At 47.0% G+C, this 117,500-nt stretch overlaps 6 protein-coding genes across 9 annotated transcripts; 2 read left to right on the top strand and 4 right to left on the bottom strand.

Moving 5' to 3' along the window:
• Nucleotides 1–9,637: 9,637 nt before the first annotated feature.
• LOC128504880 (cholesterol 24-hydroxylase-like) lies at nucleotides 9,638–21,570 on the bottom strand. 2 transcript variants are annotated; one of them, XM_053475137.1, is made up of 17 exons: nucleotides 21,443–21,570; nucleotides 19,780–19,862; nucleotides 19,132–19,289; nucleotides 18,797–18,874; nucleotides 18,505–18,586; nucleotides 17,450–17,523; nucleotides 17,262–17,348; nucleotides 16,790–16,928; nucleotides 15,844–15,957; nucleotides 15,245–15,401; nucleotides 14,262–14,324; nucleotides 13,599–13,671; nucleotides 11,721–11,805; nucleotides 11,377–11,487; nucleotides 10,265–10,353; nucleotides 10,087–10,153; nucleotides 9,638–9,849 (listed from the first exon to the last, which is right to left on the bottom strand). In XM_053475137.1, exons 3-17 carry the CDS (start codon nucleotides 19,275–19,277, stop codon nucleotides 9,697–9,699), a joined length of 1,518 nt encoding a protein of 505 aa, XP_053331112.1. In that variant the 5' UTR covers nucleotides 19,278–19,289; nucleotides 19,780–19,862; nucleotides 21,443–21,570; the 3' UTR covers nucleotides 9,638–9,696. The 2 variants fall into 2 exon arrangements, with proteins under 2 accessions (XP_053331112.1, XP_053331113.1); XM_053475138.1 differs by lacking the exon at nucleotides 19,780–19,862 and having other exon boundaries at nucleotides 21,443–21,457.
• A 2,215-nt stretch (nucleotides 21,571–23,785) lies between these two features.
• LOC128505080 (G-protein coupled receptor 4-like) lies at nucleotides 23,786–25,131 on the bottom strand. The gene has a single exon (XM_053475382.1). It carries the CDS (start codon nucleotides 24,893–24,895, stop codon nucleotides 23,924–23,926), a length of 972 nt encoding a protein of 323 aa, XP_053331357.1. The 5' UTR covers nucleotides 24,896–25,131; the 3' UTR covers nucleotides 23,786–23,923.
• A 2,247-nt stretch (nucleotides 25,132–27,378) lies between these two features.
• On the bottom strand, nucleotides 27,379–42,821 carry TTC8 (tetratricopeptide repeat domain 8). 2 transcript variants are annotated; one of them, XM_053475374.1, is made up of 15 exons: nucleotides 42,607–42,821; nucleotides 38,822–38,848; nucleotides 36,722–36,842; nucleotides 35,896–35,959; nucleotides 35,340–35,499; nucleotides 35,157–35,246; nucleotides 34,638–34,682; nucleotides 34,387–34,472; nucleotides 33,784–33,871; nucleotides 32,621–32,731; nucleotides 32,139–32,278; nucleotides 31,366–31,540; nucleotides 29,407–29,529; nucleotides 28,671–28,754; nucleotides 27,379–28,118 (listed from the first exon to the last, which is right to left on the bottom strand). In XM_053475374.1, the coding sequence occupies exons 1-15, from the start codon at nucleotides 42,718–42,720 to the stop codon at nucleotides 28,002–28,004; spliced, it is 1,545 nt and encodes a 514-aa protein (XP_053331349.1). In that variant the 5' UTR covers nucleotides 42,721–42,821; the 3' UTR covers nucleotides 27,379–28,001. The 2 variants fall into 2 exon arrangements, with proteins under 2 accessions (XP_053331349.1, XP_053331350.1); XM_053475375.1 differs by lacking the exon at nucleotides 38,822–38,848.
• A 3,747-nt stretch (nucleotides 42,822–46,568) lies between these two features.
• Nucleotides 46,569–88,258, top strand: EML5 (EMAP like 5). Its single transcript, XM_053475522.1, has 43 exons — nucleotides 46,569–46,765; nucleotides 59,788–59,947; nucleotides 61,072–61,170; nucleotides 61,796–61,864; nucleotides 64,049–64,234; nucleotides 65,237–65,372; nucleotides 65,668–65,869; nucleotides 67,594–67,731; nucleotides 67,863–68,119; nucleotides 70,595–70,804; nucleotides 71,820–71,987; nucleotides 72,142–72,248; nucleotides 72,472–72,590; nucleotides 73,169–73,355; nucleotides 73,438–73,543; nucleotides 74,063–74,156; nucleotides 74,344–74,444; nucleotides 75,297–75,499; nucleotides 75,768–75,879; nucleotides 76,126–76,253; nucleotides 76,761–76,902; nucleotides 77,051–77,203; nucleotides 77,417–77,548; nucleotides 78,187–78,275; nucleotides 78,765–78,941; nucleotides 79,064–79,265; nucleotides 79,530–79,656; nucleotides 80,377–80,391; nucleotides 81,544–81,622; nucleotides 82,440–82,569; nucleotides 82,830–82,928; nucleotides 84,083–84,103; nucleotides 84,418–84,591; nucleotides 84,749–84,957; nucleotides 85,185–85,342; nucleotides 85,662–85,776; nucleotides 86,078–86,266; nucleotides 86,373–86,545; nucleotides 86,722–86,884; nucleotides 87,179–87,282; nucleotides 87,565–87,718; nucleotides 87,848–87,948; nucleotides 88,061–88,258. The coding sequence occupies exons 1-43, from the start codon at nucleotides 46,569–46,571 to the stop codon at nucleotides 88,095–88,097; spliced, it is 5,922 nt and encodes a 1,973-aa protein (XP_053331497.1). The 3' UTR covers nucleotides 88,098–88,258.
• A 1,293-nt stretch (nucleotides 88,259–89,551) lies between these two features.
• Nucleotides 89,552–95,893, bottom strand: ZC3H14 (zinc finger CCCH-type containing 14). Its single transcript, XM_053475359.1, has 17 exons — nucleotides 95,765–95,893; nucleotides 95,210–95,252; nucleotides 94,997–95,111; nucleotides 94,611–94,651; nucleotides 94,157–94,292; nucleotides 93,651–94,068; nucleotides 93,340–93,530; nucleotides 93,061–93,161; nucleotides 92,487–92,672; nucleotides 92,019–92,090; nucleotides 91,762–91,909; nucleotides 91,399–91,619; nucleotides 91,063–91,165; nucleotides 90,738–90,874; nucleotides 90,575–90,657; nucleotides 90,384–90,490; nucleotides 89,552–89,847 (listed from the first exon to the last, which is right to left on the bottom strand). The coding sequence occupies exons 1-17, from the start codon at nucleotides 95,798–95,800 to the stop codon at nucleotides 89,841–89,843; spliced, it is 2,145 nt and encodes a 714-aa protein (XP_053331334.1). The 5' UTR covers nucleotides 95,801–95,893; the 3' UTR covers nucleotides 89,552–89,840.
• Nucleotides 95,894–97,632: 1,739 nt separating this feature from the next.
• On the top strand, nucleotides 97,633–115,812 carry PTPN21 (protein tyrosine phosphatase non-receptor type 21). Of its 2 annotated transcripts, XM_053475326.1 has the most exons (20): nucleotides 97,633–97,824; nucleotides 101,223–101,507; nucleotides 105,174–105,343; nucleotides 106,026–106,123; nucleotides 106,361–106,428; nucleotides 106,600–106,670; nucleotides 106,785–106,872; nucleotides 107,444–107,532; nucleotides 108,089–108,176; nucleotides 108,477–108,553; nucleotides 109,996–110,106; nucleotides 110,602–110,656; nucleotides 110,749–110,830; nucleotides 111,044–112,515; nucleotides 112,600–112,740; nucleotides 113,043–113,264; nucleotides 113,371–113,499; nucleotides 113,674–113,908; nucleotides 114,234–114,394; nucleotides 115,291–115,812. In XM_053475326.1, exons 2-20 carry the CDS (start codon nucleotides 101,328–101,330, stop codon nucleotides 115,417–115,419), a joined length of 3,666 nt encoding a protein of 1,221 aa, XP_053331301.1. In that variant the 5' UTR covers nucleotides 97,633–97,824; nucleotides 101,223–101,327; the 3' UTR covers nucleotides 115,420–115,812. The 2 variants fall into 2 exon arrangements, with proteins under 2 accessions (XP_053331301.1, XP_053331303.1); XM_053475328.1 differs by lacking the exon at nucleotides 109,996–110,106 and having other exon boundaries at nucleotides 97,635–97,824.
• The last annotated feature ends 1,688 nt before the right edge of the window (nucleotides 115,813–117,500 follow it).

The following is a 117,500-nucleotide window of genomic DNA, read 5'->3' as shown; positions in this document are numbered from 1 at the left end:
TATGTAGATCGCCCCCGTTTCGGGAATTGCAAACAACAAAAGCAAGTGTCCGATACAGCGTGCCAAACATAGCGTTATAGCGGCCATAAAACCTTGCGGGGTTAAAATTTGCGGAGAGCCGAATTGCATATTAATGAATGCATGGATTAACCCTTTCCCTGTTGTAACGGGTCAGTAGGGCAACGTTTTAAGTTGTCACGGTTGTTCCGACGGGCAAAAGGTTAACGGAAGTCGTAGCGAAAGCCATAAGCTTAATAATCGGTCAGAAGAAAGAAATACACGTTTTTTGTCTTTAAACTGCCTGAAATTGCCGGAATAAAAAAAAAAAGTTCTACAGCACCTGCCGCAAGTATTACAGACCGAAGAAACGAAGCCCCCTGCCGCTCGGGCCAACGATGCCCCCCTCTGCCGAAATGACAGTTTTTTTTTTAATATATATATATATAAAATTCATCCATTAGCCAGCAGAAAAACCTCCTCTTCCCGCTCACAGGTGCATGGAACCCTTTACAAAAAAAAAAGGTTTTTATTTCTTTTTCAATTCAAAGACAACAAAGGTTCTTGTACGGTAAATAATGTATTTAGCATGAAGCATGAATTATTTTCATATAAATATAGAAACTAGAGAAAAAAAAAAAAAGGCAATGCCTCTAATTTTTAGGCCGACGGCCTCGACTTTTTTTTTTTTTGGCTTTATTTTATTTTTTCTTTCTTTTTTGGAAGCAGGTTCTTAAGGTCTAACCTTCTTCAGGGACAAACAGATGACTGTTGGTGAACTTTCTCTGCAATATTATGATAATTACAATTGTCATTCTGTGGTAGGGCTTGGATGGTGTATCGATACTGCCTTTGCCTGCACATTCAAACCCTTCCCCCTACTGTAATTCTCTGTTTATATAAAAAAAAAGTACGTCTTTTTCTCATTTACGTGTATCTGCCTAACATGATGCAATAATACGTCGACAGGCTGATTAGTGAGTGTGGTGGTGAAAGTCGTGGCGGAGAGTCTCGCCGAGAGATCCGCGTTCAGAGCGCGACAGACGCGTTGTCTCCGCTGCAAACCGCTCTGCCCTTCACGTCATGTGTGTCAGACGTGGAGCTTAAGCTTCCCTTTCGCGCGAAGGACTGCAGCTTTCCTGTAGCGCGTATCAGCGTCTTGCACCCGCCGCACGTTAGGCGCAATCCGAGTACACAGGTTACCCGGCAAAAAAGAAATACAGTCTTCCCGCAGTCAATCAGTCCGATGAAAAGTTGTCACTCGATTTGGTTGAATGGTATTTAACCCTTATATTCACTGACCTTTTCTGCAAATTCTCTCTACTCCAAAACTGCCTATAGGCCAACCCCCCCCCCTCGTTAATGCCTCGCTTCGTAATGACCTCTTCAGTGTATTCATCGCACGACTGCCACACGGAGCTGGGATCGCGTGGATCCCGAGGGTTGGCGCGTTTCGCACATGTTCGCCCAAACTTAGCCTGCAGTATTCACCCCCCCGTAAACGACCCCCCTGCAAACGACCCCGCGCCCGTCTTGTCCTGTTCACTGCCATTTAAACACAGGGAGTATCATTTTACTACATGTCGCCTGTTATGTGTAACGCGTCGGGGCTGCGCCGTCTCTCTGCAGCGAACCCGTTATGTTGACGTACTGGAGATTTTTCAATGAAAACGGTGCTTTTTGATATCTTGGATAGATAGAAGTTTGAAAAATCGCTCGATTAGTGATAAAAGCCACAGTTACTCTACAAGGTGCTGAACGCGTCGGAATCTCAGACAGAGACAAACGCGTCGTACTCACTTATTCGCTGGCACATTCCTCGTCTGTTCTCCCTCTGCGCTGCGCGTCTCTTTTTTTCTCCCAACACTCTCTCTCGGTGTCTCGGCGAGTAACAATCACACCTTAACCTTCAGCTTCATCATGTTACACTGCCCTGCAGCATTTAAAGGGTTAAAGCAGGGTGCTTATAAAAAAAAAAACACTGATTTTTTTAGGGATTCCTCGATAAACCCTTTGAGTGCCGGAGCGGTAGCCGCTCTCTCCCCCTTCCGACCCTCGTTGGAACCCCCCCTGTGACTCTGGGCCTGACGGGTTAAGTTCCTCCACGGTAATAAATTAACAGGGATTTGCGTTCAAAATATTTATCTGAAAACCAGAAACGACTCACTGCCGGTATCGCACGTTTTTGGCAGCGCTCTATTTCAGAAATATGTAATAACTCATTCTAATAACGCAGCGTTTAAAGATCTGCCCGGGTGGCATCAGCATGCGCGGCGTCCCGCTTCTCTGGCGGTCTCTCTGACCGTCCTGTGACTTCTGCCACCAGTGGTGTATTGTTTGGGGGGTCCCTGTGCTGGGTCCCACCCTGGAGTATTGCCCCCCTTCTTCCCGTCGAGGTCTATTCCCGACACTCCATCTCAGGAGGTCCAGCAGCAGAAGAGATAATACGCCGGCCGGCTGAGTGCAGACCTCCATGGGCCAGTTACAAGGCTACCAGCGGCCCATTGAGTGGCCCTGGGGAGCCCGATTGCCCCAATAGCGAGATCCGCCCCAGTTAAGGCAGCACAGGTCGATCCAGGCCAGATTAAGCCACTTCGACTTCATGCAACCACACTCACTAATTCAAGTTTGTCCAGAAAAAAAAAATGTTGGGGAGGAAAAAAAATTAATGTGTGTATGTGTGTATGGAAAAAGCATTTTAAACTCGTAGATTGTTTTATTTTATGGATTCTGTAACATTTCTAAAATATTTTTATTTTGCTGAAAAAAAGTGATAAAGCAATCAAAAAAAAAAAAAAAGGACTGGTCTGCTTAACCCGTTCACTGCCGAAGGGACGGGAATTGTATCGCAGCTGTTGCTCTGTTAGCCATAAAGGGTTTTACAGGGTCCCCTATTTCAGAGGGTGACGGGGTCGGCTGCAGCACATCGTGCTGGGGTTTGCGTCGTCTCCCGCCTGCCAGTGAAAGGGTTAACTCAATGTATGAGCCGAATTGGCCACTAAGCAGAACTTTTTGAGTGTTTTGGGGTGAAAAAAGACAGAACTGCCACTTTATTTTGACTCTTTGCTTGTCACGTGCAGCTGCCGATACCCTTAATCCAGAGCAGAGGTTAGCAACTGCATCCCCCTCCGCCAGCCGTTGGATTGGGTCTCAGGAATTCCCAGCACCCTCAGCCACACAGGCTGTCTGAGAGTCCTGGGAGTTGCAGCCCAGCGGGCGCCACAGTTGCCCCGCGATGGTTTAGAGAAAGTCCTCCTGTTTCCGCGGACGGCAGGCGGATGGCGATGAGTCGTCAGCAGATACGAAACGGAAAAAATAATAAATGTTGATTTTTGATGCATTTTTCTGCATTTTCACATTTTCTTGATGTTTAATCATTTTGCCAAAGAAAATATTTCATCAATTATTGTAAATAACACTTTCCCAAAATCTCCCATAACGTTTCTGTGATGTATTGTCTTCCAGTTGCAATAAAAATTACCGAGTTGCATCATTTGGCGTTCGTGTTCTGAGTTATTGAGATGGGATTTGTGTTAAAAAAAAAAAAAAAAAACAGCGGCCCCCCCATTGGCCCACGTCTGGGATCCGCTGCGCTGACCGGACACGTGTAAGGAGATCCTGAAAGCCACTTGTCCAAATGCAACAGCCACGCGTATGGCTCTACCTCTCAGCAGATCCGGACCCCCAAAGTATTTTAAGGAGCCCCAAACCTCCCAACGTGACGCCGCCAGAGAGGGACACTTTTTTTTATTTTTAGGAGGAGTGGCTAGAGGCATGGATGGGGCGGGGCTATTTGTAAACCCGGGTGAGGCATTTAGAAGAAGAACCCTGCGATACCCTCATACTCAGCAAACATTCTGAGTTGCTAGGAAAAAAAAGGGCATCAGGAAGAAAGATGGCCATCACGGGAGGAAAGAGGGCCACCGGGGGAGGAAAGAAGGGCACGGGAGTTAGGGGGACCAGATAGGGACTGACGAAACAGACACTTGGGAGGAATGCCTTTTGGGTAAAAAATTGGTAAAACAATTGGTAGTAAAGCTATATTTGGTTGAGGAATGGAAAACTTACCCGATTTTCGTGAAACGTCTGCGGGTCGGTGTTGGCTCTCGTTGCGTAACGATGTAACACAGATTGGCATCCGGGATGGTTTGTAAACTTCATTTCTCATCCAGTTTTCGGGATTTGGATAAAAGAAGAAGACTTTTTCTGGATGCTGCTCAGCTCCATGACGCGCAATCCGGCGTAATAAGGACTGAAAATGCCTTCGCAAAGAGAACCCCGGAAAAGGGCAAGTTATAAATCATGACTACAAGCGACCCAAGATGGAAGAAAATCTGCAGGACTTCTTCCTTTTTTTTTTGTCCAATCCCTACTCCATTTTCGACACCTTTAATTACCGCTCTAGCCCAGGCCAAACAAGCTAAGGGGTTAAACATAGCTTTGTTCGCAGCTTATGGTGATGCACGCTCGTTGGGGACTCTATGAATATTCATTGGGCCTCCCAGGCCGATTTAAATGCTCATCTCGTACCGACATCGAGACGTCATAAATTTCATGTGCGGTAAAAAGAGGCATTGAGAGAGCGAGCGGGTAAAAGCCGAGTGACAGAGCCAGACACGGAGAGAGCAGGACTCTCGGGGAATTAAGTGGCCACTTCTCACGTCTCTATTCAAACCCAGCTAATAAATTCTCTTAATGGCCGACGGATGAACCTCTACGTGACCACCAAAAAAATTGCGACTTTTCAATCCCTTGAAAGCTCTTTGTGAATCTTAATGAAAAGGGAATATAGATACATCGAGACGTCCGTCTGTCCCGCCATAGATCAAGAGATGGACATGAATCAGACGCTGTATCCGTCCTCACCTTATAGGACCTTGTAGGCGTTCGGTTATGAACTGGGCTCCTCTGCTGCCCTCGTGCCGAGGAGAGAGTCCCCTCTGTCGGGACGTTACTGTGTGAAAGTAAAGCGGCATCACTGATGTTTTGGGACGAGGATGGCACAGGCAGGCTCTTTGGGGGCAATTTTTTCTTACCCCGGATACCGCGTACAAATCGCTGCTCTGTCTCGATGCCAACGTCTAAAGGTTTTTTGTTTTCTTTTTATCTATCCAGGTTTTATTTGAAAACCTGTCCTCCTCGCCCTGCGTCCCCAGATAAAGCCGTCGATCCCTGAGGAAGACCTTCGAGGGCAGAAACGTTGGATACTTTTTTTTAGTTTACATGGAATTATCTGGTTGTAATTCTGGGGCTCCCTATCCGATCGCCCCCTTCATATTGCACCTCGTCTATTATTTTTATTAGATGTTTGATTTTATTCCTGGCACCACCAGGGCCGGCCTTAAGGGTGTGCGGCCGCACAGGGCGCCATGGCAACAGGGGCGCCGTCCAGGACATAAATTAAAACATTGTTTTTTTTGTAACTTTATTTAACTTCCTCAATGTTAAATAAAGTTCAAAAAACTTTATTTAACATGGAGGATGTTAAATAAAGTTAAACAAAAAAAAATAAATTGTGTTTTCATTTAAGTCCCGGGCAGGGGCGCGGAGCGGTTGCTCATGAAGTTTTCAGCAACCGCTCGGCGCCACTCACTCTCCGTGACTCCGTCGCGGTGCCGGCGTTTCGTGCTGAGCGCCGGCATAATTCTGGCGCTCAGCTGTGAAGCGTGCACTGCGGCAGAGCGGGAAGACGGACGCCTCCCGCTCCCAGCGCAGGACTCCGGCAACAAGGTAAGAATAGGGGGTGAATAGTGATAAGGGGCAGGGGGGGGGAGGCAGTGAGAAGGGGCGGGGGGGAGAGATTTTTTTCCTTTCTTTTTTGGGGGATGGGGGGGCGCCAGAGGAGCAGTCCGCACAGAGCACCAGAACACTTAAGGCCGGCTCTGGGCACCGGTAGCCGCCCGTTGGTGTCGTTGGCGCGGTGAGCCTGTATTCGCCCAGCTGGGCTTATCATTTTCAACAGATTGCTAAAGAAACAACCCCCCCCCAAATAATTCCCTAACCGGCCGCCTCTCTCTACCGGTAACCGTTTCCATCAGGTATCCTGCGAGATTCCAGGCTGCCACTTAAACTTTTGCCACCCCATGGCGTGCGCCGCGCTTCGCAGAGAAATGGCGGCATCAGACGGCGGAGGCATCGAGTGATCTGTTTATATTTTCTCTCCCCCCGCGTGCCGGCACAGGGTTTGCCGCATCAATCAGCGCTGGGATTGCAGCAGCCGTCTGGAAATGGGGAATATCGCGAGTTGGTTTAAAAATCATTTGGAAACCTGGAAAATGAGAAATTTTACCCGTTTCTTCGCAGAGACAGCAGACGGGCGTCTGGGAAGAAAGAGCTCTTTATAAGTAATACAAAAGGCTGTCAGTCATTCTTTGCTGCCGTCCTCGCTCTCTGAGCTGATGGGGTGCGGGGGGGGGACTGGGGGTAATTATCACACCTGGAAACATTTAAATAGGCTGATTCTTACCAAATATTAACCCTTTAATAGACATTCATACAGACCCTGTTGTAGTGACTCGTTAACATGGAAACAGTGACTGGTCAGGAGGTAAAGATATTCTGAATAAAGTCACCTGTGTTCAAGCAGGGATTTTAAGATGTGATATAGCAGTGAGAAAAGCACTAATCAGAATGCCCAAATATCATTAAACTGGAGGAGAATATAAAGGAGTTGGCGCCAGACTCCAGAATCTGCCCCATTCACCCCGAGACTGGAGTAAAAACCCTGAGAGTCTGCCCCTTCAACCCGAGACTGGGGTAAAAACCCTGAGAATCTGCCCATTCAGCTGCAGAGCCATATCCTAAGAGTTCCTTGATTGGTAATTACCCTGGTGTGGAAGAGGACCGGAGGTCAGCCTGAAACCAAACAATTGTCTCCGTGAGTAAGGATGAGCTATGACCGGCAGCGCAGGGATCTGGCGGGAGGGATCTGGCGCAGGTCTGTACGCTCTCAGGCAGTGGCTCTGATGTATTTAGTACGATGTTATTCTAGCCAAAGCCTTAACTCTGCGACTCAGCTGGAGGGCGACTGAAACCGTTTCTTCCGGACGCTGAACCATAAATTTCATCCAACAAAGACCAACAATAGCATAAAACAAACAAACAACACAAAAGCTTCTAATAGAGAAGAAGTAATGAGTCCCCCGTCTGAGGAGCTCACCCTTCAGCAACAAACGGTTTCAGATAAACGCTAAACCACTTTGCCTCGCGGAGATGAATTACCTGCAAAGTATTCTAATTCATGGAAATGCAACAGGTGCAGCCTGCGAATTATCATCACTTATCACGAGACCTCACAGAGCCCCACATACAGGGTATCACATGACCTTGTTGAGCACCGTGTACGGGCATCACGCAAAGGAAATAGAAGGCCGTTTGCCTAGTAGGGTGACCATATTTTATTCCTGCCATTCAGGGACACACTATGAAGCGCATGACATCACACACACACAGGTGTATATATTATAATATAATTTATAATATAATATATATATATATACGTGTGTGTGTGTGTGTGTGTGTGTGTATGTGTGTGTGTGTGTGTGTGATGTCATGCGCTTCATAGTGTGTCCCTGAATGGCAGGAATAAAATATGGTCACCCTATGCGTTAGACGTGCATTTTACGGACTTATCTCTCTAAGTAAAGACCTTGATTGAAATGATTTCAAAATAACAGCTGAACTGGCAGTTAGCCCCTGCTGCCGATATATATAAATATTACACCCTGCTGCCGATATATATATATTACACCCTGCTGCCGATATATATTAATATTAGCCTCTGCCACCGATGTATATTAATATTAGCCCCTGCCCCAATATATATATATATATATATATATATGTAAAGATTAGACCCTGCCGCCAATACATTTTATATTGAAAAACTTGGACCCTACACGCAAGCATTTCCCTGGGCCCCGCTCCCTAGCATGCAATCACTCCCTCCACTACCACACCAAAAAAAAATTGCCACACTGAATCAGAATCAGACATACAAATCCTGTATTAGCAGCTATACATAAATAATGTATGGAAACATAGCATAGCAGGCATAGCAGCAGAATAAACACACAAACCCAGCATTGCAGGTATAGATCAACTGTAATTCACATAAAACCTCAGCATTAAAGGTATAGATAAACCTAAATTACAGGCACAGATCACCGGTCGCACGCCTCAAAGGTCAGCCCTGGCGCCCCCACATAGAACCTGACCAGCACCCAGATAAAAAAACATAGGACTCGCCATCTTTGTCCCCAAACTGCCCGGCCTGTGCCATCTTTGCCTTTCCACAAATAAATTATACATCTATGATACACACAAACATTTTTACTCACATAATTTATTCACACAATCATTTATTCTCTCACTCATTCAAACAAAACATTTACAAACTCATTAATACATTCTCACAAATTAATTCATTCTCTCATTCAGACACATTAATTAATTATCTCACTCACTCTTTACTTTAATATTCTTACCCTCCCCCCCTTTGAAGTTTACTTACCTTGCAGAGGTCCTGCGGTGGGAGCGCGAGGCCTCTGCCGCGGCGCACGCTGTTTCACTGCCGAGCGCCGGCATATGACGTCATCTTCTGGCGCTCGGCATGAAACGCCGGCACTGCGACCGAGGCCATCATGGTAGGTGTAGGAGAGATAATAAAGTACCCGGAACCTTCCCTCTACTGGGGAGAAAGAACCAATAATAGATGGGAAAAATCAAGGCGGAGTTGTTGAGCTCAGTGCCGGCAGAAGCCCCCAGAATAAAACGCTGAGTATAACGACGATCGGCGGCGCCTATCGCGAGTCTTTAGAACGATACAAAGTAACCAATTCCGGATCCATGTAACTAAACGCTGCGTGTGGCCCCTGGTTGGGGAGCCCTGTAACCTGAGAGTTTGGCAGCTTATCATGTGCTCTGTGCTGAGAACTCACTAGAGGTTAATGAGAAATTCCGAAAACTTTACGTTTTTTTAACGTTTAACAAGAAAGTTTACAGTGAAAAAAAAACTCAATGACTCCGTAAGGGCAGTAAGGGAGTCACGCAGGAGAGAAGTGCTGCGCCTGGCATACGGGGAGAGTGATTCCGGGGCGCCACCTGCTGGTGAAATGAAAGTACTGCGCCTGGCATACGGGGAGAGTGATTCGGGGGCGCCACCTGCTGGTGAGAGGGATTACTGCAGCCTCCTAAAGGTTGATACTTTGTAAACTCAGCTGTTATTATTAGCCTTTAACCCACTGAGTGCCAGAAATGAGTTTCACTACAGCCTGGGCTGGTGTTCCAGTGTAGGGCCTTGTCTTATTTAAATAACTGAACCCAAGCATGGTGCCGCAAAGTGGAGCTTGTGAATGTACTGGGTAGCACAGCTTCTTCATTCATTAGTAGCTGTTATCTAAAGGGAGAGGAGTCAGGGAGAAGGGGGCAATTGGACAGCAAGTGAGAAATTCAAACGTTCTGGTGGGGCTCAAGAGTAAAAAGGTTTCAGAGGTGGGCATCTGGTTTGAGATGGAGCCTTCACTACCCCTCCATTCTTTCGCACAACCTCCGAGGTTAGTATCCCATTACAATGCGCCCCTGGGTATTCTTTTTCTCCCGCCGGTAAAGCCAGAGCTTTCGTTATTAACCACACAACAGAAGCCGTGACAGAAGCTTTAATGATGAGACAGATTTACATCTGGATCAAGCGGCACCTTGTTATTTGGAGGAGACCACTCTGGATTTCAGGGTGCACACAACGCCATCGCGGGGTCTTAGGGTTCCTGTATCCATGATGTCGAAGGACTGGCCGGGGACGAGTTCAAACTCAAAGCGCTGAATAAGTTTGCTCAGGACGACCTTAGCCTCCAGCTGCCCAGAGAAGCGAGGAGATAAAGAGAAGCCGGTGAGTCCTGACGCCAAATCACCAAATACTCAAACTGCATCTTTACCAAATACCAACTCCTGCCCATTTTCTTCATGAAGAAGTCACAAAGTCACATGACGTATAAAATATGGAAGTTACGTAGAGAACACGTCCTCATGCAGGATGAGGCTGGGATCAGGTGACATTTTTAGGGAGTAAAGAAATCGTGAGAAATACTTCACCTGGGAGAACACTTGCCCCAGACAGGAACGCGGACCCAACGCAAACGGGAAGTAGCAGTAATACGGTCTGAAAAAGAGCAGATCGACCAACTAACACCGAGCGTCATGTGACAGCGGAAAGCGCTTCTGATCAGACAGACGGACAGACGGACACGGGCTTTAAACACACAGAACTCACTTTTCGGCTGATGGATGAAATCTTTCTGGGTCAAACTTGAAGGGATCTGGAAAGAATTTAGCCATCCTCCCCATGACGTAGGTACTAAACTGCACGGAAACATCACATTCCAGTTACCCCAAAACTGAAACAAAGCTTAGGGGACCCCTTAATATCCCTTATGGGAAACATGGCCTTATACCCATTTCATGATTACCAACCACAGTACGGCCGATCCCATTCCATCCACACATTTTCCCTTTCACTGCAGGTACCGGCAGCAGCGACCGCTGATCATAAAATGCATGGCTCAGGGCCAGATCCAGAACCTAATATCAGGAGGGGCACTCACAATAACACACACACGCTAACACACACCCAGACACTCACACAAACACACACACCAAGGCACTCAGCACTAACACAGATGTACACACACACTAACATATCAAGGCACACAGACATTAACACTCACCCTAATGCCCTGACATGCAAACTAACACACCCACCCAAACACTCAACACTAACACACACACAGCCAGACACTCAACACTAACACACACAGCCAGACACTCAACACTAACACACCCACCCAGACACTCGCATTAACATACCCAGATACACACAGAGTCACGCATACTAGCATATCCAGACGCACAGACACTCACACAACTAGACACATGAACAAACACTGACACAACTAGACACACACAGACTCAAACACACTGTAACACACCTAGACTCACACACACACACACACACACCTCTGCCTTCTCCTTGAAATTAGGGACATTAAGAGGTACGTTATCTTTCTCGCAGGAGGAAATTCCCCTGGATCCGCTTACGGTATGGCTGCAGCTCATGCACTCTGCAGACTCCCAACGCACACATGAATAAACACATCTAGGGGAAAGGGCTGTAGAGAAGTGGAACAGCCTCCCAGCAGAAGTGGTAGAGGGTAATACAGTGAGGGTAATAAACATGCATGGGATAGACATACGGCTCCTGAATCTAATGCGAGAGGTTTGAGTCGTTACGGCAGGGGAAACGGTCAGATTCTATGTCAGGATCTTTTTGGAAAGATAAATGTTTATTGCGTAGGATTTGGCTTCACCAAACACCAGAGAACTTACAGTGATGGCCACTCCTTTGGGAATCCGAATTCCTTCGATCACTGTATCTTCCACAACGTAACGATTGGTCCCTGGCCCCGGGGGGTAAAATCTCAGGGATTCCTTTAAAACCTGTGACCAGACATAAAGAAAGGCTAGACTGTAAGCTCTTGTGGCCAGGGCCCTCCCCACCTGTGGTTTCTGTAAGTCAAATTGTTATGTTATATGCTACTTGTTATGGACTATCTACCTATTGTACAGCGCTACAGCATATGACGGCGCTATATAAAACAATAATTAATAATATTCCGCCCCGCGTCTCTCTCCTCATCTCCCATCCCCCGTCCTCCAATCCCATGTCTCACCTGAGTCATATATTTGAGGTTCGTTATGTCTTCAAAGTTGATATCGCGTCTGAATCCCAGGACTTCATCCACCTCCTCCCTGAGCCTGGAATAGCAACATTTAGCACCGTCTTAAAATAATATTAACAAACCTCATTAGGCTCAGCCTCAGCCGGCTAACACATTCACACCTCTGACACATGTTTCAGGAGAGGAACCGGAGGAAGCAGATGCCGCCCGGTAGCAGGAGCCCAATTACTCTCAGGACACCATTATTGGGGGTCCCAGTTATGCGACTGAACTTTAAACACAGAATAGTTTCCGATTTTAGCGTTAACTTCTGATTTTAACGTTTTTTCTGTTCAGAAATTGGATCTCGTCACCCCTTCGCTTCATTGGGGGGGGGGAGGGGAATGAAATCCCAGATACATTGTATATGTTACTCAATCAGCCAATGACTCTGGTGCAAGGATTTAAAGGGATCTTATCACTATGGCAACAAATTAAATGGATCGGAACCAAGAAGGATTTTTTTCCCTGTTGGGGCATAATTGGTAATTGCCCCAAGTAGGGTTTTTTTGCCTTTGTTGGACCAACTTTAGAACTAGATAGGTGTGAAAGGTTGAACTTGATGGACTGAAGTCATTTTTCAACCTACTATACATTCTATAAATTGCTATGGCGATAAGACCAGAACGTTTTGCACCAGAATCACTTTTATACACAACGCTCGACTTGCTTATTGTATAGAACCGTGAAGAAGAAGATGGCAAATTAATTCATTCCAACACTTGGTCATGTGATTAACATACAAGGAGAAACACGCTAAAAAATAAATAAAGATAACACCTTCATCTATATAAATATACAAACTAACATTCAAACGTTTGGGGTCACTCAGCTGTTTTCATGGAAAAACAAGAAAATTTCTGTCTGTTACATAATTACAAAAGGGTTTTCTAACCATCAATTATCCTTTTAAACTTGGATCAGCGAACACAACGTGCCATTGGAACACAGGAGTGATGGGAGTGATAAAGGGCCATTGGAACACAGGAGTGATGGGAGTGATAAAGGGCCATTGGAACACAGGAGTGATGGGAGTGATAAAGGGCCACTGGAACACAGGAGTGATGGGAGTGATAAAGGGCCATTGGAACACAGGAGTGATGGGAGTGATAAAGGGCCATTGGAACCCAGGAGTGATGGGAGTGATAAAGGGCCATTGGAGCACAGGAGTGATGGGAGTGATAAAGGGCCATTGGAGCACAGGAGTGATGGGAGTGATAAAGGGCCATTGGAGCACAGGAGTGATGGGAGTGATAAAGGGCCACTGGAACACAGGAGTGATTGGAGTGATAAAGGACCATTGGAACACAGGAGTGATGTGAGTGATAAAGGGCCATTGGAACACAGGAGTGATGTGAGTGATAAAGGGCCATTGGAGCACAGGAGTGATGGGAGTGATAAAGGGCCACTGGAACACAGGAGTGATTGGAGTGATAAAGGACCTCTGTACGACATTTACGACATGAACCCCGGTTACACTGGATTCCTGATCCATTCCATGTTATTTTGATGGACAAAATGTCCTTTTCTTTCATTTGTTATAATTATTAAAGAATAAATATAATAATCGCATGGACAAACTCAGCTCTGGAGGACTGCCCCCTGCTGGCTATATCTGGGACGAACAGATTTTATGCAGAGAGGTTAATAATATGTATTAAATTATATAGCACCATCATATTCTGCGGTGCGGTACAACACGCTCGCGGTAAAATAAGCACAATTTTTCACACGTGATCATGTTTTACATTTTCCTTGGAAATAATCACATCGACAAAACAGTTTAACCTGCTCATTGCCAGATTCGTTGTCTTCCTCCCCATGACATACCTTTGTGTTATCTCAGGTTGTCTGCACAGTTCCATGACCGTGAACGACAGCTGGTTGGCCGTGGTCTCTTGTCCTGTAAAAGACACATTAACCATAATTTTATTCAACGGGACCTTGTAGGGATCGATACAAATTAGCTACAAAGTAACACTTATCAATGTATCTAGATTGTAAGCCTGCAAGCCAAGCCCTAATGTATGGTTCATCATAGTCTGCCGGTTCTAGTTCTGTCCCTTTGAATGTAGCGACTGTAAGAAGACACGTGGGAATTGTTGGCACTATATAAATAATACATGATTAATAATAATAATAATAATGTATGATTATTATTATTAATAATAACAGCAATAATAATAAACATTATGACTAATACTACGAATAAAATGTTTTATTATTAATAACAATAACAACTAATGATAATAAAATGTATTCCTATAGCACGGGGTAAGCTCACTGCCCATTAAATCCTCTATACATATCCCGCTTTATATATATTTTATGTTCCTGGTGCGCTTACAGACATATAAGACATTATATATATATATAAGAGACAAACACATTTAAAGAGATATTTAACATCGTTCTAACAATCTAAAAACAACCTTTGCCCCCTCGTAGTAAATCTAGAGAGGGTCTCATCTCTCAGCGTCCCCCCAAACTCACCGGCTACGAAGAACGTACAAAAGTTGTCCAGCATGACTTCGTCATCCAAACCGTTCTCCTGCTCTGAGCGACGGGGAGGAAAAGCAATGTGATGAGAAATCTCTCTCAATAAACATGTTTTTGGGGGTATTAAAGGTCCGGTGATCTTAAAGGTTATGAGGGGCCGATTCAACACAGACAATGCATTTAAACATGCGCCGAGGAGTGCCGCTTCTATCTGTTTCCAGAAAGGGGTGTGATTTAGGTCTGTCCCCCATCATCCCGCATTAGATGCATCTCTGGTAGCACTATAGCCCTCGATCTCCTCCATGCCTTTCTCCTTTATCACAGGTTTATCTTATCTGTATTACACCTCTGGTTATGGAAGCTCTATATATTCTGGTATTTCTGCTGCGAGTAAGTGCTAGCTCTGGGGGTTAAGTTCCAAGAAGCATTGGGATCAGAGGTGTATTTAGTGGGGTTGCTGCCCCGAGTCTGACTCAGCTGAGTGCCTGCCTTGGTCTGCCTTTTGTAGTCCTCTTCCTCACATGACATGCTTTCATCATGCATAGGGATATGACATCATATGCCGGCCCCAGAAAGGCTCGGAGCAGAGGAAGAGGTGCAGGAGTGGCTGCCCCGGCCTAGCACAGACCACAGTAATGTACGTCGGCTCTCATCTCACCTATTGGCCCATTGAGATGAGGGGCACCGGAGAGTCCAAACACCCAACAGGGGAATCTTTGAGGCGGCACACACACCAGAAGACGAGCCTCAGGGCTCCTATTCATCATCAGCTGAAGTCAAGGGCCAGCCCTAGGCGTTCCAGCACCCTGGGGAGACCGTGCCCCTGCTGCCCCCTCCTGCTTACTAACATGGGAGAGAACAGGGCACCGGCACCCGCCAGCTCAGGGCCCCCCGGCAGCTGCCCATATGGCTCTAAAATACCCGACATTGACGTGAATAGAAAGTATTAAGACACACGGTGACATATAGAGGGTTACCAGCGCTCTGTAGGATTTTGGTCAGTATGTCCTTTGGTAATTCCTCCCCGTTCAGCATGGCCTGCTTCCTTTTAGCGATACATTCCCTTCCGGTTTTACGCAGGAGCTCAACGCTTTCGTGCACCTCCCTCACAAAAGCCCGGTGTTTCGGCAAGTACTGAAAGAAAAGGGACACTCGGCGGGGTTTGTTAAAGTGATTTTTCCCCCTGGAGACGAAGCAGTAACCGCACGGAGCTCAGAACGCACCGAAGGGTCTTCCCATCCATGGACCTCCTCCAGCGGTCTCCAGGTTGGGATTTCAGGGTCTGCTGCATGAGCACAGGTGGAATTCATTTAGGTTATGGAGAAATTAATCTATTCTCCTTTTGGTTGAATGACAACAGATCCTGAAAACCCGTCCGGTAGAGCCGGCGGCAGGTGGAAGGTCTACGTGTCTCAGAAATAATGGCCGACGTCACCCCGCTACGTAATTATAACACATTTATGTGTCACAAACCGGGAATATCGGCCAATAATTTGGAAATTCCATAACTTCCTGAATAATTGTCAGAATCTTCTGGTTATTAGGCTACGAGTCTCGCCAGGAACGATGGTCTCACCTCCATGAAGGGGTCCTGCATGTAATGCATCATTCCCTTGAGGGCGGTGGTGATGGCGCCAGGAAAATCGCTCTTATTTCCTTCAACTAAATCCAGATCCATCCCGAACGCAACCTGCAACCGCAACAAGGAGAACCGGCTGAAAAGGACTGCGAATAAAGCTCAATATGGGCGGTATAGCCTTAATATCGCTCACAGCGTCCGTGGCAAAGTTCTCCGAGCGACCCAGCTTCACCTGATCAGAAAACGTTCCGTCTTTAACCCCTCAGGACAATGCATCGTGAGCCCGCACGTATACGGGCCTTGTCGTGAAGGGGTTAATACAGATCTCTCTATTTTAGGTTTTCAGCTTGATTTTGGAATGTTGATTATTTGATGTTGTTGGGTTACCGTTTCTTGTAACATTGCAACTATATAATAATACCACACAACATTTAAAGTTCCAAGTTTTGGGTTTTCCCCCCTAAAATGTAGCAATAATAAAAAAAAAAGCCGAGAGGGGCTGAGGGATATTTTCACACGACGCGGACCAAAGCGAGGACACCGGTTACACTCCTGCTTCGTTGTGCAAGAAGCGAACGCGACCTTTCCACACAGATCATAAAGAGGATCAAAGGTAGCGATAAGTCAGAGATCAAACCGGGAAAATGATTTCTTCATCCCTCGTATCAGATTATAAATCTTTTTCAGAAATATCGATCTGTAGTCATTTTGCCCCATAATAGAAATGTTTTCAGGGAGCTGCATATCAGCCGTTTGTATGATTCTCACTCTGTTATCTGATCCCCGATCTACTAAACACCCCGACTCCTCATCATACTGCCTGTGGGGGACAATAGAATGGCTCTGTCTTAATCTCCCTTCTGAACACTCTGACAAAGTCTGGGGGTTATATTACTGTATACAGCGCCGGGCTCAGTGATGGAGGCGAGAAGTGTCTACTGACCTTGGTGATGACGTCGAGGGTGACGCAGTTGATGAGTTTGTGTAAACTCACTGCTTCTTTGGCTTCTGCTTTCTCTTCCAATTGTTCCATCAGGAATTCAGCCTTTTCATTAAACACTTTGAACATCTGCATCAGGTACCTGTCGGGAAGACACACTAGTGGCCCTGCTTCCAGCTATTGACAATGGGTGTCCATCTTCCCTAAGTGAATGGTTATTAAGATCTCCAAGTTGATAATAAATACCAAATGTAAGCCGAACAGCCTCCCAGCAGAGGTGGTAGAGGGTAATACAGCGAGGGTATTAAACATGCATGGGATAGACATACGGCTCCTGAATCTAAGACGAGACCAACGACTGATTAAGGTTTGAGTCTTTACAGCAGGAGAAACGGGCGACGAGACGGGGGCCGGATGGGGCCGATCTGCTGGTGGGTTCTCCCATCTCACTATACCCCGAGCTTTGCGGACTCACTGTTTGCTGAATGCGGGATCCATGATGCGCCGCTGCTTGTACCAATGATCGTGGTCTGGATCGGTTATCAGTCCCCTGCCCATGAACCTAACGAGAGGAGGGATGGGAGATGAATCTGCCGCCGGCACACATTGAAGAAACGTAACGGATTCGCAGACTCTCGCCCCACAAACACATTCGGAACGTACCTTTTTCCGAACAAACCGGAGAGCCGATTGTATGTGTACGGATCTTTGGGATATTTGGGGTTCATCAGATATTCCTAGAAATCAATCAGATAATATAGAAGAACGATAAGATTCTGTTTGCCAGATAAAAGTCAGAAAAAATGTATGTTTAATTATTTAAAAGAAATTCCAGCGAATTCAGGAGCAGGAGGGGAATAAACTCATTTTAACTCTTATTATAAGTATCAATGCACTCAAATTAGCATAAAGATTAATGATTCTACATGGAGAAGAAACGATTCACACCACGTACTGCTTACACACACACATATATATATTATACACACACACATATATATATTACACACACACACACACACATTACACACATATATATATTACACACACACACACACACACATTACACACATATATATATTACACACACACACACACACATATATATATTATACACACACACATATATATACATATATATATTATACACACACACATATATATATATATATATATATATATATATATATATATATATCTATATACACATACATACATAGTATGTAATAACTCATACAGTGGTCAGGGTGTGAATACATTAGGAAAGGAGGTCCCTGCCCTGCAGATCTCACAATACCTCGGCATTGTAGGCAATATGTACAGGGAGCGGGGTAATAGTTCATGACCCCTACAGGGAAGGGGGTAATAGCTACTGACCCCTACAGGGAAGGGGGTAATAGCTACTGACCCCTACAGGGAACAGGGTAATAGTTACTGACCCCTACAGGGAACAGGGTAATAGTTACTGACCCCTACAGGGAAGGGGGTAATAGTTACTGACCCGTACAGGGAAGGGGGTAAAAGTTACTGACCCGTAAAGGGCAGGGGGTAATAGCTACTGACCCATACAGGGAAGGGGGTAATAGCTACTGACCCGTACAGGGAAGGGGGTAATAGTTACTGACCCGTACAGGGAAGGGGGTAATAGCTACTGACCCGTACAGGGAAGGGGGTAATAGCTACTGACCCGTACAGGGAAGGGGGTAATAGCTACTGACCTTCACAGACTCCGGGCAGGTGGAGGTTATCATGACGCGATGAAGAGTGTTAATCCTGAATACCGGACCATACTCTTCTGCCCTAGAAGAAGAGACATTGGGGGCTGATCAGAACCACTAGGCGGTATTGGGTGCCTGTTGGATGTTATGGCTGATCCGGCTGGGTTTCAACCAACTCAGCTGAGAGGTAACGGCAGGAATCTACTCCATTTATCCTCTCAGTAGAGGAAAAATAGAAATTTCTATACGGCATAAACATAACGACAGGCTTGTGACAAGTTATGAGACTTACAACTGCAGGAAGAGATCGTGGATCAGCTTATCATTCTCCATTGCTTTTTTTAGAGTGGGAATGTGCCCCAGGAGAAAGCTGTGAAGATGAGAATCAGAAATCAGCGCTTCATTCATTCACACCGGGGGGGGCGGTGTCAGAATTCCCAGACTACACGAAAAGTTAGAGAATCCCCTTCCAACCCCGACGCGTCCGCGGTCGCACCGTTATCACAAAGCTCAGTGTGGATATTGAGCCAACGTGTTACCTGGTTATAATTATTATTTATTGTTTTATATAGCACAGTCATATTCCGTGGCGCTGTACAGCGGGTGGTTTAACGGAATGTCACTCACCTGTCTCGCGGCGGCCCCGGGATGTGGTCGAACTTCATGTGAATGTACTGAACGTAAGCGCAATATGCCAGAAAGAGCACCCCGACCACTGCCGCCGCCAGCAGCAGCAGATAGAAGGCCCACTGGAACACGACCGAGAGCCACATGCTTCCCCGGAGCTGCAAGAAGATGCCGAGAAGGTCACAACCGCGACCAGACACATTTAATATACCATTTCTTGCTGTCTATTAGTTATATTTCAGCATGCTTTTGTCACCGTTATCAATTAGCATTACATAAATATATAATAAATGGATCATAACGTCATGCAATTTATAAAGCGCTATATCTTTAATGAAAGATTCAAAACAGTAACTCATCTTTGACCATTTAGTTGGTACTAGTGGCAGTGTGGCCCTCCTTGGGCCCTGGCTGGTCAGATCACCCTCACGACGAGTGAGTCTGTCAGTCGCAGACTCACCGCACAGCAGGGAAGAAACTCAGACCTCAGACCACCCCAACTGATTTGCGGCGCTCAGCAAATCCTCTAGGCGGAGGAACGCGACTAAAAAAAGTAATCATACACGGGACCCCTGAAGCCACAATCCACTGCTACTAATCCCTTTTTAATAATATACGCAGGTTGAAATAGAGTAAATAACACAATACCTTTACTTTTGCTCTCACTGATTTCTGGGCCTATAATGTTTTGTCCTCTGAAGTGACCACAAATTCAGGAGGGCGTTTTATCTCTGGATAAGTAAAAGTTAAATAGTTCAATTTAGTCCTACAGAAAGTAAAGGGCCAGAAAACAGATGACTAAACACACACCAGGACAGGATCTGCCACCCAGACACACACAAGGACAGACTCTGCCACACCGACACCCAAACACACACACCAGGACAGACTCTGCCACACCGACACCCAAACACACACACCAGGACAGGATCTGCCACCCAGACACACACACACCAGGACAGGCTCTGCCATCCAGACACACACACACCAGGACAGGCTCTGCCACACCAACACCCAGACACACACAGCAGGACAGGCTCTGCCACACCGACATTTCCTTGGGCCCCGCTCCACGCTCCCTAGCATACAATCACTCCCTCCGCTACCACACCAAAAAAAGAATTGCCACACTGACTGCAGATTAGAGGAAGACTGTGAGAGTCAGTGCAGTCTTCCCCCTTTCTCACCCTGACCATGACTCTGAGAAGTCCTCTACCCTGAAATCATTCCCACTCCCTTTGTCCCTCATTCACTAAGCCATAACGCACGTTTCCTTCCTTCCTGTGAACTATAGATCAAACACGTATAAACAGCACTTGCATGTGTAGATCACATACAAACCCTATATTTGCAGGTATGCATAAATGATGTATGGAAACATAGCATAACAGGTATAGATCAACAGAATCAACACAAAAAAACAAGCTTTGCAGGTATAGATCAATTGAAAATCACATGTCAACTCAGCATTGAAGGTATAGATCAAATAAACAGAATCAGACATACAAACCCTCTATTTGTAGGTATACAATAATAATGTATGGAAACAGCGTACCAGATAGATCAACAGAATAACACACACCCAGCTTTGCAGGTCTAAATCAATTGGAATTCACATATAAACTCAGCATTAAAAAGGTATAAATACCCCCCTAGATTAAAGCATAGATCACACAGGTTGCACACCCCAAAGCCATCCCTGGGGTCCACATTGCCCACATAGAACCTGACCAGCACCCAAATTACACACACATTACGGCCCAGCGTGGGCCAACTTTGTCCCCTAACAGCCCAGTGTAAGACATTTTTGTCGGCAAACAGCCCACCCTTCATGTACCATCTTTGCATTTCCCCAAATCACTTAAACATTCATGACAGACACAAACACTTACACAGTTACTCACTCATTCACACAAATCATTTACGCAGTCTCACAAATCATTCCAGCAATTCATCCACGCAATTCATCGATTCTCGTACGTATTCACACTACCACCTCTCCTCATCTGCCCTTCCCCTTATTTGCCCCTTCTCAGTGCCTTCCCCCCTTTCTCACTATGTACCACCTCCCCCCCTTCTCACTGCCTTCCCCCCTTTCTCACTGCCTTCACCCCTCTCACTGCCTCTTCCCCCTTTCTCACTGCCTTCCCCCCTCTCACTGCCTCTCCCCCTCAACGTCTACAAACCGGCCTCTCCTGAAGCAGACAGCCGCCCCGTCGTCCCCTCGCTGGGCAGTCCGGTTTGTGATCTCCCCCCTTAACTCAAACTATTTTTTTTTTTTTTACATGAAAACCCCTTTTTAACCTCCTACCTTTTCCTCCTTCTGTCCTCTTTCCCTTTCTTCTGACTTTATACACGCAGCGATCCGACTCTCTTCCTGTTGCTAGTTTGAAGATCAAACTACTTATAGTGAAGTCCAGATCATGAACGATTCATTTGTAGCGGTTCAGTCTGAATCATGCAGTTGTAACCTGATCCTAGAGGGAGTAATCTGCACAGCACTCAAAGACTCTGGGATCAGGTTACAGCTCATTAATTCACAGAGGAACGATGACTCGGAGAGTCCAAAGATTCAAATGATATAAAAGATTCAAATCTGACATGGATCCGGATCATTCAGAGAATATCACTGGCACCATACTTCTATAAATCAATACATTAATAATCTTCACTGCCCCCAGGATTTAGATTCCCCTCAGTTTGCCCCCCTTACCTCTAACCGCACCTTAAGTTAACTTTATTAAATTAACTAAATTAACCCTCAGTCATCAGCATTAAATTAACCCTAAACACCCCATCACCCATAACTGCCGCTAAATGAACCCTAAAAACCCCATTAACCATAATGGCCCCTACAATTAACCCTAAAGACCCCATGAACCATAACGGCCCCTAAATTAATTGCATGTACTCCAGATAAATTACCTAATAAATTGGTGTGGTTGAAGGGGTGTTTAGTGTTAATTAAGGGGTAGTTATGGTTGATGGGGTGTTTAGGGTTAATTTAGGGGCAGTTATGGTTAATGGGGTCTTTAGGGTTCATTTAAAGCTGATGACTGAGAGTTAATTAATTTAATAAAGTTAACTTAAGGTGCAGTTAGAGGTAAGGGGGGCAAACTGAGGGGAATCTAAGTCCTGGGGGCAGTGAAGATTATTAATGTATTGATTTATAGAAGTATGGTGCCAGTGATATTCTCTGAACGATTCGAATCCCTGTAAGATCCGGATCCCTGTAAGGTTTGGATCTTTGAACGACTCTCTGCCTTCAGTGACATCACCAGAGTAGGCAGGCAGGAGGGTTCATCGAGTGTAATGAAAGGGGCGGGGCCAATCGTTAGTGTGCCTGCACGGAGGGACCGGGAAACAGTAACTCCTGTGAGTCACACTGAGTGATCTGAAGATTCGGATCATGAATCGGATCATTTCAATGAACGAGTCGAAATGATCCGAACTTCCTACACTACACTACAAACTAATCCCAAAAAAGTGGAAAACAAGGCGCCACACTCCCCCCTCAGGCCACAGCGAGACTGGCAACACAGAGCTGAGACAGAACTGTTACAGTAACGGTTTTATTGAAAGGAAAACGTCTCAAAAACACATTGGGGACGCAGACCATACATTTTTCAAAACAACACAACTTAATGCTGGTATTTTCTTTAAATCTGCCGTTAACCCCTCCTAGCCCGTTCCTGCCTCACCTGACCCTTGGACCCATTGCTGCCCGTCCCTGCATCCTATGGTCCTTTGCTTGACAAGGTTTCTGACTCAGACTTTGTTCCTGGAAAACACGGTTTACTGACCCTGATTATATCTTGCCTGCCTGTTACTCCTGCTGCTACTGGTTCCAGAATTCCTGCGGTCAGCTACTGTTCACTCACTTACCAAAAGAGTTCCTGCTGTCCGTTAATTCATTACTGCTACCAGTTCCATTATCCGCTGCGCTCAGCTGTTGTCATCTCTTCCACTGTTGGAGCTCCCGCTTCTACCGGCTCCAGAATTCCCACACTCTGTCACAGGGGCTCCGCTCTTCCGCCACCGGAATACCTACCATTCGCCAATTCCAGTTTCCGTCCAGTTGCTGTTGCCTCAGGCTCACACATACGCATTCATGCTCACACGTACGCATTCATGCTCACACGTACACTTACACATCCAGGTCAGACCAGTCCTTTGTGAACAACTTTGACCATCTCGCAGGGCAATTGTCCCTTTGCTCCCCCCTGGACCCATCTATAACCAGAAAGCTAAACATTTTAAATATTAGGGGACACCCATCATTGTAACATACTGATGCATAAAAAGACAGATACGTGTGGGAATCGCCCTGTTTGCCATTTTAGACACCCCCTTGCTTGCGGTATTTGTCTTGCGTCCGTGTATATTGTGTTCGCATTAACGCCACATCCCCAGGGGTAAGGCAACGTCTTTAAACATTTGCTTCTTCTACTCCACTTATCTTCCATCAGTCTAAAACCTCTGCTTCCCAGAATGTACCGGGAATAAAACAGCAAGACTCGGTACGAACATTTTATAGAATCCCTAAGGTCTTCAAATAATCATATTTCTAGTAGAAAAGAGACTGATTGCTAAATAAATCACGGTGAGAAGAACAGAATATAAGGAACACATCGAACACAGAGACAGACGAGGATCTATTATATTAAATCATTTCCTTTATTTAAAAATCTCGCTATTCAATCATTATAATCAGCTTTTTATTAATGTGTCCTCTTCCTTCAGCCGGTCCCCTTATGGTCTGGCCACGTTGTTTCTCTGACAGCCAGTCTGTTTAACGTCCGCAACGGCAGAGTTTTTCCAGATGCTTAGATAAATCCTTGCAGAAATAGACGTACAGCAGAGGGTCGAGGACGGTGTTCAGACTCGTGATGGCGACGCTGATCCTGTAGTACGAGTGGATTGTCAGCACAAAGTCACAGTCGGGACCGTAAATAATCACGTGAACTGCGTGAACTAAAGATATACAGTGATATGGTCCAAAGCAGGAGAGAAAAGTCAGTAAGCACGCGAGCAACATGGATTTTATCCAGAAGGCGTCAGTCCGCGCTACCGAAGAGTGTTCGATTCCCCGAATCGAGGCGTGGTAACAAAATAACAAGAGGAACGAGGGACACAAGAAGCCAAACACAGAAGCGGCACAAGTGACTACGGCGTGCGACCGGCTTTTCACGTAGCCCTGGTAGCAGAGGTGGGAATAGGCAAACTCCGCCGACACGATGATGGGGACCTGGCACATAATGATAACCAGCCACCCGACTAGGCTGACGGCAACGTAGCATCTTACGGTTCTCAGAGTCTGGAATTTCAGGGGATAAGCGATGGCCAGACACCGTTCCACCGCTATGCAACACAAAAAGTAAACACTGGCATACATGTTGATGAAGTACAGGGTCCCGCTGGCTTTGCACGCCGAGGTACCTAGAACCCAGCGGTGGTCTCTCATGAAGTATAAGATCCATAAAGGCAAGATCGATAAGTAGAGCAGGTCGGCGACGGTGAGATTCAGGAGATAAACCGAATGGAGGATCCGGGATTTCACGAGATGGCAGATTCCACAAAGTGCCATGAGATTCGCAGGCACGCCGACAACGATACTCACACCGTACGTGATAACAAAAAGCGTGGCGTGCCACGTTCCTTCGAGCGAACAGTTGGAGTAGTCAACGGAGAAGCCGGAAACATTGAACCATTTGTTAGGCGAGACTCGATCTCCAGGAGACCACATGGTGCTGAGAAAGAACATGGCGGGAGATGTAAAGTCCTGGTAATCAGAGGAAATATTTTAAGCGCTTACATATCGTTATTTATTAAGAAGAAGTTGGTGGCGGGTCCACAGGTTTGGATGTTAGGCAACCAGAGATCCAGATACGACCCTTAATTCTATTGCTGATTGGCATGGATCACGCCATAAAAGACATGCCATTGGCTGAAATGGTCCAAGTACAGAGATGTAACAAGGGAACAGAACCCCAAATTATATTTACAAGTGAGATTAATAATTATTAATAAACTACATAGACCTATAGGGCCAAGAGAGGTCCAAAGGACATTATGGCATCAAAGCCTCAGTTGACCTGTAAGCCATACCTGCTACAATTTTAGCTTCCAACTCACCAGTGAAACGTCCAAATACAATTAAAAGAGCAGACATGCGCCTCTGGTCTCCCTCGAGTCCCAGGCTTGGTCAATGAGACACTGAGAACCTTCTACATGTGAAACACAACCTACTAGGACAAAGCGAGGCTATTTCTGCTGAAAAACACACCAATTGCTGTAAAATATTGTTCTTTCAGTCCTCCAAGTCCTCCCAAGTTGTTAAGAAACTATCTGATAATCACCGTGCAATGAGTAGCCATCTCCATCATTTCAATGGTTCGCTTCCATACCCAGGAAAATGTCATTGTTGTCTCCTTTACAACAAAATCGCCTCCCCGATCCATAGAGGTAGAATTATTGACTTTAGCTGATAAAGCTCCATATTGACAATGAGAAGTGATTAGAAAGGATACGTCCACTAATGAGGGCAGGATAAGCGCGTTTACCGACCATAAGCGAGAACATTAGTGTGGACGTGGCTGATTACGTTACAAGGCATGGGCTTCCTTACAACGTGTTTTACGTCTTGTAATTATATACGCATCAGATGTCCTCTTCTCGGCAACCAAGTGCTTTAAGATTTAAATAGATTGCCCCCAAATTAAACGAGGCGTGAAACCGGTTACGAAAGAGTACTTCATAGCCAAAGGGAAAAAATACTAAATTATCTAAAATAATAATTACAAATGTTCTCTGCATTTGCACATTTTGGGAATAGCTTTTGTACCTGTCAATATTTTTTGCCCAAGGGTTCTGCAAAAACGAAACCCACGTGCAGACAGACGATTATTACCCCCGGATTATTTTTTATATCCACACCAGACCTGGAAGTAAACCGTCTCCACGACAGCGTATTAATACGTTTATTTATTGAACATACTTTCAGATTGTGATGTTTTTAACACGGGACTATTTTCTCTCTCTGAAGCTAAAACAGGCAAACCCAGCATTACCCAGGCAAAGTCCTGTCCCAAACGCCTCTCCCTCCCCCACTCTTACAAAGGCTGCTTATCAGTAACTTAACAGGGCAGAGAACCAGGGAGATAAAATCCTGCAATTCCTAGAAACAGGGATAGAAGACGGCTGCCGGTTTCAGATACATGCGTTTGGTTTAACCTGCAAAGCCATTGGATCGGTTTATTTAGCGCACAGAAGATCTGGCAGGGCTTAAATAAATGCACATATTGCACCGGGGGGGGGGGGGTAATAACCAGCGAATCAATCCCTGGAGAGGGGCTGAACATGTGAAACCCCCTCATTACATGCGAACCGCTAATTTGTTGTTACACGTGCAATGATTTGAATACTGGAGCGCTTTCTATTCCACGCGCAGGAGAAACGCGTCCCGCGAATACAAACACCCTGCGCAGGCCGCCGGCCTCTGCCATGCGTTATAAACGCTAATTAAACCTGTGAGATCCGCGTTGCAGCTCAGACGCCGATGGTGTTTATTCAAATTGTAATAATAATTCAGAGAGAGAGAGAGAGCGGCTCTTCTGACGTCACATTACCTTAATCTGCCGGATCGCGGGTCACATAAACAACTCAAACTAATTAACGCGCGTTTTTCCGCTACTGTATTCTGGCGTCTTTCACAAACCTTCGAGCGCCGGAGCCTTCCATGAAAATTAAAGTCATTCTGTAATAAGTAAAACGCGTATAAAGGTTACTAAGAGCCCCCGTGTCACATTGTCATCCGCAACCTTTGTTACGCAATCTACGCAATCTCAATACTTGGAATTGTTGACTTTGCAAACGTCTGAAAGTCAGCAAAGCTTCTGCTGGATCTCGGGGAAAGGTCACAACAGGCTTCCCGTCATGTGGGAATTATTGGATATCATTTCGAATAAGATTATAGTATCATCTTAGTTAGTAACTGATGTCAGAAGTCAGAGAGGATCAGATGTCCCTTGACCAAGCTTGGCCTAAAAACAGGGCCAGTAGCGTGGACACAGTAAGACTGTCCAAAGGGGACGTAATAAGTGGTGTAATACTATATGGCCCATGAGCCTTCAAAAGGCTTCCAGGGCATCATAGGAGTTGTAGTCCGTCATCATCCGCAGAATGGAAGAAAGAGGGGGATATACCGTAACACATCATAAAACAAAATAACATTCACGAAACTGCAAATAAATTGCAAAAACTAGAATAATTTATTGGCTAAAACACATATTCACAGATCTTCCAGATCCTACTGCCAAAATAATCACTTCTCTGCGGATATTTACTTTCATCTATGAACTTCGCTCTCCCAAAGTGCTGACCCTGTGCAGGAAATCTAATGGAGAAACTGCTTTTTAAGGAGCTTTTGCTTGCTTTTAACGAGAACCCGACGGACTTTACTATATAGACCAATATATGAAAATGTTCACGCAACTTAAATGTTCCTGAATCTATGCAGCTAATGAAAGTGTTACTTCAGCCACCCTCCAAGTAACCCTGGAACGAGTGTTACTCAATTAAGCTTACAGACTCCCTTCAGGGGTCTTCTCCTGCGTCACCTTATTCTCCTGTACATTGTGGCACAGAAACGTCCGTACCAATGATCCTTAGATAAAAACCACCATTGTGATCCATTTGCGCATTCTTTTAACCATTTTTTGCGCTAACGGGGTTAAATCTTGCTGGCTCTAGTTGGCAGAAGGGTTAAACTTTTATCTACAGCCTAAATCCCTACTGCATTATCTTATCAGCAGCCGCCGGTTAATATTAAATCTGGTAGCAATTATCTGTTGTGTGTGTAAAATAATCGATTAAATCATTGCAAAATGCTGCCTCAACTTCTCAAGCAGTTGCTGAGTCTCCACGTGATCGGGAAAAGCCGCCTCGGATTTCTGCGCAGCGATGTAACTGCTCTGGAGGTCTCCAATCTGCAAGAGAGAAATCGAGTGGTGACCATGGCCGACTCCTTACCGATACACACAGGGCCGGCCGAAGACTTAACGCCGCCTGGGGCGAAGTTTAAAACGCCGCCCCCCCCCGCCGACGCCGGGGGGGCGAAGTTTAAAACGATGCCCCCCCCCGCCGACGCCGGGGGGGGCATTTTAAACTTCGCCGACGCCATACGACCCCCCCCCCCCCGTACTTACCTTTAAACAGCCTCCCTGCTCTGCCACGGTGCCGGCTTGTAATGCTGAGTGCCGGAAATTGACGTCACTTCCGGCGCTCTGCATTACAAGCCGGCACCGGGACCGAACAGGGAGACTCGCCGCAGAGGAGAGAGAGAGGGGCGCCGAGCGGGTAAGCGAAAACCTCCTCCGCTTCAAAAAAAAAAAAAAAAAAAAAACACCTGGGGCAATTGCCCCAGTCTGCCCCATTATACGGCCGGCCCTGGATACACAGCATGCGCGTCTGCTACAGTGTCCGTCCGGCACAGATCCCGTCACACATTCCTGCCGGAAACATAAATAAATCCCGCTTACCTTCTCCGAGAGGGAGGCGAAGTTAAAATGCGGCTCGTACATGTGAGGGGCCACGGCCGCAGCTGTTTGCAGAAGAGCTCTGGCCTGCAACGAGAACATTACAAGCCGTGTCACAGGAGTCCCATCAGAAATAGCCCGCAGTCCACAGAACAAAATGTTCATTACATTTACAAAGTGACGATTCCATAAAGAAGAGTGAAAATTAGCAATCCGATAAGAACAAAATGAACTCGAACACGCGTTAAGACACGCTAACACCGGAAGCGGGTCCTGCTCCTACAAGCTTACGGGGGATACAATAATATAATTACAATAAAAACTTGTGGCTCTCCTTACGTCTTATTCTTGCAACGCGAGAAATCAGAAAAATATTTCAGAGCTTACGTACTTATACATAGGGTTGAAAAAAGACTTAAATCCATCAAGTTCAACCCAACCTTCCTACCCTTGATCCAAAAGAAGGCAAAAAAAACAAAAAACGCCTTATTAAGCGACTTCGATTTCTCCTCGGATCAAGGCAATCGGATTTCTCCTCGGATCAAGAAGCTCCAAAATATTAATTCTATTTATAGCCCTAAAGCTAAACCTTACTATTCCTCAGTGTGCGGCACACAATGAGTTAAAAGATAGCTTCAATTAAAATGTACCATTTGGTTTTTATCGGCTTTACGGCGAGTCCAGCGGAAGTCTCGGGGGGCCGGTTTTCAGACGGAAGCCCTCGATTAAAAACACTTACCTGTTCAGTGTGGTTTTTCCGCATCTCCAGAACCGCCAAGTTATTGTAGGCTTCGGCATGGTCGTTATTGTTGGCCAAAGTCAGCTTGAAGCACTGGTATGCCAGGTTCAGGTCTCCGATACCCTAAAATATTAGTTAGCACCCGTTTAATGAGTTCTCAAGTACCCGGTAGCCCAATAAACGTATGCATTGAGGCCATGGTATGGGAAGTCAAAGTCACGCATTCATTTCATACAGATTCACAGAGCGGCCAAACTACCAAGCAGGAAAGATAGAGGACATTTGCTGTTCACACATCCACACGGTGCTACTACAGTCACCCCCCTCAAGGGCAGATATCCCGCTCCTTCAGGGGTGCTTAGGCCATGGTGCGGGGAGAGTGTGTATGTACATGTAAGTGCACGGTGTTGTAACTGACGTTTGTTACGGTATGGAAGAAGAATGCTATGAGGTTAGTTTGTGTGTGTGAGCGCATGCTATTAGCATGAGTGTGTGTGTGAATAGATGGTGTTAGTGTGTGAGTAAGTTGTTAGCATGTGTTTCCACATGTTCGCTTGAGCGTGTGTGTGTTAGATGTGTGACTGCATTCTGTTAGAATGTGTGTGCATGTTGCTGTATGGTGTTTACATGAGTGTGTGTCAATAGACAGCACTCAAAAAGTGTAGAAATAAAAATACATATAATGTATTAAATATATTATAAATAAAAGAAACAAACATATTAAAAATACATACAAAAAAAAACAAAAACATAACTTGCTCTACAGGAGACCTATTTATTTATTTAGAAAAAGTATCGCGATAGGAGACAAATGCCCCCAGACTTCCGTCTCGTCATAGACGACGTACAGATTACCTTTACACTTAAAGAAGTCTCGCAATAGGCCGGAATATAGCACGGGACTTCTATAGCGTCATGGTAACCATGGTCACCGACGTGATGCCTTGCACAAGGTCGGGAACCAAGAGACCATGCGTTACTAAAGCTCCGCCCCTTATGTTCGTTGGGGGGCCGATATTCTTGACCAATAAATAAATGAACGTTTATTTAATCAAATTAATAGATTTATAATAAGTGTATTAAACACATAAGGACATCTACAAAAACAAATGAATAGATCTAGTGGGTTGTAGAGTCATCGGATGAGATGGAGATTAATCTTGAATCACTGAAACTTTATATATATTCACAATCGCACATATACAGTATACTGATCATCAGGGGAAACAGAGTTTGTTGTAATCAACATGCATATAGAATCCAGGTTCATTAAACAAAGATTTATGTAGATAAATAAATAGATGGACTGATTCCAGTATGAATATATCAAATAAATGAATTGGATCAACTGAATATATAGTCCTAATCATAGCCACATATATACATTAAATATACATAGAGAATCACATAAGAAATGAGTTCTCTCATGATCAAATACAGGATCAAAATATAAAATCTGAATTCATTAGGTTGTCTGAATTATATACAAACAATATAAAACATATTAAATTTACATAAATAGAATAAATATAATCAATTAACATGTTGAATATAATATATAAAGAATTCATTATTGAGTGTGTGCCAGCGTATGTGCGGGTGTATGGCGGCAGCAGGAGTGTATAAACGTTAGTATATCATGTTGGGGTGATAGTATGTTTCAGCGTACGGTGTTAGAGCGTCAGGGGTGAGCCTGGGTTTGGTGGTGTGAGGGAGAGAAGGCAGATAGTATGTGCATGATTGTGTAAGTGATCTTTGGATTGAGTTTACTTATTAATATACGTTTGGGTTTCAGTTACATGGGGAGGGCTAGAAGAAATACCATAGCAGTGCCTGGGTACCTATGGGCTCACCCCTGAGCTCTCTGTAGCATGGTCAGATCATCACCCATGGAACAGCATGTGTTTAAAAAGCATGTGTTTAAAAAGGTGCATTTTGCCTCCTTGGCCATGTACTTACCACTGCTACGTGCCCCAGGTTGTACCACACCTCAGCTGCCTCCTCCTCGTTCTCGGCCAGAGACAGGGCTCGTTCGAAGGAGGTCAGGATCATGTCGTACTGCTGGGCGTAGAAGCAGCACAATCCCAAGTTGTTGAAGAGCTGACAGTTGTAGACACCCATCTGAAGAAGGCGTCTGGAAAACAGAGAGAAGCAGTAAAAACCTCGGTGTGCAAGACAAAAACAACAACAACACTAATAACAATCTGCAAAAAACACAGTGTCTCCTACACAGCATCACACCAGCCGGAATATATAACCCCGGACATGCACCCCCCTCCACCTGCCAGCACGGGCTGGGAAACGGGACGTGCTCAGACGGACCCTCAGCCGCTTCCCGCGGGGTCTCCGTCGTGGAATGTTTCGTACTCCTGAGACATCATCCATTATCGTTATTACTTTTATCTATATAGTGGCCTCGTATTCAGCAGCGCTGTACAATAAGGGTATACACACAGAGGCATGGGGGCATCAGAAACTGCTGCCCCCAAACACATGCTCTATAAAACACTTATAAAAGCGGTTCTTGCCCCTATGGATGCCTGAATTCTTAAATAATCGAAATCATTATTGCTTGTTATTGGAAACCGTTGCTAATTTTGCTTGTAGAGCACTATTTTGTTTAAAAAAAATGTTCTGTTTTTGGGGTATAAAGTTATCTTTAAACCTGGGAGGGCTGTGATCACGAGCGGAAATATTTTTTTCCAGATGCAGAATAAAGCTTTGAGACGCACCTGTAGAATCTCAGCGCGATCTCGGGCTGGTCGGTGTAGAAGTGGTTGCTCCCGATGCACGCGATGGCTTCCACGTTGGTGTTGTCTTGTTTGAGGACGTCTTTGTAGTACTCGGACGCCGACTGCATGTCATTCAGTTCCTGGACACCCAAAACAAAACATATCATTGCAGTTAATGCACTGATCATTTCTGTCTCTGTATATTTATGCAATTATATCAGCCAAGAAAAAATAGCCCCTGTGGATGAACGCACCAAAAGGCAAATTAAAAATCTATATTACGCGCCCGTCACCGTTGTTACCGCGCCATAACGTCTTTATAAAGACCGTTTGGATGAATGGGACGCGTGGGAGATGTGCCGCATGCCTTGTAGCCGTTACACTCTTCGCTTGTTTGGTTCCCCAGCGTTTTAATTTATAATAAAGTGGAGTAAAGACTCCAGGGGGCACTCACTGGGAAGAAAAAAAACCGAGCTACCCACCTCGTGAATCCGGGCCACTGCACACAGGAGCGTCACTTCTTTAGGAAAGCGGTCCAAAGCTTGTTTAAAGAGAGTCAGAGCTGTCAGAGGCTGGTCCATCCGCGTATAAACCTAATAAAGCATTAGTAAGCGTCGGCAGATTATTTCCAAAAAGCTGCGATGAGGAGAAAGTTTGGGTTCTACGCTTAAGTACAGAAACAGGTATATCCCGACATTTGTGTGTCCTTGTGTGGCATGTAACAAACGCAACATCTTTGGCCTCTCCTAACCTCTTCGCCGCTCTCCAGTCTCTCTGCCCTGTTTTAAATTACACATCACAGCAGCGACACGGATTAATTAGTACGGGGGTTCAGGGAGCTTTTATTTTCTTTAGTCGTATTTCTGGTATTTGTACAGACGGTTAGAGTTTATTAAGACAAAAAACAATAAGCATTCATCTAATGAATGGATAACTATGGCACAGAAACTTGCCTTGCAATATTATATAAAGGAAACGGATGACAATGTATCGGTGAAATCGAGCAGCCTTTCCCCGGTTAATTAGCTGGGTACGGTCACATTGCTTATTCCATATGTATTCCTATAGACTAATTATCCTGGTATACATAGTGTTAACTAATGTTAGGATTTATTACACCCGGTATAAACTCTTTCGCCTTCTGTTCATGGCAGTGGAACAGATAGAGAGCGTGGAGGAGAGGTACTACTGGTTGAAGACGTCTTAGAAACCCTCGGTGGGCTCTTGGCTGAGGTCAGAATGACAGCCGCCATTTGTAAGGCATCACGTACTCCGTGAACCTGGTATACAGCGGGAAAGAGACTGCTCCTTCCACAGCTTACTCAACTCACTTTTTAACGCAAGGCATGGACTGATGGCAGGGCACGAGATCTAAGGAGATCAGGGTTCTAGCCCCTCCGCCTATACGTTTCTGAATAAGAAATGGGACTTCCCATTGCAAAGTTGGCGACAGCAAAGCAGGCAAGAAAGAGCGCACAAACCCCTGGGAACACATAAATCCCCAGGCGGGGTAAGAGATGTGAGAGTGAGTGAGACACGTAGCCCTGGCTTATGCTGTTTTATGTCTGGTCTAGTAAATTAAATTAATATATCTCCATCTGCACGCCTTGCTGAGAGCATCCAGACATCTTGGAGATTGACTTACCTTCCCCAAGTACAGGAATATGTCCACCATGTCCTGCTGCGCGAGGGCCGATTTAAACTGCTTCTCTGCTTCCCGGTACAATCCCAGCCTTTACAGAAAACAGCGAGATGGACGCGACATCCGTAAAGTAAAACAATATGAAATCAGTTAAAAATACCATGAGCTTCGGAAACGGCGACTAAAGCGAAGCCGACGAGAACATTAACTGTACGGACATAAAGTTCATGCATCTCCCCAGCTGATTGTGAAGCGCTGCGCTGATGCCCTCCCCACAAACCATCCATCGGAGCTCCGAGGATCTGAAAGGAGCAGTGAAAACAATACCAGGAAGTCCAAGGTCATGGCGTTCCTTCCAAATATCTCATGGTCTGTCTAACGGGAGCTCGGCTTGTCACCGCGTCCCTTAGAAATTATTTTAGGTGACAGAGCTGTCATTATGGTATATATCCAGATGAGACGAGCAATGGGAAGGGGGTATAATGGTCTCACAGGAGTGTCCCTGGCTCTGGGGTGCAAAACCTTTCGATATGCAGATGAAACGGCCGTATTAAGCATCCGCGCGCATGTACAGATTTGCCAGTATTATTTGTAATTGGGGCCTACCTGTAATAGCATTTTCCAAGCTGCACTTTCCACCACCAATCCTTAAACTGCACATGCTCTGTGGCCAGGGCGGCCAGCTCCAGGGCCTGCGAATGACACAGGCGGAATCAACAAGAGATCCTCAACGTGTCATCATTACTCATGATTACTCGTCTTCCGAAAACGTGCCATCAGCCTGCGTTGGGCTTTTTAAAGAAAATACTTTCATGAATTATATATTTTTTCTGTGACGTAGCATTCTGCATCCTTACATTTTTCACGTCGTTTTCATGATGAAAGATGTACTCGAACAGGGCCTGGAAAAGACAAAACGCACGGGAACTTCACCGGAAGTCTTCAGCTAACAAAAACATACACGAGAGATGCAGGTCGTTTCCATATCACCAAGTCCGCGATGCCATTAGGAATCATACACATCTTATTATCCATCACTGTGGAATATCAACCCCTTAAGGACAACCCATTAAAGACAATGCATTGTGAGCCCGTACATGTTTGGGCTTTGTCGTGAAGGGGTTAAATAAGCCATTTCATTTGTAATAGATTATTGTATAAGCACCGGTGAGCTTGAAACGTAGGGCAGCATTTGGCAAAATGTTCAGTTAATCAGGGTCTATATTTAGACCTAAAAACTGATGGGGGGCTATAATAATAAGAGACACATGACCAAATGATGAGCATTTTTTATCATCTAGAGCCTTAGGAAATGTTATGTTCCATTTGTTGCAGGGTTTTTTTTTTTTGGTTTTTTTTTTTAGAAGCAAACTCACTTTTGCCAAGTAGGGTTTCTCTGCGTATTTAGCCAAATTGAGCCGGGATATATTGATAAACGGTCCATCGGGGTGAGTAAGCATCGATGCCTGGGCAAGAGGAGAAACATTTTAACAAACTATTAGATTCGCCACGGTCCCCATCGGCTAGTTAACGTATCCTCGCTTGGTTTCAGTAACTACCGTTCCAAGCCGTATGCTTCGGCCGGCCGCGCTGGTCATGGGCCGGGCTGTACTAGCGGTTCTAGGAGTCCTAATGGCTTGTTCCATGGTCCCCGGCCGTCCGGACTGAGTACTGGGTCTGGCAAATCCGGTGATTGGCCTTCCTGACTGGGTCACTGGTCTACGTATACAAACAAGGGAAAGAGAGAATGAAGGGCTCGGGATGAAGCCAATGGGAGACAGAATCACTCCATGCCTATGTCCCATTGGCTGCTTAGTAAGCGTGGGCGTATCCTCATGTTAAAATGTATTTTTTCATATTGTGTTTGGTGCAGGATGTTTGTTACTTCATTATCCTACGTGAGAAGTGGATACAGTAAAAGTCATATACATTTTAACATTAAAATTGAGGGTTCTGGAATATTGTGTATGGAGCCAAATTTAACCCAGCAACAGTTTCTAGGAAAGGTTTAATGCCTTTCAATGGTTTTGCTGTAGCTTCTGCCACCAATTATTTAAATAAAGTAAAAAAAAAAATCCTTCATGAAAGACCGGAGCTAAGATTATTTTTTTTTACCTGACTGCTGGACTGGGGCCGTCAAACTTTTTATTCATTGCTTGTTTAAGGGATGTGCCGGGACCTGGAATTGAAAGAATGTTCAAATAATTAACGTTCTGTATTCAAGAAAATAAGAAATGCTACGAGCGGACTAAAGAGGAAGCAAAGGTTATTATTTTTTATTGTTTTCTATGGCGCCATCAAATTACGTAGCGCTGTACAACACGATAATCGCTTCCTCCTTGGGGTATTAAAATATCACAGCAACCTTTGAGAGTACAATGAAATAGCGAGAGGAACACAACGTGGGCATCTCAATAGATTTACAGATCCCCTGCACGGGGTTACACAGTCCTAGGGCTCAGATGCGGCAGGACACTGACCCTTACATGAGCATAACGAGGAAGGTATAGCTGGGCTTGTCTCAATCAGCTGCGCATGATTCATTATCAGATTAAAAAAACGTGCTTCTGGTAGCCCTGCTCATGTGTCATCAATACACACGTACACATGTATGTTAGGAGGCTGCACGCGCACTCCGGTGCTTGGTGGGGATGTTTCAATCTCACAAGAATCAGAACACAGGAGAGGCATCTCTAGACAGCAAGCTTCGGGCAAATGCCGGTCGCCACATAAGTTTTCAAGTGAATTCAGACAAGACCCTCAGCGTTATAAACCCAGTCTTGCATTCTGCAGAACCACTAAAAACATATAGAGAGACTCTCCTCACGGTCCGAACCTGGAGGAGAGAGTCTGGAATTTTCCGCTCCTGAGGTTGTTGGCAATTCATACCTTGGATGGGTACAAAAAAAAGGGCTAATCCTATACATTGGGGTGAACTTACGAGCCACCTGAGCGATCGAATTTTCATCCAACATCATCTCTGCCATTCCCTCCTGGTCAACATCAACTTCGTCCACATAAACCATCTCGGTGAGAGCTCTGGTCTTCAGACTCCAGGCCGCCTGCAAGAGACGACAAGGAACGAAAGGGTTAGACCGCCTTCTGCCGGATGGGGTCCGGCCACCGCGTCACCAACAGCCCATGGAAATGGATCGCAGACAACTAAGCCAGAATTTTTTTTTTATGAATTATGATGAAGTGCCCCAGTTTTAAAGTATATGTCTATCCAGGCCACGGGGAGAATGTATTTGAGGACAAAAAGTAATATCTACGGCAAGAACGTATTTAGAGAGCCTGGTGTTTGAGAGGTACACGTTTTCAGTACTCATTGTTTTACAGAACAAGGACTTTCCACCACACATAGGGAAGAAAAGCCTCACATTGGTGTAAAGGAAACTATATCTCCAACCGCAAGAAAACGGGTGACAAAACATGTCTGCTAAATTAAAGTAGTAACAAGGATTTATCCAAACTTATTCCCACTTCTATCGTTCTCCTCTTGGCACTTGGAATGGAAAACCCTCCTTTCTCCAAAACGGAGACCTAGAAACATTCTGTGTACCCCACATCCACTGTAGACTGGTGGTTTATTGCGTTGACGTGAGATGTTTTGCAGCATTAGTGACCCCTCCAGAATAGCAGACCCCGGACATCCTTGTGATGGGTGGCAATTCTTGGGTTGCTAATGAAGGCCATAAGATGCCTTCAAGGAACAGACCCATCTGCAATACCTTCTGAAGGTGGTCTGGACTCAGAAGGTGGTCTACTTCCTTCGTTGGCTAAGCTTTAAGAGATCTGGGAAAACGCAGACCTTGACCTGTTTAGAGAATCAAACCCACATCTACGCAACTCTAGATGCTCGGTGCTTCAGAGGGAGGGATTGAGCAGAACGTGCCCTCGGGCTTCTGAGAAATAAGGGTCTTCTAGATAGAAAATATACGTTATGAATTATTTTACGACAGTTTGGTACGTCTCAAAATAGCATTCTGGTCATCTGATCTCTTACGGACTTAACATTCAATACATTCTACGAGGAAGTTTTTCACCTAGAATGATCTTCATTGTCGGGCATTTGTTAGAAATGAACAGTGACAGGGAATACCTTTCAGGCTATCGACCGTATTGGACACGACGTCTGTAATTAGGGGAGACAAATGGGAGCAAAGCAGACAAGCTGAAAATACAAATTAACACATTCGCGTTGCGTAAAAACACCAAACTCACTGATATTTAGAAGCGCTGACGCTCCTCACATTTTAAATGGCCCAAGAGAGGCACTTTTGGGGTGTGGTTAGAGGCGTGGCTGGGGTGGAGTTGTGTGCCCTATTGTGGGGGTATTTGTGTAACTGAGTGGGGCATTTAGAAGAAGAATAATGGGGTTTATTTACCCCGTTCAATTTATAAAGCAGTTTCCTGCTGTTTCTATACACATTATCGGGGCTTTTAGGGCTGTAGAACCCTGCGATCCCCTCATACCCAGCAAACATTCTGACCTCCTAGAAAAGAGGGGCATCAGGGGAGGAGAGAGGGGCATCGGGGGAAGTGAGAGGGGCATCAGGGAGAGACACGGGGGGGGGGATGAACAGGGCCCAAAGAGGGACAGGGTGAACATAAGGATACTTGGGAGGTATACCGTGTTTTTAATGGCATTTTCCAGGGCAGGGAAAATAGAATTGAAGATATGCCCACTTGAACCTGGTACACACAGAGTTAATGATGCTGAGCGCTAATTAAAATATGCTGGAAAAATAATGAATTTCTTCTGGCTTCTTCCTCCAAGGGAGTCTGAGATTATTTCTACTACAGAAAACTGCTGGCTTTCTAATCTAATTAACACTAAACAATATGCGTGATTCACAATATATATTTCCTGATAAATCTTCGCAGATATAGCCCGCCGTATAAATCTTTCATTAAAAGGATAGATTGCCATGGGTTAGATTTGTTTGTGGGGGGGGTGTACTCTAAACTTAATCAGCTGTTTTATTGCAATTAAGTTTGACAAATCGGAGCGAACGTTTCTATTTGTCTATTTCGTTACCTGTGAGAGGTCTCCAGAACCGGACTCCTTGAAGCAGTAAAAGAAAGAATCTGAAATGTAAATGCAGTAAAGGCGGCGTTCCGGAACGGAGAACGGGAGACGTTCTGCTTCAAGGCCAACAGCTGCAATTCTTTATAACGGCACAGAAATTCACTAAAACGGCACAGGCCGCTAGAAAAATGATTTCCTGAGAGCTACAGACATCGAAGAGCCCGTCTACGATAAAATAATGATGAGAACCCTAATCCAGAGCCTGCTGTTCGGCTAGTAAAACCCACCACGTCCGCGATGGCCCGTTTTAGATTTTTACTATGCCCACTTTCACGGTCCGCGGCCAATCGATCAGAGATACGTGTAGCCCATCTGCGACTGACGGGGTTATGATGCCTGGAATGTCACCTTCAAAAGGTTAATAGCTCAGCACCCCGGGAACATAACTGCAAGTCAACGGCTGCGTAACGGGCTTATTCTGGTCTTTAATGGAGAAAAAAAAAATACAGAGATAAATCACACAGGTTTACGAGCCCACTGTTAATCATTTTCAGGTGTCTAAGTCACTCTCTCGGCAGCCGCTTTATTTTTGATGTCGGTGACAATATCCCAAGGACGACCTTCCGGTGAACGTTCTGCAGCTCCACGCGGACTGAAATACGGATGAAGATAACGGATAAAGCCATTGTAAGCCTGTTTGTATTGCGGATACTTGGTTTGGAAGCCCGGATCTTGTTCTAGTGACACTATGTTTCCGTAAAGACATGGCGGGTGAGCTCTGCCGATGGAGCCTCGGTGTATCCATCGAACCGTTTGGATCACTCGTTCTTCCATTAGATTTTACGCTTGGATATGCGAGGATACGGATAAACCTCTTTATTACATAGATCCCTATTTAATCACTAACCCCGCTTACAGAATCCAATATGGCATCCTGACCGCTCAGCAGATTACCCCATTATGTTTTCAGACATGGAAGGTCATCAAAGTGCCTTTTCACGGGGGATTTATTAACCCCCTCCTGACCAAGCTTCCTGAGCTACAGGTATACATTGTACGTTCTCACCCCTCAGACGATAAGGAAGGCAAACGGCCGGGCGACCGGAAAGAAACCGCATACATCCAGCCTTGTTTCCCAATCATCTTATTAGATACATAATCTGATTACATCTCTCTCTGCTCCATATGTCCCACTTCATGGACAAAAGGAACATTTTAAGCTTCTCCCATCGCCATGTTGTGCGGTCAGCAGGATTGAAGTCACAGTTTATTTGCATTGGCAACAACACCGCTTACAGAGACTTTTTGGCACGGTATTTGCCAAAAGCAGTAAAAACCGCGACACAGCCCTTTACAACCCCTGCATACTAATCGCTAGAGCGATAGAGAGATTATTAGTGGGTCATACGAGCCAAGTCAACGCTTAATGCCAAGAGGAAACCCGCAGGCTCAAGAGTGACGATCCACTGTACATCGCTACGGAAGATAACGGCGCTATATAAAACAATAAAACAACATTGGCAACAACAACTCTGAGAATGGGAAGCCTTAAATCGAATCTATAATTTAAATAATAAGATAGCAGGTTTGAAGAAAATGAAGACAGACGACGTGTTGCAGCATCTCCATTCGTTATCGGAATGATTTACTACAAAATAAACCAGTAGCCAAAGATCAAACGGCACGGGCCGCAACCAAGCTACATAATCTAATAAATTACTTTGTAACACGGAATCCCAATATCCTTCCCCGCTTGTTCTGTCAATTTTAACCCGTTATTTCAGGGTGTATGGACAGGATCTTTGTAACGGACGCACCTCCAGGCCTAGGGTGTGTGTATATAATATATATATATATATATAGGGTTAAGTATTTTATCCGTGGCATTAGTGCGCTTTCATCCTCTTATATGTTAGCCTCAGACACACTGGGATATCTCTGAAAGCCAATATGTCCCATATGGCGGGCAGACCACAGAGCCTCGGATTGTACTGAAGGAAGTCGTGTTTCCCACATACAAGCTGTGCCTCGATATAATATTAAAGCATAAACACGCTGTGCAGAAGTTTGGGGTCATGGAAAACAAGGACATTTCTGGCTGTAACATAATCGCAAAAGGGTTTTATAACATCAATTATCCTTTTAAACTTAAATCAGCCATTGGAACACAGGAGTGATGGGAGTGATAAAGGGCCATTGGAACACAGGAGTGATGGGAGTGATAAAGGGCCATTGGAACACAGGAGTGATGGGAGTGATAAAGGGCCATTGGAACACAGGAGTGATGGGAGTGATAAAGGGCCGTTGGAACACAGGAGTGATGGGAGTGATAAAGGGCCGTTGGAACACAGGAGAGATAAGGGGCCATTGGAACCCAGGAGTGATGGGAGTGATAAATGGCCATTGAAACACAGGAGCGATGGGAGTGATAAAGGGCCATTGGAACACAGGAGTGATGGGAGTGATAAATGGCCATTGAAACACAGGAGCGATGGGAGTGATAAAGGGCCATTGGAGCACAGGAGTGATGGGAGTGATAAAGGGCCATTGGAACACAGGAGCGATGGGAGTGATAAAGGGCCATTGGAGCACAGGAGCAATGGGAGTGATAAAGAGCCATTGGAACACAGGAGCGATGGGAGTGATAAAGGGCCACTGGAACACAGGAGTGATGGGAGTGATAAAGGGCCATTGGAACCCAGGAGTGATGGGAGTGATAAAGGGTCACTGGGACACAGGAGTGATGGGAGTGATAAAGGGCCATTGGAACTCAGGAGTGATGGGAGTGATAAAGGGCCATTGGAAGACACAGGAGTGATGGGAGTGATAAAGGGCCTCTGTACGCCCATGAAGAGATTCCATAAAAATCTGCCTTTCCAGCTACAATAGTCATTTACAGCATTAACCCCGTCTGCGCTGGATTTCTGATCCATTTCGTGTTGTTTTAACGGACAGAATGTGCTTTTCAAGAGACCCCAAACCTTTGAACAGCCGTGTATAATCTAAATCTATAACACAATGTATTCACGGCAAGTTCAGGAAAGGTTTGTGGCAGCGATGGGTTTTGAATTCAAATCTACTTTACAATTAAAGCTAAGAAACTAAAACCAGTGGCTTCAAAGTAAAAGTAACGATCGGCAACTATAAACGTTATTGTTTAGGTTTTTAAACATTCTATAAATATTTATTCTCAGTATTTCTGTTTATATCAATCGTTGCTCCCCCCGCCTCTTCTGCAAATTCATAGAAAAACCGGGTGGACTTTGAAGCAGAAATAAAATGATTTAATTTCCCAATAAGTTATCGGTTACGTCGTCTGCGCAGAATAATCACGAAGTCTCTTATCTTGATTACATTTGCATAAACGGCATCATTAGCGATGCCCTCGTTAACCTTCACAATGTGACATCAGTGAAGAAAACATTGACGCACCTTGGGGCGAGCCAAGCCCGTCACACCGACGGCCCTCGGAGGCGAGCCAAGCCCGTCACACCGACGGCCCTCGGGGGCGAGCCAAGCCCGTCACACCGACGGCCCTCGGGGGCGAGCCAAGCCCGTCACACTGACGGCCCTCGGGCATGCGCTAGTCCCTCTTGTGAAATGGTCCTGTCAGAGGCTGATCTATGAGTATCCCCTAAGTACCCCAACTTGCCCGACATCAGGTGGGGAGATCCTGAAATCCTGCAGATTTGGGGAGTCAGATGTTAACAGAGAAACCCCAACCCTACCCCTCACTGCCCAGACAAGCAGCCCCCTCATACCCCAGGCACCCCATGTTGCCCCGGCCGCTGTACCTGGTCACAGGGCTCCTGCTCCAGTATCCGAGAGCACACCTGGGCGCAAAGCTCAAACTTCCTACGCCGGAAATAACTCCAAGCCTGGAGCAGCGGCTCCGACTCCAGCCCCATCCTCACCGGGTGCAGCTCTCACCCACAGCGGCCGGCTCGGAGCTAGGCCTCGTCTCCATGGTAACGGCTCAGCCTGAGCGTTCCGTCTGCGTAGCAACCGCCTTCCACGGGGTCCTAATTGGGAATGAGTCTGCCCGTGAAACTGCCTGACTGCGAAACGGTCCTGCAAAGAGCAGAGCTGTCCCGACCGCGCCTGCGTGTGGAAAGCGAGAACAGTAATAGTATTAAAAGTTTCACCGTTTATATTATACCCCGTAGGGCTTTTAACGCAATAACCAAATTACTGGTCGAATTGGCCACGGAAAAATTGCTTCTTCCACCATCCACTTACACACCCTCTCTCTCTCCCTAGGCTCACCCTGACAAACACACACACACACACACACACACACACACACACACAACCATACGGTTACACACACAGTCGTACTAACACCATACACTTACAGACATTCATGCTAACACCATTCACTTACACACACACTCATACTAACACCATATGGTGACACATAATAAAGTAACATGCACACAAACACCATACAGTAAAATATACACTCTACCATACCATACACTAACATTCACACACACAGTCACTTTAACACCATACACTTACACACATACTCTGTAACACCATACACTTACACACCCATTGTCCCATCTGAATATTTCTTTTAGGACAGGAAAGTATCTCCTGCAAGGCTAGTGGAACGACTTACATTAGTGTGAGCTCCATTGAGATTCACAGAGCTCATTGTCCCCGCAGGTGGGCATCTTTGAGAGGCATTGGCCTGTGCCACTAAGCAGGGATCCGTTTTTGGATCCCTCTCTTCTGGCCCTTATGTTCCACCTTTCAACACCCACCAAAGGGATGTCCTTATGCACCAGGGTGTGGGGGCATTACAACACTGAATGCAGTGATTACTTGCCCCCTCAGCCCCGGGGGGGAACGAGACAAAATGATTTCTACCTGTGTGAACCAGATGCGGCAACAGAGCTTGCAATCAGTGCCCGCTTTTCCAGCCATGTTCTGCTTTCAGCGCATTGTCTGGGGCTAAACATTGTAATTCCCGTCTTCCCAATTCTAAGAGTTTAGCGAATGTATCTCTAGGCGCAATGCTTCATCCTGAACAGAAACGCAGATATGAAATTGCCTTTTCAGTTGCAGGAGCGCGGATTTCATTATGATCGAGCGTTTAATCTGGGTGCAGAGCGAGCGAGAGAGAGATGGGGGGGGTATTTACAAAGAGACAGAGAGACATTAAGTGCTCTTTGCATTCTGTAGATCACCCGCCATCTGTCAGCTATCTGCTCCCTGTTGTCCTAATCATTCAGCGACATTGTTCAGGCCCCGGATGAATAGCTAAATAGCTGGAGTGAAGACACCCTGGCCGTCCCTGCCTGTTCATTGATTCCCAATCAGCCTGCTTTATATTTCCTCTGCGTTTCCACCTGTTGAAAAGCAATCGAGTTAAGCGAGCTGTCGTACGTGAATGGAGCGCTTTAACTGTTTAAAGCCCACACAGGCAACAACAACGCCTCGCTCAAATCATTACAGATATGCATGGATATTAACCGGAACGTCAGAGGTTTTGAAGTAAGGGCGCTTTAATTTACTAAAAGGGTGGTAGATACATGGAACAGCCTCCCATCAGAAGGTGGTAGAGGTTAATACACTGAGGGTTCCTGTGTCGTACAGTTTGGAAAAGTCAATCGGCTGTGTAACAAATGTTCAAACTTATTACCCCACTGGGGTAGCAAAGGCATAGGACGCCATGAGTGTCCTTTAACATGGGCCCCTATATATGACGCAATGCCGGGCGTCCATGATGTCATACATTCTCTAAAAGGCTCGCAGTTTAAATGAGCACAGAATAAGAAATATACTTTTATTCCAGATTTATCTGGTTTTGTGAAACCCGTACTCAGTACAACACCATGGAAAGTTGGAAACCGTTTCTGCAATAAAAATGATAATAATGTAGATAGAGATATTTATTTGGGCAATTAAGAATATTAAACGTTTCCCTCTGCACCTATTATCATGATAAGGTTCCCTAATCTAATCTACGCCATCACTTCATTGGAGCACTATATTAACTTCTACCACATCAGCTGGGAGGCAGTTCCGCTTACCTACCACCATCTCAGTAAAGTAAAGCTTCCTTACATTACGCCCTTTAGTGTTAGATTACAATCTCTTCACATTATGGGTATAACCCACGCCAGATGACCAGTGGGGGCGTGGAAGCGGAATGGGGGTTAATGGTTTAATGTGGGGAAATGTATTTATACGAGAGCGCTACGGTGCCCAAATAATTCGCATTTAATCTGTGGCAGAAAGGCGCTAGGCTTCGCACTCAAACGCCCTCGTATTCTAGAATTAAAGCAGCCCCGAAATAATAAAATGATACAATAAAAGCTATGAATTATTAAAGTCATCGCTTACCCCGTTCCATGTGCCTCTTACTTACACCAGAACTACATTTCTTTATGTTAATAGCTTTATTGATAAACTGTAAAGCTCTTGAATAATAACCATTATCCGCCACACAAGCACGGCCAAGGGAAGCATTACGCTTTGTTTGGGCATTTAAATGCAAAGTAGATCGTTGTAATATTTTCTGCGTTCGCCGCTGCTTGCATACTCTCTGCTCCCACTTGTTTGATAGATAATCATCTCGTATTGTCACTAATGACTTCAGCATTACTTGGTTAAATTGCGTTTTTGGCTCAACTATTACCATCATATTCCCTTAAAATGAAATTAAAGGTGCTGTTCCACTTACCCGCCTACTGGATCGAACGCATTTATCGAGACGCGTCATTATTTGTACCGTGGGACACCCAAGCCCTTTCCGGAGATAATTCTTTAATCATGTAAAATGTGACCTTTATTACGTGGTTAAATTACTACAAAGCTAAGGTTGATTTGCTAAATGTGTCAGCGAGTGTAATGTTTTCTCTAACTGGGACAGCAGCTTGAAATGCTCCATAAGCGGTGTATAGAGGAGATGGAGTGACGTAAGGATCAAAACTGGGCAGAGCATGGAAAAAAATATGATTTTTTCATTATTATGATTATTGTTTAGGAATTTTGTGGTCAAGTTCAGTTTAAATTGTATATTTTAAACCCCCCTGCCCTGCGTTAATGTAACATTGTTAAGTTAGAAGCCTAGAAACATGTATTGTGTATAACCCAGTCTCTTCCTTGTTTGTTTATTTGAGTTGTTTTGTGTCTGATAATAAGAAGCTCTGTTTCTTGTTGTGTTCTTTCTGCAACAATGTTGCTTCTTGGTGTCTATGGGATGCGGTTCCAATAACCCAGGCCCCCTGCACAGACCACCAGCAGGGCTGATCACCCCCCATACCCAGGATGCTAGACCTTTAACTCTCAATGGAGGAGGATTGAGCATGACTGGGAAGAATGCCCTGTGATTGGCTGAAACTTCACATCCTTTAAGTGAATCAGCCAATCGGTCTTAGGCGAGGGGTGTGCCAATGACAGCAGTCCTTATTCCAGTACTGGAGATCCTAATTCCCTCTGCAGGAGGCTGGCAGCCCAAGGACCTGCCTGTGGATGCAGCTTGCAGGAGACTGCACAGCGCAGGCCATAGGGACATCACAGGACCAAGGACAGCTGCCCCCCCCCCCAGCCCTGAGCCATGCACAGAGCATGCAACACCTTCTCACCCAGTGCATTAGGCTGAGGATCTGCATGCAGGAGAACATCGATGCACTGACATTATATCCAGCCCACTGCACATGCAATAGGAGGTCTGAAGACCAGGAGGGTCCAGGAGACCAGGAGGGTCCTGAAGGGGTAACTGGCTGCAATTAAGAGTTGGGAGATGGCTGACAGGACTGCCCCTAACTGCCACCTGAGGCTGGAGTGGGTCTATGGCTACAGAGGACACCAATGCCGCAACAACCTGTACTACACAGCAGCCAAGGAGATTGTGTACTTTGTGGCTGGGGTTGGTGTGGTCTACAACACCAGGGAACACAAGCAGAAATTCTACCTGGGCCACAATGATGACATTATCAGGTACCTGCACAGGTGTCTATTTCTTGCTACAGTGTGTCCCATGACTCAGTTGTGCTGGTGACACTGGGGGTGGAAGGGTTAAGGTTTGCATGGGTTGGGCTGCCTTGGTGTCTGGTGAGTATGTGCCCAGCAGATGGGCAGTAAGCTCAGCCCCTCTTATTAATACCCCCTGCACCTAGTTGGGGGAAGGGAGGGGGTGCACATTATATATCAGGGTCAGGTTACAGCCCAGACAGGTGTGTCTGGGAGTTAACACTTTCACAACCAGGTGTGAATACATCTTCCAGAAATGTGGCACTTACGGGGTTAACTACTAACAGTAGAGCCATTGTATAGAATATTGCAATAAATAGAGATTTCTGATACTTGAGGTTTAAAAGGTTTTTGTTGGATAACAGCAATAAATAAATTTTGTGGCTAAATGGAGGTGGCTGTGCTGTTTGCTGTTGGCAGCCCAGAAGTATTTATTGTTTTTTGGGGGGTTTAGATCTCTATACAGGGATCCCTGACTTTAGTATGCTCTGCACTTTTCCATGGTATATAAGTATACCTTCATTATAAACCCACTTGCTCACAGATCCGATGTATCATGTGTCTGGCTAGGGACTTCTGAATAGCTGGTGTGTTAAGAGACTGTTGAGCTCTCCAGGAGGGCTGCATGAGCCTGTCTGCAGTTTTTAAACAGTTAAATTCAGTCTTCACTGTCATCAATGTGTAACTTTCTATACCTGCCTCCTGAATCACTAAATACTCATAGTTTAGTACATTTGGTTCAGTTATTGTATCATGTAACTGTTCAGAGTTTAACCCCATGTTCCCCAACATTCCACTTATATTTATATAGCATGTTCTGACCTGTAATAGAATCATCTAAAAATGCAGAGGGATATGCAGTAATATGTGGGTTTCGGGTTATTAATATATATCTGGACATGTCTTCCTTGTGCGGGGTTTACCATGAAGCGCTGAAGGGGTTAATACGTGTTACATGTCGCAGCAGGCGTGTAGATTGTAACGGTAATCCGCTATTCGCTGGGTAAACACAGCTGGTCAGCGAGACGTTCAGCACCGCAGTCTGGGACAGCTCCCAGGGACCAGGCCATGCGCGGTGTATTGGGTGCTATGGGGTATCGTGGGCTACGCAGGGCAGATGCATGAACTGGACTGGGGTCAATACACCGCAAATGGAAAATCCGGGATAAAAACAGGGATATCCGCCCAGAGTCACCGGATCGCCGCTTTTGAATAATTTTCCTTCCCTTTGCAGTCGATTCAGTAGCCTGTGATAGATTTATCCCGTCCTCTACACTGCATGCAAACAGGTGAAGCTGCCATTTATTCGCACGCTGGGCATGTTGGCTCTGTTTTAATGCAGATTTAGCTGTACTGACCCAAAATCTCTAGCGGTGTCTGCTTCGCTTAGCTATTTTCCAACCCTACTGGTTTTCCCCTCAATGTATCTACTGCTTACAGTCCTATCCTAGCTCATATTTACTAATAAATGTTTTCTTTTTGCACAAAATTAATAGTTGACGCGTGAGCTGCATGGAATTGGGCTCCCCCGGGTGCTATCCTATAGGTCAATACTCAGGGGGTGAAATAATGAAGCTCTGCGTTAGTTTGACAACAAGTCCCATCATGTATTGAGCACTTTAGGAGGATGGGAGGAAAAAGTCTGACAACGTAATAAACAACGCATTCCCTCCCGCCATGGCCTTGGCATGCGCAGGGCTACCTCTAACGATGTGCCATGCATTGTGTATTCTGCATGGAGCGCAGAAATTAGATTTTTTTAACCCAAATTATTAGGCTGGATATCCTTCTTGGCCAACCCCGTGTCTGACAGCCCACAAGAGAATCCCCGGTTCCCATGGCACCAACATTAATCCTTCTTACAGCGATAATAATCTGTATTATAGTCCTCTGTAGATGACCGCGACCGTGCATTGGGTTTCACCTGACCTCGCGATTCATATATGATAAAAAAAAATCACCATTTTTTACACAGACCCGTTCCTTTAAAAGCTGCAACAAATATACTCTTCTTATAAAATTAATCCCCAGCACTGGATTTTTTTCCTGCATAAATTATTATTTTTTTTTTTAAGATTAATCCTTTTCCATCTGGATTTTATAATCAGCGGGGATTGACAGACGCGACGAAGACAATGTCTGTGTTTCTGTCCTGGGTCTAGCGGGTATCCGTCTTTCCTCTGCTACATATAATATATATATATAATATATATATTATAACATCTGTGTTTTCAGATTTATGAAATATTTATCAGGAGCCGAAACGAGGCTTGTCTTCCGCATCACGTAATTTCATTTAATTTTATTTAAATATTTTAAAATGTAAAAAAAAATCTGGCAATCAATGTATAAGAAGCCGCAATTTAATGGGAAAACAATTTTTTTTTTTATGTATTTAATTTTTTTGGGTGTGTTCTAGGGTATTAAAGAAAATTTAGGATTTTAGGCCTTTTTAAGCTTCTAGTAAAAAAAAAAAAAAAAAAAAAAAAAAATTAGTCCAACCGAACTAATTCTGTTTCTTGTCCCCAAGGAGATGACCTCATTTGCTTTTTGCCTGAAGAATTGAATTTTTTTGGGGAAAAAAAAATGTGCAAGGGATGGCGGATGACTGTATGGTGACCTCCAGCCTCCCATGCTTATTAAAAATATTTAGCCTTCAAAGGTGGCCATTAAATTTGGGTCGGAACTATTCCAAATCCAGCATTTTTGGGTTAATTGTCCTAATAAAGGAATGTATCGGAGATTAAAACGACAAACACGTGTGTGAAAAAACACAACCCATCCGTATTCCGGTTAGGGCAGCCATGTTGATCCTCCCCTTAAGTGACTCCTCCTCTTTAGTGGAAGCTGATTGGTGGTTGAAGCTAATTGGTCGAGAAGAGGGGCGTTAGGAGGGGCAGTAATTAGTTTTGCAGCATTTGTCCTGCCTGCCACCCTGGATACCCCTCATGCTTTTAAATTAATTGGACAATTTGATTTAAATTTAATTTTAATTTAAATTGATTAATAATATGGAAATTAGTATGTAAATGGGCAATCTTGTGTGTCGGCGAATAATGTTGTATGTCACAGAGAACCGCGACACCGGTCATTATTAATCTCCGCTCGATGATTCTATTTTATATTATTTTATATATTTTATATGAATATATAAAATATATGATATTTGCACGTGAATCCCATGTGAATTCTTGGGAATTTTAGTAAAAAAAAAAAATCCTTTTTTAATTTTTATTAATGAGCAGCATTACTCCCCATCGTTAACACGGACTCCCGTGGCTGCTGGTGTGTGTGGAGCCAATTAGCGGAGGATGTCTCTGCGCATCTTATGTCATCAGATGACATAAAACACTTTGTATCTTTTGTTTATGTAACACTGATGATAAAACACAACAAACAATCACACGTTCCGATACGTCGCCCGATCCTCCGTCACCGTTGTCTCTTTAGGGACCTCATGAGTTGCAGGATCGCATGCGCGATATATCTGAACATGTGTTGAGTCTGCAGTTAATAACACGTGGGCCGCGTTGGCCGTTCCGTTATGAGCAGGATGGCGGAACGCGTCGGTTTTCTTACTGCTGCTATCTTTTAATCTCCGGTGGATAAGCCGTGGATACAATGTGACATTTGAGAATTAACGCAACGCCTAGTCAGTGTGGGTCATATGCCCAGGTTACTGTGTCAATGCGATTAATACCCATCCCCCGGAAGTCCTACTAGGAGGAACGGCTGAAGGGTTGCCGGACTTTTCCTTTGAGATGTAGCGATTTACTAATATTTAGCTTTTGTAACGTTCCGGTGTTCTAAAGATGGAATGATCATACGATGCGGTCTGTGATGGATATTTCCTGAAGAGATCGTATAAAACTAAAGGGTTAGAGACTTGGATGTAATGCAAGGAGGCTTTACTTTACTGAGAGGGTGGTGGATAGGGGAGGGGCCACCCAGCAGAGGTGGTAGAGGGTAATACAGTGAGGGTGTTAAACATGCATGGGATAGACATACGGCTCCTGAATCTAAGACGAGACCAACGTCTGATTACTGTCTTTACAGCAGGAGAAACGGGCGACTAGACGGGGGCCGGATGGGGCCGATCTGCCGAAATTGTTAATACTCGCTGGTCTCTCGCAGGTGAATCATATTCGTTGCAGAGACCGTATCAGATCGTTATGTTTGTTTAATTATATTTTGATATTCTAATTACTGGCTCTTGATGTTTGCGTTTTGGAAAAGCAGTTTTGTGGTTTTTTTTCTCATAAATAAGAGGTTTTTGGTTCCAAACGAATTCATCTTATAATTGTTCCAGTTGGCCGGGTTCCAGCCCGCTAGGAAATGTAGCGGAACATCTGCTATTTCAATGCGGATTAGTACAGGTTTACAGCTGATGTCCTGCAATTTTAATGCAGAAACAATCGTTCGGATCAGAAGAGCCTCTTGCAAGTCGTGGCCGGCATGCGATCCCGGAGCTGTCTCCATGACGATTGCACCTCACAGGGTCTTTATCGCAATTCGAGCGGCTCATAAATCCGGAGGGAAAAACATATTTTACAGAATTCTATTATATATCGGAGAGCCGGGTATCTGGATGGATTTGTGATGTCATCAAATCGAGGTCGGATAGGGAAACTCGTTGTGTATACAAATATGAGAGGGTCTGCAGAACTTGGCCAAAAGGAAGGGCCACAAAGAGCGTTCCAAACCTTACTTGGTTTTTATAGTCAGGATAACCCAATGCCTATACCACGCAGACTTAAATTCCCCCACCGCCTACCGTTCACCTCTACCACTTCTGCTGGGCAGCTGTTCCACTTAATCACCACCCTCTTATCGCCTCTTGATCTGAAATGAAAATGGAGTTGCTAGGTACCCGTCATTTCCAGTCCTCCGCCTTTCCCGAGTACCGTCTCGCGTAGAAAGGAATCCGCGGCTGTAGGAAGTATTGACAGCAACTAATTGGTAATGGCAGCGGAGTCTCTCCGAAGCCCGGAACGTCCACTCCTAACTGTAATCGTTCTAACGAGCGAATGATTAAGTGACGCGGAGAAAAGCACAGAAACTCAGTGAGCGTCTAGAAAAAAAAGAACGTAACTCGGGTTCACAAGGCAGTTACAGGAAAGGTGTGCGTGCGTGTGTGTGTGCGTGCGTGTGTGTGTGTGTGCGTGTGCGTGTGTGTGTGTGTGTGTGCGTGTGTGTGTGTGTGTTTGGAGCCGAAAGTCTTCACAACTGGAAATGCTGTGGGTTCAACTCGGTCCCAGGGAGGGAAGTAGAGGCGGAACTGAGCTGCATGGATGAGTGTGTGTATGTCTGTATGCATGTATGTGTACCGGGTGTTATAGTGAGTGAGAATGCGCATGGTGTTCGATTGAGTATGTGTAAGAATGTCATTTTAGAGTGAGCGTGTGTGTGTAGGTGTATGATGTTATCTATTTGCATAAGTGTATGGTGTTAGAGTGAAGATGTGAATGTACGTGTAAGTGTATGGTGTTAATATATGATGTAAAGGTGATTGAGTGTGTATGCATAAATGTAAGGTGTTAGAGTGAGTCTGGTATTTAAGAATGAGTGTGTGTTGCTGTATGGCTGTGCAGTGTGTGTTATTGTATGATGTTAGCGTGTGTGTATAGTGTTTACATGTGTATTATTGTATGATGTTAGCATGTAGGTATGTTTAGTATAGGGTATAGGATGTTAGCATGAGTATGTGTGTCTGTGTTAGTATGTGGTGTTAGCATGAGTGTGTGTATGTGTTTAGTATATGGTGTTAGCGTGTGCGTCAGCACACAATGTTACAGGATGAGTCTAGGGTCAGTTGTGTGAGGGAGAGGAGTGAAATGGTGTATGTATATGTGAGTGTATAGTGTTAGCGTGAGTGGAGGTGTTAGCATGACAGTACGTGGGCTCTGAGGGAATACTGCGCCCAGGAGCCTCTAAGCCTCGACTTAGGCTGTGTGTCAGGAAAATAATTTCAAGTCGCCCGCTGCGGGTCACTGAATGGATACGGTTTCCGTGCTGCGTCGGCTTGATCTTTCCCTCTGATATAAACGCATCGCGTGGACGATGGCAACCTGAAACCACAAAGAGCTCTTTACCCAGGACTCGACCCAAAGCGGGCGCTTAGAAGGATTGTTTTTACCCCAAGGCAGGGTGACTAGTCGCTATCCAGCTATATACCGGTAATTTATGTGCGTTCAAGGTCCGTCTCACCCGGTGGGTGGAACGCGTGACCCGCGGTGAGGTTCCAATCAAGGAGGGTCAGCTGCCAAAATCCGGGCAGCTGTGTGCCGACCGGGGCAACTAATGGGCAAAAAAGAATCTTCTGCTGACCCGCTGCAAACCGCTCACAAAATTAACATTTATACCCCAAAAAATGTGTCTTGCTCCCACCTGGCATTCGAAGGGTTATGGAGAAAGGGGTCTGGCTGTGGCCACAAGGAAGCAGATAGTCCGTCGATAAAGTCAGCCGGTAAAGGCGGAGAAACCAGGCGTTATCCGCGTAGCCGCAACGTTACAGTGTAACACGCGACACGTCGCAGGACGCACTGCGCTCACCGGCCCCCTCAACCTATTGATTCATCGATCGATGAGAAGACCGCAGCGCCACCTGACGTGGGGCAGGAGGGCAAATGTGATTGAAACCGCAGGGGCCGTTGTGCTCCTCGAGACGGACGGGTTTTATCTCAAGAGCTTCTATTCTTACAGACCGGTGACCGCCATCGGCTTGGGTCCGGTGATGACGAGGTCTCTCGGAGTATTGGCCGCCGCTGATCGTTTGCTTCACGTCAGGAGTCATCAATGTATGTTTTAGAACACGTGGCTGTTCCGTGACACGCATGTTCTCCAGCAGGCGAGTCCAATTCTGGTTTGATGGAGCTGATTTCTGATGACCGTCAACGAAGAATTGGTTTTGTTGAGAGGGCGATAGATAAGCAGAACAACCTCCCAGCAGAAGTGGTAGAGGGTAATCCAGTGAGGGGATTTAAACGTGCGTGGAGGAGGCATACGGCTCCTGAATCTAAGACGAGGACCAAGTAGGGGGATAATTATAGTAATAATAATAACAATAATAGTAATTATGATGGTCATAATAATAGTAACAATAATAATAGTGATAATAGTAACAATAATAATAGTGATAATAGTAACAATAATAATAGTGATAATAATAATAATAGTGATAATAGTAATTATAGTAACAATGATAATAGTGATAATAGGAATTATAGTAACAATAATAGTAAAAATAGTTAACAACAATAATATTAATAATAATAACAGGAATAGTAATAATGGTAAGAATAATAATTGTTAGAATGATAGTAATGATAATAGTGATAGTAATAATAATAATCTGGTCCCTGTGAACCTCGGTTTACGGAGCCGGAGCCGTTTTATTATCTTCTGTTCGCCGAGTTGATTTCACGGGAAATGCGTCGAGCGTTGCTGCCGCTCTCTGAGGATAGACGCAGGAAACCGTTTGGCGTCGAAGCGTTCTGTTTACGGCGGAGCCTCCGGATTCCGCTTCCCGGCAGCGTTCTTTGATCTGTGATATGCAAGCGATTTATTTCCTGCGCACCCCGGGAGCCGGGAGCCGCAGCTGCTCGTCAGCTACGTTTACAGACGCCGATCTGGCCGGGATTTCCAGTTTAAATAGATGTGTTAACCCCTTCAGCGACTGAATGAAGTTATCCAAGGGAGTTCTATCCGAGCCACGGACGGAGGAAATCGGTGAAAAGGTGCATCAGGACGTCGCCATGTACTGTATAGGAAAGTCAGCCATTCCCAGCTTTTAACAATAGAAACCTAGAACCCGCCGGCAGATCGGCCCCCATCCGGCCCCCCGTCTAGTCGCCCGTTTCTCCTGCCGTAAAGACTCAAACCTTAATCAGTCGTTGGTCTCGTCTTAGATTCAGGAGCCGTATGTCTATCCCATGCGTGTTTAATACCCTCACTGTATTACCCTCTACCACCTCTGCTGGGAGGCTGTTCTACTTATATACCACCATTTCAGTTGGTAAATTATAATGGGTAAGTACCTCATTCTGCCCCCTGCCGAGGATTCCGTTTTTTTAATTAGCGTGATCCCCACGGCAGGTAACTCTATGGATAACGTAATCGATCGATACGCATCTGTATACGGTGAATCCCCCCCCCCCCCGAGGCTTTTTAAAGGGCCAGCGAGTAATTATTCTTCCACCATCGCAGGCTCGCCGCTCTCCGAAGAACCTATTAATCAAAGTAAAAGTGGCGAGCGAGCGATTTACAGGAAACATTTTATTGGTTTCTGCGGAGAATTTTCATAAATCTGGAGCGATCTTTTTATACCGAAATTTACGGAGACGAAAACTGCATGAAAGAGGCGACGCGGCTGGGGCCGGTAACCATAATACTCCGTACGCGAACCCTCGGAAAGGGGGGACCTTGGACCCCGTTATTATTCCGAAGACCTGCTGTGGGGGTCACTGGAATTAATCTGCTGGCGGATTGGCCCCATCCGGCCCCCGTGTAGCCGCCCGTTTCTCCTGCTGTTATGACTCAAACCTCCATCAGTCGTTGGTCTCGTCTTAGATTCAGGAGCCGTATGTCTATCCCATGCATGTTTAATACCCTCACTGTATTACCCTCTACCACTTCTGCTGGGAGGCTGTTCCCCTTATCCACCACCCCCTTCTGCTTACAAAGCTCCCCATGTTTATGGTCCCCGAAATCAAACGTCTAAACTTCTGTAAAGACCCATTCGAGGTTCACTTGAGGTTCGTGGATATGCGGCGGATGCAGCGCAGGCACGGATAAGAACGTCATCGTCACTCGGCTTCTGATGGCTGCAGCGCGCTCCGCCTCTGAAAGCTCGAGGAAGGTTTTTAGCGTCGCTCGGTGTCCTTGCAGCTCATCCCGTGCATTATTCACGAGGTTTTAATTCTTAAAGGAACCTGGCGGTTGCCTGGAATTCCTTCTGAACATGCGACGCGACCTCCATATTACCACAGAGAGAATCTGCCCCCCCTGCTTAATATCTGCCCCGGGGGAATACGAGGTGAGGTCGGCCAGTAACCGAGGAGCCCGACGGGGCCACGGAACTCACACTAAGTAACCCTGCAGTTTTAGGGCACGATCAGCATGGCAGCTCACACCGAGAGTAAAAACAGGAATGGGGACGGGAGCTTTAATAGCAGCAGCCACGGTGGGAGAGAGTGAGTGAGTGTGAGTGAGTGAGTGTGTGTGTGTGTGTGTGTGAGTGAGTGTGTATGTAGGTATGTGCGCGGTGTTAGAGTAAGTGTGTGTTACTGTATGATGTTAGAATGTGCTTGTGTGTGAGCAGACGGTGTTAGCGTGTGTAAGTGTATGTTGTTGGTATATGAGTGGGGCTGTTACTGTGGTGTGTGTATGATGTTAGCGCATGTGTTAGTGTCAGGTGTTAGTATGAGTGTGTGTGTTAGTACGTGGAGTCAGCGTGTGAGTGCATGGCGTTAGTGTGTGTGTCAGCGATTGGTGTTAGATGTGAGCCTAAGGTTCATGGTGTGAGGGAGATATAGCGTGTGTGTGTGTGTGTGTGTGTGTGTGTGTGTGTGTGTGTGTGTGTGTGCGTGCGCGTGCGTGTGTGTATATGTAGGTGTATGGTGTTGGAGCTGAGATCGGCGTGAGCTTTACTTAAATAAACGGCCTCCATTAATCTCACTCCCGGAGCCCGTCTGACGAGGCTGCTGTCATCCCGCCATGTTCACCCGGCGCTCGCACGACGATTCCGCGCAAGACGCTCCCGTCTCCGGCAGCTACAGAAGGAGCGGCAGAAAAGGGGTTAAACCGGAGGCCGTCAAAAGCACTCCTTTATTCAATATTCCGGCTGCTCTAATAATAATAATCCGTGGTATAACTATTATTATTATTAATACACCACCATAGTCCGTAGCGCTGTACAACGCTGTCTCTGGGTGCAGAAAATCCAGTTTTTTTTATCTCTGGATAGGTATGGAGCAAATGATGATTGTTATAATGACTTGTGGGTTCGTGTAGCGCCATCCTACGCCTCAGAGCTGTACAGCGTGCGCGGCCAGTGTGCTGTACGTCGGCGCGGGTGGATTAGCCGCACTCTGCGGAGAGCCGGCAGCCACATAAACCTCATCCTGATTTCTAGAGCGATGTTAATCCGCATCCCTCTCCTTTTAATCCCTAAACGAGAGCAGGCAAGGTGACCCCCCCACGCCCCCCCCATACCTGCGGGGCACCGGCCACACGCCCCGGATCGGCCACTAACCGGTTAAATAACGTGCGGCTCCGCCGATGGCGCGCCGGGGGCTTTATCTGCTCTCCTTTTATAGTAAATGGAAGCGGAGCGTCTCGGAGCAGCCGTAGAAATAATGACTCTGTCTGCCGGTTATTGTTTCCTGCGCCGAGGATTCCGCTCGGAATAATTGGATTCCGTCCTTGATAGAAACCAGCAAACAATAAACGCCGGGGAAGATCCCGGTTTAAACCATTAACCCTTCCACCGCCGGGGCTCGAGGAGGTCAGAGAAGCCCCCGAGACGTTTTGGGGACGATCACTCTCAGCCGGCAGAATGGGCTTCGCGTAGGTTTTTGACGTAACGACCGGTGGATGTGGTTAATTGTGAGATGAGGCGTCCGATTCCCGACATTAAGGGCAGTGGATGATTTATAACCCTTGGCCGGTTTATGGACGTTGGTTCCCCGGCACCCGTGAATGAGGAAGATATTAATTAACCCATGGTATGGGCAGATCTGAGGGGTATTTGCCTGTTACCCTCGGGGAACGTCGGTGGCCGGTCTAGAGAGACGATATTCATAACGGGGGGGGTTTACTGAGGTGGCTGTGCAGTTATACGGGGTAATTATTGAGCGTTCGCGTTATGGATTCAGATTTTATGGATAAAAGTGTTCTCTTCTACTTTAAGTCCACGAAACTGGGAGTTTGCAGATTAAGAAGCTGAGGGGCTGAGCTGCCCCCATACAATGTATAGGTAAATCAGCGAGCTGGCCCTGTACAATGTATAGGTAAATCAGCGAGTTGGCCCCGTACAATGTATAGGTAAATCAGTGAAGTACCTTGCATAATGTAGAGGTAAATCAGCAAGCTGGCCCTATATAATGTGTAGGTAAAGCAGCAAGCTGGGCCAAGGTAATGTATAGGTAAATCAGTGAGATGCCCTTTATAATGTATAGGTAAATCAGTGAGATGCCCTTTATAATGTATAGTTAATACAGGGAGGTTTCTGGAACACTGTCTTTCTGATTTAACTACACATTGTGCAGGGTCAGCCAGGGCCCCGTCTCTCCGGAGCTGAAAGGGTTGCATGCGCGGGGCAGGAGATGTGGAGAAGCCCCCCGGTGGAAGCCTTCGGCAGCCCCGGGGTGAAGATGTTGAAAGGACCAGCCAGTCGGTCGTCGGATGGCGGGGAGCACATTCTGCCGGCGGCCGCTCCTCACATGCTGGCGCTCTGATCAAACAAGACAGCTCTGAAGATGCCGCTGCCCACCACCAGAATTCCGGCTCCTGTTTGACTCGGTCTTTTTTTTTAATATTATTATTAATATTATTATATATATTTTTTTAACTATTATTTTGTCCGCGCTCCACCCAGGACAACATTTACCGAAACGCATGCTTTAAAAAAAAAAAAAATAATCTTCACTTTATTTAATTCACAACAATTAACGCAGAATATTAAAACATTTCCACTGATTACAGACACAGACATTTCTCTGGAAACCCGGCATTAAGTCACGAGCTTCTCTCGCTCAACGTTTCCTGCTACATTCTCCTAATATATACATAAAAAATAAAATAAATGCAAAAAATATAAAAAATAAAACAAATTCCTATTATATCCCAGAAAATTCTATTTGGTTTACATTTTCATAATAATAATAATAATTTTTTCATCGAGGCTCAATTTTTGTATAATTTTTTTTTTTTTTACATACAACCAATAAGAGATGGAATCTCGTCCTTGCTTACCCGCCATTGGCTGCTCACATGCAGATAATTTTTTTGTGATCTCCGTGATTCAAACATACATAATAGTTTCATTCTAATCGTATATTTTTATTTAACGTCCGGTGGTTCTGCCGACTCGACGTCGTTCTGCTTGGATTTTGGAGGCTTGTCTGGACCGTTCTTGGTCTGCAGTCCCCACATCTTATCGGATATTTGTCTTTGGTCATACATAAGACCAGGACTGTTTATTAATTTCGAGACAGTTAGATGTCGGGGTGTTTATTAGATTGCTGGTTTGTGAAACGCGTCTGCGGCTGCTGATCTAAGACTCCTTGTTCTAGACGTCTCAAGCTGTCTCTATCATTGTCCTTTGTGACCTTGAACGTTCTGCCCCTCTTCTTGACACCGCTTTTAACTTAAACCCTCCATGGGCATTCATTAGCCGGGGGGGGGGGCAGGCACCCAATCACTCCACTTAGTCACACACATTGCATCGCCAAGTGGACCGATTGATTGCCGATGAGAGAAGTCCTGCGATCGGGGCGGAATGCTGACCCTCGACAATGGACTCTGATCTAAATGGATTTGCTTTTAATTCTACAAATGTATCCAGCGCTGAGCTTAGAACGCCGAGAACTCTTTTATACGTCACGCCAGAGGCTGTCACCTTCTCTGAGAAATGAGTCCGTCGGTCATCTCCAGGCCTCGTCTCCGATCCAGAACGTCAGAGTCAGCGGAGATACTTTGTAGCCATTTCTTATTAAAGGGCGATGCATTCCATTAATTATTCCATTAGGGGTGGCGAACCGTTCAGTCGTTAAGGCTGATAATAAGCAGTTACATGAAGGTTCTTATATATACTAAGTAATGTTAGTGAGGGTTGGCTCGTGGTGGGCTGGTTGTGAGACATCACATGCGCGGTTGGAATGATTGAACCTGGACGGGTGCCACCTTGGTAAATCAATCTGATTCTGGATGCCGCGACTCTTTATTCGCTAGGACCTCGTATTAACCAAGTGACCTCTCTGTTCTCCTAGCTTGGCCCTGCATCCAGAGCGAGTGTTGGTGGCCACCGGACAAGTTGGGAAAGAGCCGTACATCTGCGTCTGGGACTCGTACACCGTGCAGACGGTCTCCATACTGAAGGACGTCCACACCCATGGGATAGCTTGCTTGGCGTTCGATGTGGACGGACAGGTAGAGCGATGGATGAATGGAATCCATTGAGAAGCTAGATTGTGTTTAGTAAGGGTTTACGAGTCACAGCCGGTCCAGGGTAAAGGAGATTATGACGCCTTCACGATAACCTGCAGTAATATTCATTGTATTTTAGCCAGGGGCCACAGGCAGTTGTCCAACCTGGCCTTCCAGATGGTCAGTCTTGGATACTGAATGGAAATAAGGGAGTAATAAACATATTATTAACTGACATGTCCCAGTATGGACAGGAACCCAGTGAGATGTCCCCAGTATGGACAGGAACCCAGTGAGATGTCCCCAGTATGGACAGGAACCCAGTGAGATGTCCCCAGTATGGACAGGAACCCAGTGAGATGTCCCCAGTATGTACAGGAACCCAGTGAGATGTCCCAGTACAGAAACCCAGTAAAATGTCCCCAGTATGGACAGGAACCCAGTGAGATGTCCCCAGTATGGACAGGAACCTAGTGAGATGTCCCAGTACAGGAACCCAGTGAGATGTCCCCAGTATGGACAGGAACCCAGTGAGATGTCCCCAGTATGGACAGGAACCCAGTGAGATGTCCCCAGTATGGACAGGAACCCAGTGAGATGTCCCCAGTATGGACAGGAACCCAGTGAGATGTCCCCAGTATGGACAGGAACCCAGTGAGATGTCCCCAGTATGTACAGGAACCCAGTGAGATGTCCCAGTACAGAAACCCAGTAAAATGTCCCCAGTATGGACAGGAACCCAGTGAGATGTCCCCAGTATGGACAGGAACCCAGTGAGATGTCCCAGTACAGGAACCCAGTGAGATGTCCCCAGTATGGACAGGAGCCCAGTGAGATGTCCCCAGTATGGACAGGAGCCCAGTGAGATGTCCCCAGTATGGACAGGAGCCCAGTGAGATGTCCCCAGTATGGACAGGAACCCAGTGAGATGTCCCCAGTATGGACAGGAACCCAGTGAGATGTCCCCAGTATGGACAGGAACCCAGTGAGATGTCCCCAGTAGAAATGGCGAAGAGGGATGGATTTACGTTGAAATTAGTTTTGTATCTTAAGTGATTTTCTAACTTGTTTGCCTCTTTGATCACTTTGCGTTTTTCGCTGATGGCATCGATGCCCGCGGACGCCAGCGGCTAGTCTCAGTGGGTCTCGACTCCAAGAATACGATCTGCGTTTGGGACTGGAGGAAAGGAAAGCTGCTGGCGATGGCGCCCGGTCACACGGACAGGGTAACGACCGACGTTCCGGGATCCAAAAACACTCGCTATATAAAAATTACATGGGGGTTTTAAAGACTCCACGAGGAAGGCGCTGCTGGATTTGTCCTCGCGCAGGTTCTGCCCCCGTCCCCGGCGGCCGTTCCACGGGGAGACTTTAATCACCCGGTGGGGGAAATTCATCTCCAGTGACAGCGCCTCGGGGGCTCGATCGCCGGGGCAGCGAGGGATCCGGACCAAATTCTGCTGTCACATCCGATAACCCGAAATTCCACCCGGACGCTTCCTCTGGGAGAGATGTGAAGATTCCTCTCTCTGTATAAAACCGACGGCTTTCCCCGGACTTACTGAGCGGGGCATTTAGAGGAAGAATCATGGGGTTTATTTGCCCCGTTTAATTTATAAAGCCGTTCCCTGCTGTTTCTATACACATTATCGGGGCTTTTAGGGCCGTAGAACCCTGCGATCCCCTCATACCCAGCAAACATTCTCACCTCCTAGAAAAGAGGGGCAACAGGGGAGGAGAGAGGGGGCATCAGGGGAGGAGAGAGGGGGGCATCAGGGGAGGAAAGAGGGGCTTCAGGGAGGAAAGAGGGGCATCAATAATAAATGAAGTTATTATTTGGTTTTATTGCAGATATTTGACATCTCCTGGGACCTTTATCAGCCCAACAAACTCGTCAGCTGCGGCGTCAAACACATTAAGGTAAAAAATGAAAATCACGACCATCTCCTGCTTTATTTGCCTGCCAGAAATCCATGAATTTCACTTTAAAAATACAGGTATGGGGTTCGTTGTTCTTATTTGTCGAGTTGTATAGCGACATCACATTCCATAGCGCTGTACAACGCGAGTATACTATTGTTCAGTGGATTCACCGTGAAACGCGGTCCCTGACTCGGCGCGGCGGCCGCACTCGCTCGCTCGCTCTTAGCACACTCTTTTCAGATCCTCAGTAACCCTTTACACGCCTGCTGTTGGTGAAAATCCCTTTTGTAGCAATAAATGATACAAATTTAGGAGCTTTAATCCGGCAAACAGTGTACAGCCAATGAGAGATGGGATCTATTCCCTGCTTTACTCCCATTGGCTGCTCACATGTTCTGCATGGATTGCCGGCATCGAGCAGTCCCCCCCCCCCGTCTCCTTGTCCAGAATCCGCCCCGTGTACATGAATATCCGTGTCCAGAATCCGCCCCGTGTACGTGAATATCCGTTTATTTTGCGCGGGTTCCCTGTCCACGCCGTGGCTCGGAGCGCTGCAGGCTGGCAGCAGGTAGAAGCCGCTTCAATAACATTTCATTGCCCTGTTTTATTTTGAATTATTTAACTCCCTAAATTAATTATTCACAGAAAGATAAATATTTAAATTCACATCGAGGCCGGATGTCCCCAAAAGGTCAAGCGCGTCCTCGCCCCCCCCCCCCGAGCCTGCGGGGCACAGATTCGTTTTATTCACTGACGGGGTCCGCGGACTCCGGCAGACGGTTTGTAGACCTGTCCAAGACGTTGCTTGTGCGTAGAATCATTCAGAAATAATTAAAACCTGCACGTATCGGCAAAAATGGAGACAAAAAAAGATAATTTGGGCCAAGGGGTGATAAAAGCCTCCAGATACTCCCCATCTCACCCCACCGGGGCAACGCTGACCCCCCTTTTTTCCCATTCTTGGGTAGATAAAAATAATGTATTTTCCTGGCTCAAGGAAGATCTTAGATCTCTATTTTACCAAATGGAAAATGGGTCAAAAACTAGTGTTTTTGGGGAAAAAATCCAACCGAAGGGAATGAGTCCGAACCACAAAGACTGAGAGATGACCCTCGTTCACCAGTGGTCGGAGTATTTCGGTAGTATTAATGCTTCACGTGGGGTCAGCGGGTTCACTGCGTTAACCCCTTTGATGCGTCTCTGGTTAGAAACATTCAATAAACTGACCTAAAACTGTCTCTAAGCAGAGAGCATGATGGGAATTGTAGTCCAGAGCAGATGGAGTCCAAGGGTTTCCCACTCAAAGATTTGGGTTAGTTCGTTCAGTAAATTGCTTTTTTTAGTGTTTCTTAGAACCGAGCCTCCGTTTATTTCCCGCGGCCGCCTTTTTAATCCCCGGCAGATTTCGCCGGCAGTCTCTCGCCCCCCGATACGCAGCGCGGTAATAGCGTCCGTGCTCCTGAATCCTGAACCACGATTAACTCGGAAGACGGAGGTCAAACCACCGCAGAAACGGGCCGGGATGGAAACAAATGGGAAATCCGCTGGAAGCATCCGATTAAGCGATAAAACAAGAAAAAAAAAATCACATTATTATTAACAATACGGAGGAGGGGACCTGCGCCAAGGGCCAAGGAAAGGCCTTTATCCTCCAAAGAATGAAAATAAATAAATACACTTATTCTACAAAAAAAAATGCTGAAAATACATTTATCCTACAAAGAAATTTTATGGAAATAAAAAAAGGCCTAAAAAATAAATTGGATGAAAATAAATTTGTCCTGCAAAGAAATTTCATGGAAATAAACTTAAAAAAAATGCTGCAAATAAATTCATCCTGCGAAGAAATTGAATGAAAATCTATTTATCCTACAAAAAAAACCTTAATGAAAATTAACTTATTTTACAAAAAAAAATGCTGAAAATAAATGTATCCTGCAAAGAAATTTCATGGAAATAAACTTATTCTACAAAAAAAAAGAAAATGAGAAGTCCTGGATTCTAGCATTTTGGGCACAAAAATCCTTATTTTGAGACTTATTCAGTAGCCAGGGAGAGATGTTTCTGGAAGCTCCAGAGAATAATAATATTTGCGATCACAAACGAGGCATTTTTTTAAAAAAAAGTTCTATTTTCGTGTTATTTTTTCGTGTTTTTATTTCTGTCGCGTTCTCGTTGCAGTTTTGGAGTATGTGCGGCAATTCGCTGACCCCCAAGCGTGGCGTGTTCGGGAAGACGGGCGACCTGCAAACCATTCTGTGCCTGGCATGCACGAGGGACGAGCTGACGTACTCCGGGGCTCTGAACGGGGACATATATGTCTGGAAGGGGTTAAACCTAACGCGTACAATCCAGGGGGCGCACGCTGTGAGTACAGACCCTCGACGTATACCGCCGCCGTCTTCTAACGTTTCATTACCCCTTCTGGGATCGGTGCTCCCTCTGAGGTGAATGCAGATAACGTACAATGCGCGTTCCATGGAGAGATGACAAAATATCTAATTTTGGGCATTCTTTATAGAGACCACGATTATTTTTTATGCCTTAGAAATGTAATTATTTAGATATTATGTGATTGGGGAGCGATCTGCCGCGAGGACAGGCCTCCGTATGAGGTAAGAGGTAGAGGCAGGGAGAGCTGAGAAGTTCCAATGATGACAGGAGCGGAAGAGAGTGAGTGAGTGAGTGTAAGTGTATGGTGTTGGAGAGTGTGTATTACTGTGTGGTGTAAGTATGTGTGAGTGTATGTTGTGTTAGTGTGTGTTAGTATTTGGTGTTAGCATGAGTGTGTGAGCCTAGGGTTAGTGGTGTGAGAGAGTGTATGTAAGTGTATGTGTTAGAGTGAGTGGTGTTGGAGCATGTTTGCGGTACAGATCACTGACCCCCACGCTTTGGGGTACAGATCCCTGACACCCACACTTTGGAGTACAGATCACTGACCCTGTGCTTTTGGGGGTACAGATCACTGACGCCCGTGCTTTGGGGTACAGATCCCTGACCCCCGCACTTTGGGGTACAGATCCCTGACGCCCGCACTTTGGGGTACAGATCCCTGACGCCCGCACTTTGGGGTACAGATCCCTGACCCCTGCACTTTGGGGTACAGATCCCTGACCCCCGCACTTTGGGGTACAGATCACTGATGCCCGCATTTTGGGGTACATATCACTGACCCCCGTGCTTTTGGGGTACAGATCCCTGACCCCCGCACTTTGGGGTACAGATCCCTGACACGCATGCTTTGGGGTACAGATCACTGACCCCCGTGCTTTTGGGGTACAGATCCCTGACGCCCGCACTTTGGGGTACAGATCCCTGACGCCCGCACTTTGGGGTACAGATCACTGACGCCCGCTCTTTGTATCCCAGGCAGGAATCTTCAGTATGAACGCGTGTGAAGAAGGCTTTGCCACCGGCGGCCGGGACAGCTGCGTGCGGCTGTGGGATTTAAATTTTAAACCAATTACTGTGATTGATCTCAGGGAAACCGACCAGGGATACAAAGGTAAAGTCTGCGCATACTGGGGGTGCCCACTGCATACTGGGAGTGCCCACTGCATACTGGGAGTGCCCACTGCATGATAGCCGTAGCAGTCCGCTGCCAGATGCTTCCTACCCCTATAGTAATTAATATGTGTGCTGTACAGGAGGCAAACGCTGGGGTATCTGCTATCTCTGCTACCCTCTGCCCCGTGCTGGTCTGGTACATATCCCAAAAGCCACGCTGTTCTCGCCCCTCTGCCCTGTCTGAATAAACCGCCGCGCTTCTTGCCCTTTTAACCCCCTCTGTCCTCCGGCAGGTCTGTCTGTGCGGAGCGTGTGTTGGAGAGGCGATCACATCCTGGTCGGGACGCAGGACAGCGAGATCTTTGAGATCGTGGTGCACGAGAGGAACAAACCCTTTCTCATCATGCAGGGACACTGCGAAGGAGAGCTGTGGGCTCTGGCCGTCCACCCCACCAAACCGCTGGCCATCACCGGGAGCGACGACCGATCAGTGAGGTTAGACCCCCCCCGACTGTAACAATGTATCGCCGATAACCCCCCATCGCCACGACGACCGATCAATGTATCACCGCTACCCCCCCGCGCCACGACGACCGATCAATGTAACAATCTATCACCGCTAACCTGGCAGAACGTTGGCGTCGTCACCTGCACCACGACGACCAATCAGTGAGGTTAGACCCCCCCCGACTGTAACAATGTATCACCGCTACCGTCGCCCGCGGTATGGCTCTGTAGCCGCGCACGTTAAATCCGTTACAGCCGACGTGCGTTGCCTGCAGCCGCTGACTCCGATTTAATTCCGCAAATATTTCAGCCATTAAGCCTCTGCCCGGTCCTGTTAGGAAAGCAAACGGACTGTCCCACGAGCCGGCTGTAAACAGGTCTAATAACGACGTCACTAACGATCTCTCGCTAATTAACCTTCACTTCCAAGCGAGCGTCGAAGAGCCCAGGGGGTGGCTTACCAACGGGCAAGCGCTCCCGACCTTTACAGAGACCCCCTGTGGGTTTTATATCGTAGACCAGTGAACTCAGACGTACTCTCAGCCTCCGCACCGATGGAGAATCGTAAAATCCGGACAGGTTGAGTGTAGACCTCTAGATTGTAAGCTCCTGGGGCTAACTTACACCGGTCGCTTCAAATGTAGCGTAATAGAGCATAAAATTATATTATATGATATTATTATACAGGCTGTAAAGGAGACATTATACTCGGTATCACTATGGAGGACAGCTCTGCCCGGTGGCGCAGCAGGGTATATAGTCGGATAGAAGATCTCCCGTTGAAGGAGTGACACCTGTCGGCATTAGAATAAGATTAGAACAGATGCTGCCCCGTCTGTAACCTCAGCAAGGATGATGGGGATTATAGTCTGATAGGCCCCTTCCCTTTAGCTGCCTCCGGCCCCGGCGTCAGAGACTCCAGCCATCTCTCCGGGCGGTTTGGGAACATATTCCGTTACTTATTCTGTCGCCGCAATTACATTAGTGACTGCGGCTCCTGCTCCTGCGGCGTTTGTCATCTGCCGACGCAGCACAAATACAGATCGTTTTATCTTTTTTTTTATTATTATTATTGGCGTTCGGTCTTCCAGGTAAAGGCTTTCTAGTTAATGAACTCGCGGTCTGCGCCGGATCATTAACAAGTTGGCCGAGATCCACCTGGAGACGACGATGGCGGGGAGGAGAAGCACGAACTCCAGATTCCCGAAAAGGCCCTTTTCCAATTATCCTGTCGCAATGTTTCCTCGGAGCCGATTACGTTAACATAGCCGAAGAAGCGGCCGTGCCGTAGAGGCGGCTCCCTACCCTGCAGTCAAGTTCTAGGTTCTTCTATGTTCATGTAGGATTTAAATGCCCCCCCTGAAGGCTGTCGTTATCCGGTGGAGCTGATAACGCGAAACGACATCATTTATACAGCTTTCTCCCAATAAATCTCCTAAAGAAGGAAACCGAAGAGTCTTTGACTCGTTTACTAAGCAAGATTCCAATGGGTTCCACGTTCTCCCTGCTCCGGAATATGTTGGCCGATCGTTACCGGTGTCCAGGGCGTCCTTCGTAGGATCGGCCTTTGCACTGAGCGCCCGGATCTCTTCATGGAAACGCGTAGACTCTCACGTGTTACGTGTCGATGATCGCGTGAGCCATAGGATGACGTGAGGGGGAGGAAAGATATATTTGTGACGTTTTCCTTGTTTCTGTTTGTTTTGGGGCAGGATATGGAGTTTAGTAGACCATGCCCTGATAGCTCGGTGTAATATGGAGGAACCCATTCGATGTGCGGCCGTCAGTACCGACGGCATCCACCTGGCTCTAGGAATGAAGGACGGCTCTTTCACGGTGCTCCGGGTCAGGTACTGTGTCCAAGCAGACGCGCCGCTTACTAAAAAGGCTTCCCAGTTCAGGGTCAGTTTGTCTTATATCGATTTTGTGTTTTTTGGTCATTAAAGGCATCTGACTTTTCTGTAATCGTGTTTTGACGCAGGGACATGACCGAGGTCGTCCATATCAAGGACCGGAAAGAGACCATCCATGAGCTGAAATATTCTCCCGATGGTAATTTTCTTGCCGTCGGCTCCAACGACAGCTGTGTGGACATCTACGGGGTCGTTCAGCGATATAAAAAGGTTGGGGAGTGCACCGGATCCCTGTCCTTCATCACACACATGGACTGGTCTTTGGACAGCAAGTTCCTCCAAACCAACGATGGGAGCGGGAAAAGAATGTTCTACAGAATGCCCGGTGAGTGATATTACCCAACAATTCCCCAACCAGAAGAACGTTCTATAGAATGTCTGGTGAGTGATAATACCCAACGATTCCCCAACCAGAAGAACGTTCTATAGAATGTCTGGTGAGTGATATTACCCAACAATTCCCCAACCAGAAGAACGTTCTATAGAATGTCTGGTGAGTGATAATACCCAACGATTCCCCAACCAGAAGAACGTTCTTTAGAATATCTGGTGAGTGATATTACCCAACGATTCCGCCAACCAGAAGAACGTTCTATAGAATGTTGGTGAGTGATATTACCCAACGATTCCCCAACCAGAAGAACGTTCTATAGAATGTCTGGTGAGTGATATTACCCAACGATTCCACCAACCAGAAGAACGTTCTATAGAATGTCTGGTGAGTGATATTACCCAACGATTCCCCAACCAGAAGAACGTTCTATAGAATATCTGGTGAGTGATATTACCCAACGATTCCCCAACCGGAAGAACGTTCTACAGAATGCCCGGTGAGTGATATTACCCAAAGATTCCCCAACCAGAAGAACGTTCTATAGAATGTCTGGTGAGTGATATCACCCAACGATTCCCCAACCAGAAGAACGTTCTATAGAATGTCTGGTGAGCGATATTACCCAACGATTCCCCAACCAGAAGAACGTTCTATAGAATATCTGGTGAGCGATATTACCCAACGATTCCCCAACCAGAAGAACGTTCTATAGAATGTCCAGTGAGTGATATTACCCAACGATTCCCCAACCAGAAGAACGTTCTATAGAATGTCTGGTGAGTGATATTACCCAACGATTCCCCAACCAGAAGAACATTCTATAGAATGTCTGGTGAGTGATATTACCCAACGATTCCCCAACCGGAAGAACGTTCTATAGAATGTCCAGTGAGTGATAATACCCAACGATTCCCCAACCAGAAGAACGTTCTATAGAATGCCCGGTGAGTGATATTACCCAACGATTACCCAACCAGAAGAACATTCTATAGAATGTCTGGTGAGCGATATTACCCAACGATTCCACCAACCAGAAGAACGTTCTATAGAATGTCTGGTGAGTGATATTACCCAACGATTCCCCAACCAGAAGAACGTTCAATAGAATGTCTGGTGAGTGATATTACCCAACGATTCCCCAACCAGAAGAACGTTCTATAGAATGCCCGGTGAGAGATATTACCCAACGATTCCCCAACCAGAAGAATGTTCTATAGAATGCCCGGTGAGAGATATTACCCAACGATTCCCCAACCAGAAGAACGTTCTATAGAATGCCCGGTGAGAGATATTACCCAACGATTCCCCAACCAGAAGAACATTCTATAGAATGTCTGGTGAGTGATATTACCCAACGATTCCCCAACCAGAAGAACGTTCTATAGAATGTCTGGTGAGTGATATTACCCAACGATTCCCCAACCAGATGAACGTTCTATAGAATATCTGGTGAGTGATATTACCCAACGATTCCCCAACCAGAAGAACGTTCTATAGAATGCCCGGTGAGTGATATTACCCAACGATTCCACCAACCAGAAGAATGTTCTATAGAATATCTGGTGAGCGATATTACCCAACGATTCCCCAACCAGAAGAACGTTCTATAGAATGTCTGGTGAGTGATATTACCCAACGATTCCCCAACCAGAAGAACGTTCTATAGAATGCCCGGTGAGTGATATTACCCAACGATTCCCCAACCAGAAGAACGTTCTATAGAATGTCTGGTGAGTGATATTACCCAATGATTACCCAACCAGAAGAACGTTCTATAGAATGTCTGGTGAGTGATATTATCCAACGATTCCACCAACCAGAAGAACGTTCTATAGAATGCCCGGTGAGTGATATTACCCAAAGATTCCACCAACCAGAAGAACGTTCTATAGAATATCTGGTGAGTGATATTACCCAACGATTCAACCTACCAGAAGAACGTTCTATAGAATATCTGGTGAGTGATATTACCCAACGATTCCCCAACCGGAAGAACGTTCTATAGAATGTCTGGTGAGTGATATTACCCAACGATTCCCCAACCAGAAGAACGTTCTATAGAATGTCTGGTGAGCGATATTACCCAACGATTCCACCAACCAGAAGAATGTTCTATAGAATATCTGATGAGTGATATTACCAAACGATTCCACCAACCAGAAGAACGTTCTATAGAATATCTGGTGAGTGATATTACCCAACGATTCCCCAACCAGAAGAACGTTCTATAGAATGTCTGGTGAGTGATATTACCCAACGATTCCCCAACCAGAAGAACGTTCTATAGAATGCCCGGTGAGTGATATTACCCAACGATTCCACCAACCAGAAGAACGTTCTATAGAATGTCCGGTGAGTGATATTACCCAACGATTCCCCAACCAGAAGAACGTTCTATAGAATGTCCGGTGAGTGATATTACCCAGTCTGTAAACTGAAAGCCGCTTTGCTTGTCTTCTGTTCCAGGAGGTAAAGACGTGTCCAAGGACGACCTGAAGGGCGTGCAGTGGGCCCGTTGGACGTGCACGTCTGGTTCGGAAGTGAACGGCATCATGCCTAAATATTCCGACGTTAACGACGTCAACTCTGTAGACGCTAATTTCGGGGGACAGGTTCTGGTGTCAGCTGATGATTACGGGACAGTGAAACTTTTCAGATATCCGTGTCTGAAAAAAGGTACGTTTGGGTTGTTTTGGGTGCCAGTCCTTAATATTTAGGGGTCCGCCCTTATTCTCCACTGGATTCGCCGGTTTGAGCCGCCTGCGTTTGGCTCACACTGAAAATGTTTGGAGTTCTGCCAACGTTCCGTTAAATGTATCTCTGCTTTCCCTCTTCGGAAATCATATTTAAGCAGCACATGTAGGTCTGGCCATTAAGCAGCTGTATGGAAGTCCAGTTTATTTGCCCACAACCCCCCCCCCGTCACGCTCCACGTGGGCTATTAGGGTCACCTATTCATTTATGTGCAATTAATCTACCAGAAACAGAAAGATTCCATTAATGATACATTTAGTATTTTCCTCTATCTCTGCTCATTCGAGACGGAATTGTTTTCTCGCCGTCTGATTCTGACCCGGTCAGACCTCGCATGGACTCGCCAAAAACACCGGAAATGCACAATAATATCGGTCCGGACGATAATTGATGAATTTCCCGCTGATGGTTCATCTGACAAGCGTAGAATTAAAGAGACCGCAGTTGTCCTACATACTCGGTTCCCTTCAATTATTAACGACATGCCATTAATTTTTGAGCAGGTTAATTACAAAGTGACACGCGGTAAGAGCCACGAGCCGAGCCGCTATTATCCCAGCCTAATTACCAGCCCTGGGAGGTGTGAAATAACCATTACAGCAGGACTTAGCAGCGGGGTGCGGGGAAGATGCTCTGTGTATTCCGCTCAACCTACTTAAACTCGAGCAAAATGAAAAGACGTCGGGAAATAAACCAAAAAGTCTCTGCACCCCATGAGGCCGAAGTAATTAATCATCTGCAAGAAACATACCTGCAGATCGGCCCCCATTCGGCCCCCATCTATTCTGCAAAGGATTTCTATCCCATGTATGTTTAAATTCCCTCACTGTATTAGGCTCTACCACTTCTACTGGGAGGCTGTTCCACTTATCCACCCCTTTCAGTAAAGTAAAACAGAGAGTAAAACGCGGATCGTGACGTCGGATTTTTCCCGCAGGTGCAAAGTTTAGGAAGTACCTGGGTCACTCGGCACATGTGACCAGCGTCCGATGGTCACATGACTACCAGTGGATCATCTCGGTCGGTGGAGCCGATCACTCTGTGTTTCAGTGGAAGTTTATTCCGGATCGGAAGCTGAAGGACGTCCTGCACATCGCCCCACAAGGTAACGGCTCGCCCTGCGACGCCATAAGCATGAAATAAATAGTAAGTTATGCTAACGTTTGAAAAAGAGACCTTTGAGGTTTTTTAGAACAAAAACCCCTCTACTGGTTGGCAATTTATTCAAGTAAAAAAAAACAAAAAACTTTTTATATCAGAAAGTTTGATCGACTCCAACAGCGACGACTCGGATACCGACCAATCGGACGTCCCAGAGCTGGACTCTGAGATAGAGCAGGAGACTCAGACCACTTACCGCCGCCAGGTGAGACGCCTTGCGAGATGTGACTCCTTCCACCGGACCCCCGCCAGACCCCCATCAGACCCCCACCAGAAGCAAGTGACCCCCCCTTCGATAATCTCCGGTTGTCCTTTTTTGTTTAATTAGCGGAGGGGGGGTGGGGGGATTCGGTGTGAAATGTTTTTTTTTCTTGAATTCTTATACTTCTCCTGTCTGAAAAGTGTCGTTATTTATTTACTAATCGCAGGTTTATAAGGAGGATCTACCTCAGCTAAAGGAGCAATGCAAAGAAAAACACCGGAGTGCTTCTTCCAAGAGACGGGAGCGGCCGCCCGTGAACAGCATCCGGCTCCACTTTGTTCACGGGTGAGAGGGGTTTACAGTCTTTGTACCCGTGGCAGTAACGTGGCTCCGGGTGACATCACGTTGGATACCCAGGGAACTCTGTGGGTTTCGCTCGGAGACTCCGGGCGGAAGTTCTGCTTCTCGGGGTCACCGTGGAGAAACTCCCCACTCCCCGCCCTCTTCCACTCCAATCACGGCCAGTTTTTCAGCGCATGGGGCAGTGGGACCGCCCAGCAGTGTCAGGGGGACCGCCCAGCAGAGTCAGGGGGACCGCCCAGCAGAGTCAGCGGGACCGCCCAGCAGAGTCTTCCGCAGGGAGGGCTCCAGGTAGCTGGATGTTCCCAGTTATGGCTGGATGCGAGTCCTGGTCCCTGGACTCTCTGACTAATGAAAGTCTATGGAGGAAGGGACTTCATTAGCATCGCCGTAAAGCATCAGCTCAGTGTAGTGACTGAGCCGGGAAAGTCACCCAAAATATCACATGACTGACAGGTCTGCAGATAAAGGGGTTTTATTGAGACAAAAAAGTATAAAACCAGTTTTTTACTTATTCAGAGTCGGCCTTCCCGTTGTGTAAACCTTTTTCGGGGTCTCTGCAGGTATCGGGGGTACGACTGCCGCAGTAACCTGTTTTATACCCAGACGGGAGAGATCGTTTACCACGTGGCAGCCGTCGGGGTGGTGTATAACCGGCAGCAGAACACGCAGAGGTTTTATTTAGGGCACAACGATGACATCCTATGCCTCGCCATTCATCCGCTGAAGGACTACGTAGCCACCGGCCAGGTGAGTCCCGGCAGCAGCTCTGAGATATTCATTCCCCGGGGCCGCTTCTGCCCCTCTCCTGATACTTTTGCTCCGTTTTCAGGTGGGTCGCGACAGCGCGGTGCATATCTGGGACGCGGAGACAATCAAACCTCTCTCCATATTAAAGGGACAGCACCAGTACGGAGTGTGCGCCGCGGACTTCTCGGGTCAGACTTTTATTTACTTCTAAGAGAACGACCTCGTTAGAAGAGACTGCAGGAACCTGCCTGACACGTTTCGCACGCACCGGCTCGATCGGCAGCTTCTGTGCGAAACGCGTCGTCACGGAAATGGGGTTTATTCAGGATTCTTATCGTAGAATAGAATGTGGGGTAATTTGGGGGCAGCGAGGCTGATCCGGGGCAGATGGTGACGCCATAGACAGCCCTGGAATAGTCACAGAGAACACTGGATAGTACTGTATTTGTGTGTTTGCGCGGCGGATCCCTCCTTATTGATTGTGTGTTTTGTGTTGTGCGGTGGATCCCTCCTGATTGTGTGTTTTGTGCGGCGGATCCCTCATGGTTGTGTGTTTTGTGTTGTGCGGCTGATCCGTCCTGATTGTGTGTTTTGTGTTGTGCGGCGGATCCCTCCTGATTGTGTGTTTTGTGTTGTGCGGCTGATCCGTCCTGATTGTGTGCTTTGTACGGCGGATCTGTCCTGATTGTGCGTTTTGTGTTGTGCAGCGGACGGAAAGCGTTTGGCCACGGTGGGCATCGATGACAATCACACTGTTGTTCTCTGGGACTGGAAGAAAGGAGAGAAGCTGTCGGCAGTCAGGTTAGTAAATCCAGACGACGTCTCTGATGGTTTATTGGACGATAGACGGCACGGGTTATATTTGTAGCGTTTCAGGATGCGCGGCCCCCGGATTTACGCGCAGGGCCATGTCCGGATCTGTGAGGGTCTTTCCGGGTCTTTCCGTTTTGTAGCAGAATAACTTTTTTTGGTTATTATTGACTTTTAGAGGAAGCAAAGAAAAGATCTTCGCGGTGAAGATGAATCCGTTCACTCCGGACAAGCTGATCACGGCCGGCATAAAACACCTGAAGTTCTGGAGACGGGCAGGTAAAGTGAATAAGACAGACATTAAATAGAACCTCAGAACCCACCGGCAGATCGGCCCCATCTGGCCCCCGTCTAGTCGCCCGTTTCTCCTGCTGTAACGACTCAAACCTTAATCAGTCGTTGGTCTCGTCTTAGATTCAGGAGCTGTACGTCTATCCCATGCATGTTTAATACCCTCACTGTATTGCCCTCTACCACCTCTGCTGGGAGGCTGTTCCATTTATCTACCACCCTTTCAGTAAAGTAAAATGGAGAGTAAAACACAGCAGCAATACTTTCAAGACCTTTAGGAGTCGCATGTTTAATCCCCTCGCTGTATAAAAAGGCATCTGAGGAGGTCACTGATGTCCTGGGTCATTCGTCACTTAATGCTTTTAATAACGCCGCCGGCCTCTGCAGGAAAGATCCATCGTTATTAGCGAATATTACCGCGGAGAGAAACTCAGGGAAACGCAGGAATAACCAGAAATCCATCATCTGACCTCAATCTGTAATTAGAAAATATTTGTTTAGCTTTTTGTTTCTATTATTGCTAAAAGCAACAAATCCTGAAAAAAATGGAAAAATGTGTATTATTTGGCTTTTCATGGTCTTCTATCGCCACCTAGTGGACAAAACTCCAATTACACCTCTGAATAACATTACATTATTATTGTTGTTATTATTATTATTATTATTATTTATTTTTTTATAGTTCCAACAATTTACACATTACATTTATTTATATGGCTCCAGCTGAGGCCGTAGCGCTGTTACAATAGGTGGAGAGTAAAATTGGCGCTTATATGTATATTGTATAGTTCCATTACATATATAATATATACAGCTTGTAGGTCTCCTTTCCTCTGGCAGGCGGAGGTCTGATCGGACGCAAGGGCTGCGCAGGAACCGGATCGAAAAGCGAGACCATGATGTGTGTGGTGTACGGCTGGACGGAGGAGATGTCCTTTTCTGGAACATCTACCGGAGACGTTTGTATCTGGAGAGACCTCTTCCTCATGAAAACGGTTAAAGCCCACGACGGGCCGGTGTTCAGCATGCACGCTCTGGATAAGGTGAATTAACTTGTTTTGTCCCAAAACATGTCCCCACGTGACACTTTGCTCCTGGCGCTATGGTTCCATATAGATATAGATATAGATATATATATAAAGATAAATGTTTCCATTGGGAGAGAAGATTCCATGGTTGAGGTATAAGCAATGTCTAGAGCCAAACCACCATGGGGAAAATATTAGCCCTATTCAAGGGGTGAGGCGACGGCAGGATAGGGCAGAATTGTCGGGGAACTTCCGTGATGCTTGTGTTTGTTTCCCGTCGCAGGGCTTTGTAACGGGAGGAAAGGATGGAGTGGTAGCTCTTTGGGACGATGCCTTCGAACGATGCCTCAAAACCTACGCTATAAAAAGGGCTGCGTTGGCCCCAGGATCTAAAGGTGATTTATCCCGCTCCAGCAGGCAGGTCAGCGGGCAGGTCCTCTCTGGGGCTGGTGGCAGCACCGATGCGTAACCTTACATTGCTGCACGTGGTTCCGTCGTCACTTCTCAGCTAGTCCGTTCTAAGGGTTAAGACGTCGTTTGGTGAGAGGAGGAAGGAAGAAGCTCCGGCTCTCCTCGCGTTCTCCCCCAAACATCCTAACATTACCGGGAATCTTGAATTGCTGAATCCGTGTTCCAAACAGGGCTTTTGCTAGAAGACAACCCGTCCATCCGTGCCATATCCCTGGGCCATGGTCACATCCTGGTGGGAACCAAGAACGGGGAGATTCTGGAGGTGGATAAGAGCGGACCCGTCACTTTACTTGTTCAGGTATCGGACTTCTTTCGTTTCACCTTTTCTTAGTAAAAATTCTGTAATCCAGCCTAACGAGACCATTATTGTCACCGAAATCGTCCGATTCCATTCGGTTGGTCCGGAGCAGGTTCAGGTACCGGGGGAAAGTCCTTACTTACGTCTGGAAATGGCCACTGGGACTTTCCGTCTCATAAAATGTCAACCTCTATCGGCTGTTTGCGTCTCATTGAGCCAAATGGCCCCCGAGGAACCCTTAAATCCTGGCAGGCACCGTCACTCTTTAATATTCACACCCAGACATTCGGAGACGGAGCCCTCGTGAGTTCTGCTCCCGCAGCCGTTGTCAGCCGGCGGAGATAATGATCCCGAGAAGACATTGAAAGATTCCGCCGGCCTCCTTAATGACGCGGCCGCTCTGTCTCTGTTTAACCAGGCGGGTTCCCCCGCGGCTGGGCGACGGATCTTAGTGGAGTAACACGATAATGGCTATTCCCTTCCCTGTTTCATTTTTTTTTTTTTTAGGGACACATGGAGGGAGAGGTTTGGGGTCTGGCCACTCACCCTCACTTACCAATCTGTGCCACCGTAAGTGAGGATAAGACCCTCCGAATTTGGGACCTGTCCCCGAGTCACTGCATGCTGGCTGTTCGCAAGCTAAAGAAAGGTAACGTTAAGAGGTTGGGGGAACGAGAGAAAAACAGGAGCTAAAATGCAAAATGTTTGAAAATTCCATTGGTTTCCATGGCGATTGCCCTTGATGGGTGTCCGTAGCCGGCACCCACTTACCTGTGTGCTTTTTTCCCCCTCCCCAGGCGGAAGATGCTGTGCCTTCTCCCCGGACGGTAAAGCGCTGGCCGTCGGACTGAACGATGGGAGCTTTTTAATCGTTAATACGGACACGATGGAGGACCTGGTCTCGTTTCACCATAGGAAGGACGTCGTCTCCGATATCCGCTTCTCCCCTGGTGGGTAACGGGCCGAGCGACGCTGAACTCTCCCTCTCTCTCAGGAGCCACGGAATTCCAGCGGCCCCGAGCTTTAATTTCTTGGAGCGTTGGCGTCGGTTGCGTTCTTAGAAGCCGATCCCGCCGCTTGCGTTTGATGCCGCGTGTTTGCACGTTGATCCGTTCCGCGGTGCGTTTGGGAAGCGATCTGTTTTACGGCCGCTTGTGTTGCAGGCGCGGGGAAGTACCTGGCCGTGGCTTCCTACGACAACTTTGTAGACATTTACAACGTGAAGAGCAGCAAGCGGGTCGGGGTCTGCAAGGGATCGTCCAGCTACATCACGCACATCGACTGGGACGCCCGAGGTGAGGGGTTACCGTCCCGTGCCGGTGAGGGGTTACCGTCCCGTCCCCGGGGGGCCGTTTCAGCATCGGGTCTACTTCTAGAACACCTGTCTGTGAATTATTATTGTTATTATTTAATGTATTATTTATCATTATTTTATGTATTAATAATTTAATTCATTTTTGATCTGATCTAAAAAACGACTTTATTCCCGACCAATAATTATCCCTCGTTTTTTTGTAATATAACGAAAACCATGACAGCGTAAAAAAATCCCTTATTATTGTCTTAGTTTATCTCAGAACGGAGATCTTTTTTTTTACCTTCGTAGCCGGTGCACGGATAAGGCGTGTAGTGATGTCATACTTCAACAGGAAGGTTGGAGCCCAGAGGGGTTGGGTGGCCATCCTGCCTCTATTAGAGAATCCCGGGCCCCTCAGCAAGTTGTGTTCAGGGGCCCCACCATGTCTCACAATGTTAAAATATCAGGGTATGCTGGGTAACAGAACATTTAGGAGAGCCGTTGGGTCCCCTTAGAACCCGGGGGTCTGTACTACGCTCCTGTGGGGAGAGTGAGATTACCAGTTATTCCCCCAGCGCGTGCCGGCTGAGAGTTGTGTGTCCCGGCAGCCGTGTGACCGTCCTGTGCTCTTTTCAGGGAAGCTGCTGCAGGTGAACACGGGGGCCAAGGAGCAGCTCTTTTTTGAAGCCCCCCGAGGGAAGAAGCAGAACATTCTCAGCCAGGAGGTAAGGGAAGAGCGGTCGCTGCTTTCTGAAGCCCGTCGGTGGACAAATTTATTATTATTTACTGTTTTATATAGCGCCATCGTATTCCGTAGCGCTGTACAAAGGGTAGACGGGACTAGAAGAATATAACAATATGATTTACAGAGACAGCAGGGGACAAATATACAATAATAGTATTTTCTGCGTGGAAACGAATGCGTTGAAGCAACCTCTGTCGGTATTACCGGTATTCATCATCATTAATTTGAAATAAATATTTTTTTTACTAAAATATAATTTATTTATTTTTTATCCCGGAAGGACCCAAACAGGGAAATTCTGAATAAAACGACACTAATTATACTAATAATATAACTCATTATACTCATCATCATCATCTTGCTGAAAGATCCCCTGGTAGCCAACATTACCCGTGTAGGTCATCCGGGAGTGTATACTCAGAATATACTCGGTGTACTAGGAGTGTGCACTCAATATCCTATTTCTCAGGTAGAAAAGGTTTCCTGGTCGTCGTGGACGAGTGTCCTGGGTCCGAGCTGCGAGGGCATCTGGCCCGTGATCGGCGAAGTAAGCGACGTGACGGCTGCCAGCCTCACCGCAGATGGCAAGGTCTTGGCGACCGGAGACGACTTTGGTTTCGTGAAGCTGTTCCGGTACCCGGTTAGAGTACGTATTCAAATACATTCGCTTCGGACGTCCGCGGCGGCTGTTATAATGACTGATCTGCGCGCCGGCGGTGAAAGGGTTACTCCATTAGCGGCACCTGATGCCCCTTGTCTGGTTCTCAGGGGAAGTTCGGGAAGTTTAAGAGGTACGTGGCACACAGCTCGCACGTCACCAACCTGCGCTGGGTGCACGACGACAGCCTGCTGGTCACCGCCGGGGGTCTGGACACGTCGCTCATGCTGTGGACCCACGATGCCGAGGGGCACCGGGAGAGCAGGCAGTGCGACAGCGAGGAGTCCGACCTCGACTCCGAGGAGGACGGAGGTACGGACAACAAAACGCGCGGCCCGGGAGGGGAGCCAATCACAGAGCTCTGTGTGTACAGGGTGCATGCGCCAACGAAGAGTTAATCCAGACCGGTCACTTTAATCGGGCAATACAGCTTTATAAACGTAGTATGATGTCACTGAGTCTTAGTGTGATACGGCATCTCTCTCGGTATTCTTAAAAGTCATTAAATTAAAAGAAATATCCCGGAAAGAAAAAATCACTTTAGACTTTCTAGAAACAAAGCTGTCTCCCTATCAGGTTACGACAGCGACGTCACCAGAGAGAACGAAATGAATTACACCGTCAGAGCTTTATGCACCAATATCCGGCCGATGGTGGGAATCAAACCGCACCTCCAGCAGAAGGAGCTGTCTCTGGATGAGAGGTAGATGTGACAGGGCGGCCGGACACCGGGACCGGCGGCGATCCTGCTGGATTAACGGCTGTTCGGGTTTAGGGCCTCGTTTGGGCTCTGAGACGGCGCGGACTAGTCATTTCATTACAATAATTATACGTGATAAGGGCCGGCCCTGCATAATGTATACTGAAATCAGTGACATGAAACTGTTCCTTATAACCATACCTGGGAACTTCTCCGGTTCTGCTGGTCGCCACCGGAAAACTCGGGGTCCTTGCCCATTTCCCCCTTAAACAGAAGCGTGCCCCACAAAGTCAGTGACAACGCCCACTGGCATCACCGCGACCGTCTAGTGACATCACCACGACCGTCTAGTGACATCACCACGACAGTCTAGTAACATCAGACGTGACCGTCCAGTGACATCAGCCCGGTCACCCACTGACATCACCATGACCGTCCAGTGACATCAGCGCGACCGCCCACTGACATCAGCCCGGTCACCCACTGACATCACCACGACCGTCCAGTGACATCAGCGCGACCGCCCACTGACATCAGCCATAACTCACTGTTTGGTGAATAAACCCCCCAAATGGGAAAGTTCATTTTCCTCGATCTTACACGTCACCTGCGTGAAAATGTAACCCTTTGTGTGCCGGATGAATACTCTGTTAACCTGCCTTTGCCGTTAACCCCTTTCCGCTCCTAACCCGTCTCTCTGCTTCCTCCCGCCGTCCCGTGAAGGCAGGGCGTAGTCAGGTAAGCAGCCGAAAACTCAGAACCGTTTCTCCGATGTCATTTAATATAGACGGGAAAACTCACAGGACCCGATACTGCGTTAGAGAGTTAACCCCTCTAACGCCACAGGGTTGTATAATTGTAAAACTATATAAATAGCGATAAACGTTAAAAGTGTTTGTTTTGCTGTATTTTTCCTGGCAGAGGAGAGCAGCAGATGTTCATTTAATTGAAGTTTTCTTACATCGCTTATCAAATGCCTATCCGAACCTTCTAATTACCCCGGGAATGAATGAAGCGCAGTCTGTGAAAACCATACAGGGGTATTAAGCCTTACTTTAGCAGTAATGTCTGCGCCCCGCATTAAATGAACTGGAAAATAAACAGACCCAGGTTCAAATGTGATATCGTTTATCGGGGGTCGGGGCCGATGCCAAGGAGAATTTTTTTTGCCGGCCATTAATTTTTATGGGAACACGTCCGTTTCAGCACAGATCAAAAGGCTTATTAAAGGGACGCATCCGCCACCACGCTGCGGCAATTACATATGACCAATAATGTTTTGCATTCAATCGAGAGATGCGTACGTGTTTAAGCAAATACCCTGAATAAAGTTTTATTGCGTTTTTCAGGGGTTAACAACCAGGATTTATCCTTAGAATTCTAATTATTGATTGATATATTGATATGGGGCCATCATATTCCGTAGCGCTGTACAATGAATACCCGCGTCCTTTACATGCAGCCTTCGCTCCGTTTACGTCTCTGATCCTCCACCTTTAGCTGTCCTTGTGTATGTAATTCTTATCTCTTTCTCACCTGCTGCTCTGTAGAGGTTCCAGGTAATTTTGTTCCTCTAAATGTTGTTTCATCCCCATCTATTTCATCTTCACTTATCGGTATCCAGTGATCTGCCGTCTGAATGTCGTCAATGTATCTTACGTCGTCGATATACCCATCGTCGTGCATATTCCTTCTTCATACATTTGTTTCAAAGGCTTTGTTTCCGTCCCGTGATGTTCTATTGAATCTTAATCATAATCATGAGACTTCTTCACAGCGGGGTGGAAAATGTTTTAAAACCTTCACATCCTTCCGACTGGTCTGTGGGTCAGGAAACGTCACAGCACATCTTACGAGGGACGTTTTTTATTAATGGTTTTCTGTTTTCAGACCTCCCGTTAGTCGGGCATTACCGCCCCCCGAAAAACTTCAGACTAATAACGTTGGCAAAAAAAAGAGACCCATTGAGGTACGTATGTGACCGCTCACAGCCGACTCTTTGGGTAATTAAATTCCATTTAATTTTATTAAATAAAATTAAATGGAATTTATTAATATAAATATTCAGAATGTATAAATATAATAATAATATAAATATTAAGAATGTATTAATATATGAATGATATAAATATTAAGGATTTATTAATATATTAATATAAATATTCAGAATGTATTAATATATTATCGATATAAATATTCAGAATGTATTAATATATTAATGATATAGATATTCAGAATGTATTAATATATTAATATAAATATTCAGAATGTATTAATATATTAATGATATAAATATTCAGAATGTATTAATATATTAATGATATAGATATTCAGAATGTATTAATATATTAATGATATAGATATTCAGAATGTATTAATATATAATGATATAGATATTCAGAATGTATTAATATATTAATGATGTAAATATTAAGAATGTATTAATATATGAATGAAATAAATATTAAGGATTTATTAATATATTAATATAAATATTCAGAATGTATTGATATATTAATGATATAGATATTCAGAATGTATTAATATATTAATGATATAGATATTCAGAATGTATTGATGTATTAATGATATAGATATTAAGGATTTATTAATAAGGAGGTTAATGTTGTGTGTTTCGCCAAACTCCTGCGAATAAACAAAATAAATGCTGCTAATAATAAGTAGGTTCTAATCTAGAACTCTCAGAAAACAAATGGACTCCTTAAAGCAAATCACACGCTTCGCCAGATGCTGTAACGTTTGTAATGTTTGTTCTGTGACGGCAGGATCTGGTTCTTGAGTTGGTGTTCGGATACCGGGGAAGAGACTGCCGGAATAACGTCCATTATCTCAATGACTGCGCTGATATTCTGTATCACGCGGCGTCGGTCGGCATCCTGTACAACGTGGCTACAGGTTAGCGGAGCGCTCGTTATATCACCTTTTTACGTTTAGAATGTTCCGGCTCCGGATGAGAACATCGACTGGACCTTTAACCATGGAAATTCTTCTCCAGCGGCCTCCAAAAAATAAATCGGACTGGTATTTTTGTAACTGGAATTGGGCTTTTCAGTATTTGTGGATTGTTGTACGTTTCTAGAGCGGGTGGATTGTTGTATGTTTCTAGAGCAGGCGTGCGCTCTATCCTCTAATCTGACACCGTTGCCTCGTTTCAGGTTCTCAGAGCTTCTACCAGGAACACACGGATGACATTTTGTGCCTCACTATAAACCAACACCCCAAATTCACCAACATTGTGGCAACTGGCCAAGTAGGTATGTTTGTACGTATTACCCTCAGGCTTGGAGCCTCCTCGGTGCGTTGACCTGTCCGGCATTCTAATGCTGCACGTGCATTCTGCTCTCAAATGCTTGCGGTTGTAGATCGGTCGGATACTAATAGTGCGTTCTAATAGTGCGTGTATCAATCTTCTGAAATTACTATCGCATGTTACATTCTAATACCGGCGTGCATTCTAGATTCTGATGCAGTGTGTGCTTTCTAACTGATACAGAGTGTGTATGCTAATGTTATATGTACATTCTAACATTCGATACAACTTATGCACTCAAGGCTGGTGGAAGCAACTATAACAAAGAGCTGCCTTTAGCTGAACTGCAACCTACCCTACCCTGTGTGTATTATAACAAATACTGCGTGTGCATTCTAATTAAATACACTGTGTGCATTCTGATATACTGCGTGCATTCTTAATAAATACACTGTATGCATTCTAATGTAGTGTGTGCATTCTGAATAAACAAATTGTGTGCGTTTTAACTAATATAGTGTGTGCATTCTAATGTCCGGTTTGTATTCTAACTAAATTAACTGTGTGAATTCTAGCAAGTTAATACATTGTGTGCATTCTAACTAATTAATACACTTTATGCATTCTAACTAAATATATTTCACTAATATAATAGTATGTGCCTTCTATAACATATGGCTTGAATTCTAACTAAATCCATTGTATGAAACTAAATACACCGTAAGTAGTCAATCATCTGTGCATTCTAATATAGAGTGTGCAGTTTAATACGCTGTGTGCATTCTATCTCAGTATTTACTTATTTAGTAGACATTTCTAATAAAGCCCTGGACTTTGTTCTGATCCGAGTCATTAAAATAAAATGCCCCCGTATTACGGTGACGGAGCGGCTCTTTGGTGGCTTCCGCGGTGCATTGTGGGGATGACAAATGTGTGCTTTTAACCCTTTCGGCGCAGCAGTAGTATTGCATTTCTTGTTTATGGTGCAAAATGCGTTGGCAAACAGTGTTTCCTTAAAAAAGGATACATTCTATCTGTCACTGTATTATATTATTTATATATATACTTAAAGGTGATTCCCTTTCCAGCAGTGCAGGGGTTAATAAGCTGTGGGTTTGCCCATTCCTGGTTATAATGAGCCCATTTTGTTTGTTTCAGGTGATGCGGCCGATATGTCTGGTGAGTGAGGGACGGGGATAATATTGGGTTATAGTTCAATAAAAAGATTGTTAGGCTTTGTGTGAGTATTGCTTTGGGCTCCGTGTGCACGGCAGGTAACCAGGGGGGTTCCGTGTGCACGGCGCCAGTAACCGGGGGCTCTGTGTGCACGGCGCCGGTAACCAGGGGGGTTCCGTGTGCACGGCTCAGGTAACCGGGGGTTCCATGTAACTTCAGGTTGAATACAATAAGACCTTTTAACCCCTTTGCTGCTGCAGGGAAGTGGCTGAGATATGATAGCGATTCACGAGCTTCTTCCACGCGTGTCTTTGCAGCGACGGCGCCGTCTATCCACGTGTGGGACGCAATGACCAAGCAGACGCATTCTGTCCTCCGCTGCTATCACTCCAAGGGCGTTTGTTCCGTCAGCTTCAGTGCCACCGGCAAACTCCTCCTGTCTGTCGGACTGGACCCCGAACACACCATCACCATATGGAAGTGGCAAGAAGGTACCGTCCCGTTATCCCGGCAAACAGCAGCTGCCGCCGCATACCCCTCCTCTGATTATTATCATTGTATTATTGTATTGTATTGTTTTGCACTGATGCCCCCCCTCTGTTTCATATCGGGACCCCCGTTAATTCGGACGCCTTTGTTTCTCTTCAGGGGCCAAAATCGCCAGCAAGGCCGGTCACAATCAGCGCATCTTTGTGGCCGAGTTCCGACCCGATTCGGACACCCAGTTTGTGTCTGTCGGGGTGAAACACGTGCGGTTCTGGACTCTGGCCGGGAGGGCGCTGCTCAGTAAGAAGGGCATGCTGAGCTCCATCGAGGACGCGCGCATGCAGACCATGCTGGCGGTGGCATTCGGAGCTGTAAGTGTCCGTCCTCTGCGCGGACTTTCTATTTATTCTCAGCTGAGGGGCCGGAGAGTGCCCAAGGTGCCCCCCAGCATAACGAGCTCACGGGGAGAAATGCGTTAATAAAATAATTTTAAGACCATTAACGACTACTAAAGCCAACGAAGTCCTGCTATTGGCTGCGTTCACATATCTCTTGTTGATAATGATTGGCCCTCGTCTGTTTTGCGGCCTCTTCGCAGGGTAACCTGACCTTCACCGGGACGATCAGCGGGGACGTCTGCGTCTGGAAAGACCACATACTGTCTAGGATCGTGGCCAAAGCTCACAACGGGCCAGTGCTCACCATGTACACCACGCTGAGGGACGGCCTGATCGTCACAGGCGGGAAGGAGAGGCCGTAAGTGATTCTGATTGGCTCCTGGGCCGGTGGCGGAAAGGAAGTGACACGGAGGAAGTTCCTTCCTTCCTTCCAAGGGAAATCATTCCATTTCACAAATTTAAGAAATGTCAACTGTTTCCGGCGAGAAGATCTGCGCTTTTCCAGAAAAAATGATATTGACCAAATTTGTAATTGAATTGGTTTTTATTAACCCTTCTTGGGCGATCTGCCCCATACACAGACGCGGTGCATTCGCCAAAGTTAATTGTTTCCCGTCACAATGTATCCTCCTCCGGTTAAACGTAGCGCCGATAACAAGCCATTTTGGTCTCTTTAGAACCAAGGAAGGTGGCGCGGTGAAGCTCTGGGATCAGGAACTGAAAAGATGTCGCGCCTTCAGACTGGAGACGGGTCAGCTGACGGACTGCGTGAGATCCGTCTGCAGAGGGAAGGTAAAAGCCGTACGGACACCGTGACCGTATCGCGATGTGGCTCTGTCTTACTGTAGCCCGCGGTAGGGCGACGCACTACGGCAGGTCTACGTTATAGGCTTACCGGCAATAAATCAATATGGCGGTGCCGATCAATATGACAAACGAAGAAATTCGTACGATTCCACTGTGTGTATTAATGAATACTCCGGACTCTTCTCTCTTGGTGCATGTCAGGTCTCCTTCAGTTTGAGGCTTGGCTCACAGAGAGGAGCCCCCAATATGGCGGCCTATTTGATCCCTTGACTTTTCTACTCTTCAGGGTAAAATCTTGGTGGGAACTCGCAACGCAGAAATCATCGAGGTCGGCGAAAAAAACGCAGCGTGTAACATTCTCATTAACGGACACATGGAAGGACCCATCTGGGGGCTGACCACCCACCCAACCAGAGACCTCTTTCTGTCGGCCGCAGAAGACGGGACAGTCCGGCTGTGGGACATCGCAGACAAGGTGCACAAAAAACTCTTCGTTATCATTCTTTGGATTAAATTGCGCTGGGAGAAAAAACGTTAACCTCTGGGGTCCCCTCCCCCGTCCTTTTTTTTTTTTCTCATAGAAGATGCTGAATAAGGTGAATTTAGGGCACGCTGCCCGCACGGTGTGTTACAGCCCGGAGGGGGACATGGTAGCCATCGGCATGAGAAATGGAGAGTTCATTATCCTTCTTGTAACCTCCCTGAAGATCTGGGGCAAGAAAAGAGACAGAAGGTCAGCTATTCAGGACATCAGGTGAGATCAGCGAGAGGGTTTAGATGGTGGGGACGCAGGTATCTGTACAGTACAGGTACTTATAGATAGAATCACCCGCCGGGGTTTCTCGGGGGTTCAGTTAACAAAGACTACAAATCTGTTATTATATATTTTTAAAAATGCGTTTTTTTTTGCCCCAACGGCTTTCCGCACAGATTCAGCCCGGACTCCCACTTCTTGGCCGTCGGCTCCAGCGAGAACGCTGTGGATTTCTACGACCTGACGATGGGCCCGTCGCTGAATCGGATCAGTTACTGCAAAGACATCCCCAGCTTTGTGCTGCAGATAGATTTTTCTGCCGACAGCCGCTACGTCCAGGTACCTCCTGCGGCTCTCGCTGCCGCCGCCGCCGCGTGTTTGTGGAAATGTCTTCGGTTTGCTGAGGATGATGAGATTCCTAAAGAACAAAAATAGACCAGTGGCTATCGATTTATCGCTTAAAAATGTATTCTTTGGGTTATGTTTCAACACGTCCTATGACGGAGCAAATAAGGTTTGCTGCCCCAAGTAAGATCCACAACGCTCACAAAGTTGCCCCGGAGACATGATATTATACGTTTATTTCACGTTCTCCTTTGCTTATCCTCCTGGGGTTTCTTTCGTCATCCTCAGGTCTCCACCGGATGTTACAAGCGACTGATCTATGAAGTGCCTTCCGGGAAACTGCTCACCGAGCAAGCCCTGATCGACAGAATTACGTGGGCTTCCTGGACCAGGTGGGCATCCGTACCTCGGGCCGAGCCCCCCTTTTATATGATCGCACCTGTTACAATGTATCCGCTTCACTAAGAAGCCCACACGTCCTTTGTATCCCTCCGAATAGCTGGGATGATATTATTATTAGTATTAAGGTTATATTAGAACGTTGGAAACATCCTCGCCTGTTTCTGCTACCCGAGGAAGGGGCGATCTCTAGACTTTTCTCACCCATTCCATTTCAGAATGTAAGCGACCCGTCTTTTTTGGCTAAACCTCTTTTCTCCTCATCTTCCGTCCAGCGTCCTCGGAGACGAGGTGGTCGGAATCTGGTCCAGACACAACGAGAAGTCGGACGTGACGTGCGCCTCCGTCTCTCACTCAGGAATAAGCCTGGTTACCGGGGACGATTTTGGAACGGTCAAACTATTCGACTTCCCCTGTCCTGAAAAATTTGTAAGAGCTCTTTCGTTTTTCTTTTTGCATTTGATTGTGATTTTTTTTTTATTGTGGTCCATTGACCGGCCCGTCCGACTAACCTCATCATTCCATGCTTTGTCTTCATGGCGTATTCTATGTTCGCAGGCGAAACACAAGCGCTTTCTGGGGCACTCTGCCCACCTGACCAATATCCGCTTCACCAGCGGGGACAGGTACGTGGTCAGCGCCGGAGGAGACGACTGCAGGTGAGGTCAAAGCCCCAGCTTACCCCAATATAGAATTTAGCATTTTATTTTTGTTACCCGTTGGTAAATCTCCCTGCCCCCACCCCGATTCTCTGTCTCTCGGTCGCTGCAGCTTGTTCGTATGGAAATGCGTGCATATGCCGCACTGACGGGAACCGACCTGCCGAGCGCCGCTCACTCCACCTCTCAGGCCAGGTGCGATGGGGGATTCTCTCTGAGTCTGCAAGGAGCGATGCAGAGTCACGGAGAAGGTACGGGGGCAAAACTACCACGGTCGGAGACCCCTTTTTTGGGGATCGTTTGGAGGCTCACAGGCAGGCATGTCCACCGCAGAGGATTTTTCCAAGCAAGCCCACATGGAGAAAGCATGCGTCCGCCCCGGCTCGAGCCCGTCCCGAGGACTGATGAGTGTTGGCTTTTAAAGCAGACATCTTTTTTTGGACGGCTCGTCTATCAGAGGGCCACTCGATAACTTGTTTACGGACGAAACGGCAGCCCACGGCCGCCCCCAAGGGTCCAAGATCGGTCCAGCTGCTAGTGACCCGCACGGCCTGGTATGACACTCTACTCATGGCCACGTTCGACTAGCCGTGCCAGCGGGGATGCGGCTCGCTTTCCGAGTGCCTTCCCTACACTCCCAAAGTTTAATGACTCCTGTATTTGCCTTGTAAGTCAAACTGCGCGTCACAGGCTGAAGTTGCCATACCTGCATCTGTGCTGCTTGTTCTCCCTTCCATGGAGCTCTTACCATGAAGATGTTATATAGGCTGTCAAGCTGTGTATTTTAACCCCTCGGTAGATCGTTGTGGTCGCCGAAGGGGCTATGGGTGCATTTATCCTAACTAAAAAAGTGATAAATATAATTTCCTACACATCCTCCCGACATTCCTTAATAGTTTGTCTGCTAGAAGGGCTACTAAGAGTCAGTATTGGGCTACCAATTACCCGAGGAAGGACCTTCAGACCAAATTGGGGTAAATGCAGGAGAGAGAGAGAGTTATTTACAAGTTCTAAAGACGTCCGGCTCGGGAAAGCCTCCAAATTATTTTATATTTGCTCCGGGGGGCTCTCTATTAAGTGCCAGCCCGGGAATGAAAGTTAGAACAGGGTGCTCGATAAAGCGCCAACATATTCAGTAGCGCTGATTCAGGAGAGTGAAAGAAAGTCTGCATCTGACTCAGGAAAGGAAAGAGAGCGAAATACGCCGGCAGACAGCACATAGAGGGCGAAACGCACCGGCAGACTGCACAGAAACGGGAGATGGAATGATTTTACATTTGGTTTGATGTTTCCTCCTCTCCAAAGGGACCATAAACCCGAGGAAAAAGTGCCAAAGCCGGGGACGCTAGCTAGAAAATTAACAATTATAGCAACCGATACGTAATAAATTTAAGATCAGCCCTTCTGTGTTTCATATTTATTGCCCGGATTTTCATCAAAACCCTTCTACTGCGGACCAGAAAGAGACAGACTGCGCCGTTGTTCCGGTCTCGCGCCTGCAAGATGGGTGATTTTTTTTTTTTTTTGGCTAATTATTTTTGGAATAGATGTTGGCCAAATAAAGGTCACCTTCTGGCTTAAAAGAAATGAAAACAGCAACCTGTATTTTAAAAATAAAATGTATTATGAAGGGCAGTCAGATTACAACAAGCAACGTTCCAGTTTGTTTATAAAAATACAGGGGAAAAAAATTGAGGTCGATGGTTGAGGTTTTTCCCACCCAGCGGCATATAAAACCTGACAGAATATCACAGAAACGCCCCCAACAGTTTTACATAAGAATCTAAAAACACAGAAAAAAAAAAAAAGGTAAAACCAAAAATATGTAAATTGTGGGATTTCTTCCTCCTCCTTGCTGGTGTTACAGAGACAGACCGTCTCCCGCTACGCAGTCAGTCACTGAGGAGAGAAACAAAGTTCAGAAATTATATTTCTGTCTCTAATATACAGTATAGGTATATCATGCAAATATTACTCCGTTTCCCACGATCCCTCAGTGCAGACCGCACTGGAATCCCATTGGTCGGCCCGAGCAGGAAGTTGGAAGCCGCTTCCTGTTCTCTCCTCGTGTTGTTTTAGTGGATGGTGCGTGAGTCTCTAGCGCTAGAGATTGTTTCCAGCCGCGCAGGTCCCTCCGTAACCCTATTATCACAGATATCTCAGGGCAACGGGGCGATTTATACCCTGTGATGGGGCAGCAAGATGGCGGCTCGTGTATACAGGGCAATGGGGAATGAGTGAAATTTTGTATTAAAGATTGAAAGAAATGCATTATATTATCCCCTCTGCATTGACCATGAGGTCTAAAATAAGGTCAAAACTTCATGTTATGGCACAGACAAAAACGATATATAACAGCGTCAAGCCTGTTTCATGACAGACAGACAGACACTCCCCTCCATGCACTAAAGAGAACCCAAGACCAGAAGCCCTACCTGGCTTGTGACCGAATCCACGTCAGGGCATGGCGGGGTGGAACCGAGGATGACGGGTGGTAAAACTTACAGTCCGACCGCGTGCAGTGCGTGCTGAACCTGCAGTGCTGCGGGAGCCAGACAAAAACCAGCGTTAGAACGAGGACGGTGAACATCCATGACGGAGATTACTTTGTCGAGGCACACGTTACCTTGGGGTGGTAGAACGGGCAGTCTGTTTTCTTGCATGCTGGGAAGTAACGGCACTGCTGAGCGGCGGGATGCGTACCTTGTACTGGAGTAAAAACAAAAACACACGATGAAGCAGCCCTTGCACCCGCGGGAAGGTTTTCTAGAAAGCAGACTGAGGGTTACCTGGCTTTAGCGGAGCTGCAGGTAAACGCCTGCTGGCGTGCGTGAAAGGGCAATCGGCTTTGGTGCACTTCGCGTCGTATTTACAGTTCGGGTGGATGAAGAAGCACTTATCAGCGAATCGGCATTTGGGGAAAGCCCTGGAGAGACCAGAGAGGGTTCATCAAAACACAGAACAGACACAGAAAGGTAAGAACCGCTTGCTGGATTATGTAGAGAGCAATACCCCCCTAGTGCAGCACTATCTAGGACCGTTACAGAACCCCCTCCCCCCCAGTGCAGCACTATCTGGGGCTGTTAGAGTAGGGCAGGTACGTAGGGCTCTTACTTGCATGGCGCCGTGGGGTGGTGGTAAGTACAGCTGTCCGCATTCTTGCACGCCGGCCAATATTTGCAGCGTTCGTTAATCTTCTCCTTGGTCTCCGTTAACACTGCGAAGAAAGAACAGACGGGTATTTGGTTTCTGTGGCCCGTGGCAGGTACCGATGCCCCCTATAATGTGTGCGCTCAGTACGAGAGCGGCAAGGTTTCAGTGGATGGGGCAGGTAGTATTAAGCCCCATGGTTAACCCTGTCCTAGCAGAGGGCACAACAATCACCCAGCCTAAAAATTAAGAACAAGAAGTGTGTGTCCTGGAAGAAGCTGACGTGTAAAGCGGGCTCACCGTCTGTGTCGTGGAGCGGCTCTGGCAGGAGCTGCGTCGGATAACTCTGCTCCGCTCTGCTCAGCTTGCTGTACGGCTCTGGATACGTTTCCCCCTCCTCCGTGAAACACATGGGTTCCTCCTCTGGTTCCTGGTCTGACAGGTACCCAGGGGGGCTGGGGACTCCATCTAATGTCACAATGAACTTGGGGCTTGCTGGTTTCTCATAGGTGGATCCTTCCCTGATGAAACAAAACGGGGACATTATACCCAAAATAAATTAGGGGGCACCGGGTTCAGCACCATCGGGGCGACCGTCCCCTGCAGCCTTGTCCCGGGTAGCTTCAGCCAGTCCGGGTTCTATCCTGGTTTGGAGATCCTCACCTCGGCTGAATAAGACGGCCTGGCTGGGGTTGGATCTCGCCTGCTGGTTGAGCCGCGATGTTCTGGGGCGGCGGAGCAGAGAGTTTCGTTCTCTTCAGAATGAAGGATCTGCTGTCCACGGGTCTGAGAGTTTCAGCCTCTCGGGGGTCTAATGGAAACAAGACACGCAGTACGCATAAAATTAAGAAAACACTTATTTAAGGAGCCAGGGGTTAGAAATTCCAACAGAAATATTAGTTACAGAGAGGGACCCAAACCTTGTCTTTTGAGCGGAGGCTCCTCGGGGTCCGGCTGAAGCCTGGAGAACAAGTCCCTTCTGTACATGGTTTCTGAGAAGACACAAATCCACGTAAACTAAATGAATGAAATGTTATTACACGTTATACGCGATTGCTGCGAGGCTGGAAAAACAAAAAACAGGTTAAAATAATCTGCATTTCCATATAAAACCCGTTGATTGTCCCAACTTTTATTCTTCCTCCTGCGGAAAAGGATGGAAAAGCCCGCCTGCTCCTGAAGTAACTACTAAGCCCTTGATCCAGTGGATCCCTTAATATAGGATGTTAGAGCCGATCGCGGTCAGCATATGTTGAGATTATCACCGTACGGTCCGTCGTACACATATCAGAGAGCCTGAAGAAGACGGGCTTTCTGAGATGTTTATGTGGCTCGGCATCTTAGTCGAGGAACGTGGTGGCCGAAAACGGGCAAAAACAGGGACCAACCTGCTATCTCCGCTCCGGTGGGAAGCATCTCCACGCCTGCCGCGGGCTGCTCTCTCTGCTCCGGTGCTCCCTGCGGATCTGTCTGGTAATACAGCATGGCCGCCTGGCTCCTCATTAGAATCAGCTCCTCTTCCGAACGAGCCCTCGGGGCCACGGGCACTGTTTGCTTTTGGGGAGCTGCTATGGCTGAAAATATAAAGTAAAATTCGTATCAAAAATAAATACTTGGGAGGAAGTTTTGATTTTATTTTACTAATACTCCATTTTACTCCAAGCAACTAAATATCAAAGCTACCATGGGGATAATTACACTAAAGGAACGCGGCCAGGTATTTTAAAGGTCACGGTGAGGGTACGTCGGAAGAACATTATACCCCGTGGCACGTTATATCTTTGCTCCCTAGAAGGCGGCAAACCTTTTGGCTGCTACTTTATCTAAAAAGCTGATGCAAAGCTGGGTTGTGTTCCTCTCGGACTCCCCTAAGATCAGGGGGCTCAGCTTAGCCCCCGCTGCTCTGTAGTGCGCGGATACACTTTTACCCCCATGCTGTTACTGGTTACGGGGCTTTCCTACCTGTGGTGTAACTGGTTGTTTTGGTCACAGAGTCCTGCGCTTCGGAGATGGCCTTCAGAATCAGGTTCTTGTTTGCCTGTTTGGACGGAGGGAGGGACGGCCTAAAAATGCAGAGGGTTCGTCAAACGCGCTGAATAGTCACGGGGTCCCTTTACAGGGTTTGGAAGACCACCAGGAGACATTAACCCACCGATATAAACAAACTATATGTCTAACGTACGCGTGCAACCTCTCCCCAATGGCTGACCCAACCCGCCGAACACGCTGCCTCGTTTGTACCTTCTTTCTGGCCTCGCGGGCACCGAGACGCTGCTGGAAACACCAGTCGTGTGAGTGATATATTCCTCCTCTTCCTCTTCTTCTTCCTCCTCCTCCTCCTCCTCTTGTTCTTCTTCACCACCAAAAGGAACCCTCTTCACTTTTACAACAGAACTTACTACGGGGAGCTTCCGCTTCCGTGCGCCATCATCCTACAGAAATAAAAATTACCCACTGAATACAAAACTTCAAACTATATCCAAACAAAACGCAGGGAAAGGACCAGACAAGCAGGGAGTAAATACTCATTCGAGAGCGCCGCTCACACTCACTTCCATAGACACTCTAGCAGATGAGGTGTGTAACGTAGATCTGTAGGTCTCGGACACTCTAGGCGGATCTCGGGAGCTGTACAGGGCTTTGGTGTTCGTGCCGGCCGGTCTCCCGACAGAGGGTCTGCCGGGGGGGAGTCGCTGTAAAGCGCTGCCGCTCTCCGTGTCGCGGTACACTTGCTGCCCGCTGCCGGGGGGCCTGTACAGCTGGGCCGTGGGACGAGCGTTTCTGTAGGTGGAAGCGACCGCCGGTCTCTTCCTGGACTGAAAGGCGTTCTCGGACACGCAGGCCACGTCATCATTAAAAGGGTCGTCCACATCAAGTTTAATATCGATGACAGCCTCTGAAGGGGACAGTTCCCTGAGGGGTTTTACTGTAGACATGAGGCGGGCAGCTGCTCCAATGTCAGAAGAAATCCTGGAAAAGAAAGAGTGAAGGTCAACAACGAATCCCACCCGATACCATGACCGGCGTTGGGCGCTGAAAGGAGATTGGGGTGCAGTACCTCTCGTGCCTGGTGCTGGAGGCCGCCGCCGTCTTCGCATCTCGCCTCCCATCCTCTCTACTCGAGGGCAGGGATGGCAGCGGTGGCAAGGAGCTCTCAAAGATGATAGCCTCAGATGCCTTCAGGCTGTTGGACTCTGAAAGAACACAAACTTCAACTCATCAACACGGGTTATACTGAAGTTCGCAGCGGAGGCGGCCATCTAACGTATCTCCATCCAACACAGCAATAAGACATTATATATATATATATATATATATATATATATATATATATATATATATATATATATATCCCATCCATAAAATAAAAAAATAAAAGAGCCGGCATGGACCTAAAAAACGACCCCACGGATGCCGCTGCTGCATCCACCGAATCCCCCCTCGTGTTTCGGAAGAACAAAGGAATCCGTGGATTTCCACCGGAAACAAGAAAGATTAAAGGGGTCACTGACCTGGTGCGGCTGAGCGCAGCTTATCGAGGACCCCCTGCAGCCTGCGGACAAAAACACGAGTCAAAGATTATTTAACAATCACAGAATTCCCTGCACGACGCAACACAAGGTGAGACGGGAGCGCAGACGGGAGACGCTCGCAGCGTGATTTACTTTGGGAATAAAATACTCGCCGCGAGACGTTTCATTATCATTATTCTGTTTGCAAACGGGTTCAATCACCTCCGAAAAAGATGGCGGCTCCCTGACTTTTACCTCTTTATGTCCCTAATATCAAGGGAGGAGGCCGAGTTCAGAGGGGTCATGAGTGTGAGCGCCTCTCCTGAGATCGGGTTCTGGATCCACCAGTAACATAACGCCATTTAGCGGGCGCCGCGGGCACTCACCATGTGGTAAACCTGGAAGTGTTGCTCCCGAGGAAGAGGGAAAGGTCATCGGTCATCTGTTCTTGACTCTTCTTATTGGCCACCATGACCATGATGTAATCCGGCAGTTCCTCATCTAAACAGATATACAGATTTGGAGATCACGGATCACGTGTAACGTGTACAACGGTAAAGTATGACGAACAGACAATTACTATGACGTGTAACACGTACCGACATACGCGCCCAGCTCCTGGAGTTTGCCCTTGATGGCCGTCTGTAAGAAAAATGTAAATCAGACAAAAATCCGGATCAGCGGCCCCGGGGGCCTCGGTCACCAGCAGTGACCCTGTCCCCGTAGATCGGGGCCACCCAGACGCCCCATACTGCGCATGCTGCTGGGACAGGGCGGTTAATTAACTGCGGTGGCGGCAGAAACAGAATCAACTGCCGATCGCCGCTTATTTCACCAGAGCTCGGGGACACCGGCCTCACCCCTGCACTAGATTAGATTGCAAGCTCTGCTCTCACACTCCGGAGTCTGCTGTGCCCCCCAGGTGCTGGTTACACAAATCTGCCCCCAAGTCCCCCCGTAACACACCAGGGGCTACAGACTAAAAAACCCTTACCCCCAACCCTGACCCCACACACCCCAAAGCCCTCCCCCCACAACTTCAACACTGACCACCCCCACTCTCCTCCTCCCAATACGGACCCAGGACCCCCCACAACATATTGCCCTAAAGCCCCTGCATCCGGACCCCACACAGCCCCCTGCGAGCCCCGCACCCGAATCTTTCTGCTGATCTCCGTCCCGATCTCCATGGTAACAGCTGAGACCGGTGCAGCCGGTACACGGTCCTCGGGCTGCCGGGGAAAGATATCCGGGCAGAGCGGCCGCGACGGGGGGAGAGCTGAGCGGCACCTGGCGGCGAGGAGGAGGAACTGCAGCACCAGCACACCGGAAGTGGCAGCTGCACCCGCAGCATCCCCACTGCTATTACCTTCACCTGCTGCACCTACCTGCATCCACTACACCTACCCTCACCCCACTGCACCCACACAGCGTCTACTACACCTATCTGCACCCACACTGCAACTACCTTCACCTACTGTAAATATGGAATTCAGATGAAGAGCATTTTTTATTAAATACACCTCTTGTTATAGACCCGCAGACAGGTTTTTGTTAATGATTTCTTTGTCATGCGTGAGTAGCGGGATAACGTGTGTTACTTGTATGTAGCGGACGATATCTCCTGCTGTGTAAATAAGACTGTGACCTCGTTCTATGTTTGTGTGGATCGGTTGTAGCCGCTATATGCTGCGGGTTACATTTTTGTAGCCCCCCTGAAACAATCCGCAATAAATACACTGAGAACCAACACCTGGTGTGTGAATGATTTACTTCTCCCGCTCCGAAGGCTCTGCAGATTTACTCAACAGCCCCCCTGGAGGCTCAAGAGAGGCGTCCCCCAAAAGAAGAGGAGCCGAACATTTTCACCTACCTGCGCCTACTGCAACTACCTGCATCCACTACACCTACCGCAACTACCTGCATCCACTACACCTACCTGCAACTACCTGTTGCAGGCGTTATCTTTGATCTGAGGGCAGATCCCCTCTCCTGGTGCCACTACCTCTTATGGGTCCTACCGAGAAACTTAATGCTAGCGGCACCGGGGGTAATTATACAGAACCCTCCGGCAGATCGGCCCCATCCGGCTGTAACGACTCAAACCATAATCAGCCGTTGGTCTCGTCTTAGATTCAGGAGCCGTATGTCTATCCCATGCATGTTTACATTCCCTCGCTGTATTACCCTCTACCACCTCTGCTGGGAGGCTGTTCCACTTATCTACCACCCCCTCAGTAAAGTAACGGTAATATTTGTAAAATACATCTCCGATTACCGGTGTTTACATTTGCTCTGCAGATTCCGAGGCGCCCAGAGGAACCTGCTGGAAATATTTGGGAACAGGTTACCTATGGGTTATTATGACTATTAACCCATCCCAGCCCGGCAAAATAATTCCCTGTGATCTGATGGGGCCGACGCGCAGGCCCGACATGCAGTTAACCCTTTCTGTGCAAGAATATATGGTCTGGAAGTTACTAAACATAAAGCGCGTGGATGGACTTTATTGTAATAAAAGCTACGTTTATTAATTTAACCCTTTACTGTATCAGTTCTTTGCCTCTGCGAATATTTTTGTTGCATTTGTTGCCCTGTACAGTACGCCAAGGGGTAATAAGGTGCCATAGACTTTTGCGGGGCGGGAGTCTGAAACCTTTAATATTGTTATTTTACCTAAAATATTAAGCCCCCCCGGCACTGGAAGGGTTAATAGGCGACCCCCCCCCATTAACCCTTCCAGTGGCCCGTCCCATGGAGGGGGCAGCGAGCTGAGGGGCTGCTGAATAGCCCTCTATTTCTGTAATACCCCATGGCCGGGGAGGCTGCCAGCATTCCAACCCCCTGACATCATGGGCAGCCTAATGGGGGCTGCGTGTCCCTCCCTCAGCAGATCCCTCCGCGGGGAACTAATCTGCCCCATTCCGTGTCCTGCTGCACCTGGCAGCCCCGTCCTTGGCAGAGGCAGATGGCGGAGGGCAAGTACCGAGAGGGACTATACTGCGGGGGGCTTTGAGTGGAGGCTTCCTGACATTCTCACTCTCTCTGGCCGCGTCACCGCGCGCATTGATCTGCTGCCAGCTCCGGCACACAGGAAGTGAGTGCGGCTCTGTGTGGGGTTCGGGGTTCGGCTTCTCAGGGCAACAACGGTGCAGGGAGCACCCCAACAGCCCCCCCCCCATACTGACAGTCACCCCCCGGGTCTGGGCAACAGGTAACAGGGACCCTTAATCAGGGCTTTCTACGGAATTACAACAGTGTGGGGGTCCGGCTGTAACGCTGTATTTATATGCGGGGGTCCGGCTGTAACGCTGTATCTAAATGCGGGGGTCCGGCTGTAACGCTGTATCTATATGTGGGGGATTCTGGCTGTAGCGCTGTATCTATATGTAGGGGGTTCCGGCTGTAACTTTGTGTCTATATGTGGGGGTTCCGGCTGTAACTTTGTATCTATATGTGTGGGGTTCCGGTTGTAACTTTGTATCTATATGTGTGGGGTTCCGGCTGTAACGCTGTATCTATATGCGGGGTTCCGGCTGTAACGCTGTATCTATATGTGTGGGGTTCCGGCTGTAACTTTGTATCTATATGCGGGGTTCCGGCTGTAACGCTGTATCTATATGTGTGGGGTTCCGGCTGTAGCGCTGTATCTATATGTGTGGGGTTCCAGCTGTAACTTTGTATCTATATCTGGGGGGGTTCCGGCTGTAGCGCTGTATCTGTATGGGGGGGGGTTCCGGCTGTAACGCTGTATCTATATGTGGGGGATTCTGGCTGTAGTGCTGTATCTATATGTGGGGGTTCCGGCTGTAACTTTGTATCTATATGTGTGGGGTTCCGGTTGTAACTTTGTATCTATATGTGTGGGGTTCCGGCTGTAACGCTGTATCTATATGTGGGGGTTCCGGCTGTAACTTTGTATCTATATGCGGGGTTCCGGCTGTAACGCTGTATCTATATGCGGGGTTCCGGCTGTAACGCTGTATCTATATGTGTGGGGTTCCGGCTGTAGCGCTGTATCTATATGTGTGGGGTTCCAGCTGTAACTTTGTATCTATATGTGGGGGGTTCCGGCTGTAGCGCTGTATCTGTATGGGGGGGGTTCCGGCTGTAACGCTGTATCTATATGCGGGGGTTCCGGCTGTAACGCTGTATCTATATGCGGGGGTTCCGGCTGTAACGCTGTATCTATATGCGGGGGTTCCGGCTGTAGCGCTGTATCTGTATGCGGGGGTTCCGGCTGTAACGCTGTATCTATATGCGTTGGGTCCGGCAGTAATGCTGAATGGTGTAAGAAGTTTGTTTATTGTTGTAGTATTATTGTTATTGTTCACATTGTGCTGTTTATTAGTGCAACAAGTTATTGTTTAATAACACGGTGATCGTTTAGTTGTTTTGGTGTTTTATGGTGCCTGTAGCATCGTTTCTGTGATCTGCTTCACTTGTGATATATTATTATTATTATTATTATTATTATTAGGTTTAAATGGCGCCATCGTGTTCCGCAGATCGTTGCCGTAATGCGCTGTGTCCCACCTATTGTGATATTTATGACACTGGCTGTAATATTCTATTTATAACGTATGGCTGTAATATCATATCGATCTCTTACATCTGGCGTTCTGTAATATTGTGGCAATAACATGATACCGTGTGGTATTTATCACGTGTCCGTGAGTGTGACAGCGGACCCCCGACACCGGACCCCCGCTCTGATTACTGCTGGGTTCCCGGCTCTCTGATGCTGTAACTTGCATTATGTGTCTGGTTGTTGTAGTATATATTGGAGGACCCCCCCCCCCATAGTTCACTGCGTGGATCAGATTTACTACAATAAGGGTTCGTGATTAGAAAAGAATCCGGGGAGTTTTCTTGGAAGTCCGGCAGGGTTTTTTCTCGGGCTAAATAAAGAGACGTGACTTCAGCTCGGGGACAGTTTTCATTCCAGGTACCGGCCGGCCGGCCGGCCTGTTCTTTTTCTGTGCCGCGGGCGATTAGGAATATTTGCAGATCGAGTTAATACCCCAGCGATGAGTGACTCCGGTGAAAGCGACAGCTGGCGGTGATGGCGGGAGGCATATCCTCTTCTGCACAGGCAGGCGTAGGTTGACTTAAATGTTTCTTGCTGTGAAGGGGTTAATGCAGGTAGCATGTGTCCAAAATCTTGTGGAAAGCCGTTATATCTGCAAAGGGGGGGACCGACTTCATGTTAATGTCTCTGTATTTAGAATGTGATGTCATCAAAGCCCTTGTTGGTGTAATGGTCAGCTGTCCCAATACTTTTGGCCAGTACTGTGTGTGTGTGTGTGTGTATATATATGTATATGTATGTATGTATGTATATATATATATATATATATATATATATATATATATATATATATATATATATATATATATACCGTATATATACACACATACTATATTCTAATACATTCTATAATGAACTCTAAAGTATATTTTTGTCCGTGTAATTGTAATAACATTGTTACTGAAATACAGCAATATTTCCTGTGGTTATAATGAACTTGAGGCGCTCTGCAGCCTACATCCCCGGTGGGTTTTGGCTGTGTGTGATAGGAGTCCGGTGCTTCTGGTGCGCCTGTCTACATTTTGCCGTTTGCCAGCGAGGGGATTTGGTGTGGCGTCTCGCGCTGGTTGACTTTATAAAATATGCCGTCACCGACATGGATGTAAATAATAAATATTGTGTAGCAGAAGAAGTGTGGTTTTTTTTTTGTGTGTTTTCCTACTTGTTATTATTTAATGGTGCAATCTATGCCTGCTTCATGACTTTGCTTCTGTAGAGTTTTCACCTAGAGGACACGCGGTGTCGGGAGATTTCATACAGTATGGTTGTCAATAAATACTGATGATTATAGCCCAGGTTTGCAAAGCAACAACATTTTTATTATTACTTCTGTGGCTGTATACGGTAATATTACCCCCCCTGCGTTGTATACAATATTACCCCTGGGTCTGTATGCAGTAATATAAGCCCCCCCCGGCGCTGTATACAGTAATATAAGCCCCCCTGATGGTGTGTACAGTAATATAACCCCCCAGCGCTGTGTACACTAATGTCGGTCGGTGTTGGTCAAAAACCCGCTTTTATCTCATTTTATCCCAATAAACTCCCTTTATCTGCAGATCTGGAGGTGCCGTTGCTGTCAGTCATGTGATATTTTGGGTGACTTTCCCGGTTCAGACACCACACTGAGCTGATGCTTTATGACGATGCTAATGAAGTCCCTTCCTCCATAGACTTTCATTAGTCAGAGAGTCCGGCTGGTTAATTAAAACTGGGCCATTCTATTGTTCTCCACAGGCTTTTTTTCACTCACTCTTAGGCCCCAGAGGTCTCTCCTTCAGATGAAATGGCCTGCGAGAGCATCCACATGTGGGGGGGGGGTGTAAAAAGTTGGACTCTTTTTCACTCGCCTGCTTTAAATGACTGCTTTGGCTTATGGTTTTGCTTCTGCAGAGGTTTTAGGCGGCAGATACCGGAATGCGGTCTTTGTTGTGATGAACGTGACTCGGTGTGAATGAACACAGCAGTCTCTCCGATGAGCGTCTCTTGGTTTAGTAACATCCGCTTTCTCTCCTGCGCAGGTTTATTGATGTCCTCCTCGAGCGGACTCTTCTCTCACTTTTTAATGGCCGCTGGATGACCGGGCTGGTCTCTGAATCCTCCAGCTGCTCCTCCGCCCCGGGAAGATGCCGCTGCCGTTTGGGCTGAAGTTAAAGAGGACTCGGAGGTACACGGTGTCCAGCAAGAGCTGCCTGGTGGCGCGGATCCAGCTGCTGAACAATGAGTTCGTGGAGTACACGCTGTCGGTGGAAAGCTCCGGCCAGGAGTGTCTGGAGGCCGTGGCCCAGAGACTGGAGCTCCGAGAGGTGAGTGTGAGCCCAGTGGCCCAGTCCACGGCATAGTAATGCTAAAGGGGCAGTGTGGGTGCCGGGGCTGCAGCTTCAGAGAAGAAACGTCCTCTCCGCAGATGTCGTGGACGCCTGTGAGGTCCTGAGGGGCCCCGACGTCCTGCAGTTACCCCCATTATCACCATGTGTTATGGCCATGCGGATACATTGTATTAACATATGCTATGATTATTTGGTGAAGGAGGGATACCCCCCTCCTGCGTGTTTACCGAGCGCCTGCGTGGCGGGCCTTATCTGCCCGCCGGCTCTCCGAGTCAGCCGGTGACTCACTGATTTCACTGAAACTCTCCAGATAACCCGAATTCCTTGTTTCTGGGGCATGGAATTCCGTGTCGCAAGCATGCGCCGAGCCCCGGTTCCCTCGGCTTTGTGTAAAAGAACGCCCGCCGATTGCTGAGTGGGTAACTGGGGTAGTTTTGTGTACTGAGTAATTCTGATGAAGCCATGATGAGGCTTGCAGGGGATTTATTCGCAAACAAACCTGTCTCACCTACTCAGCAAGTTAGAGAAAGAATGAGCAGAATGCAGGGCGATCTATTGTGTGAAGACACATTCCCGGGCGCTGACCGAAGCCCTGCCGCTGGGTGAAAGGCACATTGTGCGGGGGGGGGGCATTTTTGTTTTTCGTCTGCCCCCCTGTGACGTAACTCCTGTTTTGTCCCGTGTTTGTATTGTTCTGGACGGTCGTGAAAAGCTGCATCATGGAAAGCAGTCACTGGCGCAGTGTAAATGTGTGTGTATGTACGGTGTATGATATGTACGGTGTCTGTGCGTGTGTACGGTATCTGTGTGTGTGTACGGTATGTATGGTGTGTGTGTACGGTATGTATGGTGTGTGTGTGTGTATGTACGGTGTGTGTATGGTATGTACAGTGTCTGTGCGTGTGTACGGTATCTGTGTGTGTGTACGGTATGTATGGTGTGTGTGTACGGTATGTATGGTGTGTGTGTGTGTATGTACGGTGTGTGTACGGTATGTACAGTGTCTGTGCGTGTGTACGGTATGTATGGTGTGTGTGTACGGCATGCATGGTATGTGTGTACGGCGTGTGTGTACGGTATGTATGGTGTGTGTGTGTACGGCATGTATGGTGTGTGTGTGTGTGTACGGCATGCATGGTGTGTGTGTGTACGGCATGCATGGTGTGTATGTACGGTGTGTACAGCGTGTGTGTGTGTATGTACGGTATGTATGGTGTGTGTATGGTATGTACGGTGTCTGTGCGTGTGTACGGTATCTGTGTGTGTGTATGTACGGTGTGTGATTCACCGGCTGCCGCAGTGAGTAATGAACCTGCCGTGTAGATTAAGATGCCAATCTCTGTGCGAAGCGGCTAAACGCGGCCTCACATCATTCCTCCGGGGCCGAGTCATCTCGTGGGTTCACTGGGGCAATGCTGAGGTTTTGTTTAACTCTTTCCCTTTTTTCATGACTATGTGGGACTTGATGTGGGCTCTCTGCATGATCCGGGGGCAAATCCGGGCCTGGGGGTCTTAAAGGGACGGGGCGGCCTGCTTCGACGCCTTGAAGCTGGGATTTAGCTTTGCACGTAATTCTGTTTAGTGAATACACCCCTAGTACACTTTTTGTCTGTATCGGTGGGTTTTAGGTTATCTTGGATGGTTTGTGGTTTGGTGGGCCGGGTGCTGTCGCTGTAGGGTCTGGTAATACGTTTAAAATATGCATTTAGATGACAGGGTTGAACTCTAAGGTATGGGGTCTTTTTTTGAACCTAAATTACTGTTACTATGACAACATTTTTTGGAAATAAAGCTTCCACTGAACTTGCGATGCCCTCCGTTGCTTCCCATTAATGTGCCGTCTCTGCATTTTTCTCGGTACGGTTGTCGTGTGCCCTGGCCGTCTTTCGGTGTGCCTGGCATCTACTGGGTTAAATTGAGACATTAATGCCGGCGAACCCCAGCCCGGTGTTTCTTGGACACGGAATTTTGCCCCCCAAAATTTTCTTTTCTCTCCTGCTCCTCTGTAATAAAAAGGTTTCCGTGCGATTCCTCTCCGGCCCGTCGCATTCTCAGATAATCAAACTACAAATTCTTCTTCATTACAGCATTATTCTGTATAATTTGGAATTTGGGGTTTTTATGGTCTTTACCGTGAATTTTATTAGACGCATATAGGCTCGAATATAGGCCGCACTTTTTTCCCCCACTTTAAGTCTTTAAAGTGGGGGTGCGGCCTATATTCGGGGTCTAGCGCCCGACGCCCGGGACATGCAGTCCCGGGCGCCGGGCAGGCAGCGGGGTTAGGATACAGATCCCCCGCAGCGGTGCAGGGGACCTGCATCCTACTCCCCGATATGCTCAGACAGCCTCCCCTGCCAGCACTTCCCACGTTTTACCTCTGTTAACCCCCGACTTACCGGAGCAGAATCCCGGGCGTCTTGCGGGGCCGCCGGGGGACATCTACGCAATACGCGTATACAACTTCCGGTGCCGGCACCGGAAGTTGTATACGCGTATTGCGTAGATGTCCCCCGGCGACCCCGCAAGACGCCCGGGATTCTGCTCCGGTAAGTCGGGGGGGCAGAGGAGGACAGTGGCAGCATATCTCGGGGGGGGGAGGAAGAGGACAGTGGCAGCATATCTCGGGGGGGGAGGACAGTGGCAGCATATCTCGGGGGGGAGGAGGAGGACAGTGGCAGCATATCTGGGGGGGGGACAGAGTGGCAGCATGTTTTTTTTTTGGTGCTTTTTTAAAGTAAAAAACTTTTTCTTTAAAAAAGCACCAAAATTTTAGGGTGCGGCCTATACACGGGGGCGGCCTATATCCGAGCCAATACGGTAAATAATATCTGTTGCTGCTGTTAGACTTGCTGGTCTGCAGTACCGCGTTCCGGTTACTCCTCTTCTAATGTGTCCGAATGGCGGCTTTTTCTGCCGGTCTCGTTGGCCGAAGGATATTAAGTTCTAAAAGTCCAAGAATAGCTTCCGGACTATTTCAGGACCCGGTTCCCAAATCACCCCGGGATTCAGGCCATCTGGCAAAAGTTTATATCGTTATCAGTTGCCGGTCTCTTGACTTTCGAACAGAAACCTTGAGCTGGTTCAGGAAAGAAAGACCTTCCTGACTTTGGGTTGAATTATCGAAATATTTACAATATAATTTCCCATTTTAATGTATAATTTGGAGCCTCTTCGTAGAGCGCAGGCGCCAGTCCCGCTTTTGTTTTAGGCGTCTAAATAAAATTAACTTGTTCTGTCCGATTTTTGGACCTGAGCAAAAGAGCGAGACGGCTCTGCCATAAAGCGAGTGGCACAGTGACGATTAGGTGCAGGGGGTGGGGCCAAATATCACATGACCGCATGTAATGGAGAGCTGCATCAAACAAAAGTTTTGGCATGAAGTTCTATAGAACCTGAGCCGAGGCCGCATTATTGTACGCGATGGGTCCACGGTGCTTTCAAGGTCAAACGGGGAGATTGACGGCGAGGGTACTGGGTATAATGGACGTAATATTTTACCGGCGATGATCGGATCGCCGTTGGAAAGTTCCCAACTGTATAAGCGATATTGCACTTGTGTTTTGCGCAGATCCCGGGGCCGGGGAGGACATAATCGGACCGCAAACCGTAATAATCCTATTTCTTTGTTGAATTTCTCAGGTGACTTACTTCAGCCTGTGGTATTTTAACAAGCAGAACCAGCAGCGCTGGGTTGACTTGGAAAAACCACTCAAGAAGCAGCTGGACAAGTATGCGCTGGAGCCAACGGTCTATTTCGGGGTGGTGTATTACGTGCCTTCTGTCTCCCAGCTGCAGCAAGAAATAACCAGGTGAGGAGGAGCATGGGGTCTGAGCCAAGAGCGGGGCATCCAGGCATTTCTTTACGCGCATGGGCCGAGTGATGGAGTAGGTGGGTGGAGGGCTGTCCTGATGAGCGGTTTGGGGTTGCTGGGTTGGTGGCTGCGTCCTGATGAGAGGTTTGGGGTAGGTGGCTGCATCTTAATGAAAGGTTTGGGGTAGGCGGGTAGGTAGCTGCGTCCTGGTGGGAGGTTTGGGGTAGGTGGCTGCGTCCTGGTTAGATGTTTGGGGTAGGTGGCTGCGTCCTGATGAGAGGTTTGGGGTTGGTGGGTAGGTGGCTGCGTCCTGGTTAGAGGTTTGGGGTAGGTGGCTGAGTCCTGGTGAGAGGTTTTGGGTAGGTGGCTGCGTCCTGGTGAGAGGTTTGGGGTTGGTGGGTATAGGTATGGGGGTAGAGTGCATCGGAGAGACGCTGGGATTTCTGTATAATGTGCACTTCAAGAAAGAACTTCCAATAATTTGGGGAGAACGTTGGGTCCGTGTTAGAGGTTCGATGGCTGGAGAATCTGAAGTCTGCTGAAGGAATGGATTCCAGGCGCCATCTTGGAGCGGCCATGAGTTTATCGTTGGCCACCGAATACAGAAGCCTGAAACGCGAATGGTTGTGAATGAATGTTTTTGCTTCATTTACCAAATGGTTGTGTATTTGCCCCACAGATACCAGTATTATCTCCAGTTAAAGAAGGACATTCTCGAGGGGAAGGTCCCGTGCACGTTGGAGCAGGCTGTCCAGCTGGCCGCTCTCGCTGTTCAGGGTGAGGATAAAAGCAGGAGGTTGGCTGGGAATACAGGATAATCGCACAGGTCCTGCTGTAACAGATACAAAGTAGCTGGTGGTCTCCACGGTCGCCCACCCGGACCGCACCTCACATATTTACATATGTTTTAAAATCTCTGATTTGCTGTACAACCAGTGCAGGACTCGGGAATGTTACCGACGGACGCAGTAACGCTCGGCTCGGGCGTTTGATGCTTTGTTTCATTTTTTCCAGCGGATTTCGGAGATTACGACCAGTATGAATCTCAGGATTTCCTGCAGCGATACGCTTTATTTCCTGTGGTGAGAACCTTTTGGGTTAACCCTTCCCGTAACAACGTATCGGACCCCGATACTTTGTAACCTTTTCAGTGCCAAATAGGCATTCTGTTTTGCTTTAGTAAAATCTTATTTAGTTAAATGTACACGCGGCCCCCGCTGGCCCATTCACATGCCGCCTGTTGTTGTTGTTAGGGATGGATACAGGATGAAAAGACCCTGGAAGAAGCTACGCAGAACGTGGCCCTACTACACCAAAAGCTCAGGTCTGTCTGCAGCCCCTTCCGCGATTTAACCCTTTCTTACCGTGATTGTGTTAAGGGATGATAGTAAATGTGTTGTCTTTTGTGTGTTTGAATTTATTGCCTATTTTCTTTTAGGGGCCTCTTGCCTTCTGAGGCAGAGATGTTGTACATGCAGGAGATTGAGAGGCTGGATAACTACGGGGAGGAGAGTTACCCCGCCAAGGTACTTGCAGTCGGGGGGGCTGACGTTACTTCGTGGGATAGTCTTCTGCTCCTATTCATAAGTGTCCCTCATGTAACGTAAATGGTTCATTTACACCCCACTGAACCTTAGATGCAATTGGTTTGCGTAAGCGGTGGCTCCACCCATTACGAGCATCGGCTTCTCCACGCACGACGTAAACGGGTTGATCCATCACAAAGACCAAAAGTTACCAATTTAGTTTCTGTATGTCTGCCGGTAACCCCTCCCGCTCCTTACACATCATTGTAAAAGCTGCAGAAGGCATGAAATCCGTATTCCCCGTGCCCTCATTGGTCAGATGGTCCCATCCGTGAGGTTAGAACCGAGGCATTTTACTTGCCACAAAGTAGCAAGAAAAGAACGTGGGCTGCTTAGCGATTGGGTTATAAGGATATGTTATTACACGGACGTAAAACTAGTTACGTTTCCTGAAACGTAGCAAAAACGTCACAAAACCGGTGTCCGGTCAATGGATTTAAAACCCCAAATGTTGGAGCTTCCCTTGGAGACGTCCCCTCACCGTCCGTTTGTGTCTTTCTGTTCCTCCCAGGACAGTCAAGGAGCTGACCTCTCCATCGGCGCCTGCCTGAAGGGGGTATTTGTTAAACACAAGAACGGGAAGCCCCCTGCTGTGTACCGGTGAGTACCAGGAGTCCCAAACAGACCTACCGAGATGTGTCCTCCTCCACCAGAGGTACCAGACCGGCCCGATCGCCAACGCGCGGAGAGTCTGGTATCCGGCAGCGTCACATTGTTACTAATTGTTCTTTATTACAAGAGAGGATCTTGGAGGGAGAGAGCTGTCCTAACGCACCAGGCTTCTATTTCATTATATTCTAATAGACCTTTAGGACGATACATATGAGGTGTTTTCTGTCTCCTCGTCTAATACTTGGCATATAGCTCTTCCATCTCGGATTTAGCAGTTAAGTGCTCTTCTTTGCTCCTACTTGCTACGTTATGTTGACCTGGTGGCCTTTCCATCTCTACATGAACAGCCAACCAGCCTCTTAAATGTAGACCAGTTGCCTGGTTGTATAATAATGGTGTTTATTGCAAGTATGGGAGCTTTCCTTAAAATGGAACGAGTGAAATAAGCTGGGCGATATCTGCCAGCTGCCCCGACTCCTATGACTCTTGCTTGCCAGCTTCTCCTGGACCCTCCGCGGCTCATTGTCTTTGTATGTGCCTCTAGGTGGCTCGATATCACCAACATGACGCACAACAAGTCTTTCTTTACTCTGGAGTTGGCAAATAAAGAGGAAACCACCCAGTTCCAGACCGTGAGTATCTGCCTTTATTTTATGAAATCAATTAAATTTAAATGCCCTCAAACCCCTTGAGTTTGACGAAGGACAGGCCGGCTCTGGCCCGGGACAGGAATCGGCGATCAGTAAATGTGATGCGCGTCACGGACGGCTTTCACTGCGTGTTGTTATGTTATGTTTGCTGGCGGTAGGCGGTTGTGTGTCGCTTTGCAATATATTTCCCGGTGGGTCTCTCCGGAAAGCCGTGTTTTGGCCGTGCCGATGATCGATGGCTGTTTTCTTTTCCACTAACATTTCCTGTTTTTGTTCTTTTAGGAGGACATGGAAACCGCTAAATACGTATGGAGGATGTGTGTGGCTCGGCACAAGTTCTACCGGTTACACTGCAGCCTGTAAGTACCGGACCTGATCGAGACCCCCAGACACAGACTGTGGCCTCAGAACTCTGGAGTCCCCTAATTTACTCAGGGCTATTAAGTGGAATTGGCTTGTTTATGATCCGTTAAATGATATTCCTATCAGGCTATCTAGCTTTATATCTTTATATCCCGGAACCTTTTTAACACAAGGAAGAAGGCAAACCTTCTAGAAAGGTATCGTGGTCCTCAGTAAGCCTTTGCTTGAGTAACATTGTTGCGAGCTCTTTGGAGCAGATTATTGCTGACTGGAAGAACTTCGAAAAGCGTCTGGCCGTCAGTTGCGTGTACGTTGTGCGGATTGAGACACCAAAGCCAACTCTTTCCTCTCCATCCACCTGTGAACCCCCAAGGGTGATCAGGTCTGGGATGGGGACTCTTAGCACTTTATCAATACACTCATAACAAGAACAGAGGGTGTAAATTGGGTCAGATCACTCGGAGTGTTGTACTATGGCCAGACGGGACATTCTAGGAGTAGAAGCTTGTGAATCGATGGTGCCAGGGTGAGATGGGGCAGCTCGTGAATCCCTTATGGGCTGGAACACTCCGAATGTCCACAATTATGTTCTGCGTATCTTATTGGAACCAAATGTGTAGCTTCGTAGGGGCCCAATCGCTTTCCAGGGGCCCACAGCATCTGAATCATGCGCTCGACCAGAAGTTCCTGGAGCTGAATACAAACGGGTGGAGGGGATGAACGTGTTCTGCAATGATAGGGAAGAAAAGGGAGGCTAAGGGCTGGGGAGTGCTTGGAGAACCCAGGCTTAATGTTAAAGGTGGCCCACGCGTGGTACATTATAATCCATTAGAGAACATCTAAAGCTCTGGATGGGTTGTAGCCCCTGAGGGCCGGTGCGGGGATCTTGCACCCTGCTCTTTACACATTTCCCGGGTCGTGTCTCTGACAGCCCTCCTTTGTTTGACGTCCCCGCGGCCGGCAGCTGCCACCTGTCCTCCTCCGATGTCTGCATTCCTGGGCCCTCCGCTCAATAGACGCAGTGTCTGGGTCACACGTGTGCTCCGTTTACATGTCACGGCTGCGGACACCTGTCTCGGCTCGGACGCTTTCTAGGTGCTAATGTGTTTATTCAGCAACAAGCGTTGAACTCATTTCCAGGGAGGTTTAGACTGTTATTGGTCAGCTGTCGGCACCTCGTGACACATTTAATCTTTTTGGGTCACAATAAGTCTAGTCTGATGTCATGGACCGGTGTGTGTGGGGGGTAAAATATTTCAGGCCTGCTTAAACTTCTTTGCCCGGTGAAGTTCTGGATATCTTGTCATGGAACGGAACCGTGCATCTGGACCGGTCCTCAGACAGAAGATCCCAGCAGATGTTGGGGTCAGGATGAGACGCGATTGGAGCGGCGTCCTTGTGTATTTTTTGTTTGACCTCCACGTGTCTTTGTCCTCAGGGACTCCCCAGATCTCCCTGCGCCTCCTCCAGCGGAAGGTCTCCAGAAATCTCTCTCTCTCCTTTCCTTTCAACGTTTTCCAATCCTCTCTCGTTCTTCTCTTCCCAAAGGGTGAGATTGAGCTGTTCTCTGGCCCCCACGCACTTGTGGCTCGCCATGGGCCGGAAAGCATGCGCTTGTGTTAATGTGGTACGTTCTGATGCCCACGCCGGCAACTCCCGACAGCTGTGCCCGTGAAATCCCTAAGGTGTCCACGTTACGCTTCACGCTTTGTGTGTTCCTACTGCCCTGCAAGCCTCACGATTCTTTTTTTCCCCTTATTGTAGCAAAGTGACGTTTCTGTTCTGACACGTTGTCGGCAAAGTCTAGGGTTATGAGGTCTGAGCAGTTCTGAAGTGGGTCATATGAAAAACAGAACATTTCTACTGAATATGAATTCTTAAGGGATGGTGATAATTGTCTCTTATGAGTCCATATGACCCGGGCATTTGCTTTCTGGTGTGTGACATGCGCTTGTGCTTCTGGTTCATCACCTGCATAAATGATAATTTTCTTGCGTTTTGTAAAGTAAAAGGGAAACATTGTTTCTTTTTTCTTTCTTTCCAGGCAATCCCAGGCAGTGAATCCGGTGCGTCGGAGATCCTCCACCAGAGTGTCCCTGGTAAGATGGGCCAAAAGCGACCTTTTTACCGAGCAGATTCTCCACATCCATATGAACGCCTAATAATAATTTTCCCCATTTATTCCTGACAGCCGAAACATCAGCCTTACATGATGCCGCCTCATCAGATGATATATAACGGGCACTACAATGAGCAGTACGCGTCTTCGCAAGGTGGGTGATAATAATACCAACGTAGAAACAGAATTACACGGCAGGTGCCCACGTAGTCTGCCTATAAAAGAACGTGATATGATGGGAAGTCCAGTATATCCCAGCATAACTGCAAATTACCTGATAAATAATAAAAAGTCTCGCTCTCTAGATAACACGCTCACCACTATGAAGTCCTCACTCGTGTTTTATTGCCGACTTTGTCTCTTGCAGACAACCTCCCGGTGTTTATGAACAATCAGAATGGATACCATTATTACTCCCAGACCAGCCTGGACAGGGCGCCGCACGACTACAACGGGAGAATCCGTAACGGGAGCGTGTACAGCGCACACAGCACCAACTCTCTGAACACCCAACAGCACTACGTGCAGCCATCACCCATGTCCTCCAATCCCAGCATTACAGGAAGTGACATCATGAGGCCAGAGTATATCCCCTCCCACCGCCATAGCGCCCTCATCCCACCTTCTTACCGCCCAACCCCTGATTACGAGACCGTGATGAGGCAGCTGAACAGGGGCATGATGCATTCGGACAGACAAAGCCACTCCATGCGGAACCTCAACATTGGAAGTTCTTACGCCTACAGCCGGCCGGACGCCTTGGTGTACAGCCAGCCGGAAATCCGAGAACATTCGCAGTTCGCGTCTCCTCAGTCGAACCATTACCCCTTTAATCTGAATTATAGTTTTCACAGCCAGTCTCCGTATCCTTACCAGGCTGAACGGCGCCCTGTAGTCGGGGCAGTCAGTGTCCCGGAACTGACCAATGTCCAGCTTCAAGCCCAAGACTACACGGCATCCAACATCATGAAGACCCAGGTCTACAGGCCTCCTCCACCTTATCCGTACCCACGTCCTGCCAACAGCACCCCGGATCTTACCCGGCACCACGCCAGCAACAGCAATCCGGACCTGATCACCAGGCGGGTTCATCATTCCGTGCAGATGTTCCAGGAGGACAGTCTGCCGGTGGCCCATTCTCTTCAAGAAGTAAGCGAGCCGTTGACCGCTGCCCGTCATGCCCAGGTGCAGAAGAGGAATAGCATCGAAATAGCGGGGCTGACTCACAGCTTCGAAGGGATGAGGGTGAAGGAGAGGACCACGTCTTCATCTGCAGCGAATGTCGCACCACAGAGGCTGTTATCGACGGATTTGCAGACAAACGTCTACATAGAACGGACTAAAGACGAGCAGAGCTCCGAGCACGAGAGAGGAAAATACGGTCACAAGAAGTCCCTGTCGGATGCCACCATGCTCATTCACAGCAGCGAGGACGATGAAGAGGACAACGAAGAAGAGCACCGCAGAACCAACGTGCCTCAAGCACCCATCTGTTATGACCGATCTCAGCTCCGCACGGTCATGGAAACCTATCCTGACGAGACAGACCCAAGTTATCTATTCGCGTCTATGCCCACCAACCATTTACATATCTGCGAGCACAAACCGGCTGACCTGGAGATGGAGAGAAGGATGAAGGCCGTCGGCCCCGTACAGTTTTCTGGAGACCCCATGACTCTCAGAAGAGGAGAAGGTGCTATACCTCCTTCAGTATCTGAATCCGACCTGACCGCAGCAACCGTGCGCTATCGGGTGAAAAAGGAACCCGCCAAGAAAAGACCGGTGTCTGAAGTTCTCTCGGGCAAAAAGGACATAGTGGAGGGACTCCCACCATCAGGGGTGTGTAGAAGCTCCATAGTAAAGCGTAATCTTGCGCTTTTGTTCCTTGTTCTTATTGTAAACAAAACATTTGCTCATCTACAGGGTATGAAAAAGGGCAACAGGGCAGAAGTCCGAAAAATTGGCCCCATGAGAATGGCTGCTTGGAACGGGATATCACCCATTCGGATGCCTTTACCGGGTGAAGACCGAGAGGAGAGGGTGCAGGCGACCAATGACGAACGAGTAATTATCTTGAAAGTTATTTTTGGTTTGGGGATTTTTATAAATAAATATAAATATTTTAATATCCGTTAGTTTTTGAATTAAGACCAAACTGACCCCGGTTAGGATTCCAGCAAATGGGGAAAAAAACGCTTCTCCTGCTTAGATCTTGTATTTATTTTTTAAGGCAGAGATACGCAGAATTCCTGGCCTGTTTGTGGCCCTCGTGGACGGAGGTTACGCAGCTCTGATTTAGGGCATGTCTAACGTAGCTGAGCGTGCGCCGTTTCGATATTCTGATGGGTCTTGTCCTCTCTTCATAGTGTAAGCTCCTCGAGCAGCGGCTGGAACAAGGTATGGTGTTCACGGAATACGAACAGATTCAGAAGAAGCGCTTGCCGGAGACGGAATGTTCCTTCGCCAGACTTCCCGAAAACACGGAGCGAAACAGATTCCAAGATGTCCTCCCTTACGACGATACCCGCGTGGAGCTCGTCCCGACAAAGGAGAACAACACTGGTTACATCAACGCCTCTCATATCAAGGTGCGGGGGGGGCGGATCATCTCGGATGGCGGAAAGTTCTGTTTGTTTTCTTTTTTTTTAATCAACTCTATGCTCCTCTAACACAAACGGTTTTTGGCCCCCGCAGGTGACGGTTGGCGGGGTTGATTGGGATTACATAGCCTCCCAAGGACCCGTGCAAAACACGTGTCAGGATTTCTGGCAGATGGTCTGGGAGCAGGGGGTATCCATCATCGCCATGGTGACGCTGGAAGAAGTGAGTGATGAATTCCAGAAACAACTCTTTAAATGATTTTCTTAAAGGAAGTTGTGGGTTTGTCTGGAGTTGCTGGGGGGTTAATGGGAAAGGAATTACTGCTGCGGGGGTGAAAATAGAGCAGGCGGAGGGTCCTTAATTAACCTTCTTGGTTTCCGTGTTTTCATCTCAAAGGAGGGTGGCCGAGAGAAGAGTTACCGCTACTGGCCCAGACTCGGCTCCCGGCACAACACCGTCACGTACGGGAGATTTAAGATCACCACCAGATTCCGCACGGACTCCGGCTGCTACGCCACCACCGGCTTGAAGATCAAGCACCTTCTGACCAACCAGGAGCGGACTGTATGGCACCTGCAGTACACCGATTGGCCGGAACACGGACACCCCGATGATCTCAAAGGCTTCCTCTGTAAGTTGAAAGAGTGAGACCCAAAATAACTCGTGGTCTAGCTTTAATTAGCTAATTAATTTCATAAAAATGTAAAATCCCAGACTGGAATTTGACTGAAATAATTTAAAAAACACACATTTTGGGGACACTGCTTAAGTTTAAAAATGTATTTAATACAAAAAAAAAATATTTTTCAGGAAAGGAAATAATTTATTATTTATTAAAAGTGATACATCAATCATCAATCGTATTTTAAATAAATCTCATAGAACGATGTCATATTTCACCATGCTCTTTGATGTGTGATGTCATCTGTGACTTGTCTCCCCCCCTTCTTTTTAAGCTTATTTAGAGGAGATCCAGTCTGTGCGGCGTCACACAAACAGCACTGCGGACCCCGGAACCCCGAACCCGCCGGTGCTCGTTCACTGCAGCGCCGGCGTCGGAAGGACAGGAGTCGTCATTTTGTCGGAGGTCATGATCGCTTGTCTGGAACACAATGAGGTAGGGATCGGTCGATTTTTAGTATTTTATCGAGATCGCCTCTGAAAAAGCGATCTGAAGCCTTTGTGACATTCATGTCTTCGCTGTCCACTATAAACGGACCCTTAAACCCAGCGAACCTCAGATCCTTTGGATCAGGAGTAGGACTCCATACGGCCCTAGCCAAGCTCTGTCTTTTTCTGCGGATCGGAAAGGATTCGACCTGCAGGAGAGAAATCATTTTATAGACGGCGTTAGGATCTAATAAACACACCCATGGAAGCTTTATACCCCGAGGGCTTTCCTGATCGGCGCCAGATCAGCGCCACCCAGCGCCCTGACACAATGTAACACGAGGTCGTCTGGCGGACGCATGAATGAAGTTAAACATTTTATTATAGTAACTGTAGCGAGAAGGGTCGTCTCTAAGAGACCTCAAAGAGTAAGAGATTGTGAGAATAGTACAGTTAAAATGGTAAATAATATAATTATTCCCAGCGGTTGGCGAGCAGAAGTCACGCTGACACTTTGGGTCTCGTACCGGTCGTGTCTCCGGTACCGGCTCAAATACACGCACGGTACTTAATATTATCGATTTCTACCGGGAATCACATTCATTATTTGTTTTGGAGATAATTTAATGCTTTTCTGCTTCAGGGGAACGTTTATAAAATTACCTCCAGGAAACAACTAAAAACTGCTGGTTTTTATGCTTTAATTAGGTTACATTTCAATTTTTTTATCATTGTTTTTTCATATATTTTCAAATAACGATAGAATATTCCGCCAAAACGTGCAGCCCCCCCCCGCGCGGGGTTCAGAGTTAAACGCCATCGCCTTGTGCCTTTCCGGGGAGCAGCCAGGTTGTATTTTCTGGGGAAACTCCTGAAATCTGATGTTTTCGTTTGTTTTTGCAGATGCGGGACATCCACTTAGTTCTGGATAAGCTGAGGCAGCAGAGGATGATGATGGTTCAGACGATCGCTCAGTACACGTTCGTGTATAAAGTGCTGATCCAGTTCCTAAAGAGTTCAAGGCTGATCTGATGGTCCTCAGAGGGGCAAATGACTCGGGTAACTAGGACTGCACCTTGGTGGGAATTACGAAGAGGGCCATCCGTGGGCCAAGCAAACCAATCGGCGCCCGTTCACCGACGGCTCGGCGGTTGAAAATGGGTCATAAAAGAGAAAAATCCGCTCCATGCCAAGTTGGCCGATCCATCAGCTCATTATCCCTCTCGTCTGGAAAAGGTTCCGGAGGGATCTGCGGAGACACGGGGCTAATTCGGTGGCGCTCACCACCGCAGCCCACTTAACCCCCTGCTGCACTGGGGTGTGAAGGGGTTAATTGGACAAAAAAATGATGTTTGGCAGTATTATTCTTTAAAGCTACGATTTTACTGGTTAAAATCCGATTTGACGCTAAATAAGTTTAAAGCACTTTTTATCTTTTGGCGGTTTTATTTATGACGTTGCAAATACTTTTAATCCGGGGTGTTTTTTTTTATTAGAATTAGCGAGCGGCCCACGGCGGGGCTGGGAGACGGGGGACAACGTGACCCCCATCTGTATATTCTGGCATCTTTAAAGAACATTTAATAACCACCGAGCTGACCCTAAAATGAACTAACTTTCCAGTGCCAAGGGGGGCCGGCAGCTCTCCGCTGGGAAATATTGGGGGTTTCTGCTAATTAACTGGTCAAGTCCTACCTTTTGGGGAGTTTTAAGATCATTAATTATAGGTAGGGGTGTGAATGTGGTTTATGTGAACATGGAATTGAAGTGATAACTCGGTTTTACCTATTTTTATATATATAAGGCAATAAGTGTAGCCCTTTGTATTCTTTGCATTTTTATATATTTGTAATAAAATACTTTTTTTTTCAGTGTAAAAACACAATTCTAGGGAGATTTGCTAATTGTTGTCACTCTATGGAGCCGCTGAATATTCCCCCGTAGAGTAATATCTGGAGTCTGGGTTTCTAAAGTAGAACATCGAGCAGCCAATGGGAGAAAAGCAGGGCAGAAAGGCCGCCTCCCATTGGCTGCACGCTGTTCCCGGTCGGCGCTGAATGTTACTCGATGGGGACGTAACGTTCCTCCTCTTGGCGACTCGCGGGAGGTGGAGCCTTTACTATTTTTTGGGGTTCATGCATTTCAGTCCCATGGTTTTTTTAGGGGCCACAAGCAGAGCCCCCATTTAGCTTAACTTCCTTTCACTAAGCCCCCATTTCATGTCTTATGCCCCTCCAACATCATTTTAATACGTGGGGGTAGTAAGTGTGTGAATTCTCTGGTAGCTGCCCCTCTCTACCCCCTTGGGGCTGCTAAATGTCACGGGGCAACTGAAGACCAAGATTTTACCGGTGGGGCGATCGCCTACTCACCCCTATAAAGATAAGTGGAGGTACTTCACCGGGGGTCGGCGGTTCCTTAAATCCAGAAAAGAGCATTGCTGGGGTTTATGAGTATACTGGCGGCTATGACATCACACTGCCTAGCTGATGAGGTCATATCTCATATGAATGAGGCAGGAGATGTAAATCCACTACTCAGACGGACTCAACCCCAGACAACACTAAAAACTAAGTGCGGAGTGTCTGAGAATGTGCGTGTACAGCAAGGACTGTAAAATATTTGGGAATGTTGGATATAAATATATATCTTTTTTTATTTTTTTATTGTGATCCGGATATGAAGGAATTGATGCAGAATCTGCGATGTGGATAATCTGAGGGTTTGTGTAAACAGTTTACCTTGTGTGTATTTGGCGTTAAATGATGTCATGCTGCGAAGAGCGGAGATTACATCACATCTGCTCGGTAATGGAGATGAATTGGTTATCGCACAATCAGCGTTGTGTAAATTGTACGGAATGTGCTTTTTGTGTAAGAATATTCTAAGAATGTGCGAGGGTCTCCGGGGAGGTGTAAGTGCGGCAGGGACCCCTGAGCTGATCCCACCATCTGGCCGGTGCTAAGACCCCAAGTCTGAGCTTGAGGGGTATTAGTCATGGGAAATCCCAGGAGAGAGGGCTCTATTAGAAAGTGATTAGATAAGTAATACGGGGTGTGCGGTGGGAGTGCGAGACGCATTGTTTAGTATTTTTTTTTCTTTTCTTATGGATT

The sequence above is a fragment of the Spea bombifrons genome, chromosome 9 (assembly GCF_027358695.1).
Source record: "Spea bombifrons isolate aSpeBom1 chromosome 9, aSpeBom1.2.pri, whole genome shotgun sequence".
In the NCBI taxonomy this organism is placed as follows: Eukaryota; Metazoa; Chordata; class Amphibia; order Anura; family Pelobatidae; genus Spea; species Spea bombifrons.
Note: the sequence above shows the minus strand (reverse complement) of the source record. Positions and strands in the feature narration are given on the sequence as shown.

Bases quoted from the DNA above. Each gene is read 5' to 3' on its own strand.
- LOC128504880 (XM_053475137.1), bottom strand. From the start codon at position 19,277: ATGTGGCTCTCGGTCGTGTTCCAGTGGGCCTTCTATCTGCTGCTGCTG. The intron at 16,929-17,261 runs GTGAGTCCGCAA...TCTTCCCGACAG, and splicing joins GATCCCGCATTCAGCAAACA to GTACCTGATGCAGATGTTCA. The intron at 15,958-16,789 runs GTCAGTAGACAC...TTGCGGTTGCAG, and splicing joins CCCTCGACGTCATCACCAAG to GTTGCGTTCGGGATGGATCT.
- ZC3H14 (XM_053475359.1), bottom strand. From the start codon at position 95,800: ATGGAGATCGGGACGGAGATCAGCAGAAAGATTCGG. The intron at 95,112-95,209 runs GTACGTGTTACA...ATATCTGTTTAG, and splicing joins GGAGCTGGGCGCGTATGTCG to ATGAGGAACTGCCGGATTAC. The intron at 90,491-90,574 runs GTAACGTGTGCC...TGGCTCCCGCAG, and splicing joins GCCCGTTCTACCACCCCAAG to CACTGCAGGTTCAGCACGCA.
- TTC8 (XM_053475374.1), bottom strand. From the start codon at position 42,720: ATGGGGCTGGAGTCGGAGCCGCTGCTCCAGGCTTGGAGTTATTTCCGG. The intron at 36,843-38,821 runs GTAACGAAATAG...CGTCTCTTGCAG, and splicing joins GTTCTGGAGACCTCTCACAG to GCGGCCTGGAGTCTGAAGAC. The intron at 35,960-36,721 runs GTAAGTTCACCC...TTTCAATTCCAG, and splicing joins TTCGATCGCTCAGGTGGCTC to GTCCCGGCACATCCCTTAAA.
- PTPN21 (XM_053475326.1), top strand. From the start codon at position 101,328: ATGCCGCTGCCGTTTGGGCTGAAGTTAAAGAGGACTCGGAGGTACACG. The intron at 105,344-106,025 runs GTGAGGAGGAGC...TTTGCCCCACAG, and splicing joins CTGCAGCAAGAAATAACCAG to ATACCAGTATTATCTCCAGT. The intron at 106,124-106,360 runs GTGAGGATAAAA...CATTTTTTCCAG, and splicing joins GGCCGCTCTCGCTGTTCAGG to CGGATTTCGGAGATTACGAC.
- EML5 (XM_053475522.1), top strand. From the start codon at position 46,569: ATGGCTGACAGGACTGCCCCTAACTGCCACCTGAGGCTGGAGTGGGTC. The intron at 74,157-74,343 runs GTTAGTAAATCC...ATTGACTTTTAG, and splicing joins GAGAAGCTGTCGGCAGTCAG to AGGAAGCAAAGAAAAGATCT. The intron at 77,204-77,416 runs GTGGGTAACGGG...CTTGTGTTGCAG, and splicing joins CGATATCCGCTTCTCCCCTG to GCGCGGGGAAGTACCTGGCC.
- LOC128505080 (XM_053475382.1), bottom strand. From the start codon at position 24,895: ATGTTCTTTCTCAGCACCATGTGGTCTCCTGGAGATCGAGTCTCGCCT.